This window comes from Schistocerca piceifrons, chromosome X, assembly GCF_021461385.2.
Source record: "Schistocerca piceifrons isolate TAMUIC-IGC-003096 chromosome X, iqSchPice1.1, whole genome shotgun sequence".
NCBI classification, from domain to species: Eukaryota; Metazoa; Arthropoda; class Insecta; order Orthoptera; family Acrididae; genus Schistocerca; species Schistocerca piceifrons.
This window is the reverse complement of record NC_060149.1, coordinates 139,952,155-140,096,333: the sequence shown is the minus strand read 5'-3', so window position 1 is coordinate 140,096,333 and position 144,179 is coordinate 139,952,155.

The window sequence follows — 144,179 nt, the reverse complement described above, 5'->3', positions numbered from 1 at the left end:
AGCCAGCATCTGGATTGCTTCGGGAGGCCACCCCGGTATCGGGATTCTGCGACCGTGTAACCTGCAGACTCGTCAACTTGTGCCATAAGGTGGTGGGTTAATGGGTTCCGCTTAATAGATCAGGGGTCCATTACACACAGGAAGCGGTTACACGGCAGTTGTGTGGAGGTGAATGGGCGGTTTTTTAGGTTAGAAGGTCTGAGGAAACAGCGGAGACGGAGTCAATTTAAAAGAGTGCAGGACAAACACAGGAAAATAGACCTACAAACATCGATATTGTAGTTGTATACTGTTGCAAAGTGGGGCAAGCCTGCGAACTAAATTGTAAGCGATATACTGAAGGAAGCTTCAGAAAATACAGTTATATTTTAAATGACATTACATCTGACTTTTGTCATTTATATAACAGTGTCGGAAAGTATATGAACAATTTAAACCGTAATTGGTACTTAGTAAAAAAAGTAATTCAAACGCACGGTCTTACCAGACCGTGGGGTAAGAGTGCATTTCTAGTGTGGTGAATTTGCGCATTATTATTAAATGAGAAAAACATAAGTGCCATTCAGTTCTTTTTCATTTAATTTATAGCGTACATAAATATAATATGCCTTGTTTCTCAGCATATAATAGTTACTGTTGATACAAGATTTGATTTAATGAACAATTCTAGCGTCTGTGAAAAAAAACCTGCACAAATAATTCAATCGGAGGAAAAGCTGTTCACCAGAGATCACAAATGTAGTATCCTGAACCTTCATCACAGCCGGCCTGAGTGGCCGAGCGGTTCTAGGCGCTACAGTCTGGAAGCGCGCGACCGCTACGGTCGCAGGTTCGAATCCTGCCTCGGGCATGGATGTGTGTGATGTCCTTAGGTTAGTTAGGTTTAAGTAGTTCTAAGTTCTAGGGGACTGATGACCTATGTTAAGTCCCATAGTGCTCAGAGCCATTTGACCAATTGAACTTTCATGACAAGAGCAGGATTGATGCCACTACTCCTCGCACATTAGACATTGAATCCTGTCGTCTGTTGGTGTATTGCTGTACTTTTCAGTACAGCCTGGACAGTGAAAAGTCCGTCGATTTTCCGTCGACGTATTTTAGTTTTGCTTTGCTTTCTTTTTGTTTGCTTGATCTGAATCAGACAGTTTCCTCTTTGCTTTCTTTATTTCTTGTTTTGTTGACTGGGACTACAGTTAATTCTTGAATGGGTCCCATCCTATTTCTGACTGCGTCTCTTTCTTCTCCATTTTTTGGCAATCCTTGTTCTTGGTAAAGGAATTATTTCTTTTGGGGAAACATAGATACTTGGTCCTGTTTGTGGTTTATTTGTAGGTGTCTGTGAATTTTGACTCTGGAGAGATCCAGCTTCAGCTGTGGATGCATCATTAAATTTGCCACTTTAATCTGTAACGGTCGAAGGCAGGAAATCTTCCTCAGTGAACATATCCCGATCGATTGGATAAATGCCGCATATCTTGAACACCTTTGTTGTCATCGTCGTTGTGGTAGTCCTTTGGTAAGCGTTTCCAAACAGTTCAGCAATAAATTCTTGCGTAATTACATACCCAGGGTAATTAATAAGGTACTGGTCGCATTCTTGCGAATAAAAGTCCTTCAGCGGCTTGAAAAAGCAGCGATCCAGTGGGTGAGCACTGTGTGGAGAAATTGTAAGAACATGAGTGTTATGGTACCAGCAATAAGGGACAAAATTCAGATTCAAATGTGACGAGTGATTGTCCAAAATGAACAAGAATGGATTTTATTCTTATGGCTGTGTATGGTTCTCAAAATATTGTAGGCATGTGAGATACAGATCTGAGTTGATGTACCCAGTGTCCGAACATATCATTAGTGACTCAGGAGGGACATCATTCTTCAAACTCTTCTTCCTCCTTTCCCGAGAAAATATTATCCCATATAACATACAGCCGTTATTAACTGACCTCTTTCTCTCGTTTTCTGTGTGTGTGAATTCCTAAGGGGCCAAACTGCTGAGCTCATCGGGATTCGAACCTTCGGTGGGAGGAGCCGCGCAATCCATGACATGGCGCCTCAAACCACGCGGTCACTGCGCGTGGCTATCTCGTTTTAATTTTACCTATCTGTTTCTTGTCGCATATTCCAATCACTTTCCGAACTTTGTCAGGAACAGCTGTAATCACCGGTTTAACCATGTTAAATATACTAAACTAAAACTAAACTCCTCCCGCACAGGCCATGAAGGTCCAAAGGTACCGACCGGCCGCCGTGTCATCCTCAGACCACAGGCGTCACCGGATGCGGAATGGAGGGTCATGTGGTCATGTTAAATATACTACGAGGTTCAAATTTATATCTCTACATTAACGTCGAAAGATTATCAAAGGCCGGCCTGAGTGGCCGAGCGGTTCTAGGCGCTACAATCTGGAACCGCGCGACCGCTACGGTCGCAGGTTCGAATCCTGCCTCGGTCATGGATGTGTGTGATGTCCTTAGGTTAGTTAGGTTTAAGCAGTTCTAAGTTCTAGGGGACTGATGACCTCAGAAGTTAAGTCCCATAGTGCTCAGAGCCATTTGAACCATTTTTGATTATCATTGAACATGCTCGTTTGCTGTTTGTTGAAGCCCATCACACGTCCGAGACAAGTTTTCTGTGGGATCCGAAGGCTATGGTTTCGAATGTACGTGAAATCATAATCCCAGTCCTTTCCGGCCATCATAATGTTTTTGTCAAATTTTATTTTTATATTATTCCTTTCAGAACTAATATTTGAAATCTTTCAGTGTCATACCGTAATAACATTTGTCCAAAGATCTGCAATGTTCGGAGAGTTCCAGTTTCTGCACATCATTAAACGTTCTTCCAAATCTTCCCAATTTGTTTACCCCATAACACTGAAAAAAATACGTGTAGGGGTATTAATTTCAATTTTATCTATACGTAGGTAATAATCACCAAAATAAAAATATAGGGATAAAAGTATACTCAAAAGGGTCTCGTACATCTTTAAGGCGATTTCTGATGGCAATTTAACTTATTCCAAGCGCCCTCGTTATTTATCGTTTAGAATGCCATTTTTCAAGCCCTCCTTTGCAGCTTCCAACATTTCTGGAGACCATGGTTTCAGTTCGATTTTCCTTTTGCAGACGCTAAAATAGGAAAAAGACTATCCACCTGTAACGTTCATAAACATTTCTAGCTTCATATCAATAAATTATTACAGTTGATAATTATGACGGATGGGGTAAGATTACGCAGCGTGCAGTTTTACATCACCTGCGACGCGTGAATTTGCCCTTACTACGAGACTACAGCTTTCATCTGCACCAGAAAATGGTTTGTGGGAATGCCGATGTGTCAATATATTACAAGACTGACAATACATCGTAATACACAGTGGAATGAAGTTAAAATTCGTAAGCCCATTTTGGTGATGGTGTCTGCAGCCACGAAATCAGGAGACGCTTGCTGATTGGTAGGAAGGCAATGCCAGACTGTGACAAGGTTTTAAGGAGTAGCGATATACCTGTAGCAACAAAGATCCGTATTGTATGGGCTATGGTCTTTCCAGTTGTGATGTATGGATGTGAGACCTGGCCCATTAGAAAGGCGGAACGGCGAACAATAGAACTGTGATGTCGGAGGAATTTTTTAGAGTCCCATGGACTGCAAAGAGAACGAATAGGTCAATATTAGAGCAAATAAAACCAGAGTGCTCCCTGGAAGGGCTGATACTAAACCAAAATCTGACCTACTTTGGACACATCATGAGAAGACATGTTTCACTATAAAAAACACTAATGCTGGGGAAGACCGAAGGCACTAGAAGAAGAGGACGTCAGAGGATGAATTGGGTCGATGGCGCCACGGAAGTGATGTGTTCCAACCTGGAAAGCCTTCGGGAGAAAGTACAGGATAGCAGCCATTAATGTGCGTTGGTTCAAGGGGTCACGGAGAGTCGGAACCGACTAGAAGCGCAGCCGATAACACCAGGACAACAAACTACGGCAACAAAGGGTCAGCCACAGAGGCTATTTCGTGTCCTGCAGAGTAGCCAAATGCTGGATTATTAAAACTGATATGTAAGCGTTGCGCAGTCTAATTTACCGTACAGACTTACTCCATGCCACTTTAACTGTGTTGGAAAAGAACAAGAGCTCCAAGCGCTAATAGAAAGCACTGAAACTCAAATCGTTATAGGTAAGGTAGGTAAGGCAAGCTGGCTAAAGCCGGAAATAAGTTCAATCGAAAATTTTTCAAAGGACCTAACCGTGTTCAGCAAGGATGGATTAAATAGAGTTGGTGGTGGAATGTCCATTGATGTCAGAAGTAGTTTACCTTGTAGTGAAACTGAAGTAGATTGTTCCTGTGGGTTACTTTGGGTATGGGTATGACAATAAATTAATGATTGATTCCTTTTACCGACCCCCTGACTCAGATGATACAACTGCTGAACAGTTCAAAGAAAACTTGAGTCTCATTTCAAATAGGTACCCCTCTCAGACAGTTATAGCAACACCGACTCAAAGGAAGGCCTCGGCGCTTGTTCGTGACGTCACGTCAGCTAGGCACGGCGAACGCCAGGTCTGTTGCAGGCATACTCATAATGGTGGTGTTTCCCTCTCTGACACAGGAAAATGTGAAACTATTGGCAGTAGTTGACCAACACGCATTGTTCAGAGAGATTTCTGCAATCAATTAATTGTGCAATTCATTACACTTCTTAACAAATAGTGTACTCCTGAACTTAAATTTCCACCTGTTTTAAGGATTGACATACAAAAACAACTCTATGGTCCAGCAGCAAGCGTCTTTAACTTATTTGTAAATCTGAGGAAGTTACGTTTGTACTGGGTTGCTTTTAAAAGAAACTGTGAACATATTGGTGCTCTTCTTTAGGTATCTTGGTTGACTATGGGGTGAGGAGCACTGAATGTTAATGAAATATCTTGCGACTGCACACGTTGGGGGAGGGGGTGGGGGACAGAAGATGAGGCAAAAGAGAGATACTTGTTTTATCAAATAAAATTTTTTTATCTTATAAAGTTTCTCCTTTCAGTTGCAAGAGGGGAATATTTATCTTTTCTAATGTGCATGTTTAAAAAAGTTTAAGCTCAGGAGTATTTTCGATGTATGAAGCTATTTTGTTTCCTGTTTAGAATTCCTTTCGTTGAAAACGACTGTAATCTAATGACTGGCAACAGTTAGACATTTACACATGTAAATTAGTTCACATTTCCAGTGACGATGTCAAACGAAAATAAATAAATAAATAAAAGAAAGGAGTTCAATGTAAGGGGGTTGGGGTAAGTTTCGATAACAAAATGGACCAAGTAAATATAGTTACTTGACTGTAAAAATTCCGAAGCTTGCAATGGGGCAAAGCATCTTCTCATATTGATCTACGTTTGTTTCGACAGTATTCAGTAATACAGAACTATGATCTTCATTTGTAGCTTTACGATAGTGAGAAAATCTTTCATCTAAATAAAACTGCAGAGTCCAAAACAATACCAAACATTTTGTCCAAAAATAAGAGATTTATAGTGATAAACACGCCCAGGCGTTTCTGCCTGCAACACACCTGGCGTTCGCCGTGCCTTGCTGACGTGACGTCACCAAGAAGCGCCGAGGCTGTTTAGATGGACAGCTATGTGGCTTTGACATGCCGCAGGCGGCGCTCGAACACTCGCATTGTAAGGCGCTGTGGGATTAGTTTGAGCATTTAGTACTTGTTTCGGTGTTTATTGGATTAAGAACTGTAATATTGAAGGTCATGTCCTCAGCGAGACCGCTGTGTAATTGAGTAAGTGTGTTTACGTATTTGAAGATACGTTTCGCGAATGGTGATGTTAAGTTGATGGCGCAGTTTAGATACCACTGTAAAAAAAATAGCTGTCTGCTGCTGAAAGAAGGAAAGAAAGAAAGAAAGAAAGGGATGACGTTGCCCCCAGACCTGATGGATGAGTTATTAGATAAGAGCAAGTGATAGTTGAATGATGCTATGTGTTCGGATATAGGTGTCTCTAAACGGCGGGACGAGATTTTTTTTATGTGGAAATTTATGCAATCTATAGATAGTGATATTCGACCGCTAGTGACAACAGTTAAGAGCGGAAAAATAGGTACAAATCGAGCGCTGGTAGAATGTTGCGGCAATGGTAATAACATTTAATTGAAGGTGGTGGTAAATATGGACCAAGCTTTGAATATTGGTGTGAGTGTCGTATGTGTTTGATGCTCTGTATAAAAGTTTGAGTCTTTAATTGCGTTTGGTATTTCTGCGTGTGTGTAAAATTAATTTTACTGTTGAAAGTGCGAGAAAGATGAGTTGATTGGTGTTTAGATAGAGGCTACGTTTGTAATTCGAAAAGAGGGAATGAGAATGGTAAGTTGATTGATGGGCATGGTTTGTGGGGTGATATACGAGTGTCAAGATAGGGTTGAGGACGTTTGCGTATGTTGATGGTGGGACGGGTATGAGGTTAGGTGCGGTGGGAGGTGTAAATTAGATCTTATTTAAAAAAAAATGTTGTAAAGTAAGAATAATATTGAGAAGGTTTTAGATGGCTGGTCATGCGACGAGGCGAGAGCAGGGATGTGTAGTTATGTTTAGTTAAAGGGCCGTGTAATGTCGTGTGAGGAGCAATGCGCAGTGTGCTACAGTGTCATAGGAGGTAAACACATGTGCTGCTATGATGTGTCTAGCGTACGGAGGCTGCGCTTTGGAATTATGCTACGTTGTTATAAAGTTGACTTTCACCCGCGTTCGGTGGTCGCGGCTCGGGATCGCGGTCCTGGACGGACGTATGTGTGTGCTTTGACCGCTGACGAGCGCGTGGACCGCGCCAACTCGCGCTTGCGGAAGCCGAGCAGGGGCTGTGCGAGGTCTGAAATCAGACGGATGGGTGGCTTCACGATCCTGTGGGCAGGGTGCAGAGTGGGGGTACCTGCGCACGTCTGCTGAGTTATTTTGCGAGCGGATCTGCAGGCCCTGCTATGCGTTATTAGGATAGTTTACGAGTACTGAGCGTATCTACACATCTGTGTGATGTATTATTTAGTGGCAGTTTGCTATAGTGTGTACTGAAATTATGATTGGGTGCGTGTCTGTGGGCTGTGCAACATGGCCCAGGGCACATCTGGGATTGGTGTTTTGTGATAGCGTGAGAGATATACTGTATGGTTAAATAAGTTGTTCGAAAAAAATAGTGTTCTCAATGCTTACACGCGCCTGCAGCGCAGATCAGAGTGATTGGTTTTCCGTCACCATCTCGGTTGCATGCGAGTAGTAAATGTTTTCCCGGCCGCATTAATCGAGTGTGTCAACGATCTATGAGCTATTCTGCCAATAGACGTGAAGGCAGGTCCAGACCTGAGACGCCGGCGGTATACATGAGAAGAACAATGGAGCTTTGAAATGTGTCGGCTGTCACGAGCGCTCGGAAGTTGAACTTGGCCGGAGACTCTGGAATCCCCTTCCCCGCCGACCGCACGCGCGTGCGGCCTGCCTTGGAGCGTAATCTAAGGCGCATAGGAGATATCAATTTCTCCGGTGATAGGTGCGAATGCGACTGTGTTGAGGTCATGTTTGGGGGGAGGCCGAGCAGAGACTTTTGGTCGGTCTGGCAGCTGGTGGTGTTTGGGCGCGTCTGTTGCACTATTTTGCGAGCATGTCTGTGCACTGTGCGGTGCTTTATTTGGAGAGTTTAAGAGTACAGAGCTCGTCTGCTGATAATGTGTACTGCATTGCCGGCCGCGGTGGTCTCGCGGTTCTAGGCGCGCAGTCCGGAACCGCGCGACTGCTACGGTCGCAGGTTCGAATCCTGCCTCGGGCATGGATGTGTGTGATGTCCTTAGGTTTGTTAGGTTTAAGTAGTTCTCAGTTCTAGGGGACTGATGACCACAGCTGTTAAGTCCCATAGTGCTCAGAGCCATTTGAACCATTTGTACTGCATTATTTAAGAGCTGTTTGCTATTGTGTGGTGAAATTAGGAGTTGTTTACGTGTTTGTGGCCTGTGTCAGATGACCACCGTCGGATCAGTGCGGGTGTTTTGTGACAAATATACTCCACGACTAAATAAAAGGGCTCCAAATAAATAGAGTGCAGCCCTTCCTTACTTACCCGAGCAGCACAGCGCAGTCTGAGCTGTTTTTGCGTAATAACGGCAATCTGGTCAGAATGTGAGTGAGTAGACAAATAACTGGACAAATTTATCTGTAGAGGAGTTACAGGTCTGGATTGGAATGAATATCGTGATGGGTGTTGTTGTGTTGCCAAGTGTAGTGCACTACTGGAGTTCGGAAACCCTTATGTGCGTGATGACTGGGTGTTGTGTGCTGTCCTTAGGTTAGTTAGGTTTAAGTAGTTCTAAATTCTAGGGGACTGATGACCATAGATGTTAAGTCCCATAGTGCTCAGAGCCATTTTTGCCTTATGTGAGCGTTACATATCGAAACCTATGAGAAGTAAAAGTTTCAAAAAGATATGTCGCAAATAAATGAAGTACATTCGTTCCTCCTTCCATCAGCCTATGCACTGAAATTATTTGCGAAAATTAGCAGTTGTTTGGCTATTTGGAGGTAAATGTTTTGCATTATTTACGAGCGGTTCGCATGTCTGTAGGCTGTGCTATGAGTTATTTTTAACTGTTTACAATTAGCAAGCATGTGTCTAGAACATTATAAATGAGTTATGTAGGAGTGTTTTGCAGGTCTGTATGATGTGGGACATGTTGGTGTGATGCATATACTCCATTCCTAAATAAAGTAAATTAGTTCCTCCATCCATGGACGTAGTGCAGGGTGAGTCCATTTACCAGAAACGTGTAGGAAGAGGTTGAGTGCTGGTGGCTTAGTTTGAAACAATTTTCTTAGGTTGGTGCCGGGAGCGCTAGTGAGCTTTGTTTATTGGCAGATTTCAAACTTGGCGCTGGTTCCTAGGAGGAGGAGGTGGCGGTCTGGTCCTCGAAAAGTATTTGAAATTAGGGAGTTGAACACGTTTGCATACGTATATGAAATTGTAAATTCAATTATTTAATATAGCGGGGTGATGAGAGTGAATTAGCGAGCGTTCTCGCGACGAGGAAACGCGCTGTTAGACGGTCATGGTGGATTCCACTGTCGGTCAAACTCTGGCGCCAAACGTATCCTTTGTCCGGCACGCGGTCGACAGGTTCCATCGTGTCTGGCGTTAAGTGCTCGCGGTCGCGGAAAGATGTTTACGTAGTCGGACTCTGAGACGCTGCTCGCCACCTACCTGGCGCGCTGGCCGTGGGGGCTGTGCGCGTGCGGGCACCGCTGGTCGCTTGTCGTCAACCGCCCAGGGAGCTGCCGATGGAGCGGGCTCAGCCGGCCGCGCGTACGTCAGCTGCGCTCTGGAGTTTCGCTGTGTAAGCATGGAGAAGTCAGTTGGGACACACCTGCATGATTGTAATGTCTGAAATAAAGAGTCATTTTCCAGGTATTTACAGAAGGCTATGTCCGTCGCGTGTATGGAGGGTGTGTGACGTAAGCGGGATGGGGGCCCAGCGGTTGTACAGTTATTACGCGTACGCGAAAGCGAGTCAATTAGCGGGCGTTCTAGTGCGGTCCAAACGTGCTTTTATACAGTCATGGCGGATTCCACTGTCGAGCAAACTTTGCCGCCAAAAGTGTAGCACTGCGTTCTCGCTCGCACAGGGGCACATGGTGGACGGTGAACGGTCGGCATCGACAGGTTTGAACGTGGCGCCGAAAGTGTTGCAGGGAAACGGCCGATCGTTGAGTGATTCAGCTCCGAGGCAGACAATTTTGGCGGGAAACGTGCAGAGGCGACGAATGCACGTGGTGAGCGGACAAGGGGCCGCTGTGACGTCAAACTCGACAAGTTCCAGCGTGTCCAGCGAAAACATGTTTACGACGTGGGAGCGATCGCTGGGCTCGCCCCCTCGCCTCACGTGACAGGCGTAGGCAGTGTCTCCACGCGCTGGCCAGAGGGTGGCGAGGATTTGAACTAATTCAGTTGGAGCGCGGACGTCGTGGTGACTGCACTGCGATGTCAAAGATGTGTGTGCTGACTGTGTTGGTGAACAAGTGATGACCGTACTGCTTGAAATAAAGTCTTCAGTCCCTTCTCCCTTGCAAAATCAAAGGACGTGAATAACGTTACTATAAGTGCAGTTTAATATTTGACGCGATTATGATAGGCTACCAGTGAAAAAAGATAAGTGACAGAGAAAGCTCGTACATGTGATCAATTATGGTGTTGGGATTTGAACTTGTGATAGATTTTTGTTATGGATGTAAAGAGAATGGCTTTCTTACTGAGAAAATCGGACATCTTGAATAAATAATAAATGATAATAATACATAGAAGTACAGTTTTCGAAAGAATATCGTGTTGGAATTTGAATTTGGTGCAATTTTCTAGTGGAGGTAGGCCTATAATAATAAATGATAATGAATGATGATAAATGATAATGAATGATAATAAATGACAATGAATGATAATGAATGTCAATAAATAATAATGAATAATAATAAACAAAAGTAAGGTTTTGCAGCCATAATCGTGTTGGAATTTGAATTTGGAGGGAATTTTCTAGTGGAGGCAGGTCAATAATAATAAATAATGATAAATGATAATAAATAATAATGAATGTTAATGAATGATAATCAATAACAATAAAAAGACAAGTACGTTCTTTGCATGCATTATCCTGTTGGAATTCAAACTTCCCGCCATTTTTTCTTCTGGAGGCTTAGGTTAGTGGACATTGCACAATTGGACTATTTTCCCGCCAAAATCCAAAATTCCCGCCATTTTTTCTTGAGGTTAGGTTAGTGGATGTAGCACAATTGGACTATTCTCCCACGAAAATCCGCCATCTTGGATGACGTCATGCACTGTTGCCAAGCTACATGCCGCCATCTTGGATGACGTCATCGCCGCCATCTTGAATAAATTTGGCAACAATGCAACGTGCGCTGGCAACACCCTTGTCCCCCTACTCATGACCACAGGGTTGTAGTAAAACGGAATCCCGTATCATTTAAACCCAACAAAAATAAACGCAAAATGCATCTACTTAAAAAAGCAGATAAAAATTCACTTTAGGCCTTCCTAAGAGGTAGTCTTCTCTGCTTGCAATCTTAATACGTAAGCGTAGACAGATGTGGTTTTATATTGAAAGAAATAGTTTCGTTGAGACACATATACGAAATAATTAATAAGAGATGTTACTGATAGTTTCGTTGAGAGACATATACGAAATAATTAAATAAGAGATGGTACTGATACCCCATGGTACACTAAACAGGCCAGAACATTGCTGCAGAAGAAACGAAATAAGCATGTCAAATTTAAGAGAACGCGAAACCCTCAAGATAAGCGACTTTTTACAGGAGCACGAAATGCGAGATGCTTTAATATTTTCTGCAACGGAACTGTTTTGCGAAATCTGGCAGAAAATCCAAAGAGATTCTGGTAATATGTGAAGTACACCAGCGGAAAGGCACAATAAATACCTTCACTGTGCGGTAACAATGGTGATGCTACTGACAACAGTGCCACTCAAGCAGAGTTGTTATAAACGGTTTTCCTAAATTCCTTCACCAAAGAAAACGAAGTAAATATTTCAGAATTCGAACTAAGAACAACTGCCAACATGGACAACGTATAAGTAAACATCCTCGGTGTAGCAAAGCAGCTTAATTCACTTAATAATGGCAAGCCCTCCGGCCCAGATTGCAGACCAGTTATGTTTTTATTAGAGTAATATGATACAATAGCTCCATACTTAGCAATCACATACAACCGTTCCCTCGTTAGATCCGTACCTGAAGTCTGGAAAGTTGCACAAGTCATACCAGTACCCAAGAAGAGAAATAGAAGTAATCCGCTGAATTACAGACACATATCGCAAACGTCAATTTGCAGTAGGACTTTGAAACATATGCTGTGTTCGAACGTTATGAGTTATCTCGAAGAAAACGATTCATTGACAAACAGCCAACACGGATTCAGAAAATACCGTTCTTACACAACACAATTAGCTCTTTATTTTCACGAAGTAATAAGTGATACTAACAGGGAATGTGAAACTGATTACCAATTCTTAGATTTCCAGAATACTTTTTCCTCCCTACCTCACAAGCGACTTCTAATCAAACTGCCTGCATGTGGACTACCGTCACAGTTGTGCGATTTGTTTCGTGATTTACTGTCGGAAAGTTCACAGTTCGTAATAATTGACGGAAAGTCATTGAGTGAAATAGGAGTAAAATCTGGCGTTCCCCAAGGAAGCCAAGGAAGTGTTATAGGCCCTCTGATGTTCCCGATCTACATAAACGATTTAGGAGACAATCTGAGTAGTACTCTTAGATAGTTTGCAGATAACACTGTCATTTAGCGTCCTGTAAAGTTATCAGAAGATCAGAACAGATTGCAAAACGATTTAGGCAAGATATCTGAATAGTGCGAAGAGTGGCAGTAGACTCTAAATAATGAAAAGTGCGAAGTCATCTACATGAGTACCAAAATGAATTCGTTAAATTTCAGTTATATGATAATTCACACGAATCTAATGGCTGTAGATCCAGGTAAATACTTAGGAATTACATTTACGAATAACTTAACTTGGAACGATCAGACAGATAATGTTTTGGCGAAAGCAAACCAAAGACTACGGTTTATTGACAAAACACTGAAAAGCGCAACAAATCTACTAAAGAGACCGCTTACACTAAGCTTGTACGTCCTCTTCTGGAGTATTGCTGTGCGGTGTGCGATATGCATCAGATAGGAATGACAGAAGACATCGAAAAAGTTTAAAGAAAGGCAGCTCTTTTTGTACTGTCGCGAAACAGGGAAGAGCGCGACGGATACGATATGCGATTGGGGTGCCAATCATTAAAACAAAAGCGCCCCGAATGAAAAACAGCCCACAGTTGCACTAATTATGTTTATTCTAAACCTTGACCATGGTTTCTGCTATAATAATATAGCCTTCTTCAAAAATCCTGTTTTCACAATTTTTGAAGAGGTATCCATATTCCTACTTGCTGCCTTCACTCCCAGGGCATGTATATATTTCATTATTTTCATCGTGGCAGCAACGGTTGCTGGTGTTGCTGCCACGATGAAAATAATGAAATATATACATGCCCAGGTAGTGAAGGCAGCAAACCATGATCAAGGTTTAGAATAAATAAATTAGTGCAACTGCGGGCTGTTTTTCATTCGAGACAATTTTGTAACGGTTGCTGCCATGGTGAAAATAACAAAAGAAATGCGTTTTTCGTTACGGCAGGAACTTCTCAAGAAATTTCAGTTACCAACTTTCTCCTCAGTGTGTGAAAACAATTTGTCGACGACAACCTACATAGGGAGGAATGATGATCATAATAAAATAAGATAAATCAGACCTCGTACGGAAAGATTTAAGTGTTTCTTTTTCCCGCGCGCTGTTCGAGAGTGGAACTGTAGAGAAATAACTTCAAGGTTATTTCAAAATTAGCCTTATCTCAATAAGGCTGCCAGGCGCTTAATTGTGAATTGCGGAGTAATCATGTAGGTGTAGATGTAGATTTCTTCCTTCAATCCCACCTGTTGCGGATCCCAAACACACTAACAGTACTCAGAAACAGGTCGCATTAGTGTCCTAAAGGCGGTCTCGCCTACAGATGAACCACACTCCCTAAAACGTCTTACATGCTCGCTCTATTTCATATCACTTTGCACCGTTACGCCTTGATATTTAATCGATATGACTGTGTCAAGCAGCACGCTATTAATGCTATATTCGAACATTACAGGTTTGTTTTTCGTACTCATCTGCAGTAACTGATAATTTTCTACATTTACATCTAGCTGCTATTCATCACACCAATTAGAAATTTTGTCTTTATCATCTTGTATTCTTATTCTTCTATAGTCACTCAACAACGACACCTTTCCGTATACCACAGCGTCATCAGCAAACAGTCCTAGATCGCTGCTCACCCTGTCCGCCAGATAATTTGTGTGTGTAGAAAATAACAGCGGTCCTATCACTCTTTCCTGGGGCACTTCTGATGGTACCTTTGCCTCTGATGAACATTCGTCATCGAGGACTACGTATTGGGTTCTGTTACTTGCCGGCCGCAGTGGCCGTGCGGTTCTAGGCGCTGCAGTCCGGAACCGTGGGACTGCTACGGTCGCCGGTTCAAATCCTGCCTCGGGCATGGATGTGTGTGATGTCCTTAGATTAGTTAGGTTTAAGTAGTTCTAAGTTCTAGGGGACTGATGGCCTCAGATGTTAAGTCCCATTGTGCTCAGAGCCATTTGAAAAATTGGGAAGTAAATAATTTATGAAGCACGTTTTATGTGTCACACCAGGCAGCTTCCTGATTCTAAGTTTTGTTTCAAGGAGCATTATACTGAGGCACTTCGCTTTATTTATAATACAAGCACAGAAATACAGTAGTAATGCCTTAACTAGAAGAGCTGAGGACAAAAGGAAAACATTTCCCATATCTTTCAAATTTTTACAAGAGGCTAAAAAAATTAAATTCACGAAGAATATTGTTCAGTACTGGCTTCTATTTCCTTCATAATAATTCCATTCTTTGACTTAGATGCTGAAAAGTTTGCAAAAGTTTACAGAGTTTTAGAACCTGTGCTGTTGAGGTAGAAATGGCAACATCGTCAACAGGTGTTATCGTTTCTTGCAGCTGACGAACGTGGCTGGTCTTTCAGATGAAGTACGATATAGCATACATTAGCTCTGGTCTTTCCACTTTTGAATACACTGACTTTTTCCATTCTTTTGTTTCGGAGTAGGAATTCTTAGTAGCTATTTGAGGTGGACTGCCATGAGACATTTTTATCAAATGGTTCAAATGGCTCTGAGCACTATGGGACTTAACTTCTGAGGTCATCAGTCCCCTAGAACTTAGAAATACTTAAACCTAACTCACCTAAGGACATCACACACATCCATGCCCGAGGCAGGATTCGAACCTGCGACGTAGCGGTCGCGCGGTTCCAGACTGTAGCGCCTAGAACCGTTCGGCCACCCCGGCCGGCACATTTTTATCGTATCGCATTTTACCTTTTTTAGAATTTTTGAAACTTAGATTTTCTCATTCCGTTACAGAGATGTTTTGTTGATACGAACAAGCTTATGCACACTCTGTGACCATGCAAACTGTGCGGTAACTAAATTGAGGAGACACTGACGCATGTTCTTGGAATGCCAGTGGAAAGCACTGGTTGGCACGAAAACCATCCGCCATCTACTAATGAATGTTTGAAACATTTTCTAAATGATTTGGCACGTGGAAAAAGTTTAGAGATCTCCAACGGAGTACCTAGAACACAGTAGCACTGAAAACGCGTTTTCTGAAAAGTGGCACTTAGAACTTTTTACATTTCAGCTCTTCACACGTCGCTGCCGATCGCAGGCGTTGCAAACGATGGCGAAGATGATGCATCACAGTAGTGTATATGTATGGTAACGGATGTATCTGGAGCAGTCTCCGTCTACAGGTTTGATAATCAAGACTTCCGTAATTACCCAGGCAGAAGTCTCTATTCCCAGTGGAAACACGGAGTTCGTGTGGTGTGATATTTGTGCCTCGAGCGTGAACAGTGTGGGAGAAATTGTGTGTCCTGCCAGGAACGGGGTCAGCTGGCTCGGCTCTCGAGGACGCCACGTGCCGCAGCCGAGGCGCCAGGGCGACGAACCCACCACGTGTCCGTGGGGGCTGCGTCCGCCTGCCACAGCGCCGCCTGCTGCGCGTGGGCCGCTGCGGAAAATGAGTGGATCTTGTCTACCAGCTGTATACTGCCAAGCCGCACCACTGGGGAAGGGGCAGTGCGTTACATAGCTTCATTAATCAATTCTCGCAATTCCGAGGAGAGGGGTGCGGGTACTTCATGCTTATCTTTTGAAAATATTGTAATCTAGTCAGTTACTTTATATTTTAAAATTTTTAAAAAGTGTTCATTTTTTAATGAATTCTTCCAGATTTCACATATGTTTTAAATTTTTCTGTTTAACCTAACCTAAAAATTTAAGTTGCAGTAGTAGATGTCACTTTCCCCAATAAATGTCACATTCAGTGTTTCCAGATTCAGGGCCGTTTTTACAAAAATGGTTCAAATGGCTCTGAGCACTATGGGACTTAACATCTGTGGTCATCAGTCAGCTAGAACTTAGAACTACTTAAACCTAACTAACCTAAGGACAGTACACACATCCATGCCCGAGGCAGGATTCGAACCTGCGACCGTAGTGGTCACGCGGTTCCAGACTGAAGCGCCTAGAACCGCACGGCCACACCGGTCGGCGCGTACTTACACATAGGTATCTCTTTAAATAGTATGTCGAGCATAAACGTCAACGACAAGGAACGAAATTTGCATTTTTAATATTTTATGTGGTGATCATAAAGCCGTTATTACTGTAAGTAGGCTGTTTAGGTTTTTATGTTGGTAACGCCACGTAACGTTCTGTATGAAAATCACTGACTGTGCTGTGTGCAGTCTGTGGCTGGTTTGCCTTGTTCGAATATTTGCTATTGTAGTGTTGGGCAGTTGGATGTGAACAGCGCGTAGCGTTCGGCAGTTGGAGGTGAGCCGCCAGCAGTGGTGGATGTGGGAAGAAAGACGGCAGAATATTGAGAGCGGACGATCTGGACGTGTGTCCATCAAAAAATAAATGGTTCAAATGGCTCTGAGCACTATGGGACTCAACTGCTGAGGTCATTAGTCCCCTAGAACTTAGAACTAGTTAAACCTAACTAACCTAAGGACATCACAAACATCCATGCCCGAGGCAGGATTCGAACCTGCGACCGTAGCGGTCTTGCGGTTCCAGACTGCAGCGCCTTTAACCGCACGGCCACTTCGGCCGGCTGTGTCCATCAGAAAGAGTACATTTGTAATACTGGATATCATGAACTGATATATATATATATATATGAGTTTTGAACATTATTTAGGTAAATACAGTGTTTGTTCTATATCAAAACCTTTCATTTGCTAACTATGCCTATCAGTAGTTACTGCCTTCAGTAGTTAGAATCCTTTATTTAGATGGCAGTATTGGCGCTCGCTGTATTGCAGTAGTTCGAGTATCGAAGATTTTTGTGAGGTAAGTGATTCATGAAAGGTATAGGTTATTGTTAGTCAGGGCCATTCTTTTGTAGGGATTATTGAAAGTCAGATTGCGTTGCGCTAAAAATATTGTGTCAGTTTAGTGTTGATCAGAATAAGTAAAGAGAGAAAAGTCTGAGGACGTTTAGTTCTGCTCAGCTGTTTGGAAGTCAAATAACGTAAGAGGTTTCCCAGCACTGTCATTTTTAAATTTTCCTAAGGGGACGTTTCATTACACATTATCGAAAGTGTGTTGCTGTTGTTAAGAGCGTGCTAAAAGGAATTTCATGTCCCGAACCCTACTAAGACATCAGTATCTCATTAATAATAAGCTGTTAATTTAGTTCAAAAACAATTAACGAATGCTGTTTCTTCAACTTTTGAGGGTGGGCGTTTGAACCCCATCCTGCAGAATGCGGTTCCAGTGTCTGTCTATTACGCCATCTCACTCGGTGCCGTCCTCGCGGACGGAAAGTAAGGTCCAGAAGAACCATAAATTGCTCCAATAGTTATTATTACACAATTATTGCAAAACCTTAACTGCATTTAGCTAACAGAACATATACCATATTTAATATACAAACATAAATCATAACTTACTTCGCAATTCTAGTACGAGGGGCGTTCAGTAAGTAATGCAACGTCTTTGGTTTCTGAAAGTAGGTTGTTTTTGAAACTTCTTGGCAGATTAAAACTGTGTGCCGGACCAAGACCCGAACTCGGGCCCTTTGCCTTTCGCGGGCAGGTGCTCTACCATCTAAGCTACCCAAGCGCGACTCACGACCTGTTCTCACAGTTTCAATTCTGCCAGTACCTCGTCTCCTACCTTCCAAACTTCACAGAAGCTCTTCCGCAAACCTTGCAGGACTAGCACTCCTGGAAGAAAGGATACTGTGGAGACATGGCTTAGCCACAGTCTGCGTAATGTTTCCCGAATGAGATTTTCACTCTGCAGCGGAGGGTGCACTGATATGAAACTTCCTGGGAAATTAAAACTGTGTGCCGGACCGAGACTCGAACTCGGGGCCTTTGCCTTTCGCGGGCGAGTGCTCTACCATCTGAGCTACTAAAGCACGACTTCACTAGGAAGTTTGGAAGGTGGGAGACAAGGTACTGGCAGAATTGAAGCCGTGAGGACGGGTCGTGAGTCGTGCTTGGGTAGCTCAGTTGGTAGAGCACGTGCCCGCGAAAGGCAAAGGTCCAGAGTTCGAGTCTCGGTCCGGCACACAGTTTTAATCTGCCAGGAAGTTTCATATCGGCGCACACTCCGCTGCAGAGTGAAAATCTCGTTCTAGGTTGGTTTTATTCAGGGTTCTAATACACCATATTATTCCCCACTCATTTCGCTAGAAAATCCCATTTTTCAACATAATGTCCGTTCAATACGACGGTTTTACGCCACCTTACTGGGAGGGCCTGTATGCCTGCTTGGTCCCACTCTACTGGTCGACGTTGGAGCCGACGTCTTACTGCATCAGTAACTTCCCCATCATCCATGTTCTGCTTCCCGCGGAGTGCATCCTTCATTGGACCAAACAGTTGGATGTCGGAAGGTGCGAGACCCGGGCTGTAGGTTGTATGAGGAACAATAGTCCAATGAAGTTTTGTGACCTCCTATCGGGTGCGCAGACTTCTGTGAGGCCTTGCGTTGTCAAGATGGTTCAAATGGCTCTAAGCACGATGAGACTTAACATCTGAGGTCATCAGTCCCCTAGACTTACAAATACTTAAACCTTACTAACCTAAGGACATCACACACATCCACGCTCGAGGCAGGATTCGAACCTCCCACCGTAGCAGCAGCGCGGTTCCGGATTGAAGCGCCTAGAACCGCTCGGTCACAACGGCCGGCAATCCTTGTGTTGTCATGGTGAAGGACAAGTTCGTTTACATGTTTGTGGCGACGAACACGCTGAAGCCAGTTTCTTCAGTTTGCGGAGAGTAGGACAACATATTTCAGAGTTGATTGTTGCGCCATACGTGGAGACATCAAACAGAATAACCAGTTCAGAGTCTATGAGAACCGGCTGAGAGTGCGGCTCTGAACTTTTTTCCTTACGAGGAGAGGTGGTGTGACGCCTCTCCATGGACTGCTGATTTGTTTCTGGTTCGAGGTTATAAACCCTTGTTTCATCGCCAGTAACGATGTGTGACAAAAATTTTTCATGATCATCCTCGTAACGCTCTAGGAATTCCGTACAGATAGTCCTACGTTGCCGTTTATGGTTGCTGTTAAGCCACTCCAATTCACGTATCATGTCAGTGTCACTATCTCCCCTATTTCGCTATAATACAAAACGAGCTGCCCTTCTTTGTACTTTTTCGATGTCATCCGTCAGTCCCACCTGATGCGGATCCCACACCGCACAGCAATACTCCAGAATAGGGCTGACAAGCGTAGTGTAAGCAGTCTCTTTGGTAGACCTACTGCACCTTTTAAGTGTTCTGCAAATGAATCGCAGTCTTTGGTTTCCTCTACCCAAAATATTATCTATGTAATCGTTCCAATTTCGGTTGTTGGTAACTGTAATCCCTAAGTATTTAGTTGAATTTACAGCCTTCAGATTTGTGTGACTTGTTGCGTAGTCGAAATTTAGCTGATTTCTTTTAGTACTCATGTGAATAACTTCGCAATTTCTTTGTTCCGGGTCAATTGCCACTTTTCGCACCATACAGATATCTTATATAAATCATTTTGCAAGTCGTTTTGATCATCTGATAACTTTACAAGACGGTAAATGACAACACTATCTACAAACAATCTAAGACGGCTACTCAGATTGTCTCCTATGTCGTTAATATAGATCAGGAACAATAGAGGACCTGTAACACTTCCTTGGGGAACGCCGGATATTACTTCTGTTTTACTCGATGACTTTCCGTCTATTACTACGAACTGTGACCTTTCTGTCAGGAAATTATGAATCCAGTAGCACAAATGAGGCGATACTTCGTAGGCACGCATTTGGTTAGAAGACCTCAAATGAGAGTGTCCGCACGTTCCAGAAGTCGTTGCTTTGTGCGGCCGGCTGGCACGCTGAGAATCAGACAGGTTTGCTCGACTTTGTCGCGATGATGACAGGAACCTCGGCCAACGGCTCACCTTGCTTTTGTTCACTGACGGGTCTCCGTATACGTCCTGCAAGTGCCTATCTGCTGTGTTCTGGTTTTCCCCCAAATAAATTCAAAGATAGCTCTCTGCTTGGAACGCAGCTCCGACCAGACGCCATTCCGAAGGTTATGTGTAGCGCCACAACCTATCGAAACTTCTTGAAACTACAGAGGTTGAAGTGGGGACATACCGCGATGGCCCACAGCAAAATTCCGCATTTTTTCAACAGAAGCTGACCGAGAAAAAAGTGTATTGGATTGTTTATTGAATGTCCCTCGTATATACAGTGAATAACGAAAAGGAAGCGCCAGACTTGCAGGATACGTTCATCACACTTACAACAAGAACGTATGTTACACTACTGGCCATTAAAATTGCTACATCACGATGATGACGTGCTACAGACGCGAAATTTAACCGACAGGAAGAAGATGCTGTGATATGCAAGTGATTAGCTTTCCAGAGCATTCACACAAGGTTGGCGCCGGTGGTGACACCTACAACGTGCTGACATGAGGAAAGTTTCCAACCGATCTCTCATACACAAACAGCAGTTGACCGGCGTTGCCTGGCGAAACGTTGTTGTGATGCCTCGTGTAAGGAGTAGAAATGCGTACCATCACGTTTCCGACTTTGATAAAGGTCGGATTGTAGCCCATCGAGATTGCGGTTTATTGTATCGCGACATTGCTGCTCGCGTTGGTCGAGATCCAATGACTGTTAGCAGGATATGGAATCGGTGGGTTCAGGAGGGTAATACGGGACGCCATGCTGGATCCCCAACGGCCTCGTATCACTAGCAGTCGAGATGACAGGCATCTTATCCGTATGGCTGTATCGGATCGTGCAGCCACGTCTCGATCCTTGAGTCAACAGATGGGGACGTTTGCAAGACAACAACCATCTGCACCAACAGTTCGACGACGTTTGCAGCATCATGGACTATCAGCTCGAAGACCATGGCTACGGTTACCCTTAACGCTGAATCACAGACAGGAGCGCCTGCGATGGTGTACTCGACGACGAACCTGGGTGCACGAATGGCAAAACGTCGTTTTTTCGGATGAATCCAGGTTCCGTTTACAGCATCATGATGGTCGCATCCGTGTTCGGCGACATCCCGGTGAACGCACATTAGAAGCGTGTATTCGTCATCGCCATACTGGCGTATCACTCGGCGTGATGGTATGGGGTGCCATTGGTTACACGTCTCGGTCACCTCTTGTTCGCATTGATGGCACTTTGAACAGTGGACATTATATTTCAAATGTTTTACGACCCGTGGCTCTACCCCTCATTCGATCCCTCGAAACCCTACATTTCAGCAGGATAATGCACACCGCATGTTGCAGGTCCTGTACGGGCCTTTCTGGATACAGAAAATGTTCGACTGCTGCCCTGGCCAGCACACTCTCCAGATCTCTCACCAATTAAAAATGTCTGGTCAATGGTGGCCGAGCAACTGGGTCGGCACAATACGCCAGTCACTACTCTTGATGAACTGTGGTATCGTGTTGAAGCTGCATGGGCAGCAGTACCTGTACACAACATCCGAGCTCTGTTTGACTGAATGCCCAGCCATATCAAGGCCGTTATTACGACCAGAGGTGGTTATTCTGGGTACTGATTTCTCACGATCTATGCATCGAAATTGCGTGAAAATGTAATTACATGTCAGTTCTAGTATAATATATTTGTTCAATGAATCTCCATTTCTTCTTGGTGTAGCAATTTTAATGGACAGTAGTGTATATGGGAAAGAAACAGGAAGAGAAAGTACCAGCATACCACATGAACCTTTTTGTTATGGAATTGTTCAAAATTCCTCTATTTGCATTGATACCCAGAAATAAAACGCTGATGGGTTTACGTCCACAGAAAGTGGAGGCCAGGGAATTAATCGAACTGGTTATTTAGAAACAAATGGGCATTGGTTCAAATGGCTCTGAGCAGTATGGGACTTAACATCTGAGGTCATCAGTTCCCTAGAACTGAGAACTACTTAAACCTAACTAACCTAAGGTTCAAATGGTTCAAATGGCTCTGAGCACTATGGGACTTAACTTCTGAGGTCATCAGTCCCCTAGAACTTAGAACTACTTAAACCTAACTAACCTAAGGACATCACACACATCCATGCCCGAGGCAGGATTCGAACCTGCGACCGAAGCGGTAGCGTGGTTTCAGACTGTAGCGCCTAGAACCGCTCGGCCACTCCAGCCGGCCGAAATAAGTTAGATCTCCATCTCGCATGTAGTGCATTTTACACCCTCTAACAAAGGCATAGTTCTCTATGGGACCATCGTAGGTACGTTTGTTGAGCATGGACGGGAGAACGTGAGGCTTTAACAGTCCCGCGAATAACAGACAGAAAATCTTTCTTGATAATATGCTTCAACATCTGCGTTAGGATGCATGTCAACCTACAAATGGTAGTTACGGAAAGTTACTGTCTGATCTTGTAGAAAATGGGTTCTGTTATAGAAACGAAGCACTTTCGATCTCATGACCTCGGAAAACACACAAGAACAGAAAGCATTAGCATACTGAATGAAAGTTGTTCTCACTCCTTTCTCCGAAGTGTGAGGAATGTGTTCTGAATATCTGGTCGAACCGGTTTGTTAGACCTACACTCTACACAGTGCCAATAAACGAAACAAGACAAGAAGCAGTGTGCGATATACCAATTCTTATAGCTGTAGTTGCCCCTCTTTGCAGTCTGTTTTTATCTGTCAGATGCTCACATTCCCGTCTGATCGCCTTACAGTGCAGTGCAGCAATATTGCGAGGGACATCAAATCTACATCTACATCTACATGGATAGTCTCCAAATCACATTTATGTGCCTGGCAGATGGTTCACCGAACCACCTTCACAACTCTCTATTATTCCAATTTCGTATAGCGAGCGGAAAGAACGAATACCTAGATCTTTCCGTACGAGTTCTGATTTCCCTTATTTTTCTCCCTATGTGGGTCGGCGTCAACAAAATATTTTCGCATTCGGAGGAGGAAGTTGGTGATTAGAATTTTATGAGAAGATTCCTCCGCAACGAAAAACGCCTTTGTTTTACTGATGTCCATCCCAAATACTGCATTGTTTCAGTGACACTCTCTCCCCTATTTCGCGATGATACAAAACATGCTGCCGTTCTTTGAACTTTTTCGATGTACTCCGTCAATCCTACCTGGAAAGGATCCCACACCACGTAGCTGTATTCTAACAGAGGACGGACAAGCGTAGTGTGAATCTGTTACATTGCCTACGTGTTCCGCCAATAAAACGCAGTCTTCGGTTAGCCGTCCCCACGACATTTTCTATGTGTTCCTTCTAATTTTAGTTGTTCGTAATTGTAATTCCTAGGTATTTAGTTGAATTTACGGTCAAGTAACGTTTACTGAATGCTGCACTACACTTCAAAGTGACGAAGATACATGATACTATTGCATATACTACAACGTATTTATCAGGTTTCTGTAGATCACAATCAGAATGTTCTAACAATAGCCCAATTCTTCGAAGATAGAAATCTGTTCCTAGGACTCGGAGCCTTTTGAGTACCACTGTGTGAACGTTCTCATCGTTGGAATATCTCTTTCCTTTCAGATGTGCTTTCATCTTTATTATTACGGGCCATAACGGCTATGTATGTGAACCGTGACTGTGTGGGATAATTATTTATTTCTAATTTCTGCTACCAGTCACTTTTTTATTTTATGTTTAGTCTAACATAATACAACGCGTTTCGAACATGTTCTATTCATCTTCAGGCGTTAATACATACATACTTACATACATACAGAGAAATGTTACATAAAAAATAAAGTCTTAAACTAGATTAATCTAGAACTCTTTGTCCATTGTTTGTTACTATAGCGGCTGGTGTGGTATTTGGGGGGGGGGGGAGGATGGGGGGCAGCGTATGGCTAGAAATCGAAATCAGTTATGTCTTCTGCTGGTTTTCTTCCTTGTGGTTAATTGTGTATGATATCACAGCCTGTATAGGATGCAGATAGATTTGCATCAGTTATGTGTTACGCAAATAGTGTGAAAGGCTTTTATATGACAGTTGATCACTTACGATTTCATCATCTTGCTGCTACACTTGCATCACTAGTGTAATGGCGGAGCTGTTGATTAGCATTACACTGTTGCACATTGCATTAACTCAGTTTGTAGATTTTGCTTATTTTGTTCATAGTTCCACACAACTTCTTCCTGTCTTCTCGATTGATCAGTGTTCAGTTTTTCAAGGCCTATATACTGTACCAACTTACAACTAAATCTGAGGGGGGTGCGATGGGGAGGTTCCCTTGTCAGTAGCGCATGCTTGACGATAGCAGTCCTGCGGGCAGGGCAGTACTGTCGCTACTGGAGTACTGGTTCTTCTTCGAGTTTTACTCTCCCTTTTCATGAATATCGACAAAACAAATATCGCCCTAGACTAATGTGGGACCGCCCTATCGAATGGGAACGTAAAATTCCGCCTTAAAATTTTTCTTTGTAACGAATGACCTCCTGCTGAATCTCAAACTAGCGAGCATGGAAGACGTGGGCAGGGATTGCGGATAAGTGGCGCTAGTTGTGAATGTGGGTCGGTCGAGATGCGTGCCGAGATAGTCTGTGCAATTTCAGTAAACGCTGTCACCGGGTGGCACAGTGGCTAGCGCAACTGTCTATTAGCCAAGGGAGAGACAGAAGGATAGAGAAACAATTAAAATCGCTCAAAAGAGGAAAGGCCGCTGGACCTGATGGGATACCAGTTCGATTTTACACAGAGTACGCGAAGGAACTTGCCCCCCTTCTTGCAGCGGTGTACCGTAGGTCTCTAGAAGAGCGTAGCGTTCCAAAGGATTGGAAAAGGGCACAGGTCATCCCCATTTTCAAGAAGGGACGTCGAACAGATGTGCAGAACTATAGACCTATTGCAGAACTATAGACCTATATCTCTAACGTCGATCAGTTGTAGAATTTTGGAACACTTATTGTGTTCGAGTATAATGACTTTTGGTTCAAATGGCTCTGAGCACTATGGGACTCAACTGCTGAGGTCATTAGTCCCCTAGAACTTAGAACTAGTTAAACCTAACTAACCTAAGGACATCACAAACATCCATGCCCGAGGCAGGATTCGAACCTGCGACCGTAGCGGTCTTGCGGTTCCAGACTGCAGCGCCTTTAACCGCACGGCCACTTCGGCCGGCTATAATGACTTTTATGGAGACTAGAAATCTACTCTGTAGGAATCAGCATGGGTTTCGAAAAAGACGGTCGTGTGAAACCCAGCTCGCGCTATTCGCCCACGAGACTCAGAGGGCCATAGACACGGGTTCCCAAGTAGATGCCGTGTTTCTTGACTTCCGCAAGGCGTTCGATACAGTTCCCCATAGTCGTTTAATAAACAATCTAAGAGCATGTGGACTATCAGACCAATTGTGTGATTGGATTGAAGAGTTCCTAGATAACAGAACGCAACATGTCATTCTCAATGGAGAGAAGTCTTCCGAAGTAACAGTGATTTCAGGTGTACCGCAGGGGAGTGTCGTAGGACCGTTGCTATTCACAATATACATAAATGACCTTGTGGATGACATCAGAAGTTCACTGAGGCTTTTTGCAGATGATGCTGTGGTATATCGAGAGGTTGTAACAATGGAAAATTGTACTGAAATGCAGGAGGATCTGCAGCGAATTGATGCATGGTGCAGGGAATGGCAATTGAATCTCAATGTAGACAAGTGTAATGTGCTGCGAATACATAGAAAGAAAGATCCCTTATCATTTAGCTACAATATAGCAGGTCAGAAACTGGAAGTAGTTAATTCCATAAATTATCTGGGAGTACGCATTAGGAGTGATTTAAAATGGAATCGTCATATAGTTGATCGTCGGTAAAGCAGATGACAGACGGAGATTCATTGCAAGAATCCTAAGAAAATGCAATCCGAAAACAAAGGAATTAGGTTACTGTACGCTTGTTCGCCCACTGCTTGAATACCACTCAGCAGTGTGGGATCCGTAATAGATAAGGTTGATAGAAGAGATAGAGAAGATCCAACGGAGAGCAGCGCGCTTCGTTACAGGATCATTTAGTAATCGCGAAAGCGTTACGGAGATGATAGATAACCTCCAGTGGAAGACTCTGCAGGAGAGACGCTCAGTAGCTCGGTACGGGCTTTTGTTGAAGTTTCGAGAACATACCTTCACCGAGGAGTCAAGCAGTATATTGCTCCCTCCTACGTATATCTCGCGAAGAGACCATGAGGATAAAATCAGAGGGATTAGAGCCCACACAGAGGCATACCGACAATCCTTCTTTCTACGAACAATACGAGAGTGGAATAGAAGGGAGAACCGATAGAGGTACTCAAGGTACCCTCCGCCACACACCGTCAGGTGGCTTGCGGAGTATGGATGTAGATGCAGATGTAGATCCGAGGTTCGATTCTCGGTAGGGCACACACTTTCACTCGTAGGCGCTGGACTCCGCTTAAAGTTCCGATGCAGCTGACATTCCCTTTCCTTTCTCTCCCCTCCACCTCCAGTTCACTTAACATGGACAACGACTTGACGGAAACCACCTCAATGAAGTCACGGTAAGATCGTATTTGCAGTGAACATTCCCGACTTCGGGAATCTCGATATACTGAGGGCATATACTGAGGGCACAGGAGTTCATTCCTGGTTTTTATTTTTTAATCTTACTAACTTAATCTAAGCTCTTCACGCACTGGTATGCAAGATTTTTCTGCATTCTAATTCTTGCTTCAAAGTGGATTTGTCTTGTAACCACTCACGTTTGCTAAGCTGTCGAGTTGACTCATTAGAGCTCACTCGCCTAGTGATGTTTCTTTCTGATTCTTCCTTTATCCATGAAACGTCCCCTTAGAAAAATTGTAAATGACTGTGCTAGTAAACGTCTACGTACTCAAACAGTTTCCTCTTTACTTATTCTGACTATCACTAAACTGACATACAATATTTTTTGGCGCAACGCAATCTGACTTTCAACAATCCCTACAAAAGAATGGCCCTGCCTAACAATAACCTATACCGCTCATGAATCACTTACCTCACAAAAATCTTCGTTACTCGAACTACTGCAATACGATCAAACAAAGTATTTACCTTAATAGTGTTCAAAAGTCATCATGAAATCCATCTTTGCAAATTTCCTTTTTCTGGCGGACACACGTCCAGATCGTCCGCTTATAGTAACCTCTCAAAACTCTGGCATTTCTCTCTCTCCACATCCTCCACTGCTGGCGGCTCACCTCCAACTGCCGAACGCTACGCGCTGTTCACATCCAACTGACCAACACTACAATAGCGAATATTCCAACAGTGAGACCAACCAGCCACAGACTGCACACAGCAGTCGGTGATTTTCATACAGAGCGCTACGTGGAGTTACCAACATGAAAACCTAAACAGCCTACTTACATCCTTTGATGTGTTGTATGCTCTATCCCAGTTCATAGCTTTATTGTGTAATTTTAAAGTTTTGAAATCACGGTTGAAAGCATAATTCGTGTCCTTTATGTGTCTGGACACCATCTCAACCGTAATTGACCAACAACATGCTGATGGCGATCTTAACACTCATTTTCTTATCATTGTTCTATTTTAAATATGTAAATTCATTCACAAATTGTTTGATAATCTCGATCTTTATGTGTCATGAGTAATTTTTACGCACTGTTTGAATAAATACGAGGATTGGAACTTTAATAGTGGCAACTATTTATTTATAGCTTGTACAAAATAGATACGTGTTTCGAAGTGTTACTGACCTTCAGAGTAGTCACCAGCATTGTGTATGATCTGTTGTCAGCGATGTGGAAGTCGTAAGATACTCGTAGCAGTGCCAGTTGTGTTGACAGTTCGAGCGGTGCGCTCTATTGTCCGACGAATTTGTAGTAGTTCTGAAGCTGGTCGTAGGTTGTGCTCCAAAAATGAACAACATAGAGACAGAAGTGATGTCACTTTCTGTAGGACCTGACCATCATTTTGCAGGATAATGCTCAAGCACGTACAGTACAAGCTGTTACTGATTTGTTTGACTGATGAGGCTGCTAAGTGCTATACAACCTACTGCACTCCCCTGACTTAAGCCCTCGTGAGTTCAACACGATTTCTAAACTGAAGAAAACACTTCACGGCATTCGCTTCAGAACTGCTACAAATTCTTCGGGCAATAGATCGCGCCGCTCGAACTGCAACACAACTGGCACTGCTAAGAGTATCCTAAGACTTCCACATCGCTGGCAACGGGTTATACACAATGCTGGTGACTAATTTGAAGGTCAGTAAAACTTTGAAACACTTATCTATTTTGTACAAACTGTAAATAAATAGTTGCCACAGTTAAAGTGTCAACCCTCGTATTATTTTTCTAGTTAGAACTCTGTCATTCAACAACCGTTAAAGTAAATTATTTAACTAAAGTGGCCGGACCGCAGATGAGTTCAGGAACTTATCAAATAACTTCTCCCGATGTGCGCAACAGTAGATTTTTCAAGTAGCCTATTAGCTTCATGGGGGTAATCTATCATTTTATATGATCTGGGGTGATAGTTTCAGCATTAGTCTATTCTGCATATACATGAAGCGCCTGATAAGCAAAAGGTCGTGTTCACCGCACACCCAGCTTCGGGCAGTAACGAGAAAATAACAGCGGTTCTGTCACACTTCCCTGGGGCACTCCTGACGATACTCTTGTCTCTAATGAGCCTATCACAATATTTCATAGCGTTAATCAAGCCATTTGCTTACACTAATTCAGTATTGGGTTTCAGGGGTGCTTATCATTCAGTTAAATTCACTTACACACACACTAGGTTTTGCAAAGTAACAAAAATGGCATTTCCCTTTGTGGTCACCATTATCGAATGCTTCAATAGCGTACACACTACATAGTGGTAGCTGAGGTAACGTTTTCGGTAGAAAAAGGTGAAGGGCTTAATGTAAGAGCCTAACTAAAAATTCCAGGAGCTTGTGAGGCGAGGTTTTTGACGCGACATTCCAAGAATGGCGTCGGCTACGTGAAGACGAAGTGTGACGAACTGCTGTAGGTGTATGCTGTAGGTTCATGGTGTTACTGTAAGATGTATTCTTCGTGTGGTAACAACAAGAATTAGTAATAAAACCGCGAATACTTACATTAAGGCTACGCTATCTCAGTGAAAGTTGCGTTACTAGATATGAACAGCGTCAGACGTCGCCGCTATCTAACGAGCAGTAAACAGAGCCTACAATGAAATTTTCGCTCTGCAGCTGAGTGTGCGCTGATATGAAACTTGCTAGCGGATTAAAACTGTATGCCACACCAAAGCTCGCACGCAGGACCTTTGCCTTTCGCGGGCAAGCGCTCTACTAACTGAGCTACCCAAGCACGACCCAGGAACCATCCTCACCGCTTTACTCCTGCCAGTTTCCCAAGTTCGAGTCTCCGGCAGGCACACAGTTTTAATCTGCCATGAAGTTACAGTAAGCAGAGTGCCTGAAACGCTCGGGAAACTGAAACACCAACACCCAAAAAGGGAAGTAGGAGTAATCCGTGAATTACAGGACTATATCACTAACGTCGAATGCAGTAGGGTTTTAGAACATATACTGTATTCGAACATTATGAAGTACCTCGAACAAAACGATTTATTGACATATAGTCAGCATGGATTCAGAAAATATCGTTCTTGTGAAACACAACTAGCTCTTTATACTCATGAAGTAATAAGAGCTATCGACAGGGGATGTCAAATTGTTTCCATATTTTTAGATTTCCAGAAGGCTTTCTACACCGTTCCTCACAAGCGTCTTCTAATCAAACTGCGTGCCTACGGAGTATCGCCTCAGTTGTGCTACTGGATTCGTCATTTCCTGTCAGAAAGATCACAGTTCGTAGCAATAGACGGAAAGTCATCGAGTATAACACTTCCCCAAGGAAGTGTTATAGGCCCTCTATTGTTCCTGATCTATATTAACGACATAGGAGACAATCTGAGTAGCCGTCTTAGATTGTTTGTAGATGATGTTGTCATTTACCGTCTTGTAAAGTTATCAGATGATCAAAACGACTTGCAAAATGATTTAGATAAGATATCTGTATGATGCGAAAAGTGGCAATTGACCCGGAACAAAGAAATTGCGAAGTTATTCACATGAGTGCTAAAAGAAATCAGCTAAATTTCGATTACGCGATAAGTCACACAAATCTGAGGGCTGTAAATTCAACTAAATACTTAGGGATTACAATTACAAATAACCTAAATTGGAACGATCACATAGATAATATTGTGGGTAGAGCAAACCAAAGACTGCGATTCATTGGCAGAACACTTAGAAGGTGCAACAGGTTTACCAAAGAGACTGCTTACACCACGCTTGTCCGCCCTATTCTGGAGTACTGCTGTGCGGTGTGCGATTCGCATTAGGTGGGACTGACGGATGACATCGAAAAAGTACAAAGAAGGGCAGCTCGTTTTATATTACCGCGAAATAGGGGTGATAGTGTCACAAACATGATACGTGAATTGGAGTGGCAATCATTAAAACAAAGGCGTTTTTCGTTGCGACGGGATCTTCTCATGAAATTTCAATCACCAGTTTTCTCCTCCGATTGCGAAAACATTCTGTTGGCACCCACCTACATAGGGAGAAATGATCATCACGATAAAATAAGAGAAATCAGGACTCCCACGGAAAAAATTAAGTGCTCGTTTTTCCGTTCGAGAGTGGAACGGTAGAGAGACATCATGAAGGTGGTTCATGAACCCTCTGGCAGGCACTTTCTTGTGAATAGCAGAGTAATCACGTAGATGTAGATGTAGATGTAGAATATGACAATCTGTTACGCGAGTTAACGATCGAGGAATAAATTTTGAGCGTAAGGTTGGATGACTTTAATGTGACGAGTTGAAAGGCTCTGCGCCAGTGTAGGTAGTTGCATGTGACAATCTTTGTGTCTGACATGTTAAGTGTAGAGACATAATTTTCTAAGCTTTAAGGAAGTTATATGAGCTACAGTAACATTCAAATTACAAATCTGCAGTCGCACGAAAAACTACAATTATATTTAGTCGTTAAATGGTTCTCGATTGTGACGAGTAAGGGAATACGTAAGAGAAACTTCCAGAATGAAATTTTCACCCTGCAGTGGAGTGTGCGCTGATATGAAACTTCCTGTCAGATTAAAACTGTATGCCGGACGGAAGCTCGAACTCGAGACCTTTGCTTTTCGCGGGCAAGTGCTCTACCAATCTCTTTTTCTTTTTTTTTTTTATCGTTATATTTGTTCGGGGCGGACGTCCGATGACACGCGTTCAAGTTCATCGTTGATCCATTAACTCAGTTTTTTTTAATTACAGAGAGCAGCTAACCCTCTGACCGAACACCCTGAGCTACCGTGCCTGCTCCAACTGAGCTACCCAAGCTGTACTCACGACCGGTCCTCACAGCTTCAATTCCGCCAGCACTTAAGACTCCTATCTTCCAAACTTCAGAGAAGCTCTCGCAGGAGAGGAACTGTGAAGTTTGGAAGATAGGAGACGAAGTACTGGCGGGATTGAAGCTGTGAGGACGGATCGTGAGTCGTGCTTAAGTAGCTCAGGTGGTAGAGCAGCTTTACTTCCGCCAATACCTCGTCTCCTACTTTTTGAGGACGAGGCGTGAGTCGTGCTTGGGTAGCTCAGTTGGTAGAGCACTTGCCCGCGAAAGGCAAAGGTCCCGATTTCGGGTCTCGGTCCGGCACACAGTTTCAATCTGCCAGGAAGTTTCAAATCAGCGCACACTCCGCTGCAGAGTGAAAACCTCATTATGGGCCAATCTGTTTTTTTCATTCCCATCTGACTGTTACGTAGAATGAGGTACTATAGCCAGTGCTGTATGTAGTCATCACACATCGTAGCTAAAGGGGACGCCCGTCTGATGAAGACAATCCGGATAGTCTCTGGAACACTCAGAACCACCCCATGTGCCTGGTTCCCCGTCCTAGGAAACACAGAGTCCCCTGTAATTAGGTAATCACAGTTAGCCACAAGAGCATACAGAAAAATCCTAGACAATCCAGAACTCCCTATACGCCAAGACCTAATATCTATAAATAGACTTAAATCCAGGTCACCTTTACGGAAAATCGGTAAAGACGTGCAAGGCGTCAACTCGAAGATCGCAAGGAAAAAACTGTAAATGGAAATAAGAACCGAAGTTTGACGGACGACCCCCACAAGAAGATCGATGGATTCAACCTCCTGAGGAAACTGTGGACGACTTTGAACTGTATCAGAGCGAGTGTTGATAGATGTAAACAACCGAGGAACAAATGGGGCCTTTCAGACAGTATTGAATGTGAATTTGGTGAAATCCAGTCAATGAACCATTTACTTTTGTGTAAAGCACATGACTATGAAGGAGAACTGAAGGACATACACAGACTGTCTCACTCAGCCATAGAGTGGTTCAAGAATATTTATAATGTTATACAGTATAATAAGAACATGCGTAAGGAATATTTTAATTCAGTGTATAATTGTAAGAATATTGTAGTTAGTACATTTTGTGCTGATTGCCTTTGTAAATGCCGAACGAGTAAATAAACCAAACATCGTGAAACATCCTTCAACCCTTCTTCGTAGCGAATCACATTTTGTTTCAAATACACATGGCTCTATTTGGGTTGTGTCACATGTATTGGTCGCATGCTCCTGTAACATCAGCGCATTGTCAGTGGGTTGGACATACAGTAATACCTTTAAATGTCCCCATAACCAGAAATGCGAAGAATGCAGAACCGGTGAACGGGAAGGCCATGCTACCAGATCTCGACTAGCCCAACACCCATGAAACGTTGCGGTAAGGTACTGTCGCACGATCTGTAGAAAATGGAGTGGTGCCCAGTCGTGTATAAATCATAGTCGCTGTCTATCTGCAGGGGTAATTCATTACACAGAAGTCAATGATCCACAGCATCTGTTTATATGTTTGATAAAGTGTATGGTGCTGTAAGCATGTCACTGACAGTTCCTGCTCAGACACTGATACTGAAGCGATCATGATGCCTCACCTTCACGATTGTTCGAGGATTTGCATCTTCCCACACTTGAGTATTTTGGTAATTTACTATGCCACCTCTTGTGAATCCCGCTTCATCTTTAAATACTGCACATTACTCATCACAAGTACAATGGCTCGTACCTTAATACACTCCTGGAAATGGAAAAAAGAACACATTGACACCGGTGTGTCAGACCCACCGTACTTGCTCCGGACACTGCGAGAGGGCTGTACAAGCAATGATCACACGCACGGCACAGCGGACACACCAGGAACCGCGGTGTTGGCCGTCGAATGGCGCTAGCTGCGCAGCATTTGTGCACCGCCGCCGTCAGTGTCAGCCAGTTTGCCGTGGCATACGGAGCTCCATCGCAGTCTTTAACACTGGTAGCATGCCGCGACAGCGTGGACGTGAACCGTATGTGCAGTTGACGGACTTTGAGCGAGGGCGTATAGTGGGCATGCGGGAGGCCGGGTGGACGTACCGCCGAATTGCTCAACACGTGGGGCGTGAGGTCTCCACAGTACATCGATGTTGTTGCCAGTGGTCGGCGGAAGGTGCACGTGCCCGTCGACCTGGGACCGGACCGCAGCGACGCACGGATGCACGCCAAGACCGTAGGATCCTACGCAGTGCCGTAGGGGACCGCACCGCCACTTCCCAGCAAATTAGGGACACTGTTGCTCCTGGGGTATCGGCGAGGACCATTCACAACCGTCTCCATGAAGCTGGGCTACGGTCCCGCACACCGTTAGGCCGTCTTCCGCTCACGCCCCAACATCGTGCAGCCCACCTCCAGTGGTGTCGCGACGGGCGTGAATGGAGGGACGAATGGAGACGTGTCGTCTTCAGCGATGAGAGTCGCTTCTGCCTTGGTGCCAATGATGGTCGTATGCGTGTTTGGCGCCGTGCAGGTGAGCGCCACAATCAGGACTGCATACGACCGAGGCACACAGGGCCAACACCCGGCATCATGGTGTGGGGAGCGATCACCTACACTGGCCGTACACCACTGGTGATCGTCGAGGGGACACTGAATAGTGCACGGTACATCCAAACCGTCATCGAACCCATCGTTCTACCATTCCTAGACCGGCAAGGGAACTTGCTGTTCCAACAGGACAATGCACGTCCGCATGTATCCCGTGCCACCCAACGTGCTCTAGAAGGTGTAAGTCAACTAACCTGGCCAGCAAGATCTCCGGATCTGTCCCCCATTGAGCATGTTTGGGACTGAATGAAGCGTCGTCTCACGCGGTCTGCACGTCCAGCACGAACGCTGGTCCAACTGAGGCGCCAGGTGGAAATGGCATGGCAAACCGTTCCACAGGACTACATCCAGCATCTCTACGATCGTCTCCATGGGAGAATAGCAGCCTGCATTGCTGCGAAAGGTGGATATACACTGTACTAGTGCCGACATTGTGCATGCTCTGTTGCCTGTGTCTATGTGCCTGTGGTTCTGTCAGTGTGATCATGTGATGTATCTGACCCCAGGAATGTGTCAATAAAGTTTCCCCTTCCTGGGACAATGAATTCACGGTGTTCTTATTTCAATTTCCAGGAGTGTACTTATTAGTTTTCGGACGCATAATGATCAGAACCTGCTTTTCTAGTTTTGACCAATACTACGTTCTGTACGAATATGTCACACTTTCTTTTAGACGTCCTACATTTGCCACATTGTGTTATTCAGTGCTCACAGGAACTGACTGCGAATGGATATACAGGGCTATTACAAATGATTGAAGCGATTTCGTAAATTCACTCTAGCTCCATTCATTGACATATGGTCACGACACACTACAGATACGTAGAAAAACTCATGAAGTTTTGTTCGGCTGAAGCCGCACTTCAGGTTTCTGCCGCCAGAGCCCTCGAGAGCGCAGTGAGACAAAATGGCGACAGGAGCCGAGAAAGCGTATGTCGTGCGTGAAATGCACTCACATCAGTCAGTCATAACAGTGCAACGACACTTCAGGACGAAGTTCAACAAAGATCCACCAACTGCTAACTCCATTCGGCGATGGTATGCGCAGTTTAAAGCTTCTGGATGCCTCTGTAAGGGGAAATCAACGGGTCGCCCTGCAGTCAGCGAAGAAACGGTTGAACGCGTGCGGGCAAGTTTCACGCGTAGCCCGCGGAAGTCGACGAATAAAGCAAGCAGGGAGCTAAACGTACCACATCCGGCGGTTTGGAAAATCTTACGGAAATGGCTAAAGCAGAAGCCTTACCGTTTACAATTGCTACAAGCCCCGACACACGATGACAAAGTCAAAAGCTTTGAAATTTCGGCGCGGTTGCAACAGCTCATGGAAGAGGATGCGTTCAGTGCGAAACCTGTTTTCAGTGATGAAGCAACAGTTTTTGTTAATGGAGAAGTGAACAGACACAATGTGCGAATCTGGGCGGTAGAGCATCCTCACGCATTCGTGCAGCAAATTCGCAATTCACCAAAAGTTAACGTGTTTTGTGCTATCTCACGGTTTAAAGTTTACGGCCCCTTTTTCTTCTGTAAAAAAAACGTTACAGGACACGTGTATCTGGACATGCTGGAAATTGGCTCATGCCACAACTGGAGACCGACAGCGCCGACTTCATCTTTCAACAGGATGGTGCTCCACCACACTTCCATCATGATGTTCCGCATTTCTTAAACAGGAGATTGGAAAACCGATGGATCGGTCGTGGTGGAGATCATGATCAGCAATTCATGTCATGGCCTCCACGCTCTCCCGACTTAACCCCATGCGATTTCTTTCTGTGGGGTTATGTGAAAGATTGTGTTTAAACCTCCTCTACCAAGAAACGTGCCAGAACTGCGAGCTCGCATCAACGATGCTTTCGAACTCATTGATGGGGACATGCTGCGCCGAGTGTGGGAGGAACTTGATTATCGGCTTGATGTCTGTCGAATGACTAAAGGGGCACATATCGAACGTTTGTGAATGCCTAAAAAAACTTTTTGAGTTTTTGTATGTGTGTGCAAAGCATTGTGAAAATATCTCAAATAATAAAGTTATTGTAGAGCTGTGAAATCGCTTCAATCATTTGTAATAACCCTGTATGATGACTAAGTAATATTACATAGTTCAAACCGCCGTACGTTCTGTGGTGGAGGGTACACAGTGTACCAGTATCGTTCGGTACGCAGGAAGAAAGATTGTATGAGCCCGAATGTCTCTATTTTACCGTCGTTTTACAACTGTAAAAAAGCTGGTAAACAGTGAAACAGTGACAGTGACTGTGGCAACTCAATATATAGTGTTTGACAGTGACGAAGATGAAGAAAAAGAAAATGTGTAACTGGTTGCAGATGTCAAACTGTGGAACAAAACAGTCACTGTAGAAACACAACACATCAGAATATCCACACCATGTGGTAAAAAGATGAAAAATAAAAGCCCACTGAAGATGCTACAACTGCAGTGAAACATGTCTGAGTTAAAAAACAAAATTGTGTTTTGCTAAAGGTGGACCCTATCCAAAAACATACGCTATCCAACAGGTATGATAGCGGTGGGCTCTACCACGCTAGCTAGAGCTACATCGGACGCTACCTTCGACTCTCATTTAAGAACGACATACTGGAGTTTTGTTTAATAGCATGTCTCCGATTAAATTTAATATCAAATCGGATATTTCGTATTTTGCTTTCTAGCGGCGGTGCGGAACTATGTCGAAGGCTTTCTGGAAGCCAAGGAACACGGAATCGACATGAATTCCGTTATCTGCTGCCTTCTGGCGCTCATGAAGAAACAAAGAAAACTCGTTTTCACACGATCGATGCCTGCGGAAAATATGTTGATTCCTTTAGAGGAGTCAACATACGCTAGCGCAGTAGATGTTCCATAAATCTTATAGAAACCCACGTCAATGAAATTCATCTACAGTTCAGTGCATGCATTTGTTTGGAAATTCTCATACTATCTCGATAATGGCGTTGGTGTTTTACTAACTTTACATACTGAGTTAGAAGAACTGAGAGGCTAAATCGAATTAATCAGAAGTGCACTTCCTCATTTGGATAGTTTTCGGTTTCAGGCACGTACATGACTAAGTTTAGTACAGGCTTAAATTTAAACCACCATTTCCATTCAGAGTGTGGAAATGCAACACTGCTTCACACTAACAAATGCGTATTTAATGTTATTAGGACTTCTGAGGAGTTCGTCATTTAAAGAACTCAAAATAAGATAGAAATTTAAGTACGATAAGAAGGAAACGTACACTACTGGCCATTAAAATTGCTACACCAAGAAGAAATGCAGATGATAATCGGGTATTCATTGGACAAATATATTATACTAGAACTGACATGTGATTACATTTTCACGCAGTTTGGGTGCATAGATCCTGAGAAATCAGTACCCAGAACAACCACCTCTGGCCGTAATAACGACCTTGATACGCCTGGGCATTGAGTCAAACAGAGCTTGGATGGCGTGTACAGGTACAGCTGCCCATGCAGCTTCAACACGATACCACAGTTCATCAAGAGTAGTGACTGGCGTATTCTGACGAGCCAGTTGTTCGGCCACCATTGACCAGACGTTTTCAGTTGGTGAGAGATCTGGAGAATGTGCTGGACAGGGCAGCAGTCGAACATTTTCTGTATCCATAAAGGCCCGTACAGGACCTGCAACATGCGGTCGTGCATTATCCTGCTGAAATGTAGGGTTTCGCAGGTATCGAATGAAAGGTAGAGCCACGGGTCGTAACACATCTGAAATGTAACGTCCACTATTCAAAGTGCCGTCATTGCGAACAGGAGGTGACCGAGACGTATAACCAATGGCAACCCATACCATCACGCCGGGTGATACGCTAGTATGGCGATGACGAATACACGCTTCCTATGTGCGTTCACTGGGATGTCGCCAAACACGGATGCCACCATCATGATGCTGTAAACAGAACCTGGATTCATCCGAAGAAACGACGTTTTGCCATTCGTGCTCCCTGATACGTCGTTGAGTACACCATCGCAGGCGCTCCTGTCTGTGATGCAGTGTCAAGGGTAACCGCAGCCATGGTCTCCGAGCTGATAGTCCATGCTGCTGCAAACGTCGTCGAACTGTTCGTGCAGATTGTTGTCTTGCAAACGTCCCCGTCTGTTGACTCAGGGATCGAGACGTGGCTGCAAGATCCGTTATAGCCATGCAGGTAAGATTCCTGTCATCTCGACTGCTAGTGATACGAGGCCGTTGGGATCTTGCACGGCGTTCCGTATTACCCTCCTGAACCCACTGATTCCATATTCTGCTAACAGTCATTGGATCTCGACCACCGCGAGCAGCAATGTCGCGATACCATAAACCGCAATCGCGATAGGCTACAATCCGACCTTTATCAAAGTCGGAAACGTGATGGTACGTATTTCTCCTCCTTACACGAGGCATCACAACAACGTTTCACCAGGCAACGCAGGTCAACTGCTGTTTGTGTATGAGAAATCGGTTGGAAACTTTCCTCATGTCAGCACGTTGTATGTGTCCCCACCGGCGCCAACCTTGTGTGAATGCTCTGAAAAGCTAATCATTTTCATATCACAGCATCTTCTTCCTGTCGGTTAAATTTCACGTCTGTAGCATGTCATTTTTGTGGTGTAGCGATTTTAATGGCCAGTAGTGTATAATGCGGAGAACTAGTCAAATGCTCCCACTGTGAGGTTAAAAATAGGAAATACCTGTGTTATCGGATGTTTTACTGTGGACTGTAACAAAACTAAAGTAATGAACAAGAACTGAGATACTGTGGTTAATCCGCTCCAGAGCCAACTACCTATTCCCGTCGCATGTCAGTTACTCTAAGCCATTGTCCACCTTTGTTTTTCACTGGGACTTAACGTTCTTTGTAGAGCCTCTATGTAATAGTTGAAGGCAGAAGCTTGAAATGGGCATTGTGTCGCTGGCACACGGAACTGTTGCACAACACTAACTAGGTTCTTGGTGCTATCTCGTTACCTACAGACACCTGACACGACGCCAAACCGAGCTGTACCACAAAATCTGCTAGTTTATTGGTCGTTTACAGCCTTAGTATGTCATTTCATTAAATCTAAATTGATCTTATTTCAATTATTTTCCACCAGTTATCAGTCATCGGTCTTCTTTGCATCTAGAAGTCCGTTTTTGTGAGAGTGTTCCTTTGTGTGCCTTCATATTCCACCAGAATGAAGGCCTTATGTGAAGTGTGTCTAGTACCGTTCGGTTGCAACAAGTCACCTTCAAGGTTGCTAGGAGCTCGAGGTCTGGCCGTGGATCGTATCCAGGTCACGGCATTCTGGTGCAGCACATACGCCGAAGCTATTCGCGTGTGGCAGGCTGCAGAAGGGGTTGAGTAACTGGACTATATTTGTCCGGTCGTATGCCGTCGTTCAGTATCGAACCCAGACGATCCTGCTTAGCCTTGTTGTTCAAGCTTATTTTAAATCTCCTCCTCAATAGGCACGGGTATACATTCGAGTATCGCTAAGCTGTTTTGGCTTCTCCATAAATAATACGTGTGCTGCATCGAAAAATGAGTACCCGAAGTAAAGAAAAAGATAATACTCATCTTCTGTTGGATGAAATTGAGAACAGGCCGGCGATGTGGAATTTAGCTTCAGAAGTTTTTAAACATACGATTTTAAGGCGGCGAGCCTGGATGGAATTACGTGAGATATTTTGTGGAGGAAATTATTCCAAAGAAAAAAGAAGAAGATTGGCAGTTAAACGTTTTCATTGAAAAGTAAAGAGTTATATCATTCAGCATGCAGTCATACCTTTGACATGCTCTAATGCATTTGGTACTGCCACTACAATACTTCACTATTTTTCCTATATTTTTACATACTCGAGATGGAATGAGCGGATTTTGCACCTCATATTGTCTTATCTTGCCATTAGACTCTATTTTTGTTGAAACATAGTCAGTAAATTTGGTTCGAACTCTGTCTTTGGTGAATGTGGTTTGTCCCTTGTAAGTGCAGAGTATGTTTCTCAGATTTTGTTGTGCTGTATATACGTGATTATATCCGTCTCTCATTCTGACATATTTATGAAGAACTGTAATAGTTTTTACAATCTTTTCAGCGCAGTTTATATTCACATCTAGTGGATAATGTAGTATCCTCCACTTGTATACCAATAGTACGTTCACCATAGTTCCGTGCTGAAACTTGCTTATAATTAAAAATCTTTTTTTTCGTAAGTCAACATTGTACTTTCGTAGGTTCTCATTACATTTCCCATCAATCCAAATGCTTCGTCGCCAACTAGCACGTAAGACAGTACCGTTCCATGGAATTTAAGAGTCTTGGATCTGGTATACATAAAGTTTTTCGGAGAGGTTTTTGTATAGAGCAGAATTTTTGAAAATTCCTGGATCTCTGTCTTTTTCGTATGCGCTAATATCTACCCATATAAAGTTATAATCAGAGTCTTATAGTACCAATAATACTATGGAGAAAATGGTTATAGATGTAGTACAAGGAACCTGAACGTTCCGGTTTCAGTAATCTATGAGGAGCGATAAAAAGGTAGGTGTTTGAAGGCGTTGCTGCAGTGTATATGCAATCCAGCTTCACGCCGATGTGCGTATATAAGCACCGACATGTAGGCAAAGGGTTAGTGTAACCGTCTACCGGAAAATTTTTCGTAGCCCCTTATATATAGACAACACCTATTTCCCTTTTCATATTAATTCACCTTCCCTGGCACTATATGCTTCTGCACCATATTAGTTCCTCTAAACAGTAATGGTCCACATTCGACAAATAGTAATAATCTACAATCTGCGGAAAAACAATGGATACATTAAAGACAACTAAGTGTTTTTTTCAGGGTGGCGCTAATAATGTCGGTGCAAAAACATAAGCAGCTTCTTACACGCTCTTCTCAGGGCCACACATACCTGAAATATTCGTTTTCGACCACTGATTTCTTTTCTCAAAATATTCAGTCTAAGATTCTTTACATGGACTAGAGCCGCTACGTAAGACCACCCCAGATATGCCCAGAACCAATATATATATCGGGGAGCGATTGTCCTTATGTTATAGCGGATGATATGAAGAATTTTCTGATGAGCGCAAATAATTTTTAACTTTTGTAGCTTCCTAATTATTACACCGACTTTGTTTTTTTAAATGGAACTGTATACTGTTATATGATATTGGAAAGAATCATCGAAGAGGACTTGAACAACGTAACATAACTAGAAATCGGCGCCGCAAAGCACCGTCGCACCGTCAGAAGACGAGGTCCCACTAATGGTAACAGAAGTAACCAATCATATAACTCAGGTAATGTTCGTGTGTTTATCTGTGGCTTGAAGCCTATTCGTCTGCGCTGTATTTCATAGTGAACTGGCAACTTGTTCGTGGCAGCGATTTAGGCTTCAGAATGTACACAACAGTCGAAAACATTAACATAGTTTTCGCATTTGGCGAATGTTGCCAAACTCCTAGAGCAGCACTGCGGTTGTGTGATGAAAGATGTCCTAATCGTCTCAAGTCTTCACGATCTGTGTTTGTAAACATTATTACAAAAAACTTCAATAAACTGTAAGTGTGAAAACTGCAATACGCCAGCGAAAAAGAACAGCAACTCCTTGAGAGAAATGCAGTTGATATTCTGAAATTTGCGTCGCTACTGAAGGAGAATATAATAATTCCAATCCCAAAGAAAGCAGGTGTTGACAGATGTGAAAATTACCGAACTATCAGTTTAATAAGTCACAGCTGCAAAACACTAACGCGAATTATTTACAGACGAATGGAAAAACTGGTAGAAGCCGACCTCGGGGAAGATCAGTTTGGATTCCGTAGAAATGTTGGAACACGTGAGGCAATACTGACCCTACGACTTATCTTAGAAAATAGATTAAGCATTTGTAGACTTAGAGAAAACTTTTGACAAGGTTGACTGGAATACTCTCTTTCAAATTCTAAAGGTGGCAGGGGTAAAATAAAGGGAGCGAAAGGCTATTTACAATTTGTACAGAAACCAGATGGCAGTTATAAGAGTCGAGAGGCATGAAAGGGAAGCAGTGGTTGGAAAGGGAGTTAGACAGGGTTGTAGCCTATCCCCGATGTTATTCAATCTGTATATTGAACAAGTAATAAAGAAAACAAAAGAAAAGTTCGGAGTAGGTACTAAAATCCATGGAGAAGAAAAAATCTTTGAGGTTCGCCGATGACATTGTAATTCTGTTAGAGACAGCAAAGGACTTGGAAGAGCAGTTGAACGGAATGGACAGTGTCTTGAAAGGAGGGTTATAAGATGAACATCAACAAAAGGAAAACGAGGATAATGGAATGTAGTCGAATTAAGTCGGGTGATGCTGAGGGAATTAGATTATGAAATGAGACACTTAAAGTAGTAAAGAAGTTTTACTATTTGGGGAGCAAAATAGATGATGATGGTCGAAGTAGAGAGGATATAAAATGTAGACTGGCAATGGCAAGGAAAGCGTTTCTGAAGAAGAGAAATTTGTTAACATCGAGTATAGATTTAAGTGTCAGGAAGTCGTTTCTGTAAGTATTTGTATGGAGTGTAGCCATGTATGGAAGTGAAACATGGACGATAAATAGTTTGGACAAGAAGAGAAAGAAGTTTTCGAAATGTGGCGCCACAGAAGAATGGTGAAGATTAGATGGGTAGATCACATAACTACAAATATCACAATAAAAACTAACAGAGAACAAAATTATGCTAAGACTGTGGGGAGATACCAAACATGTGGATGACTGTATGGAGGAACAGTAACAAGATCTGCTCATTAGGGCAGCTCGCTAAGCCAAAGTTAATGGTGCAAGAAGATGTCACAAATTATAATCAGACCAAGCAGAACAAATTGCGTGGCAAAGTAAGCAGGTAGCGAACTGCTCATAATACGGATCGCATTACCGCAACTGCGACAGTTATATTGCCCCAAAGTCAGGGAACGGTGCGCCCATCAGCATCAAACAGCGGGCGGGACACGAGTGACTCTAATGGCAGATGGCGAGCGAATGACCACGATACATACATCTCCTTCCACGACACTCTACATCTAAAAAAACTCTCTACGGAGGGTATGACTCAAAGCCGTTGCCAATGTGAACGTCTGTTGTTTCATGAGGAAAAGGAGAACGCTGCAGCAGCTTCCCATTCTTGGCATACAAAGCGCACCTTAACCCTCGCAATACCAAGGGGGCGAGGGGTATTCTTTATGCCCACCTCTTGGGAATATTGTAATCTAGCCATTAACTTCATAGTATAAAATTTTGAAAAAATATTTATTTTTTAGTGGCTTCTTATAGCAGATTCCATAATTGTTTTGAATTATTCGGTAAAACTTAACCCAAAAACTTGAGTGTTAGTAGTAAATGTGAGTTCTCAACAAATGTCGTATTCATATTTTCAAGTTCTAGACCCTTCCTACACATCTATATATCGTTAAACACCATGTTGTGAATAACACTCAATGGCTATTAACGAAACCTGGATTTAAAAAAAATTGTGGTGGTCATAAAATACCACTCCTCTCTGTACAGTACAGAAAATGCGTTGGTACTGCTAAGATTGTGCTAACAGACATTTTCAGGTTCTGGACCCTACTTGTACATCAGTGCCTGTTTAAAAAGGATTGTCGAAATTTTCTTGTTTTTACATTTATTTTGTAGTGGGCATAAAGTACCCTCCGTCGGTAATACGTGTTATGGAAAATACGTTGGTATTGCTACGGTTATCAACAAGACATTGGTACTGCGACGGAGCAGTATCCCATCGACTGATCGGCTTTTTCGCTCCAAGCATGGTAGTGAGGCGACTCAGTTCCATTGGGTACACCAAATTTTGGAGTGAAAGGAACAGACCTCCCCATACCAGTCGGGAGGCATCTCAGTGTCTTGCACTTTGATGTGCGAACAGAAAAGGAAAAAATGTCATGCTCAATTATTCTCTGGGGATGGCAGTGGCGGCACAGTGCCTCCCGCCCATGGTTAGGGGAGGCGCCAGCTCTGCCGAAGAAAGCACGAAGCAGGCCGCAGCCTTACTTCCGCAAAAACTGCCCAAATCCCATGGGTCCCTTCAGCCTTCCTAATGAGATTCACTGACCGCCGCCTGCCGACTAAGAAAACCCAGAGAGCACAGCAAGAGAACACCATCACAATGACAAAATCGCAAGGCTTTTCTCCTAGCAGATGTGCCCAGTGTACTACAAATAAAATTAACCACTAAATGCTCCCAAAAATGAATCAATATCGTATAGTGATATGTGACAGTAATACAATAATTTTAACTGCGGTAATGCACAGGGTGCGGCTGGTCCCGGCGGAGGTTCGAGTCCTCCCTCGGGCATGAGTGTGTGTGTTTGTCCTTAGGATAATTTAGGTTAAGTAGTGTGTAAGCTTAGGGACTGATGACCTCAGCAATTAAGTCCCTTAAGTTTTCACACACATTTGAACAGTTTTATAATGCACAGCAATACTGGTGTGACATGTGGTAGAGGCTATTTAAGAATTGCATAAGCAGAAGTATCTATAGTCCCTTAGAGATATGCTGGTGCAGTCATTGGAAGCCACTGCCCTGAACATGAAGAATCCCTGTGGTTATTTAGTTACTTACTTTCATGTTCCATGGCTCATTTGCACATTAAATCGTAATGGTGTGGAACAATCATTTTACATTCACGTCACAAATTAATTTGTAATATGGCTACATGCTTAACATTTATAACATTTTTTCGTTTTTTTAAGTATACAGGTGTGAGATAGTAATTTCCACCCATAATCTTTCACACATTACAATAACAGAAATTCTTCTACAGAATAGGAGGAGTTATCAAGGGCCGTCCGCTGTGGCCGAGCGGTTCTAGGCGCTTCAGTCTGGAACCGCGTGACCGCTACGGTCGCAGGTTCGAATCCTGCCTCGGGCATGGATGTGTGTTATGTCCTTAGGTTAGTTAGGTTTAAGTATTTCTAAGTTCTAGGGGACTGATGACCTAAGCAGTTAAGTCCTATAGTGCTCAGAGCCATTTGAACCATTTTTTTAGTTGTCAAGGAGAAACATTTTTGAGTTTGTTCTGAAATTTTACTTTGCTATCTATCAGACATTTTATGTTAGTGGGGAAGTTAGCAAAACAGTTATTTGCAGCATTGTGCACACCATTTGTGTTCAAAAATGTGTGTGAAATCTTATGGGACTTAACTGCGAAGGTCATCAGTCCCTAAGCTACTTAACCTACTTAACCTAAATTATCGTAAGGACAAACACACACACCCATGCGAGAGGGAGGACTCAAACCTCCGCCCCATTTGTGCTAAAGACAATCTTAATATGGAGTAATGAATACTATTTTTCCTTCTGGTATTGTGAATATGTACATCATTGTTCCTTTGAACTGCTCTAAATTATTTACAACAAACTTCAAGAGGGAATAAATATACTGTGAAGCTGTAGTCAGAATGCCCAACTCCTTAAACAGATCTCTACAAAACGATCGTGGATGTGCACCACATATTACTCTTACAGCACGTTTTTGAGCAATGAAGACTTCCTTTCTTAAAGATGAGTTACCCGAGACCATTATTCCACATGACATAATTGAACGAAAATATGCAAAATATGTCAACTTACTGTGTTGTCTCTCCCAAGATTTGCAATGATTCTAACAAGGGAACCTCCCCATCGTACCCCCCTCAGATTTAGTTGTAAGTTGGCACAGTGGATAGGCCTTGAAAAACTGAACACAGATCAATCAAGAAAACAGGAAGAAGTTGTGTGGAACTATGAAAAAAATAAGCAAAATATACAAACTGAGTAGTGTATGTGCAGCATATGCAACATCAAGGACAGTTTGAGATCAGGAGCGCCGTGGTCCCGTGGTTACCGTGAGCAGCAGTGGAACGAGGGATCCATGGTTCAAGTCCTCCTCGAGTGAAAAATTTAATTTCTTTATTTTCGCAGTTATGATCTGTCCGTTCGTTCATTGACGTCTTTGTTCACTGTAATAAGTTTAGTGTCTGTGTTTTGCGACCGCACCGCAGAACCGTGCGATTAGTAGACGAAAGGACGTGCCTCTCCAATGGGAACCGAAAACATTTGATCGCAAGGTCATAAGTCAACCGATTCCTCCACAGGAAAACACGTCTGATATATTCTATACGACACTGGTGACGGCATGTGCGTCACATGACAGGAATATGTTGTCGACCCACCTAACTTGGACACTTGGCGAATAGGTAAAAAGATTCTTCTACCTTGCCCGATTTAGGTTTTCTTGTGGATGTGATAATCACTCCCAAAAAAGTGATGAAAACATAAGAGTTTGTCACATAAACTGCAACAAATGACTGCAACAGTCGCACAGTTTTCCCTGTGCTCTGTCAAAACATATGTTTTTAACGTTTTCAAATTTTTTTTTAATGTCACATATCTTGAGCATGGACTACTCAGTTTGTATATTTTGCTTATTTTTTCATAGTTCCACACAACTTCTTCCTGTTTTCTCGATTGATCTGTGTTCAGTTTTTCAAGGCCTATCCACTGTGCCAACTTATAACTAAACCTGAGGGGGGTGTAAGTACAAATGTGCCTGAACTAAATTGTTTCAGGAATTCCATTGTGTGCTTTTTCCAGTTTAAACTCTCATCAATATGGACACCCAAGAATTTTGAAGTTTCACCCTATTTATTATTTCTTCGCCATGTGGTACACTTGTCATTGGTGTAGTACCACTAGATGTGCAGAAACGAATATGTTGTGTCTTTTTAAAATTGAGGATGAGACTATTCGCAGAAAACCAGTCAATGACACTTATAACAACATAGTTTACTATTTCTTCTGTTTCTGTATGTATCCTTGAATTGATTACAATAGTAGTGTCATCAGTAAAAATAACTAATTGCCCTTGTTGAATATTAGTCGGAAGATAATTTACAAATATGAGGCACGATAGTGGACCTAGGATCTGGCCTTGGGGAGCCCCATATGTGATTTCTCCTCAGTCGGAATGATACTAACGTAACAGATATCCAGCCCATTCTGCACAGACAGTTGCACACCTTAACAGAAGAACTGGAGAGCGTTGCATAGATCGTTCGGGAAACATAAAATGGTCTGCACTCTCACCATACTTCCCACTTCTGCACTTAAAGTCTGGAGAAAATTAAAACACAACATTTATTAGGAAACACCGGCAGCTCTCGAATACATGAAATGATATATCACACGGGCTACAACATGGATAAGTCCTGCAGTACTGTGTGTCCGGTATCGCTTTATAGCGTGTATCAGTGCTCAAGGTCAGCAGTTTGAGCACTTGATATGACAGTTATAGTGATAAACCCTCGAACCATACCGAAGCGATATGTTTGCTTACCGTTGGTAGGGTAGGGCGGTCGTTCGTGGGACTTCTTTTCTGACGGTGAGATATTGTTTTATGCGGAAGCTGTAAATGTTAAAAATTAGTTACGTACATCAGAAAATTCACTACTTTTTCACTGTAAATGAGCGAAAACCGCACTTAGATATATTTACTCATTCTGACTGTATTTTCGGTTGCCGGTCTTAGCTGCCTTACCCTGTATAATTTGGTTAAGTTTCATCAGATTTGTCAAACAGCTTTTTAAATTGTCGCTATGTTTGCGATTTTTCTTTAATTTATGGATACTGGTGTAGGAAGACAGACCACAACCATAGAAGCTGTACTATAATATGTCGATTGGTGTGGAATTACAGTGTGTACAACGTCGCATCGTGGACCGTTGGACATGCTCTACATCCAACGGGATTGGTGTACGATTTCAACGGTTACAGCGGTGCTACGAACTATAGACTCTGTCAAGATGAGATGATCTGCAGGCCTTAACGATATAGATAGTCGTATCATAGGTGTAGTCATATCGAAGTGGTATCTGTAGAGAAGTTTGGGTAACATTAGGTTCGTGAAGAGGGACAGCAGCCTTTTCAGTAGTTGTAGCAGCCTTTTCAGTAGTTGTAGCGCCTAAAATCTGGACACCTTGCGGCACTTGCACTCCTGGAAAAAAAAAAGAAAATTCATATATGAACGAATTAATGAAGTGCGGTGGCAGGTAGAATAGGACTTTTGGCGAGGTCTTTCTTCCAGGAGTGTTAGTCCCGCAAGGTATGCAGGAGAACTTCTGTGAAATTTGGAAGGCAGCAGATGATGTACTGGCAAAAGTGAAAGTGTGAGGGTGAGTCGTGAGTCATGCTTGGATAGGTCAGTCGGTAAAGCACTCGCCCCCAAATGCAAAGGTCGTAGGTTCGAGTCCGCATTCGGCACTTAGTTTTAATAGGAGAGGAAGTTAGAACCATTATTTTTCCTGAGAACATTCGGGTCTACTGTATGGCTCATTGGAGGTGGCATCCTCTTGGGTAAAGTGTTCGGGATGTAAAATAGTCCACCATTTGGATCTCTGGATGGGTATTGCTCAGGAGGATGTTGTCATAAAGGAAAGTAAAAATGGTGTTTTACGGTATGGAATGTGGAATATTAGGTCCCTTAACCAGGTAGGTAGGTTAGAAAATTTTAAAAAATGGAAATTGATAGGTTGGAGGTAGATATACACAGAAGCGCCAAAGAAACTGGTAGAGGCATGCGTATTCAAATGCAGAGATATGTAAACAGGCAGAATACGGCGCTGCGGTCAGCAACGCCTATATAAGACAAGTGTCTGGCGCAGTTGTTAGATCGGTTACTGCTGCTACGCACGAGCGATGGGACACAGCATCTCCGAGGTAGCGATGTAGTGGGGATTTTCCCATACGTTCATTTTACGAGTGTACCGTGAATATCAGGAATCCGGTAAAACATCAAATCTCCGACATCGCTGTGGCCTGCTGCAGATTTCAGTGCTGGACCATCAACAAGTATCAGCGTACGAACCATTCAACGAAACATTATCGATACGGGCTTTCGGAGCTGAAGGCCCACTCGTGCACTCTTGATGGCCCACGACACAAAGCTTTACGCCTCGCCTGGGCCCGTCAACACTGACATTGGATTGTTGATAACTGGGAACACATTGCCTGGTCGGACGAGTCTCGCTTCCACTTGTATCGAGCTGATGGACATGTACGGGTATGGAGACTACCTCATGGATCCATGGACCTTGCATGTCAGCAGGCGTCTGTTCAAGCTGGTGGAGGCTCTGTAATGGGGTAGGGCGTGTGCAGTTGTAATTGTATGGGACCTCTGATATATCTAGATACGACTCTGACAGATGACACGTACGTAAACATCCTGTCTGATGATCTGCATCCATTCATGTCCATTGTGCATTCCGACGGACATGGGCCATTCCAGCTTTTCCGTTGGCCACCAGACTCTCCAGACATGAACATAATTGAGCATATCTTGGATGCCTTGTAACGTGCTGTTCAGAAGAGACCTCCGCCCCCTCGTACTCTAACGGATTTATGGACAGCCCTCCAGGGTTCATGGTGTCAGTTCCCTCCAGCACTACTTCTGATGTTAGTCGAGTCCAAGCCACGTCGTGTTGCGGCACTTCTGCGTGCTCGCGGGGGCCCTACATGATATTAGACAGGTGTATCAGTTTCTTTGGCTCTTCAGCGTGTAAGTAGGCTGTTTAGGTTCTTATGTTGGTAACGCCACGTAGCACTCTGTATGAAAATCACTGACTGTGCTGTGTGCAGTCTGTGGATGGTTTGCATTGTTGGAATTTTTGCTATTGTAGTGTTGGGCAGTTGGATGTGAACAGCACGTAGCGTTGCGCAGTTGGAGGTGAGCCGCCAGCAGTGGTGGATGTGGGGAGAGAGATGCAGAACTTTGAGAGCAGACGATCTGGACGTATGTCCATCAGAAAGAGTAAATTTGTGATACTGTATATCATGAACTGATATATATATATATATATATATATATATATATGATAACTTTTGAATATTATTAAGGTAAGTACATTGTTTGTTCTCTGTCAAAATCTTTCATTTGCTAACTATGCCTATCAGTAGTAAGTGCCTTCAGTAGTTAGAATCTTTTATTTAGCTGGCTGTATTGCAGTAGTTCGAGTAACGACGATTTTTGTGAGGTAAGTGATTCATGAAAGGTATAGGTTATTGTTAGTCAGGGCCATTCTTTTGTAGGGATTATTGAAAGTCAGATTGCGTTTCGCTAAAAATATTGTGTGTCAGTTTAGTGTCGACCAGAATAAGTAAAGAGAGAAATGTCTGAGTACGTTCAGTTCTGCTCAGCTGTTTGAAAATCAAATAACGTAAGAGGTTTATCAGCACAGTAATTCATTAATTTTCTAAGGGGATGTTTCATATGGCGATCCTGAAAACGTAGTAGGACTTAGTGAAATGCAGAGGCAGGTTTTGGTCACGTTGTGCTGGCCCTCTTCACTGTAACTTGTCAGAATTCCTATCTGGATTGGCCAATACGAAAGGAACTTGCCCCAGTTTGTGGAGCTAGTAAAGATAAACAGGCTGCTAAGGTTCCAAAATTAATGATCTGTTCAGTTTCAGACGGTGTAAATGTCGGCAACGTTCCTACTTGCAGGATGTCCTTCATTGTAATGGAGTCTCAAAAAGATGGAGGAAAGGTCTCAACTCAAACATAACGATATTAGGTTAAAGGGTAACTAAATAAGTGTACACTGAGATTGCACGCAGATAGTATTCAGCCGAGGACAACTTTCACTGACGTTAAGCAGTGCCAGAGGTTACAGAATACATGTATAGAGACCTTAGCTAAAGCACGCAGAAACTACATAACCTGATACATCGCTGACCGAACAATCCACGGGGGTACTGCTGGTTCATAGTGTTGTTGTTGTTGTTGTTGTGGTCTTCAATCCTGAGACTTGTTTGATGCAGCTCTCCATGCCACTCTATCCTGTGCAAGCTTCTTCATCTCCCAGTACCTACTGCAGCCTACATCCTTCTGAATCTGCTTACTGTATTGATCTCTTGGTCTCCCTCTACGACTTTTACCCCCCACGCTGCCCTCCAGTACCAAACTGGTGATCCCTTGATGCCTCAGAACATGTCCTACCAACCGATCCCTTCTTCTAGTCAAGTTGTGCCACAAACTCCTCTTCTCCCCAATTCTATTAGTTATGTGATGTACCCATCTAATCTTCAGCATTCTTCTCTAGCACCACATTTCGAAAGCTTCTTTTCTCTTATTGTCTAAACTATTTATCGTCCATGTTTCACTTCCATACATGGCTACACTGCATACAAATACTTTCAGAAACGACTTCCTGACACTTAAATCAATACATTTTATATCCTCTCTACTTCGATCATCATCAGTTATTTTGCTCCCCCAATAGCAAAACTCCTTTACTACTTTAAGTGTCTCATTTCCTAATCTAATTCCCTCATCATCACCCGATTTAATTCGACTACATTCCATTATCCTCGTTTTGCTTTTGTTGATGTTCATCTCCTTTCAAGACAATGTCCATTCCGTTCAACTGCTCTTCCAAGTCCTTTGCTGTCTCTGACAGAATTACAATGTCATCGGCAAACCTCAAAGTTTTTATTTCTTCTCCATGGATTTTCATACCTACTCCGAACTTTTCTTTTGTTTCCTTTACTGCTTGCTCAATATACAGATTGAATAGCATCGGGGAGAGGCTACAACCCTGTCTCAATCCCTTCCCAACCACTGCTTCCCTTTCATGTCCCTCCAACGAGAAAAATATTTCGGCGATCAGACATATCGCCGTCATCAGGCATGGTGACAAACTGACCACCTTGAGGCGAACGGCCGACTTATATCCCCTTCCCTTTCGGGCTGCTCTCTACTCGATCCACGGCAGAAGACGTGCGTTGGCATCGTTGAGAGGCGACTGCGTCGGTATCTGTGGCCGGCGGCGCTCGGCGGGACGTCCCGTCTACGAAGCGTGAATGTAGGCGGCCTAAGCACTCCGTCCGCTTTGGCTGCCGGCTGGTTCTGTTTGCTGAGTGTCTTCTTAATTAGACTCACTGCTGGTTCCCAAGCCTTGCTAAGGCTACAGCCGCAGTCTCGGTTGATGAGACAATCCCTGCTGTGTATTTCGATGGCCCCTCTTACGATGCTGTCCCAGTATTTCATCGTTTGCGTAACACGCTGTGAACCGACAATAGATCCGTGGATTGTTCGATCAACTAATACGCCGTGAGAAAGCGAAGAATCTTGACATCAAGCTACATTACTGGCCATTAAAATTGCTACACCACGAAGATGACGTGCTACAGACGCGAAATTTAACCGACAGGAAGAAGATGCTGTGATACGCAAATGATTAGCTTTTCAGAGCATTCACACAAGGTTGGCGCCGGGGCCGACACCTACAACGTGCTGACATGAGAAAACTTTCAGATATCTCACACACAAACAGCAGTTGACCGGCGTTGCCTGGTGAAACGTTGTTGTGATGCCTCGTGTAAGGAGGAAATATGCGTACCATCACGTTTCCGACTTTGATAAAGGTCGGATTCTAGCCTATCGCGATTGCGGTTTATCGTATCGCGACATTGCTGCTCGCGTTGGTCGAGATCCAATGACTGTTGGCAGAATATGACATCGGTGGGTTCAGGAGGGCAATATGGAACGCCGTGCTGGATCCCAATGGCTTCGTATCACTAGCAATCGAGATGACAGGCGTCTTATCCGCATGGCTGTAACGGATCGTCCAGCCACGTCTCGATCCCTGAGTCAACAGATGGGGACGTTTGCAAGAAAACAACCATCTGCACGAACAGTTCGACGACGTTTGCAGCACCATGGACTATCAGCTCGGAGACCATGGCTGCGGTTACCCTTGACGCTGCATCACAGACAGGAGCGCCTGTGATGGTCTATTCAACGACGAACCTGGGTGCACGAGTGGTAAAACGTCATTTTTTCGGATGAATCCACGTTCTGTTTACAGCATCATGTTGGTCGCATCCGTGTTTGGCGACATTGCGGTGAAGGCACATTGGAAGCGTGTATTCGTCATCGCCATCCTGGCGTATCACCCGGCGTGATGGTATGGCGTGCCATTGGTTACACGTCTCGGTCACCTCTTGTTCGCATTGATGGCACTCTGAACAGTGGACGTTACATTTCAGATGTGTTACGACTTGTGGCTCTACCCTTCATTCGATCCCTGCGGAACTCTACATTTCAGCAGGATAGTGCACGACCGCATGTTGAAGGTCGTGTACGGGCCTTTCTGGATACAGAAAATGTTCGACTGCTGCCCCGAACAGCACGTTCTCCAGATCTCTCACCAATTGAAAACGTCTGGTCAATGGTGGCCGAGCAACTGGCTCGTCACAATACGCCAATCACTACTCTTGATGAATTATGGTATCCTGTTCATGCTGCATGGGCAGCTGTACCTGTACACGCCATCCAAGCTCTGTTTGACTCAATGCCCAGGCGTATCAAGGCCGTTATTACGGCCAGAGGTGGTTGTTCTGGGTACTGATTTCTCAGGATCTATGCAACCAAATTGCGTGAAAATGTAATCACATGTCAGTTCTACTATAACATATTTGTCCAATGAATACCCGTTTATCTTTGCATTCCTTCTTGGTGTAGCAGTTTTAATGGCCAGTAATGTACTTGCAACATACACACACCAATACAGTGCTAGGTGCAGAAAGGTTGTGTGACTTCGATGAAGTACTGAACCACAAAATACCTATCTAGGTGACAGAAGGGGAGGTCACAGTGAAATCTCACCGCACAGTTTTCGCCGTCAGTCTGCGGCCGTAACGCCAGATAGTCACGCCTGTCGTGTGAACGAGGCGTCTGTTCAAGGTGATGAACAGTTAATCTATTACTAAATGTTGGGCGCCAAGTACCTAGAACAAAACGCGTCCGCTACAGAGATAAAGCTACATTTGCTGGTCCGTTATCATAGCTTAAACTGAATGGGTAGTAGGCTTCACATTTTGGCTGTCCCATCTGTCGGAAAAGCGGTCCTTATTGGATTCCCGTTCCTTCACAAGGAAGAAGAAGGGATTGTTTAAAACCTGAAGAGTTGTCGCCTTTTTGAGTAAATTAACAGCTTCTCTCAAAATGATGACAGGTGAAATCTGTTGACAGTACGTCAAGCATAATTGTCATCATGCCCCTTTTCTCTTGGAATATTTGTTTATAGGATAAAATGCAACTGAGAATTAAAGCAACTTGAAATAAAATGTACAGCTAATAAACGGATACAGCAGTGGGTTGTTCAGTACAAAAGTGTCGTGAATCTGTAATCAAAATACTTAGTTATTCTTTTTATTAGTCTTTCCTTTGTTTGAGGCCTAGGATGGACACACACGCACGCGTCCCGATGCATGGCGTTAAAAGGTGAGTACGGGGTTGTCAACACAAAATCATACGGTGTAATGCCAGAGTAGGGCTAACAATGAATAAGAAAATAGAAATGCGGGTAAGCTACCGTGAACAGCATGGTGAACGCATTATCGTAGCCAAGGTCCATACAAAACTGATCCACACGACAGCGGTACAAGTTTACAGCACTACAAGCTCCACAGGTGATGAAGAGATTGATAGAATGTATGATGAGATTAGGAAATCATTCAGATAGTTAAAGACAACGGAAATTAAATTGTGTAATTAATGAAAGAGGAAGCCGCCTAGTATAATTTTGCACAGAGCATGATTCGGCCATTCATAACACCCATTCATAACACTTTGTCTAAGAAGCATGAAAGCAAGTTGTATACGTGGAAGAGACCTGGAGACACTGGAAGGTTTCACACAGATCCCAGATCCTTTATGGCAAAACTGTTGTTTTGAAACCAGGCTTTAGACTGCAAAACATTTTCACGGGCAGTGTGGGCTATGATCCCAATTTAGTGGTCATTAACTTCAGATTGCTGGTGAAGACTGAAGTGAGTATTAGGCAACGACTGACAGAAACAGAGGAAAGAAATACAATGGAAGACGAATGGATAATTTGAGAGGTAAAAAATGAAGACGGCAGAGGATCAAATACGCAAAAAGACAACCCTCTGTAGAAATTATTGGATAACACACGAGATATTGAATTTAACTGATGAAAGGAGAAAATATAAAAATTCTGCAAATGAATCAGTGGAAACCGAGCCAAAAATACGATTTATAGAAAGTTAAAAATGGCAAACAAAGAACAGCTAGAAGAGAAATACAATGCTGCAGAAGTGAGATTGCTATGGGGAAGATAGATGCCACCTTCAAGAAAATTAAAGAAACGTTTGGAGAAAAGAGAAGCAGCTGTATGAATATTTAGGAATTAGGTGGCATGCCAGTACTAAGCAAACAAGGGGGAGCTGAAACGTGGAACTTCACAGAATTATTAAGATCCTTGGAGTAATATAATGTGAAATCATTATTCCATCTGATGTGAAAGATAGATTACACAGCCGACTTATCGTCAGATTAAAAAGAACGTAACAATTACAATTCCAAAGAGGCTTCTGCCCTACGAACATGAGTATTACCGGACAACCAGTTTCATAAGTCACGCTTGCAAAATTACTACACGACTTATGTTCAGAGGAGCGGAATAAATGGTATAAGCTGGCCTCTGGGTAGATCTGTTATGATTTCAGAGGAATTTAAGACAATACTAAATCCACACTTTGTCTTAGAAGACAAATGGATGAAAAGCAAAGAATGTTTTTAGCTACTTGTAGATTTGGAGAATGATACTGGCTAGAATACACTCTTTGAAATTCTGAAAGTAGCAGGGGTAAATTTAGTGAACAGAAGCCTACCAATTGTACAGAAACCAGGCTGCAGCTATGAGTCGAAGTACATGAAAGGGAAACAGTATTTGAGAAGGGTGTAAGACAGGTTTCAATCTATACACTGAGTAACCATTAACGGAAACGAAGGGGAAATGTGGGAAAGGAATTCAAGTTCAGGAAGACGAAATAAAAACTTTGAGGTTTGCCAGTGACGTAATTCAGTCAGAGACGGCAGAGGACTTGGAAGATCATTTGAACGGAATGGATAGAGTCTTGGAAAGAAGTTATAAATGAACGTCAACAGAAGTAAAACGAGTGTAATGGAACTTGGTACAATCGAATCAGGTGATGCTGAGGAAATTACATTAGGAAATGAGACACTAAAAGTAGATGACGGGCACTGTCAATTCGGCAGCAAAGTAATTAACGGTGGCCTAAGTAGAGAGGTGGCAACGGCCTTACCGTAGTGGATACACCGATTCTCGTCAGATCACCGACATTAAGCGCTGTCGGGCGTGGCCGGCACTTGGATGGGTGACCATCAGGGCTGCCATGCGCTGCTGCCATTTTTCGGGGTGCACTCAGCCTCGTGATGTCAACTGAGGAGCTACTCGACCGAATAGTAGCGGCTCCGGTCAAAGAAAACCATCATAACGACCGGGAGAGCGGAGTGCTGACCACACGCCCCTAGCCCAGACCACTACCAGTTCAGTAAGATTACGGGAGGTCCAGCCCATCATCTTCAGGTTGTACAAAGCCACCTTTCCCCAGCTGTCCGAAACTGGCTCAGTCTTCGATAATAACGAACAGGACGAGCGCCCAGGCGCAGACAGTGTATTGACTATTACAATACACCGAATAACTGTTACTAGGTATTAATTCGAATAGGAGAACAAAGAGTTGCAGAGGAAACCTAGGTTTGTCTACAGAAAGCAGGTTCAAGCAGCTGTAGGTTGAAGTAGTTATACAGAGATGAAGAGACTTGGACAGGACAGACTAGAGTGGAAAGCTTCATCAAACCAGTCTACAGATGAATACCACAACAACAACAACAACAACAACACGTCCTAGCCACGAGACCCCGAGAGCGAAGAGGAAAAAGGGCATATAACTGTTTTGTCAAAAGCGTGACAGCGAGTCCCCTGACTGAATGTATACATTTGTTTACAAACAGGACACACATTTTGTACAAACATGCATCAACGTAAAAGAGCTAATAAACTGAAGGAAGAGTGTGTGTGTGTGTGTGTGTGTGTGTGTGTGTGTGTGAGAGAGAGAGAGAGAGAGTAGGCTAACGGTTGTTTCCTTTATTGATTTTATATATTTTTATAACTACTGTAGATCTTTCTCAAATTTATACACAAGAGCGCAATAAACACTCCAGTTGCACCATATAATACTACAGTATCTACAATAACGGGAAACAGAACTAAAAGAAAACAAAACGTGCTAACTAGTGTGTGAGCATCTGGGTGGCTGATTCATAACATCACAGTTGGAAGAGTTATTAGCTATAATTTATCTCTACTGCAGATAATATTGGAGCTGCTGAACGTTCCGAGGCAGTTCGGTACGCAGCCTATCTACCGTACCAGCTTCTCTATATGACCCTCGGGACTGATTTGTGGAGTATATTAATATCAACCTCACAAACATGTTTGCGCAGGAGACTTTAATGAGGCCCGTTATCTTCTCTGGCGGCAAAATATGTGCCTTTTTGTGTGATAGCGACTACTTTTTCCTTTATTTTGATCCCAGTCGCCGCATGTAAACGAGATTTCGAGATTCATACAAGACGGTAAAAGCTGTTTATAATTTTACTGGGCACTGCGCACTATCACCGCGCTAGTCATATAAGAGCAACTTTCAACAAACAAGGAAACAAATGCTGCAAAACCATTTTTTTAAGTTTGCCCGGATGAGATACAGTTCTTCATACGCGCATCCTCACGTTTATTTACAGTAATCACCAGGATACTAACTTGAAGTTATCGGTATAAAATAGCAAACTGATCAACGAAAGAAACTTCCAGTTTGATTATGATTATCATCTGCAAAGTGATGGACTGTCCATGAATTCCCTAGCACCAGGACCGAGCGAGGTGGCGCAGTGGTTAGCACACTGGACTCGCATTCGGGAGGACGACGGTTCAATCCCGTCTCCGGCCATCCTGATTTAGGTTTTCCGTGATTTCCCTAAATCGCTTCAGGCAAATGCCGGGATGGTTCCTTTGAAAGGGCACGGCTGATTTCCTTCCCCATCCTTCCCTAACACGAGCTTGCGCTCCGTCTCTAATGACCTCGTTGTCGACGGGACGTTAAACACTAATCTCCTCCTCCTCCTCCTCCTCCTCCTCCTCCTCCTAGCACCAGAAACCTTAGCCTACACTTCTATCAGTCATTTAGTAAAGTAGATATTTGAGAAGATACTCACTAATTAAAGGTTTAAAATCGTATACTTGCGCAGACATGTAGATGAAATTATTTGCCTGGTAGAGAAGCCAAATGAAAAAATAGGCGAACTTCAAGAAAGCACATCTGAACATAAAATTTACGCTTGAAAACAAAACAAAGGAGGACGAATGAATTTTGTTGACATAACAATAAAAAATGGTTCTGAGCACTATGGGACTTAACATCTGAGGTCATCAGTCCCCTAGAACTTAGAACCACTTAAACCTAACTAACCTAAAGATATCACACACATCCATGTCCAAGGCAGGATTCGAACTTGTGACCGTAGCGGTCGTGGGGTTCCAGACTGAAGCGCCTAGAACCCCTCGGCCACAGCGGACGGCTGACATAACAATAACAAAAGGAAAATGGCTCATATTATTTCAACATTTACAGAAAACTTATGGCCACAGACACAATAATACATTCAAAGTCCAATCATCCTCTGCTCCAACTCACTTGTGATATAGAATAAAAACAATTCCATTCAACAGGAGAAATTATGAAAGAGAAATGGGAACAGTCACATAAATTTGGAGAAGTTGAAAAACATCAGCCAACTACTTGCAAATAAAGATTTATTGGAACCTCTGACATAAGGTTCGACAATTTTAAAACTGTCTTCATCAGAAGGTATTATGGCCGTTGTTTCGTCACACGCTCAACTAGATCCGTTATGCCTTCTGAAGAAGACAGTTTTAAAATTGTCGAAAACTATGTAAAGGGTTCCAATGAACCTTTATTTGCAACTAGTTCGCTGATTTTTTTTTTCAACTTCTCCAAGTTTACTGTCGTACAGTTGTTGCAATTACACCCAGGTTTAAGATTTTAAAATTACATAAATAGTTAGAAACAATGGCTATGACACACATGCAGTACAGAACTCAGTCAAAAAATTGGAACACAAATACAAAACAAACGCAACACATCCAACATATCCAGACAGGCGGAGAATTCAGAAGCCCCAAACCCACAATTACACCCAACATACATACACAATAATAACACCAAACAGGAACAAAGTACATGGTACTCTATGACTTACATACCTAAATTAACACACACAGTGGCAAGAGTGCCAAACATATTAATGAAACAGGTCCTCTATGTAGTACATAAAACTGTGTAGCCTCTGCAAGCAGACGTAAACCAACCAACTATCGAGAGGCACAAATTCCAAAGGTCAGGAACAGACAAAGTTGAATAACGACGTTGTGACGCTGTGTAGTGGCTCGCGAGTGGATCAGGATGGGAGCTGACGCTATCTCCAGTTTTGAAGTGGCTCGTCCAACTCGTAAACCTGGTGCCTGAGAATACAAGCTGGAATATTTTTAGATAAGGAAACTCAGTACGAAAAGCACGAGACTGAATAATAGAGTAGGATTGGAAATTACTGTCCAATCTTACGAGGCACTAACACATCGACTGTGTTGGGCAATCCTGCACCTACCCTATGCAGCTAAGTGCCACGAGAAACTAAGTCGCGTCCCGGGTCACAGTAGCGCAATTCCAGCGTCTGAGGCAGACTGAGATCAGAATCTGAGTCCCCAGCAGCTCCGGCGGCGCCGTTTATATAGGCTCGCATGACGCGCCTCCCACGCTATCACGCGCTGTCCTCCCGACCTCTGCTCCTATGCTGATGGTCACGTAGTCCACACTATCCTTACCACAGCGAGAGAGGCGGCGCAGTGGTTAGCACACTGGAGTCGCATTCGGGAGGACGACGGTTCAAACCCGCGTCCGGCCACCCTGATTAAGGTTTCCCGTGATTTCCCTAAATCGCTTCGGGCAAATGCCGGGCTGGTTCCCTTGAAAGGGCATGGCCGACTTCCTTCCATAATCCGATAGTTTTTAGTTAGGTCATGTTCCGTAGATAATTTTCCCGATTATTTTATCGATATGATGTGGAACAAGTCAAATTACAAGATATATATACACACATGAATAGCGCTAATATTAATATTACAGAAATTTTTAGTTCTACACACACAGCTACATTTAGAGGTACATTTTTTTTACCATTTCTGAAACAGAAACTCGTCCATGGAGTAGGAGGAGTTGCCCAAAAGAAATGATTTTAAGCTAGATTTAAAACTTGATCTGCTACCTGCCAGATACTTTATGTTGCTGGGCAATTGATCAAAGATTTTTGTTGCTGAATAATGTACTCCTTTTTGAGCAACTGACATCTTCAATAACGGATAGGAAAGGTCATTTTTCCCTCTAGTGCTGTACGTATGAAGATCACTGTTCTTCGCGAACTGAGGTGGATTATTTATAACGAATTTCACTAGCGAATATATGTACTCTAATGGTGCAGTTAAAATACCTAACTCCTTGAAAACGTGCCTACCTGACGTCCTTGGGTGAAAACTACTAATTATTCTCACTGCTCTCTTTTGTGCAATCAGTACTTTATGTCTAAGTGGTGAGTTACCCCATAAAACTATTCCATAAGACATTATTGAGTGGAAATATGCAAAGTACGTTAGAAGGCTGATCTGTTTATTACCAAGACTAGCGATTATACGAAAAGCGAAAGAAGCTGAACTTAGTTGTTTGAGAAGCTCAGTAATATGCTTATTCCAGTTCAAGTTGTCATCAATGTGAACACCCAAAAATTTGGAGAAATCTACCCTATAACTGAGCCCTGTTCATACGCTACATAAACTGACGGTATGACTTTATTCGGTGTACAGAACTGGATATAGTGAGTTTTTTCAAAATTAAGAGAGAGTCCATTTTCTGAGAACCACTTAATAATTGTTTGAAAGACATCGTTAACAATATCTTCAGCTGCTTTTTCTGGAATCGGATTTATTAAAACACTCGTGTCATCTGCAAAAAGTACTAGTTATGGGACCGATAACCTCTCATTGTTTGGTCCCCTCTCCCAAATTAATCAACCGATCTTATCACAAAAACACAGTTCCTCCTGCTGACGTTAGTTATTCTTTTACTGGCACACCCTGTGCAACATTATACGTTTCGCTATACACTCTCGATACTTCACGCTACTCATTCACGACACATACGCGACACCAATATGCATAGGCATGACATGGAGGAACTTTAAAACGCAATACAAGGAACTCATCGAGTATCGAAAGTATGAAACAAAACATTCCACATTTTCAGAGCTCTTAAAGCACCACAACCATCATCCCACCAACTTAGAACAAAACATGAAACTCATCAGGATATACATTTAACCACAAGAAATGCCTTATCCAAAAGGAGGAAAACTACAATATCCACAAAGCCACTGCAGAGAACAAACAGATGATAAACGATCAGACACCCATCAACACTAACTTAAAATTCAACAGTTGGCAACAACATCCAAAATATAAGATGAAGGAAATGAGTGTGTGCGAATGAAATTTCGAATGGTAGTAAACAGAGGGCTGAGAGGATGACACGGCGGCCGTTCGATACCGTTGGGCCTTGCAAGGCCTGTTCTGTCGGAGTTTAGTTAGAGTAGTAAACAGAAGAACAGCTATAGAAATGGAACAAGAACTACAGAAGCATCTATGAAATTTATAAGTAGAAATTTTAACTACGGAATTATTACGTCACAATCAGAAAGTGCCGGCCCGTGTGACCAAGCGGTTCTAGGCGCGTCAGTCTGGAACCGCGCGACCGCTACGGTCGCAGGTTCGAATCCTGCCTCGGGCATGGATGTGTGTGATGTCCTTAGGTTAGTTAGGTTTAAGTAGTTCTAAGTTCTAGGGGACTGCTGACCTAAGATTTTAAGTCCCATAGTGCTCAAAGCTATTTGAACCATTTGAATCAGAAAGTGCCAGAATTATTTGTAACCTCATATCTAAAATGTAAGAGAAAAAAGTGTAAACACAAATGTGTATATATTTCAGGCCACTGATAACGCCTTTCAAATACTAAAGGCAAAACCCGTATTGCACGATACATTCGTTCCATTCAGTTGCAATTAGGCAAAACCAAAGTGACAAGTACCAATAGAATACTACGCGCAATTGAGGACGACCAGACAACAAAAATTAAAGATTATACATCAGCGTTTGTGTCGACTGGTGCGTATGACCCGCTGTAGGGAATAATGTATTAATTAAAATTGGGAACTGCTCCTCTAGATTGCGTCAGTGGTCAGCATTGCCTTGTCCAAGTAATTTGAAACAAGTACGCAATGCAATGATGAAGTTCAAGCAGTCTCATTAGCGTCGTTGTTCAGGGAGTAAGTTACGGAAAAATACACACTCCCTATTATAATTCCGCGTTACTCATTGCACCAAATACTGCTAGTTAATTTCGATGTGCCTTTAATTAGAGGGAGTCACCCTTCCGTTTGGGAGAAATAATTAGTGCTCACACTGCCTCACAAAATTCTCAGTTCGTGTCATGTGGTATGGACGGAACCAAACTACGGTAAAATCCGTCTAAGCAATAAGCATTGCAGACTCAACATCGAACACGGAAAATCACGCAAGTTCAAATTTACTAGACGAAGTGATGCCAAATCACTAGCTGGCCGTGGTGGCCGAGTGGTTCTAGGCGCTTCAGTCCGGAAACGCGCTGCTGCTACGGTCGCAGGTTCGAATCCTGCCTCGGGCATGGATGTGTGTGACGTCATTAGGTTAGTTAGGTTTAAGTAGTTTTAAGGCTAGGGAACTGATGACCTCAGATGTTAAGTCCTATAGTACTTGGAGCCATATCATTATTTAAGGCAAAACTTGCCCCTTCTTTTAGATTCTTTCAGTTCCACAATTGCTGTTTACGTGACATACTACAATTTATATCCACAGGTTGTCCAAGAAGATATGATCAGTATTCAGCTGTTTAAAAGGAGCAATCATCTGAAACAAAAAATTTAAAATCGAAATATGCCCTATTACGAGAGGTTTCCGATGTAGAATACATTTAATGTACTTTCTCATTTATTTTCTGTATTATTCAGTAAATTGTCTTGTTTCCATATGTACACATGTACAACAGTTAATAATCATTGCAAGTCGCGTTTTACAATGCAGCACTTGAAAAATACATGTTTTAACACATTCACCTTTAAGCATTATCGTACACGTCACATTACAGCTGATGTACAAGGTAAGTGTTCGAATAGCCCCCTGTCAACTTCAGTGCATTTGTGCACTCTTGGGACAACTTGTGTTGCTAGAGTGCCTCTGCACGTTCCCTAATGAGGGCAGCAGCGTCCATGATGCTACCAAGCAATCCAACTCACTTACTCATCTTTCGTTTGTACACCTCAGACTTCATGCCACCCCATAAACAATAGTCTAATGATGTAAAGTCTGGTGATCTTTGTGTCTAGTTAATTGTACTTCCACGACTAATTCAGTGATTAGCGTAAGACCGGTTGGAATATTTCCTCACCCATCCGGTAAGATGTGGAAGAGCTCTGTCATACTAGAAGTACATTGCAGTCCATGTGACCAAAGGAACGTCCACAATGTGTTCAACAAACGAATTTTCCAAAAACTGCAAGTAATTCTGTCTCCTAATTCGCACTTTCAAAATGATTGGACTTGTTAATGTGTTTCCGATCGTGTCGCAACAAACAAAGATCGAAAAACGAACTTGGAAATTGGTTTTCAATGTAGCGTGTAGATTTTCCTGTGACCATCGAAGATTATTATTTGTAAGCTTTTCTCCATCAGTGTATAGTATTGATGGAGGCAAATGACAATTGTCATTCAACCAGTGAAGAAATTCAAGTCGTGTGGCACTGTCACCAATGTGAATATTGTGGACACGCTCCGTATAAAATGGGTACAAGTTTTCCGCATGTAATGTTCGCCATACCCGTGTTCGTGCGACACTGATGGGTGCAGAAAGCTGTCGTGTGCTGGTAGGCACATCAACCATATGTTGTTCTTCCTGGTCGTGTTGCTGAACTACACGTTCAGAAGAAAAATGGGAACTTGGAAGAATACCTGTTTCACGTAGTGTCCTGAAAACTCTGGTAAACACTGTACAACGGGCAATTCGAGTGTCGGAAAGTGCCGACGGTATTCTTCGATCGCAGCAGGAATACTACCACCGCGGAAACCGTAAACATACACCATATCTGCAAATCCTCCATTGGTGTAGATGGGTGGCATTTTAGCCAGCGCATGTACGATCAGTTAACGTATGCTTCTCTCCGGTACATTTTCAGTCCCTCATATTACTTCATTCACAACACACGACGTACAACTGCCCGTTCAACGGGCTAGTTTAATGGCAATAAGACATCCCGAGCAAAGGAGCTGAAAGCAGCGAGGTAGGCTGGGCTGGAATGAAACGTCAAAGAGGCTGTGTGGATAAGACATATACGTGCACGCTACTAGCCCGAATGTGTTCTCTCTCGGAAACCGTTCTGGACAGGGCATATAACCATATCAATCTTTTTGCTTCAAATGAGCGTTTCTGTAATATCCCTGAGCACTGACAATTTCTCCTGGGATACCTTGTCTGCCCTGTAAACACTTTACAGTCTGTGGCGGGAGGTACTTTTGGGAGTGTATCATTCCCCCTTTCCCATTTCATTCGAAATGTTTCATAGGAAGAACGACTGTTGGCAAACCTACGTAAGAGTTCGAAATTTTCTGATTTGCTTGCTATAGTAGTCCTATCGCGGGATGCACGTGAGAAGAGGCCACAAAGCCCCCTTACTCCCTACAATAACCAACATAAACCACTAAACTAAATAAATAACATGAATAATAGGAGTTTTCTTGAGATACGAACCATTACTTGTCCAAAGGATCTATCTATACACTCATTTTCATTGTATGGTGTAATCTCCCCCCTTCTTCCTAATTCCAGCTACTGTCCACAATAAGCAAAGTCATTTATGGAAAATTTGAGACGAGCGAAGATTACAATAAACTTTCTAGTTTACTTAGCTTTCTGTATAATTTGCTCCAGTTCTTCTCAAGGGGTCTGATTCTCGAAGCTGAAATTCTCACATTTTAGGTCCACATGGCTGAATTGATCTAAATAAATTTGAAGATTGTTGATGCAGAATTTCTGATGTTACGTTAATATATTTTGTCACATTTTTGCGTCATACAGTCCTCTGAATTTTCACATTAACAAAGCCGAAATTACATTGTTCGCTCAAAATACAAAACTTTTCCGATCACATCAGAGACATGCTTACTACTTCACTCAGCGGAAATAATATTCCAAAATGTTTACAGTTTTTCTTGACAAATGAATTTGTATTCGTTTCGATTATTATTTCATAAATGAATCCAGAAATAAACACAGTAAATAGTAGAATGAGATTTTCACTCTGCAGCGGAGTGCGCGCTGATATGAAGCCATGTCTCCACAATATCCTTTCTTCCAGAAGTGCTATTTCTGCTTAGTTCCCAGGAGTGCTTCTGTGAAGTTTGGAAAGTAGGAGACGAGGTACTGGCAGAAGTAAAGCTGTGAGGATGGGGCCTGAGGCGTGCTTGGGTAGCTCAGTTGGTATAGCAGTTGCCTGGGAAAGGCAAAGGTCCCGAGTACGAGTCTCGGTCCAGCACACAGTTTCAATCTGCCAGGAAGTTTCATAGTAAATAGTACTAGATTGCGTAAATAATAACAGAAATTTTAAGTGTGCCAAAAATTCGTAGTTTCAAATGTTCCTAAAAAAAAAAATTTTAACTGTACATTCAGAGCTAGTACTTATCGATTGTAACATCGAACGTAAAGTAATTCCTTTTCATAAATTTTAGGTTGAAATACAGGGTGATTCAAAAAGAATACCACAACTTTAGGAATTTAAAGCTCTGCAACGACAAAAGGCAGAGCTAAGCACTATCTGTCGGCGAATTAAGGGAGCTATAAAGTTTCATTTAGTTGTACATTTGTTCGCTTGAGGCGCTGTTGACTAGGCGTCAGCGTCAGTTGATGCTAAGATGGCGACCGCTCAACAGAAAGCTTTTTGTGTTATTGAGTACGGCAGAAGTGAATCGACGACAGTTGTTCAGCGTGCATTTCGAACGAAGTATGGTGTTAAACCTCCTGATAGGTGTGTATTAAACGTTGGTATAAACAGTTTACAGAGAATGGGTGTTTGTGCAAAGGGAAAAGTTCTGGACGGCCGAGAACGAGTGATGAAAATGTAGCACGCATCCAGCAAGCATTTGTTCGCAGCCCAGGAAAATCGACTTGCAGAGCTAGCAGAGAGCTGCAAATTCCACAATCAACTGTATGGAGAGTCCTACGAAAAAGGTTAGTTATGAAACCTTATCGTCTGAAATTGGTTCAAGCACTGTCTGCAGCTGATAAGATTAAAAGAATCGATTTCTGTGATCTTACCCCCTGCGATTTTTTCTTATGGGGTATGTTAAGGATATGGTGTTTCGGCCACCTCTCCCAGCCACCATTGATGATTTGAAACGAGAAATAACAGCAGCTATCCAAACTGTTACGCCTGATATGCTACAGAGAGTGTGGAACGAGTTGAAGCATCGGGTTGATATTGCTCGTGTGTCTGGAGGGGGCCATATTGAACATCTCTGAACTTGTTTTTGAGTGAAGAAAAACCTTTTTAAATACTCTTTGTAATGATGTATAACAGAAGGTTATATTATGTTTCTTTCATTAAATACACATTTTTAAAGTTGTGGTATTCTTTTTGAATCACCCTGTATAACAAATTGCTCTGAGCACTATGGGGCTTAACATCTGAGGTCATCAGTCCCCTAGAACTTAGAACTACTGAAACCTAACCAACCTAAGGACATAACACACATCCATACCCGAGGCAGGATTCGAACCTGTAACCGTAATGGTCGCGCGGTTCCTGACTGAAGCGCCTAGAACCGCTCGGCCACAACGGCCGGCGAAATATTATATATTCTGTATAAAATTATATAAAAGTTTTCAGAAAAGCAGCTGAGATAATATTGACCTGTCCAAAATTAGTTATCGATAACTACTTTTGAGGAAAAGTAATGCTAGAGGAGGATGCCCCGTAACAGGGAGGTAATATGACGCCAAGTTTTGTGCGACGTTTTTCGGAGCATTGCTGGTGTACCTTGGCTGAAAGCTTGTCTCACAGCATATTTCAGGGCGTCAGTGTTACGGTAAACAGTTTTGTGAAACGATAGTCTTTCTGAATGCCCATAGAGAATTCTCACATGTGGTGAGGCCTGGGCTTCGTTGTGGCAGGCAAGGCGTTCTGGCAGCGCAAGAGAACCCACAAACAGTCCAACGCCCAGGTATTGTCTAACTCTTCTTGGAGCATACACTCTCGAAACTTTGACAGTTAACCTCTCCGTGATGCACAACGCCTCTCTTTTAACGTTTGCTACTGGAGTTTGATGAGCGCCTTCCCAACGTTCTCTTCTTTTCTCAACGAACCACTCTCTTTTGAATCCTATTTATCCTCTCTACTGACACCATCTGGTAAGTGTCCCAGACTAAGGAGAAATACTCAGGAATGGGTACAAATAGCGTTCCGTACACTATTTCTTTCTTGGATGGATTACATTTCCTTTGTATTCTTTCAACGAATAAGTCTCGTATTTGATTCACCCATAACTTTTACAGGGAGTCCATCCTAAGAGTCATCTGACGCATTTTCCCTGCTGTTTCAGCAGCTATTTGCAATTTTGTTTTTTCAGTGAGTAGTTGCTGTCAGCCCAAAGATATACTGCTCATCATGTCCCTTAAGCGTCTTTTGTTGTCGACAGAGTTTGACGTGCCCATTCGATAGAATGGTCCCAAATTAGTCTAGCGCGATCGATATGTACGTGGGGCGTTCAGTAAGTGATGCAGCACTTTTTTTTTCTCGGCCAGTTTCGGTTGAAAAAATTCGGAATTTGTTGTGGTACATCGTGGAACATTTCCGCTTCAGCCTCTATAGTTTCATGAAGTTTGTAAGGTGCCTCTTACGTGAGGAAGACATTTTTCCCAGTTTTAATAAATTGTTGTCTCTTATTAATGTATTCACGATAGTTAGGAAGTGCTGTTTTCCGTAGCCTGCCGTGAGTTGGAGGGCATTTCCCACACTGGCTGGTTAGGTGACGAAGCGACCATATGTCGCGCGTAGTGGGGTGGGGCTCGGCTCTGGACCGTGGCAAAAAGCGTCAGCCCGGGAAATATACAGGACGGGAAGTACCGCCATCTTGGAGCCAAAGTCACCGATTTTGTTTATTTATACTTAATAATTAAAGTCATTTATGACAACATGAATACTAGGAGGAGCCTCTGGATGTTTAAAACTACAGTATTTATCATAATTTTGCCTCGTTAAAATTCACACCCGTTCATTAACAAATGCATATCGTAGTAAGTACGAACTTGATCGGAAATCCACGAACTGTGACGAAACTAACAAGAGATACGGACTGCGCGCCAAAGCCGGCAGTCGGCGTTAAGAGCTCTTCCTGTCTTGTTCGATGGTAGCCATGCTCTCAGTTACGAGTAGTTTGTGACATGAGTATTTCATTATTGATCTAATAGGAATAAAAGTTATATTACGACATTCTGAATGTTAATTTCGAGTAAATCGATACCCCAAAGTTGATCGACAGCAGTTTCAGATAATTAGCTTCCACCGACAGAGACATCCAATGCGCCAATGAAGAATCTGCACGGGACGATATTTACGAGAGCTGCACCGCGCACAGGTAGGAGGAAATCCGATACACTGCTTAATGAGCCACCACAACGTACACTTCTGAACAATGGACTATTTGCACAAACATGCACCAATGACTATATTGTTTAATATGTGGCGGACAAGATACACCATATGAAAATGATTGTGTCTTGGTTACCATATTAATTTTCATTCCAATAAGAAGTGGTTGCAGTAGCGCGTTTTGCCATGAATCGGATAATTTGTATAAACAGTTTTCACAAATAGTATATACGAAATGCTTGTAAGTAACTTCATAAAAAAAATACTTTAATTTTGAATCTACTTTGCCAGAATGTACTAATGTCAAAAGAAGACATTGTAATCAAACCAAGTGTTTCCCATGGAACTGGAATTCCCGCTCTTATTTTTGCACAAGCTTCTATTGCATCATTTACGATTTCACAAATCATGGGAACATTCTCACTTTTATTGAATATATAACATTCTGGCAACCTATACGAATTTAACATGAAATCAAATTTTGAAACCCGAAATTCCAATAGAATATCTTCCTGTATAGTTTGTGGTAACTCCAATTGACAAACATCATGAAACGACGCGACGCAGTCGTGTTTCGATTCGAGGGTCAGCAACTGATAAAAAAAATGGGGCCCCCGGGATCCCAAGGTCGCGGTGGCGGCGTCACTGTCCCGCCGAGATAATTTGTCATTTTAGGACAATTATCTGAGCAAGCACCCACGCCAGCAAAAGGTTGCCCGACGCGTGTTGATAACAGGATTTGTTGCTAACCGGCTGTACCCGAATTTTAGTATATAAGGAGGGTGATTTGGAGCACAGCACATCATGTCCTCTGAACCGACTCCGAGAACTTCTATTGTCGCTAACGAGCTGCCAGAAATAGTAAGTACACTTCTATTACAATGGAAACTTTGTACAAACTTGCACGAATTGCTGTTTGTGGAAGACTCCAAAATGCCTTAGATGTTTGTCAATTGGAGTTACCACAAACTATACAGGAAGATATTCTATTGGAATTTCGGGTTTCAAAATTTAATTTCATGTTAAAATCGTATAGGTTGCCAGAATGTTATATATTTAATAAAAGTGAGAATGTTCCCATGATTTGTGAAATCGTAAATGATGCAATAGAAGCTTGTGCAAAAATAAGAGCGGGAATTCCAGTTCCATGGTAAACACTTGGTTTGATTACAATGTCTTCTTTTGACATTAGTACATTCTGGCAAAGTAGATTCAAAATTAAAGTATTTTTTTTACGAAGTTACTTACAAGCATTTCGTATATACTATTTGTGAAAACTGTTTATACAAATTATCCGATTCATGGCAAAACGCGCTACTGCAACCACTTCTTATTGGAATGAAAATTAATATGGTAACCAAGACACCATCATTTTATATGGTGTAACTTGTCCGCCACATATTAAACAATATAGTCATTGGTGCATGTTTTGTGCAAATAGTCCATTGTTCAGAAGTGTACGTTGTGGTGGCTCATTAAACAGTGTATCGGATTCAGAGGAAGGCGATGCTGATTTGGCTGATATGTTGCTTGCAGACCTCTGATGGAGGCCCTGGCCGACATCTTCCAAACGATCTTCACCCTGGTTCAAGCACACGTGACGAGTCCAACGCTGAAAATCTTCATCTGGATCACTACGAGATTACACTGCCAGTTGGGAGCCACCGATGGACCCTTAGGGACATACATATTCACCATTTTGAATTGTTTGACGAACTTCGAAGATTCCTGTTCACAATTATCGTTTGGTTGCCAGAACTTTTGCGATTATCTGAAATCTCAGAAAGATGGTATGACACTGATGTCATTGTCATCAGAGGACCGGACGACGTTGATGAATTTAGTAGACGAATTGCTTCTATCGCATCAGTCTACCCTGGAGAAATTATCCTCTGGAAACATGATGACGACCACATCCACCTCGTCCACGATTGCATCTATTCCTCTAGACGATGTAGATGCCGATTTAGGGTTGACCCCTTTGTTGCCAACAGAATTAAGAAATATCCCCGACGAAGGCGAGCAATCACAGCCATGTCGGACCTCGACTGGTTCAATATACTCATATATTTCTTCCTGCAAAAAAGGCCAAGTCGGGGACAAGTTTGGATTAGAGGAACCCATAAGAGAGTGCCTGGTGATACGACCCACCAAGGAGGATCAAGGAATGTACGACTTATATATTCATAGGCGCTTGCAGAATGTCTACGGATATCTGGAAGTGAATAAAAGCACGGTGACTAGTTGGACGAGGCGTCTGTCATCATCGCAACAAGGTCATGTAAACCTGCTCGATCTGCCGCGTGCTGGTCGGCTGCAGATAGCTGTGAGTCCTGCAATGTTAGAACGTGCGGACACTCTCATTAGAGGCGGTCTATGGATGACAAACATATCGCTGTACAACTGAAGATCTCTGTTGGCAGTGCTGAGACACGATTCCACCAGTTGGGGTATTCAAAGGTGGGTTCCTTGATGCCTCACAGAAGACCATAAAGAGCAACGACAGACCATTTGTGCTGAATTTCTGGCGCGTTACGAGGCTAATCGTGAAAATTTTTTGTCGAACATCGTCACTTCATTGGAGTGTTCTCTCTTAACCACCTTACCTTAGTGTCCGGATCTCACACCTTCCGACTTTCATCTGTTTGGTCACTGAAGGATGCACTCCACAGAACGCAATATGTGGATGATGGGAATGTTATTGATGCAGTAAAAGTTGGCTTCGACATCGATCAGTAGAGTGGTACCATGTGGGCGTACATGCCATCCCAGTAAGGTGACGCAAGGCGGTCACATTGAACGAAGATTTATGTTGAAAAATAGGGTTTTGTGGCCGAAAGAGTGGGGAATAATACGGTCTATTTGTATCCTGAATACAACCAACCTACTTTCAGAAAAAAATGTGTTGCATTACTTATGGATGCTCATTGCATTATCAAGATCAGTAAAACACGAAGAATAACCAGTACTCCAGAAGCGATACCGACTTGGCCCTCGCTAACTGATACCGCCATGCGGTAGCAATGCTCAGCTGCTGCTAGAGTACTCGTTATTCTTCGTGTTTTACTGCTCCTGTTATTATGCATCGAGAAAACAAGTATCGCACTAGACTAACTTGGTACCTCTCTATGGAATGGCTACATAAAAGTCCGCTTTTAAAAATAATTTTGTTTGGGACGGGAAAGAAACCGATACTTCCCGTGTACACTGGAAGTTGCATGAAAGACATGATGAGCAGTATTTGCTTGGGCTGATTCCAGCTACACATTGCAAAACTGAAATTGCATCCATATCATTACGATCTATCCTGTAAAATGATCCATGGAACATGTAAGTAACTAAATAACTAACTCTGCTGCGCCACCAGAGAAAATGCGCCTGAAGACTCTTAGGAGTAACACTCGGTGTTTGGTAGCTGCGTTTTAAGTCACTCCGGACAGTTAATTTTAGATATTTCGCGGTTTTTACTGTTTTCTGTGATTTAATATCATTAGTATAATCGAACAAGCATGAGTCTTCCACCTATTTATGCGCAATACGTTACATTTCTTTATGTTCGAGGCAACTGGCAGTGTCTGCACAATTCTAGCGCTACATCTTTCCTCTAGACAACAGCACGGGCCACAAACAGCATCACAGGGTTTTTGGCGTCATCCAACAGATCTTTTTCATGTACGTCTGTTGTGAACAGTAGCGGTCGTACAACACTCTCTGTGTTTACTGACGATGTTGCTTTGAATATTTCATGCCGTTAAGAATGCCTTGTTGAGTTTTATCTGCTGCGAATCCTAGAATCAAGTCATAAACCTCGTCCAATAATCGGTATGCGCGCATTTTGTTCACTATTGGACACTGCGGAATTGTATCGAACAAGAGAAGCATTCCACGCAGCGATCTTTTCTAGCTAAAATCGACGTTACCGAACAGTTTGATTACTGTTAAATGAAACTGTACCTCCATCATTCTTTGAAAATCAATAACCTAAGAACTTTCCAGTAGTCTGTTACTGACAACGCTTGCCATAAAGTACTGTGCAGGTTACGTTAGGTTACTACTCATACTTACCTCTGACAGTAAAATTTCACATTCCTTCTTATCGATGTTATAAAAACGCCGAGTTAGTTGGCGTAGAAGTAACGTCTGCAAATTCATATTCAGGAGGTTTTTTCTCGAACTTTTCGGTGTGTGTGTGTGTGTGTGTGTGTGTGTGTGTGTATGTGTGTGTGTATGTGTGAGTGAGAGTGAGAGAGTGAGAGAGAGAGAGAGAGAGAGAGAGAGAGAGAGAGAGAGAGAGGGGGGGGGGGGGGGGGAAGAGTTTAGTTATGTAGACAATGCACAGAAAATAAAAAGAATTAAGGAATATAAAAATTTTAACGTCCAGTCCATGAAATTAGAAAATGCCCTGCCGGGAGAAGGAGACACTGGCTTGGATACTGGTATAACAACGTTAGTGCCAAGAGGGCGAGTGGTGGGAAAGGACGAAGTATAGGCATGGAAGATAGAGTTTATGTAACAGCGCTATAAAGAGGATCCTGTTTTGCAGTCAGATCAGATATTTAAACATTTTCTTGTCGTTAATCACTGTACTATCATTTAACATACGCTTCTTTCCGTCATTGCTTTGTGTGTAGAAATTACCTTACAGCGCCAGGACTTGCTGCTTGCTATTTCTCCTGATTATTTTCAGGCCAGTTTCTGTAGTGGTTCTGTTGCTGGAGATGTTGTCAAAGTGTTAAATGAGTAGCTGGTACCAAGTACTTCGTACAAATCGTAAACAAAGATCGCGATGTTCTAACAGCGAACTGCTTATAAGCTCAATGGCAACAAGTAACCAAGCAACCCGTTACAACTGGCTAAATACACGACCTTATTCATAAGCGGATGTCTCTGTGATACATACTTGCCCACATCCTTAAAATTGTATTGAGAGTAACCGAGGAGGGTGGCACAGTGGTAAGCATACTGGTATCGCGTTCGGGAAGACAATTTCCATCATTTCCATAAATCGCTCCAGGCTAATGCAGAGATGGTTTCTTTGAAAGGGCGCGGCCGATTTCCTTCCACATCCTTGAAACAATCCAAGCTTGTTCTATGTCTTTAATGACCTCGATGTCGACGGGACCTTAAATCCTAATGTGCCTACCTTCCTTCTATTGAGAACAGTCCAGGCCGTTGTTTACAACTGAATTACGTGAAACGATCACAGTCGGTTTGCAACAAAACTATCGACACCTGGAGACCCCTCCCCCCTTTCCAGGTCACATACCTAACACGTTACAGTAGATAAAACAAGAAAAGAAACAATGAGAATCTCTTTTGATATTATGCGCAATTACCATCTCAGCATATCGATGTTCAAAAATTTTGTAGAAAGCATACTTTAAGTCTTATAGATATTGGTAGAATTTGAGGAAAAACAGCTCATATCATCTGTGACATAACAACTTTGGTAGAGTAGATTTTGTTCCCACTTGCAGCTTAAAATGTTGTAGGGGAACTCGAGGCAGAACGGGAAACTTAATGTTTAACAATTTCTATAAAATAAGGGAACACAAGGAAACACTTCTTAAAGTGATAAAAAAACACCTTGTAGTGTAACCTAACGTACCTAATTTTAAAATCACTTAAAACAATACATTTTGCATTTGTTACAATTTTTCAAAGAAAGTCTTGCATATTTCCCGTTCCGCCCCACCCACGGGGCTGAATTGGATAAGGGTATTTTTTGTTAAATTATTGCATAAACGTTGAATTTGAATTATGAATATCGTATTAAACTATGACAAAATGTTGTATAACAGGCAATTCAGACTAAGAAATGTGTAAATAAACAATTAAAAAGTCATTCTTCAAAATAAGAAATATTTTAATGTCATTCTGAAAAATGTACAATGCTTAATAAGCACCAAACCACTAACTACTAGCCCTTTCGACAATAGTCACTAATCAGCATTTCCTCTTCATCTTCACTGTCTATGCCAGCACATGAATTGTGTGCCCATTCTGGCATGCGACCCAGCCCTCATTAGAAACGGAGTAGAAGTCCCCACAGTAGAGACACTCAGCACCTTCTCTCTCTGATTCTCTCTTGTCAATCATCTTCTTCCTTTTATTTTTCTTAAGGTCTTTGATGTCCTCTGTTTTGTTTTTTTTGGGTGTACAGTTTGATATTTTTGCCTTAAGTTGCATTGCACCTGACGTCTCTGTCCTGACGTTGCTTATATTTGTGCACCCTCCTCCTTTCTGTAGGCCTACTTTAGGTGTGACAGCATTCTGCAATTCCTTCGTATAAGGAGAATCTGTTAATACGGTTTTTCCTTTTCGTCTTGTAGTCCGCCGAGTATTTTGACAGATTAGTGTGATTGGAATGACAGCCTCGGGCGATATGTGGTAAGCTGAGTTGTTCGGCGAACATAGCTGGTTGGGAGAGTCTGGCATCCATGAACATCCAGGCAGGGTTTGCCTTCTACTTGCATCAAAATATGACGGGGCAGAACGGGACACTATCACATTCTGCCCCGTCCCGATCCGCCCCAAGAGCACTTTTGAGGTTAACAACTTTTATGGAGTGTAATAACTGACGTATTTAAACGCATTAAATAACTAAAGTATAACAAATGCCATGCACTTTAAGGGAATGTGTCATTTTAGGGTATACAATTAACAGCTTACCTGGGGTTGAAATTCACCAAACGTTAGAACAACGCAAGCGGTAACGTGACGGACAACAATTCACTTAGATCTCGCACTTCAAACTAAATCAGAATGGCTGCCCTCACTTCCCTTCCATTCGGAGAAATAGTTACATGCCCATACAACAGGTTGCAACACTATCCAGTCTAGAAAAGAGCAATTTCCCATTGTGCCCCGCTATCCCGTTCTGCCCCGAGTTCCCCTAATACTTAGTAAATGTGTGGACGCAGAACCATGGAGTGTGTAGTCACAGTAACGTCATGAGAGATCTTTACCAGCAGCAAAAAATGGAATGTTGTCAAATGTCGCTGAGTTGAGGTATAATGCTCTCCTCCGCGAGCAGTATACAGGATGAGCCACCTAACATTACCGCTGGATATATTTCGTAAACCACATCAAATAGTGACGAATCGATTCCACAGACCGAACGTAAGGAGAGGGGCTACTGTAATTGGTTAATACAAACCATAAAAAAAATGCACGGAAGTATGTTTTTTAACACAGACCTACGTTTTTTTAAATGGAACCCCGTTAGTTTTGTTAGCACATCTGAACGTATAAACAAATACGTAATCAGTGCCGTTTGTTGCACTGTAAAATGTTAGTTACATCCGGAGATATTGCAACCTAAAGTTGACGCTTTAGTACCACTCCTCCGCTGTTCGATCGTGTGTATCGGAGAGCACCGAATTACGTAGGGATCCAAAGGGAACGGTGATGGACCTTAGGTACAGAAGAGACTGGAACAGCACATTACGTCCACATGCTCACACCTTTTTATTGGTCTTTTTCACTGACGCACATGTACCTTACCATGAGGGGTGAGGTACACGTACACACGTGGTTTCCGTTTTCAGTTACGGAGTGGAATAGAGTGTGTCCCGACATGTCAGGCCAATAGATGTTCAATGTGGTGGCCATCATTTGCTGCACACAATTGCAATCTCTTGCGTAATGAATGTCGTACTCGCCGCAGTACATCTGGTGTAATGTCGCCGCAGGCTGCCACAATACGTTGTTTCATATCCTCTGGGGTTGTAGGCACATCACGGTACACATTCTCCTTTAACGTACTCCACAGAAAGAAGTCCAGGCGTGTAAGATCAGGAGAACGGGCTGGCCAATTTATGCGTCCTCCACGTCCTATGAAACGCCCGTCGAACATCCTGTCAAGGGTCAGCCTAGTGTTAATTGCGGAATGTGCAGGTGCACCATCATGCTGATACCACATACGTCGACGCGTTTCCAGTGGGACATTTTCGAGCAACGTTGGCAGATCATTCTGTAGAAACGCGATGTATGTTGCACTGTTTGGGCCCCTGCAATGAAGTGGGGACCAATGAGGTGGTCGCCAATGATTCCGCACCATACATTTACAGTCCACGGTCGCTGTCGCTCTGCCTGTCTGAGCCAGCGAGGATTGTCCACGGTCCGCAGCTCGTGGTCGTGCGGTAGCGTTCTCGCTTCCCACGCCAGGGTTCCCGGGTTCGATTCCCGGTGGGGTCAGGGATTTTCTCTGCCTCGTGATGACTGGGTGTTGTGTGCTGTCCTTAGGTTAGTTAGGTTTAAGTAGTTCTAAGTTCTAGGGGACTGATGACCATAGATGTTAAGTCCCATAGTGCTCAGAGCCATTTGAACCATTTTTGATTGTCCACGGACCAGTAATGCATGTTCCGTAGATTCACTGCCCCGTGGTTTGTGAAACCTGCTTCATCAGTAAACAGAACTGAAACGCATTCTCTGTTAATGCCCATTGACAGAATTGCACTCGATGATTAAAGTCATCACCATGTAATTGCTGATGTAGCGACACATGAAACGGGTGAAAGCGGTGACGATGCAATATGCGCATGACACTACTTTGACTCAGTCCACCGGCTCTCGCAATGTCCCGTGTACTCATGTGTGGGATCATGGCAACAGCAGCTAACACACCAACTGCACCCGCTTCTCCTGCGACGGGCCTGTTACGGACCCGTTTGCGTGCTACGACCATACCTGTTGCATACAGTTGGCGGTAGATGTTTCGCAATGTGCGGCACGTTGGATGCTCTCTGTCCGGGTACCGTTCTGCATACACCCTGCAGGCTTCAGCTGCATTTCGTCGACACTCGCCATAGATGAGTATCATCTCCGTCTTTTCAGAGTTCGAATACACCGTGGTCACAGTTCCTACAACACTACACTATCACAGACGTCTGGTAATACGGTGTACTGCAGTTGGTCTGCGTGCGGAGACGAATGCAGAATAACAATAGCAGCAAGCGCTACATATGAACACTGCGACAGCTAGACCAAACCACAACAGTGCACTATAGCCACAGTCTTAAACACCGACCGTGGCCCGTGTTTGTTACAACATGCAACTGAACGTCGGAGGTTTCAAGCGTCAACTTTAGGTTACAATATCTCCGGATGTAATTAACATTTTACAATGCAACAAACGGCACTGATTACGTATTTGTTTATATGTTCAGATGTGCTAACAAAACTAACGTGGTTCCATTTAAAAAAACGTAGGTTTGTGTTAAAAAACATACTTCCGTGCATTTTTGTATGGTCTGTATTAAACAATTACACTAGCCCCTCTCCTCACGTTCGGTCTGTGGAATCGGTCGGTCAGTATTTGATGTGGTTTACGAAATATATCCAGCGGTAACGTTAGGTGACTCACCCTGTATATAGTCCGTATTTGAGTAATGGAGCTATTGTTCCGATGCACTGCAGAAATTCTGCTACATATTTTTCGATAAATAAGTACAAGAAGGTGCATCCAAAGAAATCGACGAATGTGAAACGATAGCAGAGCAGAAACCTCATATATGTTATTGTTATGCACTGTAAAGAATAGAAACAGGAATGCTGTGAGATGGGTAGAACACATTACGTTAAGACCTACCAGAGACGAGTCTCTCGGATAGACGCATACTACTGCTTCAAGATATACGTAGCACACACTCAGGGCCGGTTTTCTGGTCCAAGCGACACAAGTGACCGTTTGCATCGCCAAACTAGGAGGGGCGCGAGAGGTTCCCAAGCGCGAAATTTGCATACAGGACTTACACATGACAAGTAGTGAAAACTGACGCGGATGAAAGTATGCGAGGGAGGCGGGGGAGAAGCGGGAGAGGCGTCAAATGGTATGTCGCTCGCTAGTACTGAAAAATTTTCGAACTAGTCTTGCACACAACTCAAGAAAATGTTGCTCCATATTTTTTCTTCCAACAGAGGAAATAAGATGTCGTCATTGAGAGAATACCTTTTAGTTATAGAAGAACCATATAAAAGAAAAGGTAGGAACTGTGGAAACAAGTAAACGTAAATGATATTCAAAGAAATGGGTTTTCTGTTGTTTAACTCCCTACCACTGCAACGTAAGTCCAAACGAACACAGTTACACAAAATATCAACTGGAAGTAACAACAACGTCTCATTTAAAACTCTGACGAGAACGGTATAAAGTTACATAAAAGAAGCAACTGCAGAAGACTAGGAAAAAGCGTGTCGACACGTTAAAATTATTGAAGAAGAACATGGCAAGTGAGTATAGCTGTCTATAGGCACAACGGCAAACAGCTTTCGCAGTATTATCAATCAGCTACAGAAGGTTTATTCTCGAGTTCTTTTATATTTACACACCAGATCGTGCCGACCGAAACGTGGGAGCAGCAAAAGACTATCTACAGAAGCAAGAAAATGAGATACACCCTCCAACAGAAGTTGTTTCCTTCATCATCGGATGTCATTCCTGTCCTCGGTAGGAAGAAATGGGCAAAAATTGGAAGCCTTAGGTGCGATAGCGTATTCGTTTGAGCACCCGCTCGTCGACCTTCTACATCCTACAATACAGCAGAGAAATAGCAGCAAGACCTCTTCTGTTGAACATGAGCGAGCCGTTTGAAATAAGCGCACTGTTATCACACTTTAAGACAAAACAGCGTTGCACCACGAAGGAATTATCTCCATGGGCCGGAAATCGGTAAATGTGGTATGCATGTACAGACAAACAAATGATTACAAATTCAGAAAAAAATGGATGATTTATTCAAGAGAGAGAGCTTCACAATTTGAGCAAGTTAATAACGCGTTGGTCCACTTCTGGCCCTTATGCAAGCATTCGGCTTGGCATTGATTAACAATTGCTGGATGTCCTCCTGAGGGATACCGTGCCCAATTTTGTCTAATTGGCGCGTTAGGTCTTCAAAATCCCGAGCTGGTTGGAGGGCCCTGCTCATAATGCTCCAAATGTTCTTATCTGGAGAGAGATCCGGCAACGTTGCTTGCCAAGGTGGGGTTTGGCAAGCACAAAGAGAAGCAGTAGGAACTCTCGCCATCTACGGGCGGGCATTATCTTGCTTAAATGTAAGCCCAAGATGGCTTGCTATGAATATCGTTAACGTACCGCTATGCTGTAAAAACGTTGCGGATGACAACCAAAGGGGTCCTACTGTTAAATGAAATAGCACCTCAGACCGTAGCTCTCGGCTGTCGTCAAGTTGGTATCACCACCGCCCGAGGAGGATATATAAAAACTGCACTCATTGAAATTTGCACCCAACCAGCAATTGTGAAATCTGCACCCAGTATACCTGGAAACTACCTGCTCACTACGTCACATCTTACCTGCACACAGAAACCTCGCTCACCCCCTCCTTCCGCCCGCTGTGAGACGCTGGGTTGCCCTGACCGAGCCGCCTCGACGCCGCCAAGCACATGACCCGCGTTAGCAAAATAGCCTATATCCGTGAGAAGCGCAAAAGCGCAACCAACTGTCTACATGCCGTGCGATATTCCCCCTTACATAGCGTATGGCACTGGTTCTATTTGTTTTAACTTTTATATTCCAGTTTTCTCCTTTTATGATACATATCTCCATATACAGGGTTATTACAAATGATTGAAGCGATTTCACAGCTCTACAATAACTTAATTATTTTTTCACAATGCTTTGCACACATACAAAAACTCAAGAAGTTTTTTTAGGCATTCACAAACGTTCGATATGTGCCCCTTTAGTGATTCGGCAGACATCAAGCCGATAATCAAATTCCTCCCACACTCGGCGCAGCATGTCCCCATCAATGAGTTCGAAAGCATCGTTGATGCGAGCTCGCAGTTCTGGCACGTTTCTTGGTAGAGGAGGTTTAAACACTGAATCTTTCACATAACCCCACAGAAAGAAATCGCATGGGGTTAAGTCGGGAGAGCATGGAGTCCATGACATGAATTGCTGATCATGATCTCCACCACGACTGATCCATCGGTTTTCCAATTTCCTGTTTAAGAAATGCCGAACATCATGATGGAAGTGCGGTGGAGCACCATCCTGTTGAAAGATGAAGGCGGCGCTGTCGGTCTTCAGTTGTGGCATGAGCCAATTTTCCATCATGTCCAGATGCATGTGTCCTGTAACGTTTTTTTCGCAGAAGAAAAAGGGGCCGTAAACTTTAAACCGTGAGATTACACAAAACACGTTAACTTTTGGTGAATTGCGAATTTGCTGCACAAATGTGTGAGGATTCTCTACCACCCAGATTCGCACATTGTGTCTGTTCACTTAACTATTAAGAAAAAATGTTGCTTTATCACTGAAAACAAGTTTTGCACTGAACGCATCCTCTTCCATGAGCTGTTGCAACCGCGCCGAAATTTCAAAGCGTTTGACTTTGTCATCGGGTGTCAGGGCTTGTAGCAATTGTAAACGGTAAGGCTTATGCTTTAGCCTTTTCCGTAAGATTTTCCAAACCATCGGCTGTGGTACGTTTAGCTCCCTGCTTGTTTTATTCGTCGACTTCCACGGGCTACGCGTGAAACTTGCCCGCACGCGCTCAAACGTTTTTTCGCTCACTGCAGGCCGACCAGTTGATTTCCCCTTACAGAGGCATCCAGAAGCTTTAAACTGCGCATACCATCGCCGAATGGAGTTAGCAGTTGGTGGATCTTTGTTGAACTTCGTCCTGAAGTGTGGTTGCACTGTTATGACTGACTGATGTGAGTGCATTTCAAGCACGACATACGCTTTCTCGGCTCCTGTCGCCATTTTGTCTCACTGCGCTCTCGAGCGCTCTGGCGGCAAAAACATGAAGTGCGGCTTCAGCCGAACAAAACTTTATGAGTTTTTCTACGTATCTGTAGTGTGTCGTGACCATATGTCAATGAATGGAGCTACAGTGAATTTATGAAATCGCTTCAATCATTTGTAATAGCCCTGTACATGCCTACTCTGCAATCCACATTTAACTGCCCGACAGAGGGGTTCATTGAACCATTTCTCTACCGTTTTAATTTCGAACAGCACGCAGGAAAGACGAACACTTAAATCTTTCTGTGCGAGCTCTGTTTTCTTTTATTTAATTACTATGTAGGTGGTCGTCAACAGAATGTTTTCGTAATAGGGAGAGAAAGTCTCAGACTCAAAATTCGCAAAAAATCTAGCTGTAACAAAGAATGTCTTTGTTTTAATGATTGCCTCAACTCATACCCATGACACCCTCTCCCGCACTTCGCGATAATACAAAACGAAGCACTGTTCATGGAACTTTTCGATGTTCTCTACCAGACCTGTAAGGTAAGTATTTCATAATGCAGAACACTCTAGCAGAGAACGGACAAGTGTAGTGTAGGCGGCCTCTTTAGTAAATTTATTGCATCTTCTATGCGAATAAAACGCAGTGTTTGGTTGGCCTTCCCCACAATATTATTTACGTGATGGTTCAAATTAAAGTTTTTCGTAAGTTCTATCCCTGGATATTTTGCGAGGTGCCGGGGCTAGCAGTGTATTTAACACTAAATTCTAGAATCTACATATGTAAATGATGCTCTAAGCCCCCCCCCCCCTATTCTAACTCCGACTTTTGCTGTTGCACAAGGATTAAAAAATATACGCAAACTGACTGTAATCAACCCTGCAAGTGGAGTAGAAAAGAGTTTGGCACCTGCAATAATTTAATTTGATAAATAATTTAAATAAAGGAAGGTTTCATTAACGTAGTGAGAAATGATGGGTTGCTCTACTGATTAACAGAATGAAAGTTCTGTCCAAAATAATAATATGATTTATTAAGACTAAACACAAAATAATAAACAGAAACACATGAAACATTTACAATACATCAAATTGGATACTCAAACAAACGCTGTGAAGGTGAAGTTGTCCCTAAACTAGATCGTGAGGTTTAAGACGAAGTGGTAAGTGGAGCCAATTCCTTGCCACTCAAATCTCAAGAGAGACACACAGCTAACCCAACATTAATTGCTGCTACTCAAGACAGAACAAAGTTAGAAAAAGACGAACAGGCGCGCTCTGCTGAGCTCTGACTATCACCTAGGAAAATCCCTATCTGCCAGTGCTGCGGACATACATTACCAAACTGTCTTCTTAACTGCCAGAACACGATCTGGCGTACCGGAGGCGATGGCTGGTTGCTTCGACGTCCTCGACCGAAAGGCGAGAGCCGACTACCCCTGAGCACCCGTACAGGCCGAACACAGAACATTCCCGCCCCCACGACAGTGGCCGTGGTTAAACGTTCCAATCAGCAACTCGAAAACCAGCGGAAAATTCCACTCCATTGCCGGAGCACTACCATTCCACCAATGGAGATTCTTGGTGCCACTTTCTGCACTGATTTTGCTACGTCACGGAGCTATGCCCTGAGCAAGCCAATCACAGTTACTATTTTGCAGAAAGCGCGGGAATTTTCCCGCCACAACTGCCTGGGTACACAAGTCATTCCCACGCCTCGCTGGTAGCCCGCCAGAAAGTGTTTTCGCTAAGTTTCTGCGAAGTAACGTAACCTCTAGCCCAGCCGCTACTTCAGACCCCTCCGGGCGTGTCTTTTGACAATGTCAGCGTCTGCAAAGCATTCACTCGACTTCCTCACACCCGTCGGCTTAACCCTTTCCAGATCAGCGGACCCCGCCTGTCACCGGACCACCTGGGTGGCGAGAGACGCTGCGTGGGAAGTCCGCATTTGAAGGAATAGCGACTTTTCACTGCATGCAATTAGAGAGGAAAGTCGTAAGATAGAAATATGGGAGGGGGTTCATGCCACCTCTCATAGCCCCTACGCCATTTTAGATTGTAATTGGTGAGCGGTTGGCTCACTTAGGAGCAAGGTAATGAGTCAATCGCCCAAGAACAATCTCGCAAACTGGCTGCACATGGTGCACTCTATAAAGAAAATCACTGCAACTGAAAATGCAGCTCATAGAGGGAGGATTATTTATGATGTAGCCAACTTCACCTTCTTAATATGGAACACTAACACTCACATCACACATCCATACCCAGGGAGCCCCTTCCAAACACCGATTCACACAGACATTCACTCTCTAAATATGGCCCGGGCATGTGAGCCAAATATGAAGCAATTTATTCTTTACAATCAGAGTTGGAGTGCTCCACAATTAAATGCCCAAGATGTTACAACAATTTTAATCATTAAACTAACCTGAACTCACTCACACATGATACTATTTAAGTTAACAATCTCTTTGTGAGCTTTCAGAATCCAATTACAACCTCCGATTCATTCTGTCTCCCTGCAGCAAGAATAACCTTTACAAAATGTTCCCTGAACTGATGGTCCATTCACAATGACAGTGGTGGTATCTGCTTCAGTTTATGTGGACTTCAGGCACACTGTTTGCATACACACAACAATAAATACAAAATACAAAAAAAAACATGGTGTGGAGAACAATAGAGTAATTTGTAATAATAATTGCAGTGTAAAACACAAACACATACAAGGTATAACATACATTACAAAAACAACACAAGAGAAAGAAATTTAAGAAAAAAAACAAGGTTCATGGGGCATCAAGTTGTGCGTGCACATTGCACAAAGTTCACGACTGTGCTGAGAATGAGGCACTAAATCACATTGTTAGAAATATTCGAAGCACTTCACAAATTCCACAGTACTGACATCACATAGGGCTAAACGTTGGGTGGTGTTGCTACGTTGTTGCAACAGCAATAGGGTGTGCTGGAGCATCTGCAGTACTCTGTTGAGATTGCACCAAGACCCAAGCATATGATCACGGCAGTACGGTAGGAAGACACAGTGATAGGCTCTCCTCACGTCGATTAATTGTCTCTGAGGTCTACTTGTTGGGATAAATCACTAGTCTAGGTCTCTCCTCTCGCTGGACAGTACTTTACGTTTCCCAATATTGCAGTTCGACGAGGGACGATGGCACGTGGAGTGACTCCACAAGTGTGTGAGGTCATCCATACAGGATCGAACTAGGAGCGACGATTGCTAAAACTGCTCTCTAATAGAGAGGAGAAGTTAGAAATGAGACCATTCATTTGTTAGTCTGGCACGATACTGCTTTGTGTATGCAGATCGGCCAATGCTAGTGAGTTGTAAAAACCCAAACAGGTGAGTATATAGCGTCCCTTTCTGTCCTGAGGCACATGAGGCGCAGGTTCTGACACGATATGTGGTCTTCTTCGTGTACTCACGACAACGTGGTCTGCCGCAGGGAATCCCTCCAAACGGCTGCCGCGTCCGGAGAGCTAGCAGGCTGTCGCGTGTGGGTCGCGTGTCAGTGTCAATGGCCAGCCTCACTTTCGCTTGTGGCCCAGCGAGGATCCCGCCTAATCCCGCAGGTATACGGCCCGGTGACTGTCAGCTTGCAGGACTGGACGCTCGCCTTGTTGCAGGTAGCCGAAGACCTCTTGTTTTTGCGCTGGCTGGCCTCTGCATTGCCACGATACCCGTCATCTGCACAGTTCTGACAAAAATCTGATGCCTAACTTTTTCCCATGACCTTATATGTTATAATAAACTTACATAATGACACATTGATGGTCTGTCATTTCAGACACTCTTATTTTACTTTTATAGTTATTAATCTATGGCTATCATTTTAACAAAATCTTGGTGAATCAAATTTAGATATGGAAATAATTTATCTTGATCTTTGTGTAGAGACCGGTCTCACTACTGTACGTGGTGTGTGACGCTACACTGGATGAACAGCTAAATGTGCGGGCCCGCACTAATATTACTATTAATTATATAGATCGACAGTAGACATGCTCAAGAATTAACTACCATTTGCCAACGATCTACATTCTATGTCTTTTAATTAAATTATGTTGTTATGCAGGTCTAAGTTTTACTGTGCTATAAAGAACATGCAACTATGCTACTTTCGCTCGCCCGTCGTCCCTCCATCTCGGGTCTGTGGTTTGGTGACCTGAAAAATAGCATCTCAACAGGCGCGCGCCAAACACTTGTGGTAGAAAGCCACCACAATATTAAGGATCTAGTTATCGTAAAATCCTAAAGTTTAATTTATCCTAGTATATGGTACTCTCTCTATAATAATAATAATTATTATTATTATTTTTTTTTACCTTATACAACACTTACATAATTCCTGTTACGCTGAGATGTCTCGCTGCTCGCCGCTATTGACGACAGTGATGTGCGCGCCGTACGACATGGCCTCCGAGTTCTCACTACGCCTCACTGAAACTCCAGAGACTGGGTTAGCAATGGCTATACAAGACAATAAATTTATAGTTGCAACTTCTTTTTCTATGTTATGCAGTATTCGTGATCAAAGCACACCTTTCCAGAGGCAACGTAATATGACCAAGCCAGGACTGGTTCCTGTTGAGGATTCCGTCGCCCACCACACATCAGCTACACAGTATGTCACGAATTTCCAAGTATAATTCCTTGGTTATTCATCTGTGACAGTCACAAGCAGCACGCTAAATCCCCAACCAGCACATTGGCATGGTAGGCTTTATGCCCGCATTTCTCTCGTCTAGGGCCCCATTGGAGTCAAACGCTCACAGGTTCACCCCGACTTGCAAGACAACGATGCTGGCGCAGCTCTGCAAAAAAAACTATACTGCCCATATTCATCCTTGAAATCACGCAATATACCACAACCTTGCAGTGCACTGACGTGTGCCTGCAAGGATTGGTATGAACGTCTCACGAACTGGTTGTGGCCGCTATGGAGCGTATCACGACTTCTCAGAACGCTTCTAAGAGCACGTTCTTGTATGCGCCCGTTTGTGCGACATCTCGTCACTCATCTTTATCCCTTAACATGGACACCAGATAGGAAAGGACAAAAACATTGCTCATGGAAAGGTAGTGCCTCTTATCGCAACGACAGAGGAGATCGCGGACATAGACAAAAAAGTTAACAGCAGTAAATTCTTATGTGAGAAAACGCAGCGTGTTAATACTTTAACAATCTTAATCTATTAATGCAACGATTATTGTTCCCCGAAGAAAGTTTCATATATTTGCCTATTCTACTATGTACACCACTTAAACTACTATTATTCCACGAACTTCTTCGTGTGAGAGATGTGGTGGAGTCCTATGGACTAGCGCCAATCCCTTGTCAGACTCCCCCTTCTCTGACGTGCATTAGGATTTGCAGGTCTAATTTCAATCTCCGCCGGCCGCGGTGGTCTCGCGGTTAAGGCGCTCAGTCCGGAACCGCGCGACTGCTACGGTCGCAGGTTCGAATCCTGCCTCGGGCATGGGTGTGTGTGATGTCCTTAGGTTAGTTAGGTTTAAGTAGTTCTAAGTTCTAGGGGACTGATGACCACAGCAGTTTAGTCCCATAGTGCTGAGATCCATTTGAACCATTTTTCAATCTCCTGGTTCTCCTGTGGTCCTTGATTTCGCTTTCTCCAGTTACGATCGCTTTGCCGTTCGTTATTCCTCCTGTCCCAGATTCCTTGTCTAGATTGACCCTGTTCCCTGACGTTCTGGTTTCCGTGTCTCTGGTTTCCATAATCTTGAATTGCGTAACCTTGATTTCCGTAACCCTGGTTTCCTAACTAACGAGTGCGATTATGCGATCTGTTGTCGTCTGCCCTTGCTGACCCGTGGTATTTGTTATTTTGCGCCTTCTTCCTGTCCTTTGCGTCTTGTTTATTGAAGACTACTTCGAGTTCGCGCAATAGACTCTTGAATGCTTCTATGTCAGATCCACACTTGCCGACAAGTGTCTGTTGATACCTAACAGGCAATTTGGAAAAACAAAATTTGATGATTTCTCCCTTGCTATATGGACTATCTAAAAATTGATTCTTCTTGAGTAAATCATCAAAAAATTTGGTTGCGCTCCTTTGCCCGGACACTTCCAGTTCAGGACAAAATATTATTTCCTCTTTAATCCTGTCTTGCGTTTCCTTTGAGCAGTAGATCCCCAGGAACACATCAACAAATTCCTGATAAGTCTGACACGTCGCTGCCACACCCCGCATCTTTTCCACGGCTTGGCGTTCGATGTGTCCACACATGAATTCTAATTTTGCCAGCGTGGGCCATGATGACGGTAATGAATTTGTAAACTGCATCACCCAGCTCTTGGGATGCATCGACCCTCCATTATCTCTGAACTTTTGGAATTTTAGTATCGACAGGAAGTGATGTGATCAAAATCCTGTCCGATCCTCGCACTGGTGTTGTCACTCGTTTCCGATACTTGCACGTCTGCTGAGTGTCCTGATCTATATTGCTGGTAACTGTGATGTGAATTCTAATTTTGCCAGCGTGGGCCATGATGACGGTAATGAATTTGTAAACTGCATCACCCAGCTCTTGGGATGCATCGACCCTCCATTATCTCTGAACTTTTGGAATTTTAGTATCGACAGGAAGTGATGTGATCAAAATCCTGTCCGATCCTCGCACTGGTGTTGTCACTCGTTTCCGATACTTGCACGTCTGCTGAGTGTCCTGATCTATATTGCTGGTAACTGTGATGTGCTACCTCTCTATCACAGTGGCAGTGGCACTCAGAATTCACTCTCCTAAGTGGGCTACAATTATTGGAGCTATTAGTAGGTGTTTCTGCGTGTGCACTGTTAGTTCCACACTCTGTCACTGGGCTAGAGCACGGCAGGCTTTTCCTCGGAGACACAATTCTGTGTACGCCATCATAGGTATCCGAACGCGCAGTGCTCGTGTGCCCGTTTCGCTCTAGTTTTGCTATCCGACTCTCTACTTCTTTCATTCGTTTCGTGTGTTCATAACCGCAATATTACCTTGGATTTTTAAGAACGCTAGGGATTTTGAGTGGGCTTGTGTCGCACGTCGCAAGCGACCTGCAAGTTGACAAGTTACTTTTGCGATTCTCATTGCCCCTGTTGCTGCCATTTTGGCTAGGCCTGCTACTTTTTGTGCTACCATTGACAATTGTTTTGCTTCTCCACATTCTTTCTTTATTGTTAGTAATTACCCACGAATTTCTCCTATATGCGAAATTATAGTCTGAGTGTCCTTCTTACGCTGTTTCTCATCTTCTTCTTTCATTGATCGTAGGAAGCTTAGTATTGGGTTAATGTCATCTTTTTGATCCTCGTCACACATGGGCGATGTAACTCTGGATACCTGGGCACTAGAGCTCTGACGTGACCGAGCTGGCCCCTGTCTGCTCTCGTTCGTTTGATTATAAACTTCTGCTGCCGTCTCGACCTGTGTGCCTGTCCCTGTTTCGTCCTCTACCTCACTATCATAATCACGGTCGCGACATTGCTCTAAGATCGCGTCCAAATCACCATCCTCATCAATGGTCCTGTCGTGCTAAAAATGTGCCCATCTCACCTCCGAACCTATCTCCGTCAGTAACATGCCCCTTATCCATTATAGTATCCACTTTTGTTTTAGCTTCGCTCACTAATAGTCGTGCCTTACTTCTCGTGATCATTCATGAGAAACAAAATTTATCTAAAATACACAGTAAAAATAATCTACTCCCTGTATTTTTACACATAGACATAAAATTTCAACAGCGCCGTTCCAACACTGTAACTACAAGCACGATTTGTTGTGGTACAGAAACTGCACACAAACCCAACAAGTGTGATGAGGTACGGATATCACATCAAAGACACACAAAAAAAAAATGAACAAACAGAAAATATATACACTGAAAACAAAAACTGTAATAATGCGCCGCTAATAAAAACTAATCGCGGAACTACAAGAAAAACAACTTGGGTACTAATCATAAAAATAGTAGAGAAAAAAAATTTGAATGTTCCTACTAAGAATACTGTTTGTTAATCAGTGATTCACAGGAAAGATCCTGGCAGGGTCGCCATTTTATGCGAGGTGCCGGGGCTAGCAGTGCATTTAACACTAAATTCTAGAATCTACATATGTAAATGATGCTCTAAGGCCCCCCCCCCTATTCTAACTCCGACTTTTGCTGTTGCACAAGGATTAAAAAATATACGCAAACTGACTGTAATCAACCCTGCAAGTGGAGTAGAAAAGAGTTTGGCACCTGCAATAATTTAATTTGATAAATAATTTAAATAAAGGAAGGTTTCATTAACGTAGTGAGAAATGATGGGTTGCTCTACCGATTAACAGAATGAAAGTTCTGTCCAAAATAACAATATGATTTATTAAGACTAAACACAAAATAATAAACAAAAACACATGAAACATTTATAATACATCAAATTGGCTCAAATTGGATACTCAAACAAACGCTGTGAGGGTGAAGTTGTCTCTAAACTACATTGTGAGGTTTATGACAAAGTGGTATGTGGAGCCAATTCCTTGCCACTCAAATCTTAAGAGAGACACACAGCTAACCCAACATTAATTGCTGCTACTCAAGACAGAACAAAGTTAGAAAAAGACGAACAGGCGCGCTCTGCTGAGCTCTGATTATCACCTAGGAAAATCCCTATCTGCCGGTGCTGCGGACATACATTACCAAACTGTCTTCTTAACTGCCAGAACACGATTTGGCGTACCGGAGGCGATGGCTGGTTGCTTCGACGTCCTCGACCGAAAGGCGAGAGCCGACTACCCCTGAGCACCCGTACAGGCCGAACACAGAACATTCCCGCCCCCACGACAGTGGCCGTGGTTAAACGTTCCAATCAGCAACTCGAAAACCGGCGGAAAATTCCACTCCATTGCCGGAGCACTACAATTCCACCAATGGAGATTCTTGGCGCCTATTTCTGCGCTGATTTTGCTACGTCACGGAGCTATGCCCTGAGCAAGCCAATCACAGTTACTATTTTGCAGAAAGCGCGGGAATTTTCCCGCCACAACTGCCTGGGTACACAAGTCATTCCCACGCCTCGCTGGTAGCCCGCCAGAAAGTGTTTTCGCTAAGTTTCTGCGAAGTAACGTAACCTCTAGCCCAGCCGCTACTTCAGACCCCTCCGGGAGTGTCTTTTGACAATGTCGGCGTCTGCAAAGCATTCACTCGACTTCCTCACACCCGTCGGCTTAACCCTTTCCAAATCAGCGGACCCCGCCTGTCACCGGACCACCCGGGTGACGAGAGACGCTGGGTGGGAAGTCCACGTGTGAAGGAATAGCGACTTTTCACTGCATGCAATTAGAGAGGAAAGTCGTAAGATAGAAATATGAGAGGGGGTCATGCCACCTCTCAATTTAATTGGACTTACAACATTTAAATTTATGTGATTTATCGTGTGACTGAAGTTTAACGGATCCTTTTAGTACTCATGTGGATGGCCTTAAACTTTTCATTTATTAGGGTCACAATTGCCACTTTAAGCACCATAGACACTTCGTCTAAATCGTTTTACAATTGATTTTGATATTCTGATGATTTTACTAGACAGTAAATGACAGCATCATCTGCAAAAAATCGTCCGCAGCTCACGGTCTAGTGGCTAGCGTTGCTGCCTCTGGATGACGGGGTCCCGGGTTCGAATCTCTACCAGGTTGGGGATTTCCTCTGCCCGGGGACTGAGTGTTTGTGTTGTCCTCATCCTTTCATCATCATCATCATCATCATCATCATCATCATCATCATCATCGTCGTCGTCGTCGTCGTCGTCGTCGTCGTCGTCGTCGTCGTCATTCGTGATTGTGGCTAGTTTGGACTGCATAAAGCATTGGAGTGCGAAAAAACTGGGACTTTGTACGGGCGCTGATGACTGGGTAGTAGAGCGCCCCACAAACCAAACATCATCAAAACATCATCATCATTGCAAACAATCTAAGATGGCTGCTCACATTGTCTCGTGAACCATTCCGAACAGCAGAAGGCCTATAACAGCTCCTTGGGGAACGTCAGACATTACTTCTGTTTTACTCCATGACTCTACAACAATTACTAGACGTCGCTTGCGAAGAATGGTACCAGCAAGTTTCTGGGAATCTAGAAATATGGAATCAATTTGAGAGGTCCAGTTACTCATTACTTCGTGTACATAAAGATCTAGTTATGTTACACAAGAACAATATTTTCTACATCCGTGTAGCCTATTTGTCAATAAATCATCTTCTTCGAGTTAATTCATAATGTTCGAACACAGTATATGGTCCAAAATCTTACTGCAAATCGACGTTAGTGATTTGAATCTGCAGTTTAACATATTATTCATATTTCCTTTTTCGAGTCTTGGTGAGACCAGCTTTCCCATCTTAAGATACAGATCTTTCGCCGAGCAAGCGATTCTATATGATTGCTAAATATGGAGCTATTACATCAGCATACTCTGAAAGGAACCTAATTTGTATACACTATGGACTGAAAGACTTGCATTTATTATATGATTTGAGTTGTTTCGCTACACAGATGACATCTACTTCTAAGTTAGTCATGTTGGCAGCAGTTCTTGATTCGAATTCTGGAATATTTACTTTGTCTTCTTCCAGTAAGCCACAGATCAACGAAGTCAGACAGGCGCAGTACTTCTTGCTTCACAAACAGCATTTGACTCATACCATGTCTACCATTACTATCAGAAGTACAATCGTATGGGACAAGGAGGAGGATTTTTTGGTAGGGAGGAAGCAGCTAGTAATCTTGGATGGAACGTCATCAACAGATGTAAAAGTAACTTCGAGTATGCCCCAGGGGTGTGTGTGGCCTCCTGTTAATGTTGTACAGTAATAATCTTGCAGACAGTAGGTCAGTAACCTCAGACTTTCCGCGGACGATGTGGCTGTCTATAATTAGATATAATCTGAAATAAAGCTGCACAAATATTCAATTAGATCTTGATACAGTTTCAAACTGGAGATTGACAGTTTGCTTCAGATGTTCAGAACTGTTCACTTCACAAAGCGAAAACAACGTATATCCTATGGCAACAGTGGCAACGAGTCGCAATTGAAATTGGTCATCTCATAAAAATACCTGGACGTAATAATTTGTAGGAGTATAAAATGGAGCGATCGTATAGGTTCAGTCGTAGCTAAAGCAGGGTCAACTTTAGTTTATTTATAGGATACTAGGAAAATTCAGTCTACAAAGGAGATTGCTAATAAAACACTGGTGTGACCCATTCTAAAATATTGCTGAAGTGTTTGATAGCTGTAGTAAATAAGACTAACAGGGGACATTCAGTATCAGCAGCACTAATGGTCACAGGTTTGTTTGGGCAGTAGGAGAGAGTCACGAAGATTGTGATGAATCTGAAATGGTAGACTCTTGAAGATGTAGGCAAACTATCTGAGAAAAGCTATTAAACAAGTTTCAATTAGTAACTTTAAGTGATGACTCTAGGATATACTACAACCCTCCCCCTACGTATCGGTCCTGCAGGTGTTGCGAAGACAAGTTTGGACTAATTACAGCGCTCACTGAGGCCTTTAAGCAATCATTGTTTCCTCGTTCAATACGTGTAAGGAATGCCAAGAAACCTAAATAACTGGTATAATGAGAAGTACACTCTGCCATGCACTTCACAGCGGCTTGTACATTATGGATGTATATGTAGAATTATTGTTATAAAGAAATTGTTTTCATGTTTTTAAGTCATCTACAGGGTTATTACAAATGATTGAAGCGATTTCACAGCTCTATAATAACTTTATTATTTGAGATATTTTCACAATGCTTTGCACACACATACAAAAACTCAAGAAGTTTTTTTAGGCATTCACAAATGTTCGATATGTGTCCCTTTAGTGATTCGGCAGACATCAAGCCGATAATCAAGTTCCTCCCACACTCGGCGCAGCATGTCCCCATCAATGAGTTCGAAAGCATCATTGATGCGAGCTCGCAGTTCTGGCACGTTTCTTGGTAGAGGAGGTTTAAACACTGAATCTTTCACATAACCCCACAGAAAGAAATCGCGTGGGGTTAAGTCGGGAGAGCGTGGAGGCCATGACATGAATTGCTGGTCATGATCTCCACCGCAACTGATCCATCGGTTTTCCAATCTCCTGTGTAAGAAATGCCGAACATCTTGATGGAAGTGCGGTGGAGCACCATCCTGTTGAAAGATGAAGTCGGCGCTGTCGGTCTCCAGTTGTGGCATGAGCCAATTTTCCAGCATGTCCAGATACACGCGTTCTCTAACGTTTTTTTTCACAGAAGAAAAAGGGGCCATAAACTTTAAACCGTGAGATTGCACAGAACACGTTAAATTTTGGTGAATTGCGAATTTGCTGCACGAATGCGTGAGGATTCTCTACCGCCCAGATTCGCACATTGTGTCTGTTCACTATTAAGAAAAAAATGTTGCTTCATCACTGATAAGTTTCGCACTGAACGCATCCTCTTTCATGAGCTGTTGCAACCGCGCCGAAAATTCAAAGCGTTTGACTGTCATCGGGTGTCAGGGCTTGTAGCAATTGTAAACGGTAAGGCTTATGCTTTAGCCTTTTCCGTAAGATTTTTCAAACCGTCGGCTGTGGTACGTTCAGCTCCCTGCTTGCTTTATTCGTCGACATCCGCGGGCTACGCGTGAAACTTGCCCGCACGCGTTCAACCGTTTCTTCGCTGACTGCAGGGCGACCCGTTGATTTCCCCTTACAGAGGCATCCAGAAGCTTTAAACTGCGCATACCATCGCCGAATGGAGTTAGCAGTTGGTGGATCTTTGTTGAACTTCGTCCTTAAGTGTCGTTGCACTGTTATGACTGATGTGAGTGCATTTCAAGCACGACATACGCTTTCTCGGCTCCTGTCGCCATTTTGTCTCACTGCGCTCTCGAGGGCTCTGGCGGCAGAAACCTGAAGTGCGGCTTCAGCCGAACAAAACTTTGAGTTTTTCTACGTATCTGTCGTGTGTCGTGACCAGATGTCAATGAATGGAGCTACAGTGAATTTATGAAATCGCTTCAATCATTTGTAATAGCCCTGTCTAGAGGACGCGCACATGAAGCTCTAAAAGTGGGAGAAGAAGAAGCTGCATACAACTCATGTCAGTTATACAGAACGTATCAGAACTCCGCCGACAAAATTTCGGGATTTGTCCAGGGATATTTTCTGAGTATTTTGGTACAAGGACCTGTGGTCTGCGTTGGCTCATTACGAAGTAATAATGTAATTATGACTTAATAGACTTTGTTACCAGAATTATCTTCGTTTCTATGCTAATACTCCCACAATACTGAAAGAGCCTGTAATATGCACACCAAAACGTAATAACACGAAAGGATAGGGTTACTCGTGGGCGCCTACGAACAGATGAAAATCTGCTTTTACGTGGCTGAGGATATCGCTATCGTGCTATGTTTGCATTTCATGCACTGAATCCTTAGACGAGATGCATATCGGCCGATTTTTCGACAGTAAACCTATGCTTATTGTGTACCACTGTTAACCTACAACGAGAGAACAATTCCGAAATTGGACCGAGAAGTATTGAATGCAAGCTTGAGAACCGAGAGTAAAGTTAGCCTTACTGCTCTCAACAGCGAGTACCGTGATTGAATGGAACAAGTTTGTTTCCACACAAGACACGCAGCGCATACCATCGACATTTTCACTGTTGTGCAGGTATCTTCGATGCAATACCGATACAAGGAGTAAGAAATCAAACGAAACGCAACTACTCTGTAATGAGCTAGCGGAGACAACTGATCCTTTATACCAAAATAAGAGGGTTGCCGAGAAGGTAGTGCCCCGCTTTTTTTTCTTCAACAGTTCTTTATTGAACATAATGAGAATTACACACACGAAAGAATGGTGTTTTATTCCATCACCCTATTTCTCCACGTAATCTCCATCCCGTTCTATGGCCTTCCTCCAGCGAGAAACAAAGGCGTGTATGCCCTGTCGGTACCAATCCTTGTCCTGGTGGCGAATAATTCATCCACACTTCTTTGCTGATTGACAGATGCAGCGCCAGCTGCCGAGTCGTAATGCGTCTATCCTCGCGAATGACATCAGCTCTCTACGACATGTCAGGTGTACCAACAGCCGTGAATGGTCTCCCCGACCGCTGTAAATCATGGAGCTCCGCCGAACCGCCTCCGTGCCCAGCGACTAACTGTACTTCTGTCGACAGGAGATGCTCCATGGATTTTGCACAAGCGTTTATGAATATTCGCCACAGTTTCTTTCTCTGTAGTGAGAAATTCAGTGACGGCTCGTTGCTTGTAATGTTCATCACCTACAGACGCCATTTTGAAACTGTCCTGTAGCTATCCTATCTTCTAAAGTGACGGAAACTTGATGCGCTCACTTAACGTTTCGCATTCGTAGCATTGTTTTGGGCTGAGAAAAAAATGCGGTGCATTACTTTCTGGGCAACCCTTGTACTCAGAAAATATCCCTGGGTAACCTCCGAAATTTTGTCGGTGTTTTAGTTTACCCTGAACACACACAAAATAGCCTTTTCGCAAGGATGACAATGCATCTTACGTCCATTACATGTACCATACGCTGATCCAGGTGTATAGAGGATGTTTTACCTTACATTATGTTTTGTGCAGTAAAAGAGATACGATTCTTAAAATTCGTGTTTGTAATTCGGATTTAATGTATTCGTCTGTGTTTTAAGAACATATGGTCATAAGTAAAAAGATTATTATTGGGTCTAACAGAAAATAAATTATAATCATTTACAATTGTAAAAATTTAAGCATTACAGTTCTTGTTCGAGCACTTCCAGCCCTCACCACCAGAACACCATGTAAGGGCGGGCCACGTCGTGTCCTGCAGGCATCGTCACTAAAGAAAATTCTACTCTAATCAATGAGGTTCCAGGCCGATGGTGCAAACGGGCTCACTGGTGTAGTAAAAAGGCTAATGGCGGACGGCGCAAGGGGCGCCGTGAGTTCAGGCCCCTTTTAATGGTCCTTGTGATAATTGAAGCACCTGTTGCATGTCTTACCGATGATAGTGATGAATCCGGCGCTCTAAGTGCGCCTCTGACGATTGGTCGGTCCTCCCGTTCTGCCGGCCGGGATGGCCGAGCGGTTCTAGGCGCTACAGTCTGGAACCGCGCAACCGCTACGGTCGCAGGTTCGAATCCTGCCTCGGGCATGGAGGTGTATGCTGTCCTTAGGTTAGTCAGGTTTGAGTAGTTCTAAGTTCCAGGGGGCTGATGACCTCAGAAGTTAAGTCCCATAGTGCTCAGAGCCATTTGAACCATTTTTGAACCTCACTTTCTGTCGTTTCTCTAGGCCGACCATTTTCTGTTTGATTTCGGCTACTGTTCACGTGTTCCTGCTAACACAGTCGAAGAGTGCCATCGCTGCTATTCGAATGTCGAGCTATTCGTCGATTACTCCAGTTGATTCTTTGAGCCCAACTGCACGTCCTCTCTCAAATACTGACATCCGCGTATATTGTTCACGTGTGTATTTGTGAGACATAATTACTATTCAACTGAGTATACGGAATGAAATTTGGAAAGATTTTATTCTCTGGTATCGACATGTTCCCTGTTTACTATCCTCGTCAGCTGTGCTGTGAAATTGCTCTGTAGCGTCACATATTAATCCATCGGCCGTCAAAGTTCCTATTTTGCGTTTTACATCGATACCTGTATGAATATCAATTTGTGATCAGTTTGCATAACTCCTTGGCGGTGCTTGCTTTGCATGTCCATCTTACTCACGCTTTGCGGGACTCCAGCCGTTCACTTACGTAATAAAATGAAACAACTGCAGGCGTCGTTTTAATGTTATTTTATTATATTGCAACCAGTTACGGTGACTCAATACACCATCTTCAGGCCATAACTGACGCTTAGCGGTTGAAATCCAATCATATACACGATCCCATCAGAAGTCAACATCTATGAACTGGCTTCCCCATAATACTGTAACAGCGATGTTATGTCTGCAACCATCAACTACAAACTCGGGTTTTTTTTCCCTAATGCCGAACTTGTAGGTGAACTCGACGGCTTCCAAGGGCGCTAGGTTTTAGGGGACAGGGTCCAAATTTAGGCAAAAAATCCATAAAATTTAAACAAATGGGGTTTTATATCCGTGTACGTTTTCGGCTATTTTGACTCTTAACCAGCATAATGCAAAAGCATTACTCTTACGGCTACACAACCAATGGTCAGCTGAAGCCACACCAGAGGAGCTCATCCATCAAAAATACTTCATTTGCATCTGGCTCGTCGCTAAACTTTTTATACAAACATAAATGCAACATATTGATATTTGCCGTACTACATCTGCAAACCAATTTCATAAATGGCCTTCCCAATTTGTGTACAGCCATTATATTTTTTTAACACTATTCCCATAAATTATAAGTGCACAAAGTAGCCTTTCGAGGCTATAATTGATTAAAAATTGATTCGGAAACTCAATGAGCCGCGAAGCTCTAATGGGACTGTCAACAGTTTCAATAGCGCGTGGCGTAATTTATCAGCTAAATTATGAAGATGTTATTAAACACTGTTAGAATAAAGGTAAGAAAAGACCCTCTTTACTGTTAAACACAATAGCTCACTGAAGCCGATGAATTTTACTTAATTATAACTCTTTGCAGTTATCCACACGAATATTTTCACTACAAGATCGAAAAATACCGCGTAATAAAGGTGTTCATTTTTTTCTCATTCTTTAGTGTTTAATTAACACCTCAAAATCTTTTCAACTCGTACCGTTAGTCACTCATTTCTGTAAGTTTCATTACACAGTAATTATATGAATATTACTATTCCTCTTTCTAGTGCCAGCGGACGAGTGCTTAACATTAGCGTGGTCGGCTTCTCGCCCCCTTTGTTAACGGACATAGTGCTCGAGAAATACTATCGAGTAAATTTAGAGAACCGACATTTGAAGTGACTGCAGAACAATTCTGCTGCTACCAACGTACATTTAGCGTTAGGACCACCAACATAAGAGAAATATAGATAGTCGTTTTTCCCTGGCTGGTTTCCGAGCGGAACAGGAAAGGAAATGAGTATAGTAATGGTACAAAGTATCCTTTGCCATGCACCATTATTTGTGCGTTAAATACAGCATGATGATAATACAGTAAGAAATCATACAATACTGAATTAATAGTAACGCAAATCGTTTCATATTATCGATCAAGCAGCTACGATTATCTGTTGCCATATACAGCATTACTATAAGTATATACCACACATTACCGGCATATATCCCAGTGACTGAAAACAAAGCTTTATTCGAACAATACCGAAGCAGGATAACAAAATCACCATGTGACCACGGGACGATCAGCATATTACCTGTATTATACAAAGACTTGGAATACATTGTTCATGAACAGCTGACGTACAATCTCAAGATGTATAACATCCTGAACATATGTCAATCACGCTTCAGAACACACCGTAACATACCAGCTGCATTAATCAATGTGGCAGTCGACATCGTACATGAAGCGACCATTTTATCACTGCTTTATTTCAGCAACTAATTTTGGCCGCAGTTGAAAATGAAACAGCTGAACTGATCAGATACTGCAGTGCTTTAATGTTGGTCACAACTGCTTTGTTTCTGTGGTAGGGCTGAGCGATTTCGTGCATTCATACGACAATGGGATGACGGCGTCCGGCCATCCCGATTTCGGTTTTCCGTGATTTCGTTTAATCGCTGAAATTGAATACAGGGATGGCTCCTGCCTTTCATATCCTTCCCCAGTTCGAATTTGAATTCCGTCTCCAACGCTCTCGTCAATGAGAGGACGTTAAACCGTTACACCTGTGAGTTTTGTATTTAAAAACTACCATTATTATCTAAAACATTAAAATCACTAAAGGCCAATAAGGGTATTATAAATTGTTATTTTTTGCTGTTTATGATCTTAATCAAATTTTGGTGATGCTAAATCCCCATAACACATTAGATCTTGGTAGGTAGCCCTTTCAATACAAAGTCAGAATGTGGGCTTAAGCCTTTACTGTGGTCCAGTCCACATCTTCTTCCACCCTATTTGATCAAGTCCTTACTTTGACAGGGCGAGCTCACTACACGTAAACGTCCCAACGCCTCTTTCGTACATCCCTGCCCCTACCTTCATGCTTCTTTCACTGGGGCCTCTCATTAAGACACACTAAAGATACTGCCAGTGTTTTGTCATTGGCAGTTCTCTGTCTCAAGCCTTACGTCTGCGACGATACACCCTATTCACATTCATTGTACAAATACTATCTCTATAGGAAAAGCGAATGCTGCCTAGAATGCATTAATGTACTGAGGTATTGAAGACAATGTGCAAATTCTCTGCAACGTCACTGATGTCTCAAACGCTGATCATTTTAACAGGACATGCATCTTACCTGAACTGGTCAGGGGGTTGTATTTCCCATGCTATCATCATATATGTGAAATTATTTTAAGAAGTGTATTTGACTGCGAAATACATGGTGTAACAAGCAGAGCTGAAATACCAGTTTTTCAACATTTGACAGAAAACTGGAAAAGTATTGATGTCAGTAATTTTCATACTGGCAAAAAGATTACCCGAAACTCAGAGCTCTGTGTAATGTACTTGGGACAAGACTTTGAAAAAATAAAATAAAATGAAACAACCGATAATACAAACCACCCCCCCCCCCCCCAAGGTACCAAGCAAGATGGGTGGGGCAAGAGCAGTTTATAGCTTAAAATGTTTCAGCTAAGATCACAACTTGGACCATCCATCGAAAATAAAAACACATCGAGAAACTTCACTCTTTCCGTTGTAAGTGTGTATGTCAAACAGTGAATTCGGTGCAGAGGAGCTGTAAAAGCCCCTCATTTGCATCTGTGCTTCTTAAAAGATCTGAAATCATATGGAAAGATAGAATCCACGATTTCAAAAGCAGTTATAAAGAATTCAGCCATCATTTATGGTATTTATCTGAACAGTTGTGCCTATAATCGCTCTTTGATGATGAAGTAGAGGTATGAATGAAAATTAAAATATTAATTATCAAGCGAAAGGTAAAGTATCCCATGTCTATACTTTTTTCGGAAAGCATCAAAAATAGAAACTGTCCCCCACCAGTGCACGTCCCAACGTTGTTAATAGCGAGGAGATTTAGTTAGTTGATTATTTCCAGGTTGCAACCTCACGATTGATGTGGAACGTGTCAGTCAATATGTGGTGAGGGGCAGAGAGAGCACACTGCTAAGTGTTCTCTTCCCCGGCTGAAAGCATCAGACGCCCGTCTCCCTTCGTGCATACCACTCTCGCACAGTTCCAGGCGGGTCGCAGCTTCCTTTGTCATCTGTCTGCGGTTATAGGTTTTCCCCCGGGTGAACAGAAAGCGTCTCTCTTTATTCAGCTGTTCCCTATACCTGCGCTTTGAGGTTTTAAGCTGACCAAACAATGCTGATCTAAAGGGACTCCGTTTCTCCTTATACACTGTCCGGCAGAAAGTATACAGACCCTATTGCTGTGATTAATGGTGTCCTGTAAACTACACCCACTGAAACCCGCATCCTCGAATTTGCGCTCAGAAAAGGTCGAGGAAGGGTCCACTAATCCCTTCGTCCCCAGTTTCACTACTTGCCCGGGAAGCAAAAGAGCCGAGGCCTTTTAGATGGTGCACTGGTGAAGAGGAATGGAGAAGCTCTAACAAGAACTGTAATCGAGACACTGATGCCTAAATTCTTGCAATCGCAAATGATCATAATTTCTTTTTATTTTCTCGAGGACGCAATTTATTTATTTATTTGTTTGTTTTTTTACTTATGATCAGCTATTCAGAAAATAGAATGGAGAACATTAAAACCTATTAATAAATACGGATTTCCTCTCTCATTCTCAGCGCTACGTGTGCGCGTCCTCTATATGTGTCTTAAAAACATGAAAACAATTTTCTGTATAACAATAGTTCTATATTTACATTCATACCGTGCGAACTACTGTAAAGTGCGTGACAGGGGGTGCTTCCCATTGTACCAGTTATTATTGCCTCTGCCCGTCCCATTCACGTATGGAGTGCAGGAAGAATGATTGGTTAACCGCTTCAGTGGGCGCTGTAATTACTCTATACTTCTCCTCTCGATCCCTACGGGATTGAAACGAAGGGATGTAATGTATTTCTAGATTCATCATTTTAAAGTGATTCTTGAAAATTACTAAGTAGACTTTCTCCGAACAGTTTGCTCGATCTTCCAGAGTCTGCCGTTTCTGTTTCTTCAGCATCTTTGTGACACTCTCCCGTGGGTCAAACTAACCTGTGACCATTAGCGCTGCCCTTCTCTTCAGATGTTGAATGTCCCCCGTTAGTCCTATTTGGTACGGCTCCCACACACTTCAGGAATACTTTAGAATGGGTCACACCAGTGTTTTGTAAGCAACCTCCTTTGTAGACTGTAGACTGATTGCATTTCCCTCGTATTCTAAGAATGAACCGAAGTCTGCCATCTACTAAACCTGCGACTGAGTCTGTGACATCGTTTTATTTCATACTCCCAGGTATTTGTATGAGTTGACCAATTCCACTTCTGACTCTTTGATATTTTAGTCATGGGTTACTAAGTCGTTTTCGTTTTGTGAAGTGTATAATTTTACATTTCTGAACATTTAAAGCAAGTTGCCAATCTTTTCACCACTGAAATCTTATAAAGATCTGACTAAATATATGTACAACTTTTTTTTAAAAAATAGTAACGTATTATATATAACTACATCTACAAAACTGAGGTTACTAAACTACTGTCTGCAAGGTCATTAATATACAACACTACAATGAGGGTCCCATCACACTTCCCTGAGGCAAACTCAAAGTTACTTCTAAATCTGTTGATTCTCCATCCGAAAGAATATGCTGCGTCCTTCCTACCAAGAAATCCTTAATCCTACGTCGGGAAAGTCCCAAACAGCACAGTCCTTAATCTAGTCACAAATTTCATCTGATACCCCCATAAGCTTGTACAGGTGTGATACTGAGTCAAATGGTTTTTGGAAATCAAGAACTACTGCATCTACCTGACTGCCTTCATCCATGGCTTTCAGGACGTCATGTGAAAAAACTGCGGGCTGGGTTTCAAATGTCCGATGTTTTCTGAATCCATGCTGTTTGGCATGGAGAAGGTCATTCTATTCGAGATACCTCATTAAGTTTGAGCTGAAAATATGTTCTAAGATTCTACAACAAATGTATCTCAAGGATATTGGACGTTTTGTTGTTCGCTTATGCTACCCATGTTTTAGATGGGTGTGACATGCGGTTTCTTTCAACGACCAGGCACAGCTTTTTGTTCGAGGGATCTAAGATAGATTATGATAAAAACAGAGGGTAACTCAGCCACAAGTTTGGTGTAGAATCTGTTAGGGATTTCATAGGGTCTTGAATGTTTGTTCAGTTTTAGCAGTTTTAGGTGTTTCACAAAACCGCTGATACTAATATCTGTAGCACTCATCTTTGCAGTGGTTCGAGAATTAAACTGGAGCAAAAATCCTGGATAGTTCTGCATATCATAGTGGTTATTACCAAGTGAAGAAACGTGAGCGCTATAAAATTTTATCTTAAGTAAGATATATTGTAACAGGACAGAGTGTTCATCACAAAATAACGCAGATAAAAAAATTAAGGTGACAATGCATAAAGATTTTTCGTATTAGGACAGAGTACACATCATAAAAGAAGGAAAAGCAAGATTCAAACGTTAAAACAACAACGAGTGCCATACGCATATGTAAGAAGGCATAGCGTAGAACGTTATATCAACACTTGGTGGCGCTCTTAGTCCGTCCAGCAGCAGGATATTCTGTTTACGTTGCTGGTCGTTTGTATGGCAGAGCCGACGCGGCTCGGACTTGTCGGACAACGCCTCACTGCGTGCATACGGAGTGTGTCCGGTGAACGAAGACTGGTTGCAAGTAGGACGTGGCGTAGCGAAGATCCGACCTTAATATGGGGTGTTTTCAGACTTCGCCTTTATGGCGGCTTGAACTCTGCTCAAAAATGGCTCTAAGCAATGTGAAACTTAACATCTGAGGTCATCAGTCCCCTAGACTTAGAACGACTTAAACCTAACTAACCTAAGGATATCACACACATCCATGCCCGAGGCAGGATTCGAACCTGCGACCGTAGCAGCAGCACGGTTCCGGACTGAAGCGCCTAGAACAGCTCTGTCACAGCAGCTGGCTGAACTCTGCTGAAGACATTTTCAGTAAGATGTCAATGTCTGTGGGGGACTGGCAGTCGATTCTTCTTCAAGAGCCATAACCAGAGAAGATAGTGATTAGGACTCTTGCTATTTTTAATAATATCGAAAATCCGATATATCGATATTTAAGAAAATATCGTTATCAGCCATCGATAATTTGGCAAAGTACCGATATATCGGAGGAAAAAATACCGACCTACGTGCCTGTAAAAATATCGGTTTGTAATTTCCCTCCTCCTTCCTACTTGCAGCTATTGTCCACATTAGTCTTTCACGAAGATTTGAGAGGAGTGAAGATCACAATAAACCTAGTTTACTTATCTTTTCACGTAGAGTTGGTTCCATTTCTTCTTGTCCAGGGGTCTGGTTCTTGAAGCTGAAATTCTCACATTTTAGGTCCTCGTGGTTGAATTGATCTAAATAAATTTGAACATTGCTGTTGCAGAATTTCTGTTACGTTTATGTATTTTCTCACATTTTAGTATATCATACAGTCTTCTGATTTTTCACATTAACAAAGCCGAAATTACATTGTTAGCACAAAGTACAAAAACAGGTCCGATCACATCAGAAGCGTGCTTAGTGCTGTTTCACTCAGCTGAAAAAACAATATTCCAAAGGGTTTACAATTATTATTTCATAAATGAATCCAGAAATAAACATAGTAAACAGTACAGGATTGCGTAATTAATAATATAAATTTTAAGTGTGCCAAAGAATTCGTAATTTCAATTGGTCCTAAAAAAAATAATTTTAACTGGACGTTCAGAAATAGTACTTATCTTTTATAACATCCAGAATAAAGTAATTCTTTTTCATAAATTTTATGCTTGAAATATAACACACTGTGTATAAAGTTATATGAAAGTTATATGAAAGTTTTCAGTAAAGCAGCTGAGATAATACTGGCCTGCCCAAAATTCGAAAAATACAGGTACCGACAACTACTGTTGAGGATGTTCCGCACCAACTTTCTCCTCCGAATGCGAAAATATTTTCTTGACGCCGACCTACACAGGGAGAAACGATCATTATAACACAATAAGGGAAATCAGAGCTCGCACGGAAAGATACAGGTGTTCGTTTCTCCGAGCGCAGTACGAGATTGGAATAATAGATAATTATTGTGAAGGTGGTTCGATGAACCCTCTGCCAGGCACTTAAATGTGATTTGCAGATGTACTTTTTATTCACCTTATCGAAATCCGTATCATGTTTTTATCTGTTGTTGAGTATCTGGCACTGATAATGTGGGTGATATCAGTGATTGCAAAGTTCGAGCCGCTAATGCGTGTCTTAATTTCTCTCTGCTCTGTAGTTAACTGCATATCCTGTATTTGTTGTGCTGTGTGAATCTGACAGACTCTCGCATGGGACCTGACAGAAGGATGGGTCAGGGGCCTCTGCCATCCAACCTACAGAGCTCCCTAGAGAGAATAGGCAGCTTCTGGGGACTAGGGCATTTGGAGCAGTGGCAGTGACATGGGCACTGGCCGTCAGGTAGGTATTTGCGGGGCCCTGTACTGTCTGGCTCTGCACTGATGGTGTGCACCGACTATGAGCATGCACTGTGGGATCCATGGGGCTCTCTAAAAACGGCCAGTATAATGAACTGAGTCACGTGTGTGGAAAGTGTAGAGTAAATTTTCTTTACCAGCCGGTCTCTCTGCTCAGTTAACACGCTGGTGGCATGTTGCTTATCGTCAGTAACGATTTTCCTAGAAGACTGGAGGGTGCCACGATGGTCAGAAGATACTCACCCTGCTTTTTTGTGGGAATCTCGGTGGGTGTTGTTAGAAGTTGCTCCTCCTCTCAGTGTGGCCACGCGGTCTGAGGTTCCTTGACACGTTGTTGTTTTTTGGGGAAGGAGACCAGACAGCGAGGTCATCGGTCCCATCGGATTAGGGAAGGACGGGGAAGAAAGTCGGCCGTGCCCTTTGAAAGGAACCATCCCGGAATTTGCCTGGAGCGATTTAGGGAAATCACGGAATGTGGATGGCCGGACGCGGGATTGAACCGTCGTCCTCCCGAATGCGAGTCCAGTGTCTAACCACTGCGCCACCTCGCTCGGTGGTGCCTTGTCACGGTCCGCGCGGCTGCCCCCTCCCCCCTCCTCCACCAAAAATGGTTCAAATGGCTCTGAGCACTATGGGGCTTAACTTCTGAGGTCATCAGTCCCCTAGAACTTAGAAACACTTAAACCTAACTAACCTAAGGACATCACACACATCCATGCCCGAGGCAGGATTCGAACCTGCGACCGTAGCGGTCGCGCGGTTCCAGACTGTAGCGCCTAGAACCGCTCTGCCACACCGCCCGGCCCCTCCTCCACCAGTCGAAGGTTCGAGTCCTCCCTCGGGCATGGGTATGGGTATGTGTGTTGTCCTTAGGAGAAGTTAGTTTACGTTAGCCTAGGGACCGATGACCTCAGCAGTTTGGTATCATAGGAACTTCCTATCAACACCACTCTTTTCAGTGTGGGGGAGGAAGTGTGACAATCGGTCGTCGCTCCATGTGGAGTGAAAAATTCTCTTCGTCGCAAGATGGTAAAACAGCCCATTGGTCAACAAAAAAAACTATCTGAGATGTGGCGGTTTTGAGCTCGGTTTTCTCAGAACTGTGTAAGCCAGAAAGCAGCCCATTGGATAACTTACAAAATATTTGGTAGGTTAGGCACTGCACCACTGTTTTATAAAATATCTCATTGACTAATGTTTAGCAGAACCTTCTCATTGGTGGAGTATTCTTTTGTGCGCTGTTTTTCAGAGAGGAAAGACTTTTGGGCGCTCTTGAAGGAGATACGAAAGGAGACATTTGGAGCTTGGAGACGTGACGGCTCCCAAACCCAAGGTCCTCGGCGGTACTTTTGGGGCAGCCACCACAAATTGTATAAAGCGTGGGTAGTGACCAGGATGTAGCTATGTCTGTTGGCCGAAAAATAATGAATGACAAGAATTGCGCCGGCTAGAATGAAGGGATAACTTATCTTTATTTCTGACGAAACGTGCACCAGCAATACAAGTCCAAGTAATATCCAAGAGTAATAAGTGTACTGAGCCCAGTCGAATACAATAGCAAATAGCACACCGCAATGGCTCCGCTATAAACTCCACGAAAGGCTAGCAATTTCTAACTTCGGAGCCATAGCAGACATAACCTATTTTTATAATGTAATATACAGATCCCAATAGTCAATATAGTCAATTCTTTGAAAACTGCAGACAATCTTCTCCTTTCCTCCTAATACAGTGAGGAAGACCTGCTACTACTGCAGCCTTGGGGGTTTACTTTAGCTGACTCATAACAGAGGAAGACTGGAGTGTTGTACAGTTACCTGATGCTGAAAGCATCTCCGAGCTGGTACAGAACAGGGAGTGACAGTCTCCCATGTCTGCACAGCAGGAGCATAGGAGAAGCCACACTGCATTCCATAAAAACTGCATTGTACGAGAGTCTAAAAGAAATCCTTTTGGCTGGATAAGATCTGAAGGCCAGGTGAAAACACGGAGTTTCAGACCATGCCACCAACCGTTGGACGCTGCCGTGCTGTGCAGGAACATTTGTTCAGATCCTTGTAAGGGGTTCTGTTCAAGTTCAAGTGTGTGTGAAATCTTATGGGACTTAACAGCTAAGGTCATCAGTCCCTAAGCTTACACACTACTTAACCTAAGTTATCCTAAGGACTAACACACACACCCATGACCGAGGGAGGACTCTAAACTCCGCCGGGACCAGCCGCACAGTCCATGACTGCAGCGCCTAAGACCGCTCGGCTAATCCCGCGCGGCCAAGGGGTTCTGTGACTGGCTCAAAGTAAATATTTCAGTAGAAGGGGCGATTTCCTACACTTGCAGATAGTTTTAAAGCTGGAGCAACCACAGCTAAAACAGTTATAATAATCGCTTGTCAATTCATACAGTGGACAGTTTTTTAGAATACATGTGTTAAAACTATTAAAATAAAACTGAATGAAACATCCAACGGTCCGCTGTAACTATTTTTTCATCTCACTTAAAAACCACGAAACCGGTTTCGCAACTTTTGAGTTGAATCTTCGGGTGCAAACATAAATGCTATGTCATAGGTTACAGAATGTAGCAGTGTAACAATTGCCGTGGCTAGGTAAAGATTTCAGCGCTCCTCAATTGATAAAAACATCAACGTTAAATGATAAAAAGACCATAGTCAATGATGAAAGTCATCTCTGTTTTAAGTCGAGAACTGTACAAATTCGCCGGCCGCTGTGGTCGAGCGGTTCTAGGCGCTTCAGTCCGGAACCGCGCTGCTGCTACGGTCGCAGGTTCGAATCCTGCCTCGGGCATGGATGTGTGTGATGTCCTTAGGTTAGTTAGGCTTAAGGAGTTCTAAGTCTAGGGGACTGATGACAGACGTCAAGTCCCATAGTGCTTAGAGCCATTTGAATCATTTGTACACATTCCGATTAAAATATGATCTTGTCGGTATATGTCAAGCTACGAAATTCCCTCACAGATGTTATTCAGGGAAGTGCTGGGCCCTGTAGTGACAAAAGCCGACACGCTCATGAGAATTTCCTACCAGTATAGCAGCTGACAACATAAACCACGAGTGTCCCATGTGTTATCAAAGCGTTTGCTGTGGCTGCCTGCCGTCCGGGTACTGAGACGGTGCATTGCACGTAGGCACGTGCCTACATACAAGGTCTTTGGTTGACCGTGGCTCGGAATCTGTCATGCAGTGGGAGAGATTTTCTGCCATCTTTCCTGCACTATACCTCATTGGTTAAGTATGAGAAAATCCATGAGCGTAGGAAACTGGAAAACTTGTTTATAAAATTTATTATCAGAATGAAATTTTCGTTTTGCAGTGGATTGTGCTCTTATATGAAACTTCCTGGCAGATTGAAAATGTGTGTCACACCGAGAATCGAACTCGGGACATTTGCCTTTCTTCGGCAAGTGCTCTACCGACTGTTACCCAGGCACGACTTACGACTCGTCGGCAGTACCTCATCTCCTACGTTTCATGTCTCCGTAATATTCTTTCTTCCAGGTGTGCTAGTCCTGCAAGTTTCATAGGAGAGCTGTGAAGTTTGGAAGGTAAGAAATGAGGTACTACCGGAAGTAAAGCTGTGAGAAGTCGTCAAACGTGCGTTGTTAGCTCAGTTACTATAGCAGTTACACAAGAAATGCAAAGGTCCCGAGTTCGAGTCTCCATACGGCGCAGTCTTTAATCTGTCAGAATGTTTCAAATCATCATTTTTCGGGACTCGCAAGGTCTCCTGCAACAGGCTGGCGACTCCCCGACGCTAGCAGAAACAGTAAGTATCGTAGAGCAAAGCAGAACAGAGTTGCGTCAGGAACGCCACGGAATACACCTTCGGGAGAGAGACTGAAGAGAGCACTTGCTTCAGGGACGCCGTCGAAAACGCACTTCACTTTAGGAAGCCGTAGAAGCTGCTCACAGAGAGTGGTCTCCGACTTAGAGCAAAGTACAGAGGCCAAGTTGGCGTCAGAATTTCCAGCCTCTACTGCAGCCGTCTTCCACACTCACATTGTGTAACATCTACATCAACATGGTTACTCTGCAATTCACACTTAAGTGCCTGGCAGAGGGTTTATCGAACCATTTTCATACTACTTCTCTACTATCCCACTCTCGAATGGTGCGTGGGAAAAAAGAACACAAATCTTTTCGTGCGAGCTCTGATTTCTCTTATTTTATTATGATGATCATTTCTCCCTACGTAGGTGGGTGTCAACAAAATATTTGCGCATTCGGAAGAGAAAGTTGGCGATTGAAATTTCGTAAATACATCCCGCCGCAAAGAAAACCGCCTTTGTTTCAGTGACTGCCACCCCAACTCGCGTATCATATCAATGACACACTCGCCCCTATTGCGCGATAATACGAAACGAGCTGCCCTTCCTTGCACTTTTTCGATGTCCTCCGTCAATCCTACCTGGTAAGGATCCCATACCGAGCAGCAATTTTTCAGCAGAGGACGGACAAGTATTATGTAGGCTGTCTCTCTAGTGGGTTTGTCGCATCTTCTAAGTGTTCTGCCAACAAAGCGCAGTCTGTTTCGCCTTCCCCACAATATTATCTATGTGGTCTTTCCAATTTAAGTTGCTCGTGTTTGTAATTCCTAAGTATTTGGCCGAATTGACAGCCCTTAGATTTGTGCGATTTATCGTATACCCAAAATTTATGGGATTTCTTTTAGTACCCATGTGGATGACCTCGCACTTTTCTTTGTTTAGTGCTAATTGCCACTTTTCGCACCATACAGAAATTCTCTCTAGATCATTTTGTAATTGCTTAAGAGTAGTAAGCACGTGCCGTCGATCCGAGGGATCGTGAAGCAAGTTAATTTGCAACAGGGTTTCATTGTTTAGATTTAACATACACAGCCAGCTAGTTGCATCCATCATGCACTTTGACGAAAGTACTGTTATTCGTTCTTGCTTTTCTGGGATCTTTCTTCAACCCGCTAGCCGTTTCCACAGTTATTGGCCATATCCGCTATATATTTTCATATTAGATCTAAAACTTGGCTTCCATAGTTTCTACTCGAAATTCGAGGCTTTATTGTGAAAACCTCACAAAAAATGTACGATTCAAAGTGCTGGCCATCTTTAGCTATTATTTTCTCCAATGCTTCGGGCAGCATACCGTCCTCGCGGCGGAAGAACTCTATTTCTTTTGAGGAGATCCATGAATCGATCCAACTTTGCATTTGTTCGTATGACCGGAAGTGGTCAGCCAGGCTGTGAGACATGGATCGAAAAAGGTGAGAGGGAGCAATGTGGAGAATATGGCGAGTGGGACAGGACTTCCCATTTACACGTTTCTATTATGTTTTGACGGGTTTTACGACAAGGAGTCGAGCGAGCATAGTCATGCTGAAAAAAAAAAGAAAAAAAAAGACCTTTTCATGTGCCTCGCTGTGCTGTGGCCGTTTGTCTTTCAGTGCTTGGCTCAAACGCATCAATTGCTTACGATAACGATCTCCTGTGTATGTTTCCGTCGGTTTCAGTAGCTTCGGAAACCTTGTCTCCCACCGCGATGCCGGTCTTCCATCTCAAAATCACTGTTTTTGAAGCATTTAAACAATTCTCTGCACGTTCTTTCAATAAGAGGCGCCTCACCATAGGTCTTGCCCAACATTTTTTGGGCCTCACCCGCGGATTTCTTATTGTTAAAGCAGAAAACAAAAATTTCCCGCAAATGACGAGAGCTGGGCTCGTAAATTGGCATATTCAATCGAGTATAACTTTATGATGCAATCATCAATCTATTAATATTTTCATGGTCTTATGTTTGCAAATGCCTAAACTTATTTTATGACACTGCACCACCACTTGTCGCTACTGCCATCCATTGCAAAAAGACGGAAGCAAAGTTATAGACATAATATTATGCTATAGTGTGTCCACCCACCTGTACCTGTGCTATAGTTTGTATTTGAAATCGCTTTTGTATTTAACGAATGTTTGTATGGTTGCTTCAGAGGGTATATCACTTTCTTTGATTTCTTATGGCAATAAACCAAACTGTTGTAATGACCTCTAGTTTTCTTTTGCAGTTTGCTGCATCCCTTCGTTAATATATAGGTGTGAGTGGTGATACCCATAATTTTATAAGTTAATTCGGCCACCCCTAGTAACTTTCTTTTAATAAGACGTTACCCATTGCATAATGTTGTTACTCTTAAATTTACATGATCTTATTGGGAGCTTCCCTTCTCTGTAGGTCACTGGGTATCGGATCTGTAGATCTTGGGGGTATGGTAAACACCTCAACTGATACCTCTCTGAGGTTGGACTCAGATTTCTGATGACTAGCAGCTGGCAGAAGACTCTGCCGTATGCAGGACTTACCACTTCATCTATGGTGAGATTATCTTGCAGCGCAAGCAAACCAGCAAGGAAACCAGTTAGGCGTCTTTAGGTCTGTTGCTTCTAAACTTGATTATGTCCCGTGTTTTAACATCTGGTCGGGGATTCGAGGTCTGATCCATGACCGAGCAGAATTTGTCATTTGCATGCACATTTAATACGTCTTTCTGGCACAATCGGGCGATCCCTGCACATCCATCGACAGTTAAGCGTTTTCGAGAATGATCTTGTGAGATGGTCACTCCTGCTCAACTTGTTTCTAGCGGACTTTGCCAATCCAACCTACATCTGATTGAAGTGCGTTTTAATATGCGTGGTAGATCCTCCCACCTTGTAATTTATTGCTCATTGTTGTGCTGCCTGACAGGCAGGTCAATTAAATATCTAGGGGTAACGTTGCACAGCGATGTGAAATGGAACGAGCGTCTACGAACTGTAGTGGGGAAGGCGAATGGCCGACTTCGGTTTATGGGGAGAGAGAGATATAGGAAAGTGCGATTCATCAGTAAAGGAGACAACATATAGAATACTAGCGTGACCCATCTTGAGTACTGCTGCAGCTGTAGTGTTTGGGATCCGCACGAGTTCGGGTTAAAGGAAGACAGGGTCAAATCCTAACCCTTGGGAGAACGGGCATGAAAAATACAGAGGGCCGCCTTAAGATTCCGATTAACACGTTCAGTGAAGGATGTCTTGGGGTAATAGGGAGTAGTAGTGACGTGGCGAATCCCTTGAGAAAAGAGGAATCCCTTAAAAGCTGCAGAAAGGAAAGCCGGAGCACTGTCAGTAACAAGTGAGCGGGGAGGACCAAACCAAGAAAAAAACCGAAGTCAACTGCTTAATCGTGATATCAGCAGTGACTCCCTGGTGGGCAGGAGCCAGGTGAACCGAGAAAAGGCATCAACAACTACCAATATATATGACCTCGCTTGGTACGGGGAAGGGGTCCCAAATCAATGAACAATCGCTCAAGAGGCGCGAAACATCTCTGACTGCAACAAACACGCCCCGCGACATCCGGCTTTGCCCACTTACAAGCCTCACGCGATGCCATCACGCGTTTGACATCAGCATACATTCCTGGCCAAAACATCTTTTCCCGTACCCGATTCAAGGTTTTATTAAATCCGAAATGCCCACTAACGGCCGAATCATGGAAATATTTGAATACCGTATCTACTAGAGCCTTAGGGATACACAAACAACTACGAGCATAACTGCCTTTTACACAAAACCCCACGACATCTCAATCGGGAACCATTTCACCTCCTTTACCACGTTGATAAATGGGTCCCCAGTATCGATCTTCAACCTGTTTCTTAGAGAAATTGCAAAACAACTCTGGGAAATCAGTCAAGATGGCACCAACTTGCACCTCCTGCTCCTGCTCAGTAAACATACGGCTCAGAGCATCGGCCACGCAATTATCCGATCGTCTGATGTGTCTGACCTGAAAACTGAAGGATGAAATTCGTACTGCCCAACGGGCATTGCGTCCCGTTTTGCGGGGACGGGCTAGGACCCAACTGAGCGCCTGATTATCCGTCTCCAAAATAAAGGTGGAATATTCTAAATAAAAGGCGAATTTCTCCAACGCGAATAATACCGCAAGGGCCTCACATTCATATATCGCATAGTTACGTTCCGCCTGAGAAACGTCGTGACGCAAATGCCAGTGGACGTCGCTCGCCTTCCTCGTCTTTGAGAAGCACAGCAGCCACACCACCTCGAGAAGCATCGGTCTGAACAATAAACTGCCGGTTAAAATCCGGTAAAGCTAACACCGGCGGATTAGCAATGGCAGTCCTCAAGGCCTGAAAGGCACACTGTTGCTCTTCACTCCAACGAAACACGACATCCTTCCCACGCAAACTATTAAGAGGTGCGGCTAATTCAGCGAACTGCGGCACAAATTTCCTAAAAAAATTACACATGCCAATGAAACGTGCTATCCCCTATTTGTCCTTAGGAGGGGGAAAATCCCTAATAGCACGTGTCCTCTCTTGATCAATCTCGACTCCCCGATCCGAGACAATGTGCCCCAAAAAGGACATAGCTCTCAAACTAATTTTAGACGGCCTAACCGTGAGCCCCGTCAGTCGCAGCCGCTCTAACACCAACCTAAGATGCTGCCAATGGTCCTCGAATGATTTACTATAAATAACAAGATCTAAATAGTTGTACACACAATTAAACTTCAAGTCACCAAGCACTCGATCTAACAATGTACTCAAAACCGCGGCTCCCGTCACCAAACCAAATGGGACCCGGTTAAATTCAAACAGATTCCAATCTGTAGTAAATGCCGTGACTCGCTTGGAACTCTCCACAAGAGGTATTTGGAAATAGGTCTGATTCAAATCCAATACGGTGGAATAGCTCGCACCTTTAAAACAGGTAAAACAATTATGCAGATAGGGGAGCGGGACCGATTCCAACACTACTTTCTGATTAAGTAGCCGATAATCGACTACAAGCCGATAGTCATTCTTGCCTGCCTTAGGGACGAGGGAAACAGGAGAAGCGTACGGCGAGGTGGAATAGCGGATTACCCCATCTTTCAACATCTGCTCCATTTTGGCCCGCAGAACCCGCATTTTAGGAGGTGACAACCTATACGGAGCCTTACACACCGGGATCTGATCGGTAAGAAGATTTTCATACTCTATCTCATTGGTTACTCCTAATCTGTCCGTAATAACTTGCGGGTACTCAGATGACAGCTCTTTTAACCTTGCTTCTTGGTCGGAAGGGACATGTGATACATCCGGATAATCCTGTGCTACCGTCAAAACAGTACTTCCTCCTCCTCTGCCACACTCACAAAAGGCAATTCTAGTAGTAGGTCGGAATTGAAAATAGAAGGTACCCCTTGAAGGATCGACAATTAGACCCGACTTACTAATAAAGTCCCAACCCAAAATGAAAGGCGTGCTTAAATTCTCCGCAACCAACAACTTAACAGGCCATGAAAAGGTGCCAATAGATAAACTTGCTGTGCACTCCCCCACAACATTTCACAATTAGCAGTCCGACATCTACTTCCGGTAGAACGCACACTAGACAAGCGAGCTGTTTTACCAAATTCCAAATATCACAGCTTACTAATGGAAGCCCGGGCACTGCCTGTGTCTAATAAGGCACAAATCGGTTCCTGCCCTAATTTCGCACAAATAAAGGGGAGAGAAGGGATCGACCGAGCTCTAATTACACGACAATTTACCGGCCAGTTTCGCTTTCTTTTCCCTCACCTTCTTCCCCCTTCATTTTTGATAACGGGGCGTGCGAAGAACCGGACCGGACAGGACCGGACCAAATGATCTGGGGATCCGCAACGATAACATTGGCGTTGGCGATCCGGGGAACAACAGTCGGCAGTGCTTCCGAAGGCATAGTATTATGAGAACGCTGCTGGGTAATTTCCGGAAATTGGCGGACATCTAATTTTTCAACAACCGCCAACTCGGCATACGTTCGCGGTCTCTCAACAACGAAATTTTCCCTTCTCTGCTGTAGAAAGACCAAGGATATGGGTGACAATCGCGTTCTGAAGTTAGTATGTCGAGAGCCTCTACCGCAAGCCTAACACGTTCCACAAATTGCATTAATGGTTCCCTATCTCCTTGCACCCGCCAAAATTTTTCCTGTTCCAACGCTCTACGCGCGCGGTCAGTGAGCTTAATATTCAAAATCTTATCCCTCAGGTGCGTGAGCGAACCGCCTTCTTGCAACGTTTCGGCTATTATCAAAGCTAAACTGCCGCGGGCCATTGAATACAACGCCATCAGTACCGTAACATGTGGGAGAGAGAGAGTGCCTCCGTGTGTCGCCGTAAACAATTAATTCAAACACCTTGATAACTTGATCTACCGACTCAATAGTAATGTCAGTGACATCATGCAACAATCTCAGTAAAGGGTGGGGCAATTTTGCAAAGGAATTAGACTGTTCTAATTCGACTCGCTGGGACGCACGCTCCCTTACATCATGTAGACCTTCAAGATCGATATTACTCTCCTCTCCCCAAGGCAAGCGCCAGGAGGCTCGAATTCAGGCCCTCCACCCCCGTCAAGACCCGATTAAAAGCTGCTCTATGCGCGTCTTGGACCCCAACTGATTTTAAATCTAACAAAGACTGATGTGAATGAGGCAACTGAGCTTGTGCTGGACGAAGCTGTTTTAACATGGGAGGATCACGCTCAAAGACTGACACGGTAGCACTCCAAGTAGCTATAAGTGTGGAAACTTATCATATCCACTTACCCAGATCCGGGAAAAGATCTGTGGGCAACGTTACTGGAGCTAACAACGCCGCCCGGAGCCGTGGAATCAACTCATTCACCGTACCGTCAACACTTCTGATTCTAAGCTCATATTGCAGCTGGGCTTTCGTAAGTAAAGTCTAAACCTGGTACTGATCGTGCCATGATCGCTCGGTGTTCCTGTATAACACACAAACGAAACTATAAGCAAAAAACGTTCTCAATAAACCAAAGCATAAAAATACAAAAAGTATCACATTCACACTCCACCTACACAAATTAAGGCACCCAAGGTCCGGGAAGGAAGGTGCGCTGCTACCACTGTTTACCAACACAATTACAAGGGTAGCGTACCAATAGGGACAAGAAAGGAGGCATTTCAGGGCGCAGAACCAGAAATGACAATCATCCATTTATTGCACCATCACACACGCACATCATGATATATGAGACATAATTGCCATACTCAAATCTATTATGACGAACAATATCTATCACAAAGTGCGCACACAATGGAGTCTAAGAAATTACGATGGCACATCAACTCCGCTATGACAAACAGTGTGCATAATGAAGACCGCACAATTTTGCCCATGTAAGAAATTAAAATACTAGCATAAAATTAACTAAAATGCCTTGAAGGAAATGTTTATGAGAAGAACACGACGGGGCCGCAAGGGAGGAGGCAACACAATATTTAACTCAGGAGCACCAAAACAACGGACACCAGGCCGCGCCAACAACGGACACGTAAGGCACGCAACTACTCTCTCCGTTGCGGTTCCGCGCGTTCCATCCAAGTAATAGCTACCTGAAACATTTTAATAGTTGAAACAGTACACTTGTGATCAGCAAATTAAAAAAAACAATAGCATGACAATACAATAATTTAAGAAAATCACATCGTATGACTATGAGCTTAAGGTCTTTCGGTAATTAACAGATTACGAAACAGGTAAAGGGGTACGTGCCGCTGTTAAATTTTCCGTAATTACACTACTAAATTTCTCAGTACCCAAGTTTCAATTAACACAACAAGAATTAAATCATTTAAGTGATAATGTTACTAACAAAATCATTTCATACAGCAGAGGACCAAGAATGACCCGATCAGTACTCCCCAGTGAATCAGGTCACACAAATGGTACTCCACGGCTCCGAGCACACAGCCCCATACAAAATGCAACAACCACAGCGACCCGGCGTACTATCAGAACCACCAGGCAGTAAACCAAAATCGTACTAAGACAAAACAAGGACCGACTTTTAAAATAACGAAACCTAGCCCGGGCCGGACAACAGACCAAATGACGGGAAATCCATAAGAAACCTCAGCCAACTTAATACCAAAACCAATTTATGAACAATATGCAAAACACAAGACCTCTCAGTCCAAAGGATTCAGTTTAGTCGCGAAGGTGGCTCCGACCCGCCTGCTGAGGTGCCAAGCGTCATACGGAGTGCCGAATCAAGCTTAACCTTCGTTAACGGAAAGCGGAACCACCACAAGACAAAAACTCCAATCTACATCTACATCTACATCTACATCTATACTCCGCGAGCCACCTTACGGTGTGTGGCGGAGGGTACTTATTGTACCACTATCTGATCCCCCCTTCCCTGTTCCATTCACGAATTGTGCGTGGGAAGAACGACTGCTTGTAAGTCTCCGTATTTGCTCTAATCTCTCGGATCTTTTCGTTGTGATCATTACGCGAGATATATGTGGGCGGTAGTAATATGTTGCCCATCTCTTCCCGGAATGTGCTCTCTCGTAATTTCGATAATAAACCTCTCCGTATTGCGTAACGCCTTTCTTGAAGTGTCCGCCACTGGAGCTTGTTCAGCATCTCCGTAACGCTCTCGCGCTGACTAAATGTCCCCATGACGAATCGCGCTGCTTTTCGCTGGATCATGTCTATCTCTTCTATTAATCCAACCTGGTAAGGGTCCCATACTGATGATCAATACTCAAGAATCGGACGAACAAGCGTTTTGTAAGCTACTTCTTTCGTCGATGAGTCACATTTTCTTAGAATTCTTCCTATGAATCTCAACCTGGCGCCTGCTTTTCCCACTATTTGTTTTATGTGATCATTCCACTTCAGATCGCTCCGGATAGTAACTCCTAAGTATTTTACGGTCGTTACCGCTTCCAATGATTTACCACCTATGGCATAATCGTACTGGAATGGATTTCTGCCCCTATGTATGCGCATTATATTACATTTATCTACGTTTAGGGAAAGCTGCCAGCTGTCGCACCATGCATTAATCCTCTGCAGGTCCTCCTGGAGTACATACGAGTCTTCTGATGTTGCTACTTTCTTGTAGACAACCGTGTCATCTGCAAATAGCCTCACGGAGCTACCGATGTTGTCAACTAAGTCATTTATGTATATTGTAAACAATAAAGGTCCTATCACGCTTCCCTGCGGTACTCCCGAAATTACCTCTACATCTGCAGATTTTGAACCGTTAAGAATGACATGTTGTGTTCTTTCTTCTAGGAAATCCTGCGCAAGGTTCAAAAAAATGGCTCTGAGCACTATGGGACTTAACATCTATGGCCATCAGTCTCCTAGAACTTAGAACTACTTAAACCTAACTAACCTAAGGAAATCTCACAACACCCAGTCATCACGAGGCAGATAAAATCCCTGACCCCGCAGGGAATCGAACCCGGCAACCCGGGCGCGGGAAGCGAGAACGCTACCGCACGACCACGAGCTGCGGACAACTGCGCAAGGCATCCCGCCGCACGTACAAGGTATTTCAAACTCAGGCTCGACGAATTACAACAGGCGAGATTTTTCTCCCCTTGCGAATCAAGTTAAACGGCACACCACGCCGCTGTCCACACTATTAACCGTAAAATCACGGTCCGGACTTACCATCGGGCCCCACTCGGCGTCCAGACGCAATCAAAACCCCAGCCGAGCCGAACTGTCTCCACGCCAAGGCAGCCCTCTCTTTCCTCCTCACACGCCTCCAGCTAAGCTCCGGCCAGGGATAACACACGGGAACAACCGCCTAACGCCAAAGCGCCGTCTGAGTGAAAACTCAGCACTAAGATCGATACGGAGTTGGAAATAAGGGAGCACCGTAACACTCATGTTAAAGTGTACTTATTGTGTTCTGGTTATATATGTGCCTACAAGAGATAATTATAATAAATTGGGGTTAAACTGGACCAGATTTTTAAACCAGTAGTTAGATATACCTGAGGCCTATGGTGTACAGAGCATGCCTGATGAGTCCACAGATGACTAGTAAACCTGGACCTTGGAAGAGTGCTGGGGGTATGCAACTGAAGAGACACAGAAATTGGACCAACTACTTTGAGCTGGCAACATTGCCTAGGGGAAGTTGGCCATCTATAAATAGATCCCCAAATTGTTAGTTCACTTGATCCCACGGGAAATCCCAGAAAATCTGACAACCATGCTGATTGTTCCATTGAGCTGTTATATCTTCAGAAGGGTGAGGCAAAATCCAGTAGGACTAATGGGCTTGTCTTGTCATCTCGGATTCCTTACATAGCACGAGTGATCTAGATCCGCCATCTTGCACGTCAGAAGGGCGAAGCAACTATACATTTTTTGATTTCTCGCAATTTTATATTTAGGATATTTGGACTGTTTTGAATTTCCCGCCGTTTTTTACTTAGCATAACTGGCCTAGGTCTGCTGTGACTTCGAATGGATGGGTGAAGAGTGGGAACAGAAATCTGGCAATGTTGCATGATGGCTTCAGATGATGGAATCAGAAGTCTGGCAACAATGCTGGTTGTGTGCGTATAACCATTCAGAAGACTGATAATAAATTGGTCCATAGCCTTTGTGAAATTTTTAAGTGAAATCATTTCTGATTTTGGCTGCTAAATGCGTAAATGATTTCATTTGCCTACTGCTGTCTTCTAACGATAGTAAGCCAAAGATCTTGGAGGGTGAAGTCACATGCCAGTAACTAGATTTCTTGTTATACGTTCTGAGAAATAGGAGCACGATCCAAGCCCTGGTACGAACAGCCTTGCTGCAGCTGGCAGGCTGGTGACGTCATGGAGGACAGCGCGCAGAAGGCTTCATGAAGGCCATAAGTATGCGAGGCAGTCCACCACTCGTGTACCGCCCATCGATTGTTACTGGAGGCGCGTTTGCAGGTAACCTCCCAGTATGTACACAGGACTGCACATCGCCCTCCACTGGACGCATCTGGCGTGCATAGTACATTTTATGTGTCTAAGCGGCTGTGCGGTGTCATACTGCAAATCCTGTGTTCAAGCTTAGGTCCACACTCGATCCTAGGATTCTGTCTGCCACTTACAGTCGGTTTCACGTCTGGTAATGCTTCGCTTATGTGAAATCACAAAGTTGCACCATGGTAGGCTCCCCTTTAATTATCTTGGTGAGATGGTTTTCGTGTCTGCAGAGGCGGGAAACAAAAGCGTGTCATTTCCAACAAAATTATGCTCAATTTACAAACAACACTCTTGTCTCCTACAGTCAAGTTTTAACATCAATATTTACTTTGACAAGACGGGTTTCGGCAGCATCAGGCGCGCATCTGCTGACGATACATTATTTTATTTGATTACATTCGCCATAAATGCGATGTGTTTTGGGTTTGTGCATGTTACTGACAACATGTGGTGAAGTTTCGTTGTCCCTGACAACATATTTACTGTAACAAACCAACTTTTTTTTTTTACTTTTATATATAAATAAAATAAACTTCAAGTTACATGTGCAGAAAATAGACATCACTTCCACTTCCACTGAGCTATGCTTATAAGCCGGCCGGAGTGGACGTGCGGTTCTAGGCACTACAGTCTGGAACCGAGCGACCGCTATGGTCGCAGGTTCGAATCCAGCCTCGGGCATGGATGTGTGTGATGTCCTTAGGTTAGTTAGGTTCAATTAGCTCTAAGTTCTAGGCGACTGATGACCTCAGAAGTTAAGTTGCATAGTGCTCAGAGCCATTTGAACCATATGCTTATAATGTGTTTCTTTTATTTTGTTTAGTGCTCTATATAAAAAAAGCCGTAATATGCATTCTCACCAGACATGAGTTAAATGTTTATTTCACTTAATATATGTCACACAGAATGTTGGATTGTAAGTTACAGTAAATCTCTTGGTAGAACAAACGAAATTGTATCACCTAATCTTATTGGTACACACATTAACAACAATGCCATACTTATACCAAATATAGTCACACAAAATAATGCAACTGGTAGCTGGGCAGCTAACAGTGGCAGCACGCTACTGAAACGCGTTATGCTAAACTAAATACTGATATTAAAACCTGACTGAAGCTGAAACGCGTGTTCATACACTAACGTTAAGAGAGTCGCAGCCAGATCCAGTTCTGTATAACACGGGGAAATTTAAGTAAAGCACTGATAAATATAGCTCTCGGATTGATTATAGTGGGTGAACGCGTAGTCCTCTACGACTTTATACGTCGAAGAGTGACTACGCAACTCTATAGAGCTGCTGTACTGTGTGCTTATGCCAGTACATACGCCGCTGTATTAGGCGATGATTTCATCCCAAAAGACGAAAACACTCGCTCACCCAGAGCTTTGACTGCAAACAGTTCTGCGCAGCGACTTCTGGTACTCGTGATTTTTCTCCCGAGTCCCTTGCCACACACAGCAGCTTCTCTCAGGGAGTGGTCCTCGCACCTTACCGAGCCTTTCGACGGTACAAGATGACTTAGACAAGATTTCTAGTTGGTGTGTAGAACGGCAGCTTGCTGTGAATGTAGAATTATGTAAGTTAATGTGGATGAGTAGAGAAAGAAGTCCCGCAATGTTCGAATACAGCATTAGTAGTGTGCTACCTGACACAGTCAGGTCGATTAAATACGAGTGTGAGTCAAATGAAAACCTTAAATTTGTAATAACAAATCGAAATTTCGCGCCTTTATCCTGTAAGATGGTAAGTGTGCTACAAACAGCGTGCAGAATGGCCTGTAGGTGGCAGCATAGTGCAGATGCACACATACCGTCGCAGTATTAGTATAAAGATGGCCGCCCCACTTGCTACTTGCACCAGGGAAGAGCAGCGTTCTGTTATTCGGTCTTTGCGTAGTGAAGGAGTGAAACTTATTGAAATTCGTCGACGAATGAAGGTTCAGTACGGTGATGCATGTTTGTCACAGCAGCAAGTCTACAAATGGAGTAGGAATTTCGCAAATGGTGTGACTTCAGTGGAAGATGCTCCTCGTCCAGGTCAGGCACATTGGGTTGTGACTCCACAGAGCGTTGCAGCAGTTGAAGCCATAGTGAAGGAAAACCGCCGAGCGACACTGAATGACATTGCAGCATGTTTACAGATTAGTCATGGGTCAGCACACCACATTGTGCATGATGTGGTCGTTTCACAAAGTGTCTGTGAGATGGGTACCACGGCAGCTGACTCCTGAGATGAGAGAACGACGTGTTGATGCTTGTCAGGAACTTCTTCGGCGCTTGGAACGAGAAGGTGATGGCTTACTTGCAAGAATCGTTACTGGGGACGAAAACTGGGTTCACTTCCACCAACTGGAAACGAAGAGAGCGAGCAAGGAATGGCGCCATTCCTCATCACCAAAACCAAAGGAGTTTCGAACAGAACCATCAGCAGGGAAGGTTATGCTGACTCTCCTTTGGGATGAAAAAGGCGTCATTTTGGAGCATTACATGCCTACAGGGACCACTGTCACCAGTGCATCATACACAGATCTCCTAAAAAATCATCTGTGGCCTGCAATCAAATCAAACCGACGTGGATTGCTGTCAGAAGGTGTCTTTTTGCAACATGACAATGCAAGGCCCCACACTGCCCGTAAAACAGTTGCAACAATCACAGACCTGCATTTAGAGTGTCTTCCTCATCCACCATACTCACCAGACCTTGCCTCAAGTGATTTCCATATGTTTGGACCACTCAAAGACGCAATGGGAAGAAAGAAGTTCCGTTCTGATGAAGAGGTACGCCACGAGGTGAATGAGTGGTTGCGCGGACTACCAAAATAATTTTTTCTAAAGGTATTTATGCACTTTTTAAGAGCTGGAGGACTTGCATTGAGCGTGGGTGAGATTATGTTGAAAAGTGATGCAGCTTTGTACCACTTTTGCGCAATAAATAATATTTAAAAAAATATTTAAGGTATTCATTTGACTCAACCTCGTATCTAGGCGTAACGTTGCACAGTGATAGGAAATGGAACGAGTATCTAAGAATTGTAGTGGGGAAGGCGAATGGCTGACTTGGGTTTATGGAGAGAGATTTAGAAAAGTGAGGTTAATCAGTAAAGGAGACAACATATAGAACATTAGCGTGACCCATCCTGAGTACTCTTCGAGTGTTTGGGATCCGCACCAATTCGGGGTAAAGGAAGACATCGAAGCAATTCAGAGGCGGGCTACTAGGTCTGTTAGCGGTAGGTTCGAACAACATGAAAGTATTACGGAGATGCTTCTGGAACCTAAATGAGAATCCCTGGAGTGAAGACGGCGTTCTTTTGGAGGAAAGCTACTCAGAAAATTTAGAGAATCGGTATTTGAAGCTAACTGCAGAACGATCCTGCTGCCAATGTGCATTTTACGTAAGGACCACGAGTATAAACTAAGAGAAATTAGGGCTCGTACGGTGGCATATAGACAGTCGCTTCCCCTGTCTCTACTTGCAAGTGGAACAGGAGTGAAATGACTGGTAGTGGTACAACGTAACCTCCGCCACGCACAGTACGGTGCCTTGCGGAATATGTATCTAGATTTAGATGTAGATTTTGATGTAGATACAGATGGAGACGTCATCATTAACAGCACCACATATTGTTGTATGTACAGGGTGTTTATAAATGAATATCGGAGTTTTAACGCTTTATAATATTTATTACACTAAACTTACAGTTATAAATGATACGTCAAATGAAAGAGCAACTGAAACAGTTCAACCAAGAACCTTATAAATGTTCAATGTGAGCACCATTTGTCACACGGCACACATCAAGTATATAGCCGAGTTCTTCCCAAACGTTGATAAGTGTGTCTTCAGTGATTGTAGCAACAGCTGCTTCAATCCGGTTTCTTAATTCATGGGGGTCTACTGGTAGCGGGCGCACGTACACACGATCCTTAATGAAGCCCCAAAGTAAAAAATCGCTTGGAGTTAGGTCGGGTGAATGTGGTGGTGGCCATGCAAAGCAAGCCCTGTCATTGGACCCCTTGCGGCCCATCCAGCACTCGGCTATAGACTTGATGTGTGCCGTGTGACGAATGGTGCTCACATTGAACATTCATTTATAAACACCCTGTACCTTACTGCCGATCAGTGTAAACACACACCGCATTCAGATTAACTGTACCACAATGAACTGCGCATCTATTTTGTGTATTTCACATTTTTAACATACATACTTTATCTGAAGCACTGTTCTTGTATTCTTTTTAATACCGTGTTGTGTATGTTGTGCGTTATTTAAATTTCATCCAGTTCCGTACACAGCCTTATAAATAAATGTAAATGTCTTGTGACTAGAACCTCCTCCCGTCGGGTAGACCGTTCGCCGGGTGCAAGTCTTTCGATTTGACGCCACTTCGGCGACTTGCGAGTCGATGGGGATGAAATGACGATGATTAGGACAACACAACATCCAGTTCCTGAGCGGAGAAAATCTCCGACCCAGCCGGGAATCGAACCTGGGACCTTACGATTGACCTGTCGCGCTGACCATTCAGTTACCGGGGGTGGACACACAGCTTTATGAGTTAAGATTGTTTGGGGGCGTTAGAAACTGATTTAAATTATCTTGACTGTTAGTATTTCGTCAATAACTGTTCACAGGTCAGTACAATGATGTAAACGAGACTCCATTAGCACCACCTATCAGAAGGAAAGAACTGTTTTGTTATTGTTTTCGAATCATTTTTTTCTATCATTCATCATTCTCTTTCGTTTAATTTATCCTGCTTGTGACGTTATTGGCTAAAGACTTCCCACTGTCAGAAGCTTTTAAAACAATATTACACTTGATGATTTAAATCTGCTTAAAGCTGAAACGCTCCTTGAACTTCATTGCAACGAAAATTCGCAAGATTTATCTCTACTGCCGCTTCATCTCTGGAAAATACGAAACTAAATTTAAGTAATTCACAGACTTCCACTGTTCACTTTTGCATATCAATAACAGAAACCTAAATGCAAAAAATTAAAACAATGTGTAGACTAAGTAACCATACAATTATTATGCAAGCAAGTAATATTCCTTGTATTGCTTAAATGTTCCCTATTTTGAGAAAGTATCACATATGGTCTGTAGCACCGCATCTACCAATCTTGTTTCTAGAGAGAAAGAAATTAATGAAAGAAGCTGCCAGTGGGCACTATTGTCTCCGGCTTACTAGGCAGATGGTCTGACCACCACGCCATCTGGACCAGTGGTCATTGCAACTGCACTTACTACCCTAGCACGCCTCCCGTCAGACCCAAATTCTCAACTTACCCTCACACTACTGTTGTAGTGCCCCTGCCAATTGTCCTCATTGCTCGCGGCATTTTACCGATTCCAGTAAGCATTCGACTATGCTGTGCATCCGCACTGGAGTGATCATTGGTTATCCTCGCCTTAATTTAATGTCCGAAAGAACAGACACCACATATACGAGGTGCATTCAAGTTCTAAGGCCTCCGATTTTTTTTCTCCGGAGATGGAAAGAGATAGAAACATGCACATTGATTCAAAATGAGGCCGCATTCATTGTCAATACGTCCCAGAGATGGCAGCACCGTACGGCAGATGGAATTTTACCGCCAGCGGCGAGAATGAGAACTGTTTTAAATACTTAAATTGGCAACGTTTTCCTTACTTGAACAGCGTGCAATCATTCGTTTTCTGAATTTGTGTGGTGTGAAACCAATTGAAATTCATCGACAGTTGAAGAAGACATGTGGTGATGGAGTTATGGATGTGTAGAAAGTGCGTTCGTGGGTGCGACAGTTTAATGAAGGCAGAACATCATGTGACAACAAACCGAAACAACCCCGGGCTCGCACAAGCCGGTCTGGCGACATGATCGAGAAAGCAGAGAGAATTGTTTTGGGGGATCGCCGAATGACTGTTGAACAGATCGCCTCCAGAGTTGGCATTTCTGTGGGTTCTGTGCACACAATCCTGCATGACGACCTGAAAATGCGAAAAGTGTCATCCAGGTGGGTGCCACGAATGCTGACGGACGACCACATGGCTGCCCGTGTGGCATGTTGCCAAGCAATGTTGATCCGCAATGACAGCATGAATGGGAATTTCTTTTCGTCGGTTGTGACAATGGATGAGACGTGGATGCCATTTTTCAATCCAGAAACAAAGCGCCAGTCAGCTCAATGGAACCAAACAGATTCACCGCCACCAAAAAAATTTCGGGTAACCGCCAGTGCTGAAAAAATGATGGTGTCCATGTTCTGGGACAGCGAGGGCGTAATCCTTACCCATTGCGTTCCAAAGGGCACTACGGTAACAGGTGCATCCTACGAAAATGTTTTGAAGAACAAATTCCTTCCTGCACTGCGACTAAAACGTCCGGGAAGGCCTGCGCGTGTGCTGTTTCACCAAGACAACGCACCCGCACGTCGAGCTAACGTTACGCAACAGTTTCTTCGTGATAACAACTTTGAATTGATTCCTCATGCTCCCTACGCACCTGACCTGACTCCTAGTGACTTTTGGCTTTTTCCAACAATGAAAGACACTCTCCGTGGCCGCACATTCACCAGCCGTGCTGCTATTGCCTCAGCGATTTTCCAGTGGTCAAAACAGACTCCTAAAGAAGCCTTCGCCGCTGCCATGGAATCATGGCGTCAGCGTTGTGAAAAATGTGTGCGTCTGCAGGGCGATTACGTCGAGAAGTAACGCCAGTTTCATCGATTTCGGGTGAGTAGTTAATTAGAAAAAAAATCGGAGGCCTTAGAACTTGAATGCACCTCGTATATCTCGATTCTTTTCTGTATGCACGTACACAGATGAGTTGCATAAATGTTGGTTAGTATAAGTGAGTTCTACGTAGCAGAACACTCAAAATGCCCTAAGTAAATTTACTTTCATACTTGTTTGTATGTATAAGACACCCTGTGTGTGTTGCAATGACGTTTCCATATTGTTCCAACAGTTCACACTGTAAGCAGATGAAATTTAAAGAAATGCGCAGTGGCAATTATTTCCCATAATGCGAAACGCAAATTAAATAAATAAAAATCGCGACTGGCAGAAGAAAATCATTCAACGATAAAATCAAAATCATTGTTCTCGAGTCGCAGGTTTTTGTAACCATTTTATGATGTGTAAAATAATACAAATGAGTGGTGTCGCCACAATTTACGGCTCACATTCTCTTCTGACGCCTGCAGCCAAGATCAGTTTACATACTTGGAGATAATGAGGACATTATGGATGACGGTAGCTTTCTTCAGAACTGTCTGGCTGGTCACGTCCGACCATCCATAATTATGTTTTCAAAAATTTCCATGAATCACTTACACCGACTGATGAGATAGCCCATTCGAAAACGTAACGGTCGGTCTACGATCTTCCCTATCTCTCTAGTCTGAGCTTCAGCTTCAATTCTAATAGTGTCGTCTTTTTTGAGAACTGGTGAAAATCCTTTTTCGCACTTAGATGTAGGTATGCTTTTATCGAGGCAAAAGCGTTCAGCTGCAGATATATTAAGCTTCGCGTCTCAAACACAGTCGTCATGCGACGTAACTGAGGGCAATGTAAAAAGAGCGTCATCTAGAGCCACATATACGATTCATATTTTTTCGGGACCGTCCCACCGATTCGTAATACAGGTACATCGTCTACCAACTTGGAGTGGACCACCCGTATCGCTATGAGTTTCTGGGAAAAATTCATTCTGACCCACGATAAAGCACACCAATGCGCGCATACCGTTATTGACTTCCTATTTCGTGCAGATATCTTCCTATTAGAGAGCGTGATTGTTTTCTGAAAATCACGCCATTGAAATTACCGGGAATGCTTTAAGGCGGTCTATATCTGAATGCAAAAACTGCGATGCAATCGACATTTCGCTTCCGGCGGAGATTACAAACATATTATTATTTGTGAAACGTATTATGAAATATTGTTAGAGTTTATGAGATTCGTATCTGCAGTAACTGCTTAGACTGACACAAGATATCGACCTTTTCGGATGCGGAACACCTTGAATAAATAGAGATCATTTACTCTTAGCGGAGGGGGTGAGAGAGTATTAAAAGCTTTCAGTAGATAGCCACTAGAGGAAAGATGCCGATTAACTTATGAAGATTTCAAGATTCGGGTTGCAATGACGAATTTAGAACATCCGTACACACAACATGTGGGATGAATGAGATTAATTACAGCTCGCGCAGAAACATTGAGGCATACATGCTTCTCTCGCCTCATACATGAATGGTTCCAGTAGAACCAATAATATTTACAAAAGTGTTCTCTCCACTAGACAATAACAAGTGTATTTTAAGAAAGCGCCGGCCGCTGTGGCCGAGTGGTTCTAGGCGCTTCACTCCGGAACCGCGCGACTGCTACGGTCGCAGGTTCGAATCCTGCCTCGGGCATGGATGTGTTTGATGTCCTTAGGTTAGTTAGGTTTAAGTAGGTCTAAGTTCTAGGGGACTGATGACCTCAGATGTTAAGTCCCATAGTGCTCAGAGCCATTTGAACTATTTTTTGAAGAAAGCGTTTAGAAGAGAAACGGAATTCCATTCGGCTTTCCTGTTCGTATTATTCCTTCCCTTATTTACTTCAGATAAACCCCGTATTTTAAAACGACCGTCAAGATAATCCTCCACGATTAGATGTACACAGAATCATCGACTTGTTACCTCTGCAGCATTTAGACTTTCCAGATGTTCAAACTCGTGACACTTACGGGAGGTTACAACTTGGCATGAGCTAACAGCTTACTGTAGAAAATAGAAAAAGATTGTGGTTTAATTCTCCGTCGATGATACAGGCTGAGAACAAAGTCGGCTTAGGAAAGGAAATCTGTCGTCTGCATTTCAAGGGAACCATCCAATAAATTATCCTACACAATTTACGGAAGCCATGGACGGGGATATGATCCGCTGACCTCGGGAATACGAGCCCACTGCCTTACCAGTGCGCCACCTCACACAATTGCACTGTGCAGTATCCTTTGTCTTCTTTATGCCTTCTTCTCCATGCTGACGTACCATCAACTCTGCATATTTTTGAAAACAGTAAATATCATAATCGCCAGCGGCCTTGCCGCAGTGGTAACGCCGGTTCCCGTCAGATTACGGAAGTTAAGCACTCTTTGGCTGGGATAGCACTTGGGTGGGTGACCGTCCGGTCTGCTGAGAGCTGTTGGCAAGGAGTTGTAGACACTTGTGAGAAGCGACACTTGTGAGAAACTGGAATGTGGCGACATTTGTGAGAAATCCGGGATGCTAAGGGTCCACCACAGAGTGTGTCGCAAATGCTGCTCGGTCACTACCTGCCGCCGCTTGGTGCGACTGAGCGCTCGGCTTGTGCCGGCCTGGGCAGCTGCCGAGGGACATTCACACTCCTCCAGTGCAGCCAGGTTACATTATTTCAGAATTCTTTTGGGCAAGGAAGAGTAGCCTTAGTCAAATTAGAAATTGGAGCTGATTTTGCCCCCATGATATCATGTCAACCATTAGTTGCATCACAGTTTTGTGTAAGACCTTTTTCATTGGAATTTTTGTTCTGATTAATCTCACATAGGGCATAATTTTCGATCAACCTCATACTTAACGATGTATTTTACAGAAACTATAGAAACCGAAAATGTTTTCTATCTTTCAACCTCTCGCCCAAAATTTGATATGATAGAAGTGGCAACCTTTTACCGTACATTAAGGGGAGCCAACTAAAGAATTTGGTTCTCGGTAGAAACTTTTTCTTTAATTATTTCGAAATAAACCTCAATTTTTCTGTACCACGTAGAGAAGTGTACTGAGGTGTAATGTGAGTCCTGTTAGCAATTAGCGTTAAGGAATGAAGTTTATGTATTGAAACAAGATGTATTCATCGTCCTCTCAGACAGACATTGTTTCTAAAATTCTCTACACAAAAATGCTGATTGTGATCGTTAGAAAAGCTATGACTTTTCAGACTTCATTAATGAATCTTTTACAATTTGCAAGAGACATTTAGCCGACTTTGTGTCGTTTCCAGAGAACACCACGAGGAGGTAGTGTCTCTTCGTTCCGCATTATATTTATTTACAATATTTACAGCATGATTCTTTTATTTACAATTTTTACAATAGGGCTATCGGCGTAAACTGAGCACATTTTCAATATTTACAAGTGTTGCTGTAGCTTCAGCCATTTCCTTTTCATTGTAATTTCTATGCATAAGCCACGCAAGTAAGAAATGATTTTATACTGCCGTCATCTTGGAGTCTTGTAAGGGTATTAGAAACTATCTCACCTGTCTTAATTGCGGACTTCTTTCTTCTTTCCCCACCTAGATTTAAAACTAGTCGATGCCCATGATATTCTGCGTCTTCTCTGGGAATTTTTACTAAGGAGTAAAAATTTGGATGAACCTTCGAAATTAACGTATTTATCCTCCGATTCCATCCTTCTGAAACATTGCTGGTGCGGTGACGCCTTCCTGCGCAGTTCCATATATCTCTTGGCATGTCTTCATTATCCAGCCATTGTTCAACAAAATAGTCGTAAAAATCCTCCAGTTTTTCATTATCTGGCGTGCTCTCCCGAATGCATAGCCACCCATCATCTAACATGTCGAGTGGGATGTGAGCCAAAGCGGAAGACATTCTTATGTGAAAACGAATTTCTTCGTTTTCCTTGTAGACAGCAACAAGGCCGCAATTCTGCACTTGCCTCCGCAAGCGCTGATTGAAATGGTAGTTGCAGCCATTAATCTTTGCATCAGGAAACAAATGTGTTACGATTGGATGATTGCAGCTTCAAAATCCATCATGATAGCTGTAGGATTCCATCCAGGTACGTTACTCTCAACAGCTGTGAAAAAGCGATCATACGTTTCTCGCTTTATATTGGGTAGCAAGGCGTACACGGTTGGAACTGTGTTTGTTTCCTCCTCAGAACTATAAATATCGGCATGAACAATAAATAACTGTCCAAACTGCTTGTTGGAGATTTTGAACGTTCCATCGACAAAGAACGAATTGCAGTCTGTTAAACAGGATTTTCCCCTTTCACTGGCGAACACCAATATCCTATCATTTGGTAGTCGTCATCTGCAAGTAAAAATTTGCTCCCAGCAAATGATGTTCTTGCAGAAATATTCCTGCAGCATAGGTCGGATTTTGTGTAGATCCCATGCTTTTTGCCTGATGCGTTGCAACGATCGTTTTGCACTCCTGTGTGACGGCAGTGGTGTGACGATGCAGCACTGAACTGCGGTGTGCGACCTGTTTGGTGTCCCTGTAGACCGCCCGCTGCCTGTTCGGCCGAGTCTCCTCACAAATGTCGCTCCTCACAACTGTCGCTCCTCACAACTGTCGCAACCCCGTTGGCAAGAGGGGTGCACTCAGCCCTTGTGGGGCAAACTGAGGAGACACTTCACTGAGAAGTAGCGGCTCCGGTCTCGAAAACTGACAACGGCCAGGAGTGCGGTGTGCTGAGCACATGCCCCTCCGTATCCCTATCCGGCAAAGGACCTTGGATGAGAGGATGACACGGTGGCCGGTCGATACCGTTGGGCCTTCCAAGGCCTGTTCGGACGGAGTTTAGTTTTAAATGTTATTATCAAAACAAACATAGTAAGTACCAGTGGACACTTTCCTGTGTGACTGTGTCCAAACTATGATGTACTGTAAACATGTGCAGATAGTGGAAGATCTTGTTGGTTCGTCGTTCAGCAGCTTTAGAAACTAACAGTCAAATGCCAGTAATTTTTAGTCAAATCCAACAGTTCTGCCTAAACAAGTGCACTTTATGTTTAAATTCTAAAGGCGAAATCGTTGATTCATTAATGCTGTAATTCATGGAGTCATACTGGAACGACAGTAAATTTCTTAAACATTATAACAACATAAGTCAGTCTAAATAGTTTTTCAGTAGCGCCTGTAGTATGAAGTAAGTCGAAATACGACATTTTATACGAAATTAATTGCAGTAGCTGCAGTGTAATTTTTATTTCCTTGTATTTAGAGATTTCTGCACAACAAGCCAGCTAGCCTGTTCGGCTTATAATGCCATTTTCAAGTGCGTCCAGGCGGAGTTGATGATCATATAGTACCAAGGGGCCAACTGTTGGCTGACTATCACGAAATAATATTATTATAATCACGTAGTTTTTACAATATGTAATTTTTCGTGATAATTGTTTGACAGTTGGGATCCGAAGATGCCATAAGGATCCCAACTGACAAGTAGTTGTCAAACAGTTATCACGAACAATTTCATACTGTAAAAACTACTTGATAAAATAATACTAGGTCTAAAACTTAGCTTCCGCCTTTTTTTTCTCGAAATTCGGGGCTTTATTCTGAAAAAACTTACAAAAAAAATTATGATTCATAGTATTGCCCATCGCTGGCCACTACATTCTCCCATCTTTCGGATAGCCTACGAATCCCGTGGAAGAAGAGCTGCGCGTCTTTTGTGGGGATCCATGAATCTATTCTATTTTCCACTTGTTCATATGATCGGAAGTGCTGGTCAGCCAGACTGTATGCCACTGATCGAAAAAGGTGGTAGTCAGAGAGAGCAACGTATGGAGAATACGGCGGGAGGGATAGGACTTCTCATTTCAACATTTCCATGTATATTTTGACGGGTTTTGCGACATGGGGTCGAGCACTGACCTGCTGCAAAATTACCTTTACGTGTCTATCACTGTATTGTGGCCGTTTGTGTTTCAGTGATGGGTTCGAACGCATCAATTGCTTTCGATAATGATGTCCTGTGACTGTATTCGTCTATTTCAGTAGCTACGAAAACGTTCTGTCCTCCACTGCCATGCCGGTCTTCGACCCCACAATCCCCCTTCTTAAGGGTTTGAAAACATTCTCTGCACGTTCTTCCACTAATAGTTCCCTGACCATTGGTCTTACCAGCATTTTACGAGCCACAGTGGCAGATTTCTTCATGTCAAAGCAGAAAATTAAAACTTCCCACAAATGCCGAGAAATGGGTACGTAAGTTGACGTACTTAATGGAGAATAGCCTTATGATGCAATGACAAATCGACTAATATTTTATGACATTATGTTTACAGATGCCTAAGCTTATTGTATTACACCTGTGACCAACCACCTGAACCCCACTTGCCGCTACTACCGTCTATTGCAAAACGCCGGAAGCAAAGTTGTAGATCTAATATTATTTCATAACAGAAATCTCACAGTTGGCTCCTGGATGCCATATAATCGTCAACTTCGCCTAGATGTGCACTTGAAAATGGCACTGTAAGCCGAAACTGGATAGCCTGTTGTAAATACAAGTAAATAAAGATTATATTGCAGCTACTGGTATTGACTTCTTATAATATTTATTTACTCTGGAAACCGATTTCATTCAAACATCTTCAGACCCTAACTCCTTGGTGACGTATGGTGTCAGGAAACGGTGCAGGATGTACCAATGAACAGTCATCAACAGCTGTTGAGCAGTACGTACCGCCTCCACACGTAACCAAGGTGTTAACTGTCTCAAGATGTTCGAATGAAACCCGTCACAGCAGTAAATAGGTATTAGTTGCAATATAGATTGACTGATTTTTTTACATCCCATTAATACTGTAACAATGTGACTGATAAATTTGTCAGGAATAAATAGTGCTTCAAAAGAAATGGCAAGCATTATTTCGCTTCCGCCGGCCGGAGTGGCCGAGCGGTTCAAGGCGCTACAGTCTGGAACCGCATGACCGCTACGGTTGCAGGTTCGAATCCTGCCTCGGGCATGGATGTGTCTGATGTCCTTAGGTTAGTAAGGTTTAAATAGTTCTAAGTTCTAGGGGATTGATGACCTCAGAAATTAAGTTCAAAAATGGATCAAATGGCTCTGAGCACTATGGGACTCAACTTCTGAGGTCATTAGTCCCCTAGAACTTAGAATTAGTTAAACCTAACTAACCTAAGGATATCCCATAGTGCTCAGAGCCATTTGAACCATTTCACTTCCTTCTACCACTATGTCATATGCGCCCCAGAGGATAAAACACGGATTAAATGTTCCCAAATCACACTTTGTTTTCTGAAATAGGTTGTTTTCATGCACTTTATCATACCCCGAAGTTTGTAAAAGCAGTCTCTCAGTACCCGTGTAAATCTTTCGCTGCAGCTACAAGTGATGGTCCGCTACTGACCGCTGATAACAGCATGTTGCGCGCACGTAGGCGCTGCCAGTAAAAGTGTAAACATGTGAAACTCGGTCTCGTGAAATCAGGGAATTCAAGGACGTTCTTACTGATAAAGAATGATAGCCACGCTTGGCACAAAAGCTGGGAAAACATTCACTAGTATTTACTGGCGTTTGCTTTCACAGTGCGTCCCTTCGGGGCAATGCATATTTAAAGGCGTCTGATAAGACTCCAGGCACTCTCTAAACACTGGGAACGTTCGTGTGAGGCGTCCGCCGCGAAGCGAGTGATAACGACAAACGGCATTCGCATTCTATGCAGATGCAGCAACCGGTTTCCGATTTAGGCATGCAGCCCGTTCTGCTGGCCTACTTGGCAATTGCGTCACGGCGTCCTCGACCAGAAGTAAACACCAAGAACCTAGGGCTGCTCGGAAAGCCACGCACGCCTTCTCCTTGATTACGCTCCACTCCGCAGCTACACGTATGGCTTCACCCTGTCGCATGTATGTGTCAGTCCTATAGCCTCCTCCTTATCTCCGTCAGGTCTACCTTATAGTCTCTCTGAACCCCAGTGTAACACAAGTGATGATAACATGTATACACGTCTGACATTTTTAAACCTCGACATTGGCGCCGCGCGGGGTAGCCGAGCGGTGTATGATGTCTTGTCACGGTCCTCATAGCTCCCCCCGTCGGAGGTTCGAGTCCTCCTTCGGGCATGGGTGTGTGTTTCGTCCTTAGCGTAAGTTGTTTAAGTTACGCTACTGGCCATTAAAATTGCTACACCACGAAGATGACGTGCTACAGACGCGAAATTTAACCAACAGGAAGAAGATGCTGTGATATGCAAATGATTAGCTTTTCAGAGCATTCACACAAGGCTGGCGCCGGTGGGGACACCTACAACGTGCTGACATGACACAAGTTTTCAACCGATTTCTCATACACAAACAGCAGTTGACCGGCGTTGCCTGGTGAAACGTTGTTGTGATGCCTCGTGTAAGGAGGAGACCGCGTACCATCGAGTTTCCGACTTTGATAAAGGTCGGATTGTAGCCTATCGCGATTGCGGTTTATCGTATCGAGACATTGCTGCTTGCGTTGGTCGAGGTCCGATGACTGTTAGCAGAATATGGAATCAGTGGGTTCAGGAGGGTAATACGGAACACCGAGCTGGGGTCCCAACGACCTCGTATCACTAGTAGTCGAGATGACAGGCATCTTATCCGCATGGCTGCAACGGATCGTGCAGCCACGTCTCGATCCCTGACTCAACAGATGGAGACGTTTGCAAGACGACAACCATCTGCACGAACAGTTCGACGACGTTTGCAGCAGCATGGACTATCAGCTCGGAGACCATGGCTGCGGTTACACTTGACGCCACATCACAGATAGGAGCGCCTCCGATGGTGCACTCAACGACGAACCTGGGTGCACGAATGGCAAAACGTTATTTTTTCGGATGAATCCAGGTTCTGTTTACAGCGTCATGATGGTCGCATCCGTGTTTGGCGATATCGCGGTGAACGCACATTGGAAGCGTGTATTCGTCATCGCCATACTGGCGTATCACCCGGCGTGGTGGTATGGGGTGCCATTGGTTACACGTCTCGGTCACCTCTTGGTCGAATTGACGGCACTTTGAACAGTAGACGTTACATTTCAGATGTGTTACGACCCGTGGCTCTACCCTTCATTCCATCCCTGCGAAACCCTACATTTCAGCAGGATAATGCACGGCCGCATGTTGCAGGTCCTGTACGGGCCTTTCTGGATACAGAAAATGTTCTACTGATGCCCTGGTCAGCACGTTCTCCAGATCTCTCACCAATTGAAAACGTCTGGTCAATGGTGGCCGAGCAACTGGCTCGTCACAATACGCCAGTCACTACTCTTGATGAACTGTGATATCGTGTTGAAGCTGCATGGGCAGCTGTACCTGTACACGCCATCCAAGCTCTGTTTGACTCAATGCCCAGGCGTATCGTTATTACGGCCAGAGGTGGTTGTTCTGGGTACTGATTTCTCAGGATCTGTGCACCCAAATTGCGTGAAAATGTAATCACACGTCAGTTCTAGAATAATATATTTGTCCAATGAATACCCGATTATCATCTGCATTTCTTCTTGGTGTAGCAATTTTAATGGCCAGTAGTGTAGATTAAGTAGTGTGTAAGCTTAGGGACCGATGACTTCTGCAGTTTGGTCCCATAAGACCTTACCACAAATTTCCAATTGACATTGGCTAGAGCACAAAGGAACGGAAGGAAGATTGGGCTTAACGTCCCGACGACATCGAGGTCATTAGAGACGGAGCACAAACTCGGATTATGTAAATGATGGGGAAGGAAATCGGCCATATCCTTTCAAAGGAACCATCACATCATCTGCCTGCAGCAGTTTTGGGAAATCACGGAAAACCTAAATCTGGATAGCCGGACGCGGGTTTGAACCGTCGTCCTCCCGAATGCGAGTTCAGCGCGCTAATCAGGCCAAAGCACGATATGTAATGTGAGTAATGGATCGTTTTATTTTCTAACTGCCATTTGCTTGGCAGCACGTAAGTGAGGTATGTACGCACTGTTTTTCTAGTTTCACCATGTTCCACTTGGAAATCGCTACAAGCCAAAACTGCAATCGTACATTTTGTAAGTAAATCATTTTAACAGTCGAAAGCGGCAATCATGTCTTTTAAAACGATTTTATGACTGTGAACGCCTGTTAATTAAAAGATTAATCACCCACTGCAACAATTATTTTCAATGATCCTCTGGTTATATCACCTTCATCAGCGTTTATTGCGTCAAAGGGCCTTTTAGGCCCACGGCAGAAAACAAAAGAAAAAACGACATTACAGAAGCGAAAAAAATGTACACTACGAAAAATTGTAAAAGAACACGTTCAAAAAAACAATAAATAATGAAAGTCAGACAGTCACAGCGAAGGAGATATCTACTGCAGATTGTAATACGTTGTTGTCGGTCTCTGGCTTCATTTTACACCACTTCAGTTCCACTTATTTAAGGATTGCTAGCCGTCCGTCCTTCCATCGCGTTCTTGCACATCCCCTTGGGCGTTTTCCGGATGGCAGAGAATGGAGGTCACGGTTAGGGAAGGATCGATTAGCTCGAAAGATGTCAAACCACTGTGGCCCCCTCCGCCCTAATATTCGGGCAATGTGTGGCTTTCCAAACCGATGGTACAACTCTTCTTTCATTCCTCGCTCCCATTTACTTTCCATAGTATTGTAGATTGGCCTACAGAGCTACTTTGAGCGCTCATTAGTTCCTGTGGCGAGTTGTGGACATGATTCCAGTGCCTCTCACACCAATTTCACAGAATGGCACATACCATATCCAGTGGCTTACATAGCTTTCAGAGCACCTTCCTCTCGCTCTGTGCTGCAAAAACATTAATTTCTACGTTTCTTCTGTCATGACCCTTTAAGAAACTTCTTATTGACAATGGTCTCGGCTTGCTTGTTTCTCCGTAAACAGAAGAAAACGAATTCCTTACTTCGTTGACTGTGTTATCAAACACTGTAATGCTTTCACACTGTCACCGTGTTTTGAACGCGACGTCACTTCCTCTAGATTTAAAGTAGAATTGACATTTACACATAAAAGAAACACTGTAACCAGTCATTTATGAGCTCATTTTCAGTATTTACAAAGCATTTCAGGAAGAGTTGTCTATGTTCAGGTGGTATGCTTTGATCACTTCGTTGTAAGTTGTGAAGAAATATATTAATACGACGTATCATTTTGCATACAGAAGTTATAATCTATTGAAGAAAAACATTTTATTATGGATACCTGGTCCTTGGTATCATTCTCAAGTTTGCAGTGACTGGAAAACTACATTGGCAAAGGTTAAATTTCTTCCCCTCAATGAACAGAAGAATTAATAAATATTTGTAAATCGATGGGCACAGAGATAACTTTTAACGTTATTTGTAATATACTGAATTTAGTATAATATTTGGAGCAGGTAGTTCAAATATATGTGCACAACACTTGGCTGCTTGCTTGTTCAAATGTGTGTGAATTCCTAAGGAAACAAACTGCTGAGGTCATCGGTCCCTAGACTTAAAAACTACTCAAACTAACTTATGCTAACAACAACACACACGTCCATGCCCGAGGGAGGACTCGAACTTCCGGCGGGAGAGGCAGCGCGATCCGTGACACGGCGCCCCTAACCACGCGGCCGCTTGTGAAGATACTTTGCAGTAGATACAAGTTGTTAACATCCTAGTCTCACTCAAGTATTTGTTTTCTTTTTATATTATGAATAAATATTTATTTATAATTGTGTGCCTGTTAATATATATTGCAAAATTTGAGGCTAAATAGCATCGTCAAGTTTGAGAATAATACTGTGACGCCAGCGATGATATTTTTGAACAACAGAGTTTGCAACTGCGAAGTGTGGCAATAAGTGTCTGAGATCTGTTTCTGTTAGCTCAGCGTATTTACACGATCTTTATAAGTAAGAAATATGATCTGAATTTTTAAAGCCATGGTAGAAAAATTCTTTTCTAAGGGGCAGTGATATGGAAATGGGACAGATGAAAAAAAGTGAACTATTTATTATTTCGAAAGTAATCACCGTAACTGTTAACACATTTATCCCAGTGTGAGACTACATGGTCAGTGCCTTCAGGGAAAAACGTTTTTGGTTGCCTATGGAACCATAACTGTAATCAGGTGTGCATGTCTTCATCCAATGCAAATCGACGGCCACGAATGCCATTCTCCAGGACCCCAAAAAACATGGAAATCGTATGAGAAGAGATCGGGAGTAGCAGGGCAACAACAGCATCAGCACAATTTGATGGTGTGTGTTGTGTACATCTGGAGAAGCATATATTCAAGGACAAACCTATTGTTTCCAGAATGATATTTTCACTCTGCAGCGGAGTGTGCGCTGATATGAAACTTCCTGGCAGATTAAAACTGTGCGCCGGACCGAGACTCGAACTCGGGGCCTCTGTCTTTTGCGGGCAAGTGGTAGAGCACTTGCCTGCAAAAGGCAAAGGTTCGGAGTTCGAGTATCGGTCCGGTACGCAGTTTTAATCTGCCAGGCAGTTTCAGACCTATTGTTCTCTTCTGATTGACAGATCCTTAACCCATTGTTCTGCTAAGAGGTTTAAGACCCCCTGGGAATAATCCATCCTTTTGAATGACGTGTCTTTACCCTATTGTTCCCCCACACCTCCCCTCCTCCTCCTCCTCCACCACCACCTCTTCCTCCCCCATCATTCTGGGAACTTCCCTCGCCCATACAAGTACACTTTTGGTGTCAATTTGATTGACTAATTAATTAAATGGATCAATTAATTCACAACTCCTCCTCTGGGAAACCCGCTAGCCCTCCCCCTCCCCTCCCACGCCTGGAAATTGATGGGAAAAAGACACAGTTGATCGGCTATTTGGAGGGAAATCTATTGCAGTGTATGGAATATCGTTTAAAAAATTTAGACAATGTGTGGAATATTGTTTATTTAAACAGTGTTTGGGATACAAGTCCGTGTATGGAATATATTTTATTTATGTAGGTAGAGAATTTGACGGTTGAAGGGAAATTGATTGGAAAACGACTCACTTTGTTCTGGACAGGAAGGATCTCATGACACGAAATTCAAATCAAAGTCAATAATACAGGGTGATTCAAAAAGAATACCACAACTTTAAAAATCTGTATTTAATGAAAGAAACATAATATAACCTTCTGTTATACATCATTACAAAGAGTATTTAAAAAGGTTTTTTTTCACTCAAAAACAAGTTCAGAGATGTTCAATATGGCCCCCTCCAGACACACGAGCAATATCAACCTGATACTCCAACTCGTTCCACACTCTCTGTAGCATATCAGGCGTAACAGTTTGGATAGCTGCTGTTATTTCTCGTTTCAAATCATCAATAGTGGCTGGGTGAGGTGGCCGAAACACCATATCCTTAACATACCCCCATAAGAAAAAATCGCAGGGGGTAAGATCAGGGCTTCTTGGATGCCAGTGATGAAGTGCTCTGTCACGGGCTGCCTGGCGGCCGATCCATCGCCTCGGGTAGTTGACGTTCAGGTAGTTATGGACAGATAAGTGCCAATGTGGTGGCGCTCCATCCTGCTGAAATGTGAATTGTTGTGCTTCTTGTTCGAGCTGAGGGAACAGCCAATTCTCTAACATCTACAGATACTGTAGTCCAGTTACAGTAGCACCTTCGAAGAAAAAGGGACCAAAAACTTTATTGGTTGAAATGGCACAGAAAACGTTCACCTTAGGCGAGTCACGTTCATACTGAGTTGTTTCCCGCGGATTCTCAGTGCCCCATATACAGACATTGTGACGGTTGACTTTCCCGTTAGTGTGGAAAGTTGCTTCATCACTAAACACAATCTTTGAAACGAAAGATTCATCTGTTTCCATTTGAGCAAGGATAAAATCACAGAAATCGATTCTTTTAATCTTATCAACTGCAGACAGTGCTTGAACCAATTTCAGACGATAAGGTTTCATAACTAACCTTTTTCGTAGGACTCTCCATACAGTTGATTGTGGAATTTGCAGCTCTCTGCTAGCTCTGCGAGTCGATTTTCCTGGGCTGCGAACAAATGCTTGCTGGATGCGTGCTACATTTTCATCACTCGTTCTCGGCCGTCCAGAACTTTTCCCTTTGCACAAACACCCATTCTCTGTAAACTGTTTATACCAACGTTTAATACACCACCTATCAGGAGGTTTAACACCATACTTCGTTCGAAATGCACGCTGAACAACTGTCGTCGATTCACTTCTGCCATACTCAATAACACAAAAAGCTTTCTGTTGAGCGGTCGCCATCTTAGCATCAACTGACGCTGACGCCTAGTCAACAGCGCCTCAAGCGAACAAATGTACAACTAAATGAAACTTTATAGCTCCCTTAATTCACCGACAGATAGTGCTTAGCTCTGCCTTTTGTCGTTGCAGAGTTTTAAATTCCTAAAGTTGTGGTATTCTTTTTGAATCACCCTGTATATTGATGCATATCCATTATTTAATCAGTTTGTGGGAGACAGGGTTCCCCCACTTGAGTAGACATCATTACTGCACACCTCACCCTTGCTTGGCGTGACATAATAACTGTAATCACCAGGGAATTGAGTGAAGTGTGGCATAGCAGCCACTGTTTGGGGTCTCCCACTTGTGTGTCTACCGTCAGGGCACCGCCACGAAGGTCACAACAGCTCAGTGCCCTAACTACAGATCATGTTACTAAATACCTCCAACCACAGACCAGATATCAGCCTCCTTTGACCTCGCGGCCCCCAGACAAAGCATGAAGCGGTGGCTTTCTGTTGATTGGCTAATTCCAGACACGTTTCACTTCTCTGCCTCTATCAAGAGGCCACTCCCTGCTTGTGTGTGTGAACCACCGTCTCCAAACACGTAGATGGAGGTTTTCATCTCTCCTCAGATTACTGAATTTCTATTGGCTAATGCTGGAGACAAAGAGAAAGCTGACGCAATATCGAAAACAAAAGTGGAGTGAAATAATCCATTTTCACTGTCAAATTAATTGCGTAACAAATTAAAGGAGTCAAATATCGCTCAAAACACTCACTTCCATCTTACAATGATCCGTCTACGTAATAAAATATATTTTCAATTTTTAGTACCACACACAAACATTATGCAAATCAAGTAATTAAATTTCGGTCACAAATAGACTGTAGAGTTACAGGGTGTTTCAAAAATGACCGGTATATTTGAAACGGCAATAAAAACTAAACGAGCAGCTATAGAAATACACCGTTTGTTGCAATATGCTTGGGACAACAGTACATTTTCAGGCAGACAAACTTTCGAAATTACAGTAGTTACAATTTTCAACAACTGATGGCGCAGCGGTCTGGGAAACTCTATAGTACGATATTTTCCACATATCCACCATGCGTAGCAATAATAGGCGTAGTCTCTGAATGAAATTACCCGAAACCTTTGACAACGTGTCTGGCGGAATGGCTTCACATGCAGATGAGATGTACTGCTTCAGCTGTTCAATTGTTTCTGGATTCTGGCGGTACACCTGGTCTTTCAAGTGTCCCCACAGAAAGAAGTCACAGGGGTTCATGTCTGGCGAATAGGGAGGCCAATCCACGCCGCCTCCTGTATGTTTCGGATAGCCCAAAGCAATCACACGATCATCGAAATATTCATTCAGGAAATTAAAGACGTCGGCCGTGCGATGTGGCCGGGCACCATCTTGCATAAACCACGAGGTGTTCGCAGTGTCGTCTAAGGCAGTTTGTACCGCCACAAATTCACGAAGAATGTCTAGATAGCGTGATGCAGTAATCGTTTCGGATCTGAAAAATGGGCCAATGATTCCTTTGGACGAAATGGCGGCCCAGACCAGTACTTTTTGAGGATGCAGGGACGATGGGACTGCAACATGGGGCTTTTCGGTTCCCCATATGCGCCAGTTCTGTTTATTGACGAAGCCGTCCAGGTAAAAATAAGCTTCGTCAGTAAACCAAATGCTGCCCACATGCATATCGCCGTCATCAATCCTGTGCACTATATCGTTAGCGAATGTCTCTCGTGCAGCAATGGTAGCGGCGCTGAGGGGTTGCCGCGTTTGAATTTTGTATGGATAGAGGTGTAAACTCTGGCGCATGAGACGATACGTGGACATTGGCGTCATTTGGACCGCAGCTGCAACACGGCGAACGGAAACCCGAGGCCGCTGTTGGATCATCTGCTGCACTAGCTGCGCGTTGCCCTCTGTGGTTGCCGTACGCGGTCGGCCTACCTTTCCAGCACGTTCATCCGTCACATTCCCAGTCCGTTGAAATTTTTCAAACAGATCCTTTATTGTATCGCTTTTCGGTCCTTTGGTTACATTAAACCTCCGTTGATAACTTCGTCTTGTTGCAACAACACTGTGTTCTAGGCGGTGGAATTCCAACACCAGAAAAATCCTCTGTTCTACGGAATAAACCATGTTGTCTACAGCACACTTGCACGTTGTGAACAGCACACGCTTACAGCAGAAAGACGACGTACAGAATGGCGCACCCACAGACTGCGTTGTCTTCTATATCTTTCACATCACTTGCAGCGCCATCTGTTGTTGAAAATTGTAACTACTGTAATTTCGAAAGTTTGTCTGCCTGAAAATGTACTGTTGTCCCAAGCATATTGCAACAAACGGTGTATTTCTATCGCTGCTCGTTTAGTTTTTATTGCCGTTTCAAATATACCGGTCATTTTTGAAACACCCTGTAAATATAGCCCACGTCTGGTATTTACGAACGTTTGAGTGCATAAACACCCTCCTCACCACAAAGTTTCCTCTAAACATATCTGGTGAAAAAAAAAAAAAAATTCCTGGCGGCCACACAAACTCGCGATCAGGAAGTGCCATGTCCGCCGACTGCAGGGTAGCCGCGTCCGAGGCCGGGAGGGAGAGACACCACCACGACCCCAATACCGAAAGCATGTGCGCACGCAAAGCAACTACTGGAAATAATAAATTGGTCAATCGGAAATTTGATATAATGATTCGGTTTTTAAATGTACTATAGACCTCCTAAACTTGTTCACTCCGCTACATTCGGAAGGAGGGAGGAAGGTTCTATTGTGTGATAGAATAGAGACGACCCCAAATATCACTGGAAGACAGAGTCCACTGGAATATACT